Below are 121,896 nucleotides of genomic sequence, written 5' to 3'. Positions count from 1 at the left end.
CTCCCTCCTCCCCCTGCCCGCCCCCAACGGGCAAAGTCAGGGCCAGCCCCACTCCCTGACATCCCAGCTCTTCCCATCGTGTAGCAGAAGGGAAGTCTGGACAACAGGCACAGGTCTGCCCCCTCAGGAACCTGGGCTCCCTAGGAGGGAGCGAAGCCTGAGGGTGAACACACTGAACGGGTGTCTCCAGGGCAGGCGCCGCAGACATGAGCGGGTCACAGGTTTTATTCCACCCCTTTCCATCCCCATGGTCACCCCAGGCAGAAGACCGGTGTGCTGGAGTCTGGTCACTCTGGGGTCCCTCGTGGGCAGAGCCCACTGCATTCACATTCTCCGTGGGCAGGTGTGGACACCAGAAGGCCGGGGCAGGGGGAGCATGGGAGTGAGAGGCCGACCCTGTCCCGGACACGGGTTCCCAGGCAACACTGACTCATATGCCTGACACAGACCTGGGCTGAGCAAGGGAGGCTGATGGTATTTCCAACAAAGACAGGAATACAAAGTCACCAAGGCCAGGCTGACAGCGCTGGAGGGGCAGGACAGAGTAAAAAAGTCTAACGCGCACACACGCCACATGGACACCCCCACACAGGGGGCCGTGTCAGTAAAAACTCAAGGCCAGCCGTGAGGCCTCACACGACGCTCTGCCGGCCCCCGGGCCCTCCCAAGCCGGACGTGGCAGACCCCCGGCCCCGGCCAAAGTCAATAAAAATCCCTTCCGAATCCGAGTCTACGGACTCCAGGATCTGGTCCACCAGGTTCTCGGGGCTGGAGCCGGGCAGCGGGCTGCGGGTGGGATCCGGGCCCTGCTTGGGGGGCTGGGTCGTGGGGTGCAGTCTGCTGGGGCATGGCCCTGAGTGGGGCACCGGGGAGGACCTGTAGGCTCCGGCGGGGCCCTGGCCAGGCAGGTCGGAGAAGCCCTGGGGCTCGGGGCAGGACGTCATCTCGGACACGGAATGCCTGCGGATGCTGGTGCCGCCGGCCGCCGCGCCCTCCGCCTCGTGCTCCTGCACAGGGTTCAGCAGCGGCGTGTTGTAACTCTTGGAACGCACCACCGGGTTCTTGGCCAGCACGTCCCCTGAGCGGGAGCGGCGCAGCAGGCGCTTTTCTGGGGAGAGACGTGGGCACCGTCACACACCAGTGCCACCTGAACGTCCCCGCCTGGCTGAGCACCTGCTGCCTGCTGCCCACTTCGTCCTCGGGCAGGGGCAGCTTCCGGGAAAGGCTGACCCACACTGCTTCCGGGGTGGGGGCCCAGCCCAGCAGGCCTCCCGCCGCCAAGCACCCTGACACTAACTCAGGTTCCAGTCTGTCTTCTCCATCCAGCCCCAGCCCTGAACACGCAGGATCTCAAGTCAAATGCCTGGGTTTGAACCTGCACCCTGCCAGCGACCTGTGTTTGACCCCGGGTAAGTTATGTAACCCCGTGCCTCAGTTTCCCCACTGGTGGAAGCGGACGGACCTTGGTACCTGCTGGACGCCTGCACTTCCCCAGGCCGGCGCAGCCCCTGTCCCACTAGAGCTGGTGTCCAAGGGGGTGGGGGAATCAAAAAGCCCACCATAGGAGAGCCATGGGGCCAGGTTAGAGGGCTGTGATGGGGGCAGATGGGGACAGGTCCTCAACATAAGGTCAAGACTGGGATTCCATCCTGGGGATGCAGGGAACCTATGGCCAGGCAGTAGTAAACAGGCCTCACTGGCTGTGGTATGGAGAGGAATAGACTTCGGGGGACACAGGCAGACGTGAGGACCTGGAGAGGAGGCCCCTTGGGTCATCTGGGCAGGAAGCAGTGACGCTGGTGGCCCAGGCCGGGTCGGGGGCAGGGTTCAGGCTCCCATTCAGGATCCTGCAGTTCCAAAAGCGGCCACCAGGTGGCGAGCGGCTCAGGGGCCTTTCCCAAACAAGGGCACTGAGCCTGGTTCCTCAAAGTTCTCCAGTGGCCAGGGCACTGTCTGAGCTGAGACATACTGGTGGGTGGGTTTTACACCAGCAGGTGGGTAGGGGGAGTCCCTCTGGATGAGGGGGCCTAGTCCCAAGTGGGCCTTGCACCAGCTCTGTCCCCTCTGCCTGGGAGGCTACCAGCCTCCAGCTGACGGTGAGTGTGGAGGGGACTCACTGGTCGGCCTCCCCTGCTGGAGGAGAGAGACAGGGCCTCGGGCTGGTGTGGAGCAGGTAATGAAGGGACATTGCTGCAGGAACCCAGAGGCCTTCGTCAAGGGAGCAACGTGGCCAGCTGTGCTGGAGTGGCAGCCTCCAGACACGGCCCACAGGGCTCAGCCCGCCCACACCCCAGGCCGAGTTCCCCGCAGCCTGGGTTCCTTAATGCCCACCCCCAGGCTGAGTCCCCCCAAGCCTGGGTTCCCTAATGGAGCCAGGAGTCTTCAGGCATTCTCATGTTCTGAGCACTCTGCCTGGCTGACTTCTGACTTTCAAGTCTGCACACGGATGTGGCCTCCTAGGGGATGCAGAGGCCTGGTGGGGCTCTCCGGGGTGTGGTCACATCACCGCCCACCGTCATGGGTCCCCACACTTAGGCCCGCACATGGCGGGCTGGGGGCTGCCGCAGCTGAGAACTAGTCTGGAGTGAGACCCTGGTTCCGCCGCAGCCCAGCCGTGCGGCTCCAGTCTGTCCATCTGTTCACAATGGACCGGGTCCATGGTCACCCCCACCCCAGCTGAAGGCCCAGGCAGACCCCTACCCAGGATGCAGGAGTGGGTGAAGGGCCCCTCGCTGGAGTGGAGGCCATAGGTGCCCAGGTATGGCGATACCACCTTCTGGACCAGCGTCTCCAGGCGCAGGTAGTCCTCGGTCACTCCCCTGGACTCGTGCACCCCCTGCAGGAGAGTGGGGTGGGGTGGGGGGTGGGGGGTGATGCACCTGAGCCTGGTGGCCCAGGCTCTCAGCCATATATCCCACCTACCAGATAGCCCATCCTCTGCCTCCCGCCTCCCCTTGACCCCAGCACCCTGCCGAGGGCCGGAGAAAGCCAACTTACAACAAGAGCTTGCACTCATTAAGAGAATAAATGAGTGAATGAATGAGTGAATAAATGAATGAATGAAGATGGCAGACCTCAAGAGGCTGTCGGGTGGTTCAGGGACAAGATACCCCAGGCAGAATTCTTTTTTGAGACGGAGCCTCCATATGTTGCCAGGCTGGAGTGCAGTGGTGCAATCTCGGCTCACTGCAGCTCCACCTCCCGGGTTCAAGCGATTCTCCTGCCTCAGCCTCCCGAGTAGCTGGGAATATAGTTGCGTGTCACCACACCCAGCTAATTTTTTGTACTTTTTATAGAGATGGGGTTTCACTATGTTGGCCAGGATGGTCTCGATCTCTTGACCTCATGACCCGCCCGCCTCAGCCTCCCAAAGTGCTGGGATTACAGGCGTGAGCCACCGTGCCCAGCCACACCCAGGTAGAATTCTAAGTGACAACCTGGCCAGCCAGAGGTTACTGGGATGGGTGCAGGAGGCCACTCCAGGCAGGGAGGGAGGTCAGCAGAGTTGCTTGAACTTCTGGGTTGCGCGGCTGGTACAGGCTCCTGTGTCCTGGCCTGTGTTTCCACAAGCAGTGGGTGGGACTCCACAGGGGCCCTCAGTAAGATCACCCACAATAACGCAGAGAACCCCACCTGTCCGTGGAATTGTCTGCCCATAGGAGCAGTGAGTTGGTTGTGAATGACCCTGTCCTCACCTGTCCTGCCAGGGAGGAGGTCTTCCTCTGTTACACAGGTTGGGAAACTGAAGCTGAGACAGCAGTCTCTCAAGGGTCCCCGCTTCAACCCAGCCAGGCCCGGCCTACACTCTCTTAACTCCCAGAGGCAGGCAGGGGGGCTGTTCTGCCTCCCAGGGCCGCCCTGCCCTGCACAGATCCACACTGGCCGCCCCTTCCTTGCTGTGGTTGCTGTGAGTGTCCTGAATGTCTCCACAAACCCTAATTCTAAAACATCTTCAAGGAGGCCAGGTGCGGTGGCTCACGCCTGTAATCCCAGCATTTTGGGAGGCTGAGGTGGGCGGATCACCTGAGGTCAGCAGTTGGAGACCAGCCTGACCAACGTGGAGAAATCCTATATCTGCTAAAAAAAAATACAAAATTAGCCAGGCACGGTGGTGCATGCCTGTAATCCCAGCTACTCGGGAGGCAGAGGCAGGAGAATCGCTTGAACCCGGGAGACAGATATTGTAGTGAGCTGAGATCACGCCACTGCACTCCAGCCTGGGCAACAAGACAAAAAAAAAAAAAAAAGATCTTCACGGGGATCCAGAACAATAAATAGGGGTTTGCACGTGCAAGAGCCAGGCTCCTGCCCTTGTTAGCTCCCAGCAAGCAAGGACTCAGTTCTCCCACCTGTAAAATAGGGTAGCCGGTGGTACCCGCAGTGAGATGAGCGGTCCTGCGACAGTGAGATGAGCCGGCCAAATGTGAAGCATGGTGCTGGGGAAGGGCTGTGTGCGGGAACCGCCAGCTTGTGGTGGACACCGCTGGGGACCCCCACTCCCCCATCTGGGGCAGGCACCCTCTCCCCGCCTGCTGTAAGGGAGGTTAACAGCTCTCAGAGTGTCTTCCTAAGAGCTGGGCCCGCTGACGAAAGCCCTCTGGACAGAAACGACAGGGCCACTGTATGTGCATGTGTGTATAGTGTGTATGTGCATGTGTGGTGTGTGCATGTGCGTGCACATGTATGTGTATACTGTGTGTGTGCATGTGTGTGTTGGGGTTGGCACAGCCCCAGGCTAGCTGACACAGGGTGTAAAGGCTCAGCCTTGTGACCAGGAGGAACAGGTCTATGGCTTCTGCTCTCCTGAACCCACAGCTCTGACCGGCTGCTCCCGTCCCTGGCCCTCTCTGATTGGACCTTTCCTTAAGTCTGTGCCCCTAACTCCTCGTCTCATGCTCTGGCAGTGGGGAGCTGAGCCTGGTCCCACCCCACAGTCCCCATGCCCAACCCTGTGCCCACTGCACCCACCTGCAGCACCAGCAGCATCTGCACGATGGCGGGGGGCACGCGGGCATGGGCTCGGGCCAGTGCGTCCTCTAGCTTCACGCTGAGGGTGATGGCATTCCGGAAGTGCAGCAGGGCCAGCTGGCGCACTGATGGCTCCTTGCCCTGTGGACAGAAGGCATCCCACCCCACCCGCTGTGGTGACATGTGTCCCCATCTCCCCTATCCCAGCCCTGGGACCCCACAGGGGGAAGACACCTGCTGGCCCTCAGGCCCCCCGACCCCGTTCTCCCGAGATGACCCTGTCCCAAGGACAGTGGGTCCCTTCAGTTTCCTCTGGCGGGGAAGGGGTTACTGTCACAGAGCCCCTGCTCTGTGCCTGGCTGCTGGAGGATTCACAGGGAGGGAGGCGTCCATATCTGTAGCTTGTAGGGGTGGAAACAGGCTCTGAGCAACTCGGGTGGCCCACAGAGAGCAGCGCAGGGCAGGGCAGCACAGGGGAGAGCAGCACAGGGGAGAGCAGGTGCGTGCGTCCCTGAGCCTGGCAGCTGTCCTCTTAGAGACCAGGGTGGGCACAGCAGGGGCACTGGGCTCCCTCCCCAGGCTGGGCTGCCCACCTGCACCGGGTAGAAGATGGCCTGTAGCATGGGCAGCACGTCACTGAAGAAGAAGTCCCAGGTCTCCGCCAGCGAGTCCAGCAGCTTCTGTCCTGTGGGCATGGGGGCCGTCACCACCGGGCCTGAAGTGGCTCCAGCAGATGCCTCAACTCACCCATGATGTGGTGTTAGAGGATGCAGAAGCAGAGGGCCTGGACTCAGGCCCCTGGAAGCACCTGCCCAAGGTCGACATCCTGCGGTCCTGGACCCACTGCTTAACCTGTCTTCCCGTTTATAAAATGGAGAGGTAATGGGGTCAACCTCGCAGAGCTGAGGGCATGAAATGAGACTAAGGCACAGCGGGCTTGGCTCAGCGGCTGTTCCTGGCAGTTCCCAGGCCTTTATCACATACCAGACCTGCATAAGTGAGAGCCACACAGGTACACCTGGCCCAGGTGAGACCCACACAGGGAAGACCCACACAGGTGAGACCCACACAGGTGAGACCCACACAGTTAAGACCCACACAGGTACACCCGGCACAGGTGAGATCTGAACAGGTGAGACCCACACAGTTAAGACCCACATAGGTACACCTGGTCCAGGTGAGACCCACACAGGGGAGACCCAAATAGGGGAGATCCACACAGGCGAGACCCCCCACAGGTACCCCCGGCACAGGCGAGACCCCCCACAGGTACCCCCGGCACAGGCGAGACCCCCCACAGGTACCCCCGGCACAGGCGAGACCCCCCACAGGTACCCCCGGCACAGGCGAGAACCCCCACAGGTACCCCCAGCACAGGCGAGAACCCCCACAGGTACGCCCGGCACAGGCGAGACCCGCACAGGTACGCCCGGCACAGGCGAGACCCGCACAGGTACCCCCGGCACAGGCGAGACCCGCACAGGTACGCCCGGCACAGGCGAGACCCCCACAGGTACCCCCGGCACAGGCGAGACCCGCACAGGTACGCCCGGCACAGGCGAGACCCGCACAGGTACCCCCGGCACAGGCGAGACCCCCACAGGTACGCCCGGCACAGGCGAGACCCCCACAGGTACCCCCGGCACAGGCGAGACCCGCACAGGTACCCCCGGCACAGGCGAGACCCGCACAGGTACGCCCGGCACAGGCGAGACCCCCACAGGTACCCCCGGCACAGGTGAGACCCGCACAGGTACGCCCGGCACAGGCGAGACCCGCACAGGTACCCCCGGCACAGGCGAGACCCCCACAGGTACCCCCGGCACAGGTGAGACCCGCACAGGTACGCCCGGCACAGGTGAGACCCCCACAGGTACCCCCGGCACAGGTGAGACCTCCACAGGTACGCCCAGCAGGACATGTCCTAGTCTCATCAGATCCTCCTAACAATGTGGCTAAGCACTGAGTTCACCTATCCACCGGCCGCCTCCCTCCTTCCCCGACCCTGCCCGCCCCTTCAACAAACATTCACAGAGCACTTACTTTGTGCCAGCCCTGATGCTGGGCACTGGGGACCCAAACGGCTGCCCATCCATCACATGGCAGAGAAGTGGGACATTGAACAGGATCATAAGGGCAGTGGCTAAGAGTGACCGACTCCCACCGAGCAGACAGAGGCTGAGCCTCTGAGAAAAGGGTGCACCACGTCCGTGGCTGGGAGGACCAGCCCAGCCCAGGCTGTCTGTGGGGAGGTCTGGGGAGCCACGGAAACCACTTCCAATAGCAGCACCACGTCCAAGGAAGGAGAGGGTACAGAGGGTCAGGCCAGGAGGGCTTCCTGCAGGAGGGTCCTGCGTGACCAAAGCTGGCTACAGGAGCCGGGCTTGCCAGACTGAATGGTGTGGGGACACATTGCGACAGGTGAACCTCTGAAGAAGGTGTGTAGGTAGCAGACACTGGCATGAGCTCTGCCGGCATTTCTGCTGGCCCTGGGAGGAACGGTGCCATCCACTGGGTGAGTGATCCTTGTGGGAGGGGGACAGCTGCCCGAGCTGGCTCTGGGCTCCAGTGGGAGGGGCAGCGTGCAGAACCCTTGGCCTTTCCTCCTGGACTGAGCGGAGCTGGGATGACGGCTGCTGGGTCCAGGGATGCAGTCCCAGGACATGTCCCCAAGGCCTTTGCTGTCCCCCGGAAGCCAGACGAGCAACTGGCGAGAGAGAGCTTGGTGTGGGTGCCTCTGAGTCGCCGGCCATCTCTCAGGCTGCACCCCCAGCCAGAACTGCTTCGAGGTTTCCATGGGAACGTGGAAGCTGAACAGGGACCTCTGCCTCTTTTCCTCACTCTTTGGACCCTGTCCCCACTCCTCAAAGCCCCCAGGTTCATGTAGGTTCGAGGGCACTAGGAGCAGGACCCAGCCAGGGGCAGCCCCAGGGGCTAAGGGGGCTGGGGGAGAGCTGGACTGGGCCCCATCTTTGGCTCCCAGCCAGGTGGCCAGCCCTCTGCCCTGGGCAGCCCACACCTGGCTCCAAGGGTGGCGGGGGCCAGCAGGAATGCCCAGGATGGGTGGATGCTCACCGCCCCACCGAACTGTGCTCACACACAGTCCCTTCAGTTCCCCTCCGCCGCGGCGGCAGGAAGAAAGCCGGCTCAGTCCCCGGGCTGGCCTGGGGGTGGCTCTGGGCACTGGCCAGGCCCACATTCTGCTGAGTCCAGGCCGTTCTCCAGCCCACGGGGCGGAAATGCTGCGGAAAGCAGATGCTGTAAAACAGAATCTCGGCCCCAGACGGAGCCACACGGTGACGAGAGGCCAGGAAGGGCAGCCTCGTGGATGGCGGGGCTCTCTGCCGGGGACCTTCCTGTGGGGGCCCCTCTGTGGGGCAGTGGGGTTGGCCAGGGTTAGTTGGAGGCATGGGGAACCCCAGGAAGTTCCTCCAGGCGGACTCAGTGGCATCCGCTATGAGAGGGGCGTCATATGTGTCCCCACGTGGGCAGGCTGAAAGCCGAGATGAAACAGCGCTGGGCGTCTGCTGTCGGCGGGACGGGACGGGTGCGTGCGCGCCGTGACTTGGCTCCAGCCTGGCAGTAGCAGGGTCTGATGATGCAGACGAGTGGCCCACAGTAGCCTTGGCTCTGCACTGGCTCCCATCCTGGGGTTCTCACTGTGGACACAGGCCAGTGTCCGTCTTTCCTTTTTCCTTTTTTTTTTGAGATGGAGTCTTACTCTGTCACCCAGGCTGCAGTGCACTGGCGTGATCTTGGCTCACTGCAGCCTCCGCCTCCTGGGTTCAAGTGATTCTCCTGCCTCAGCTTCCCTAGTAGCTGGGATTACAGGTGCCTGCCACCACGCATGGCTAATTTTTGTACTTTTTGTAGAGACGGGGTTTCACCATATTGGCCAGGGTGGTCTCGAACTCCTGACCTTGTGATCCACCCGCCTCAGCCTCCCAAAGTGCTGGAATTACAGGCATGAGCCACTACGCCTTTCTTTCTTTATCCAAGTGCTGAGGGACCTGTGCAGGCCTTGGAAATGAACAAGCCAGTCTCAGCCCGTTGGGAGACCCAGGAACAGTGAGGACCACAGGGCTGTGACAAAAGCTCTGTGGTGCAGGGTGAGCTGGGTGGCGCAGGTCAGAGGTGTCTGGCGTGGGGACGGCTGAGGCACAGGCACGGAGGCAAGTGGCAAGGCTGCTGGCAGCACGGCTGGGCCACGTGACCCACACTGGGTTTGGATTCCCTGGTGGATGAGCGACGGCAGATCCCAGGGCCCGGCAGAGGACCAGGAGCTCCTCCCCAGAGTTGCCGAGTTTCTGGCTGCCAAGGAGTTGCCCGGCTGCAGCTGGAGGCGATTCCCTTAAGCCACACACAGGGGCCGTCAAACCACAACCCCAGCCACGGTCCAGCCTTCCTCCCCTTCCTAGGGAGGGAACCCTCTACCTCCAGGCTGCTCTTCCAGGATCTCCATTTCTAGGACCTGCTCTGTCCAGGGGCTGAAGCCCAAGGCCTCGCTGGAGGCAAATAAGGGAAGGGGCAGGGGGCAAGGTCCTGGGGTTGCCCCGTGGGGAGCCATCGCCCACTCTGGCAGTCACACGCTCTGCAGGGACAGCTGCAAGGAGCCGGCTCAAGGGGAAGAGCTCCCACTGGAACCCAGGCAGGGGCGGGGAGCAGGAAGGGGGAGGCTCCCGAGGCCGCCCATTAGGGAGCGGAGTTGGCTATGTCCCCACTGCATGCGGGCCGAAAGGGACCTGACATCCCCCTGAACAGACCACATTTTGAGGCCCTACTTTCAAGGGCCACTGCCTCCATGCAGCCCTCTCTGACTGCCAAGGTGGAATGAACCCTTCCTTCCCCAGGACATTCCTTCACAATGACATTCGTCACACTGGACTGTCACCCTCTGGTCCGTGTCTGTGTCCCTAATTGGGCTGCGAGTCCCTACAGGGCAGGGCCTGGGTCTCCTCCACCTCTGGGCCCCCAGAGGTCACCTGGGCCTGACATGGAGAGAGCACTGACATGGACAGAGCCTGTGCAACCCCACATTGCTACGACAGGGATACCGAGGCCGGAGACAAAACTCTGTGTCCGCAGCTACATGGGAACTGCAGCTCAGGGCCTTGGACTCCCAGCCTAGAGCTCAGTGCCTGTCCCTGAGGCCTGGGGAGGCCAGTCAAGGCTGTCAAGGTGGAAGGGGATGCTGGGCTCCTAGGTGGGGCCTCCCAGGGCTGCCCTCTGCCCCTTCTGCTGGGAGGGCTGGCAGACCTGGCTGCTCTGGGCAGAGCTCCACTCAAGCCACACAAAGCTCCCTTCTCCAAGAGCCCCGGCTCCCCTGGGTCAGAGCTGGTGGGAAGCCCAGGCACCGCCGGAATGTGCTGTGTCAGGAGAGGGGCATGGGCTCTGTCCTGCCAACCTGGATGCTGCCTCCTCCAGGAAGCCGTCCCAGACCTCCTGTGTCTCCCCAGTTGTCTGATGGTTCTCAGAGCCTTTCTAGTGTTCCTGTCTTGGCTGGCCCCACTCAACAGGTACAGTGGAGGTGAGGAAGGACCATGACAATACAGCTCCAGGCTCAGCCAGAACATGCAAGGCCGCCGGACCTGTGTCCTCCTCTGTGGACTGGGCTAATAGCCCTTCTTCCCAGGGTCAGAGGGGGGGCCTTGAGGAGGAGCCTGGGGCAGCAGAGTGAAGAGTATGGGTTTGGGAGCCAGTGGCCTGCTTGGCACCCTGGCTCTGCCACGGAGCAGCCATGTGGCCCAGGCGGGACACCCTGCCTCACTTCCCCCATATGTTCAGTGGTGCTAACAATGGTGGCTTTTGCACAGGGTTGCGGAAATCACGAGTTAGTAGATGTGAAACCCTCGGGACAGTCCAGCAGAGAGGACGCACACGCCTGGTGTCCAGCGCACAGGTGCTCAACACACGGGCACAGCGCAGGCCCGATCCCAGCACGGGGCCGGGCACTCAGCACAGCCCAAGCAAAGCAGCCTCCGCGGACTCGAGCGGCCTCCCGCGCCAGACCCTGCTCCCAGGACAGCTCGCTCCTGCAAGGCCCACACCTGTGCTGCTGCCTGAGGCTCTCAGCCACAGGGAGCCCAAGCAGCACAGTGAGGCCAGCAGGGACCTAAGGCCTTGAGAAGGCCGAAGGGTGTGTGCCCTAAGGCCAGGCAGACCTGGGTTTGAGTCCCGCGTCCACCCCTGACGTGCACTGTAGCTGTGGGCAAATCACCGATCATCGCTGTGCCCTCCCACTTAGGAACAATGACCCGAAGGCTCCAGTGGGTGGTTGTGAGCTCAACAGAGGAAACTCAGCTGAGTCCCCCATGGCCAGGCTCAGCCTGGGGATCCCTCCAGAGCACGGCTCCTGTCCACTCCTCTGTGAGCGTCGGCGACCTCAGCCCTAACGTACTTCTCCTCCGACACACAAAGACCTGGACAGGGGATCTCCCAGGTCGCGGGGACAGGACTCACTGGGGCCGGAAGGCCCTGTGGGCAGGGAGGGGAAGCAGGGACCTTCTCCCTGACATCTCACAGCCCTCCTGGGCTCCAGCAAGTTTGAGGTGCAGACTCTCTCCCAGGGTCCCCTCTGGGTAGGGGTCCCGGCCCTGCTGCCCTGAGGCTATTTGTGGCCCTTCCAAGCCCTCCAGACCAGAGAGCCACACCTCGAACCCAGAGCCCCGCCATCATGAGGCCCAGCAGTCCAGCAGCCAGCTGACACCCAGCAGGGCCCAGAGTGGCCGCCACGGGGACCGAACTCACCCTCGTAGAAGCGGATCTTGTCCCGAAGGATCACCATGCCTTTTGTCAGCAGCTGGTTCTGAAGGTAAACACAGAGGGGCTGTCATCGCCCCTGTAGGTGGGTGCCCTGGGGTGTCCTGGCCGGCAGGGCCCCCAAGAATCCATCCACCAGTGAGCAGCTGAGGCTTAAAGCGGGAGGAGACTCAGTGAGTTCCCACAGCTCACCTGCTGCAGGGCCTGAGTGTCAGCTCACCCAGGGGGCAACACCTGACCCAACCCCGGGTTGTCACGAGACAGGAGGTGGTCACAGGGACATCCCAAGAGGTGGGCAGATCCTAGAGCCCCTTGCACTGGGCTCAGCTGGGCAGGAGGATGCCTGGCATGTCCCACAGTGAAGAAAGGACTTTGCAGCAAGAGAGGACTCTGATTACCAAAGGCTGGGCCCACCAGCTGCCATCCCACCTCAGGGACCCTGTGCGCACTGCCTAGGGCAGCTCGGCTGAGAACCACGTGTGTGGTCTCAGCAATCCAAGCATCCAGCAATGAAATAATGGACCACAAAATGTGGCCCATCCACATCAAAAAAATGAAGCACTGACTTGTGCTCCAACAAGAAAAAACTTGTTGCTAAGTGGAAGAGTCTAGATAAAAGTCCACACACCATGTGGTGTCACTGATACGAAATGTACAGAACTGGCCGGGCGCGGTGGCTCACAATCCCAGCACTTTGGGAGGCCGAGGTGGGCAGATCACCTGAGGTTGGAAGTTTGAGACCAGCCTGAACAACACAAACAAACCCTGTCTCTACTAAAAATCTAAAATCAGCTGGGCATGGTGGCACATGACTGTAATCCCAGTTACTTGGGAGGCTGAGGCAGGAGAATTGCTTGAACCTGGGAGGTGGAGATGGTTGTGGTGAGCCGAGATTATACCACTGCACTCCAGCCTGGGTGACAAGAGCGAAACTCCCAGCTCAAAAAAAAAAAAAAAATGTACAGAATTGGCAAATCCAGAGACAGACTGTGGATGAGCAGTTGCCTCATGCTAAGCTGGGGGTAAGGGGAGAGACTACTGATGGGTGCAGGGTTTCTTTTTGGCATAATGAAAAAGTCTAAGAATTAGATGGGGTGATGGTTGTTTCATTTTGTGAATATATTAAAAACTGGCCGGGCACAGTGGCTCACACCTGTAATCACAGCATTTTGTGAGGCTGAGACAGGAGGATCGCTTGATCCCAGGGGTTCAAGACTAGACTCTGGGCAACAGAGCAAGACCCCATCTCTACAAAAAATTGAAAAATTAGCCAGGGGTGGTGACACGTGCCTGTGGTTCCAGTTACTCAGCAGGCTGAAGTGGGAGGATCTCTTGAGTCCCGGAGGTTGAGGTTGCAGTGAGCCGTCATCACGCCACTGCCCTACAGCCTGGGCGACAGAGCGAGACCTTGTCTCAAAAGACACAATAACTAAAAACCATTAAATTGTACACTTTAAGGCCAGGCGCGGTGGCTCACGCCTATAATCCTAGCACTTTGGGAGGCCGAGGCGGGTGGATCACGAGGTCAAGAGATCGAGATCATCCTGGTCAACATGGTGAAACCCCGTCTCTACTAAAAATACAAAAAAATTAGCTGGGCATGGTGGCGCACGCCTGTAGTCCCAGCTACTCAGGAGGCTGAGGCAGGAGAATTGCTTGAATCCAGGTGATGGAGGTTGCGGTGAGCCGAGATTGAGCCATTGCTCTCCAGCCTGGGTAACAAGAGCGAAACTCTGTCTCAAAAAAAAAAAAAAATCTTACACTTTAAATGGGTGAATCGTATGGCATGTGAATTATACCTCAATAAAGCTGTTAAATAACAATTCTTTTTTTTTGAGACAGAGTCTTGCCCTGTCACCCAGGCTGGAGTGCAGTGGCATGATCTTGGCTCACTGCAATCTATACCTTCTGGGTTCAAACGATTGTGCCTCAGCCTCCTGAGTAGCTGGGATTACAGACGCCTGCCACCACGTCCAGCTAATTTTTGTATTTCTTTTTTTAATACAGATGGAGTTTCACCATGTTGACCAGGCTGGTCTCGAACACCTAACCTCATGAGCCACCTGCCTCAGCTTCCCAAAGTTCTGGGATTACAGGCATGAGCTACTGCACCTGGCCAATATTTTTTTAAAACCCCTAAAACAGTATGATTTGAAGGACCACAGGCACATCCTTACCCCACCCAATGGGCAAGGTAGATGCCTTGCTCCCAGCCTGCATGAGATGTCCCTGCAGTGAGCAGGGCCCTGGGCACCATGGCAGCCCTGACAGCTGAAGGGGCACTGGGCCAGGCCTCACTGGCTCCCCTTTCTCCCTGTGTGACCTCAGGCAGGTCGCGTCACCTCTCTGAGTGCCAGGTTCCACCATATTGCATGTGTGTGCATCGACACTGCAGGCATTTTAGCCGGATGGGGCACAGCAAAGGTGAGCTGCTGAGCACCAGGGACAGACATTGTGGGTGATGCTGATGGCACAACCACCATCACCACCACGCAGCTCAGGTCACTGGGGTCACGCACGCCCCAAATCTAGACTGACATCCTGGGAGTCTGGGGGGAGGGACATAATTACAACCAGTGGGAGGCGATCATGTGCCAGGCACAGAGCTAACAATTCACCGCGTCTTAGCCGGTCGCAGTGGCTCACGCCTGTAATCCCAGCACTTTGGGAGGCTGAGGCGGGCGGAATGCCTTGAGGTCAGGAGTTCGAGATTGGCCTGGCCAATGTGGCGAAACCCTCTCTCTACAAAAATACAAAAATTAGCTGGGCATGATGGTGGGTGCCTGTAATCCCAGCACCTGGGGAGGCTGAGACAGGAGAATCGCTTGGACCCGGGAGGTGGAGGTTGCAGTGAACTCAGATCACGCTGTTGCACTCAAGCCTGGGCAGTAGAGCGTGTCTTATCATTTAACCTCCACAACAATCCATGTGGCTAGATAGGGAACCAGACAGGTCCTTGGAACCACAGGAAGACAGTAGATGAGCCGGCACACCACACTGCCGGGCACAGGCAAACCCCAGTCCTCTCTGGCCGGCTCATGAGGCAGGCCCAGCCTGGCTGGAGCTAGACCCACCTACCTGCAGGTACTCCGTGAAGAAGGACCCCAACTCTGTCTTCAGAAGCTGCCTGTGGGTGGGAGGGGAGACAAGAGTGAGTCCCAGACCCCACGACACCGGATGGGGGACCCAGGGGACTGGGGTAGGGGCCTCCTGGGCAGTGGGAGACCAGCCTGCTCAGCCCAAAAACATGGGGAGTGGACAAATCCCACCCATCCAGACCTGCAGGGGCTGGGTCACACATCCCGGGCCTCCATGGGATGCAGCTATGGCTCACCAACTAGGTCCCTGCATCCCTTTCACAGCAGAGGAAGCCGAGGGGTCCTCAGAGGGAAAACAGTGGCCTCTGCGTCTCACACCTTCTGGAGAGACACCTGGCGGGGCTGGGCCTGCAACGCTTGGTTTATTCCCGCCTTCCACCTGCCCAAATCCCCGATGCCAAGGACTCCTCCTCTCTCCCCCTGCAGAGCTTCTTCCCAAGCGTCTCCTCTTTATTCCAGGGAAGCTCATTCAGTCACCAACCCAGCTGCAGGCATGAACTGGAGCTCCCCTTTTACTGCAGGGGAGGTGAGAGAGGCTCGTAGAGGTCAAGAGACCAGACCAAGGCCACATGGGACACGCCAGAGCTGAGATCTGAACCTTGTCCTTTACACTCCACGCTGACAATTCCTCCTTCCCTCCCTGTACGCCTCCAGGGCCCGAGAGAATGGGAGCATCACATTCCACACCAGCCAGGTTGAAAGCACATGGGCACTGTCAGCGCGGAGGTCCTCGACATGTCTCCCAACAAATACACCAGAAATCTGACCTCCACCTCCCAGGTTCAAGTGATTCTCCTGCCTCAGCCTCCCGAGTAGCTGGGACTATAGGCGTGCGCCGGCACAGCTAATTTTTGTATTTTTTAGTAGAGACGGGGGTTTCACCAAGTTGGCCAGGTTGGTCTCGAACTCCTGACCTCAAGTGATCCACCCGCCTTGGCCTCCCAAAGTACTGGAATTACAAGTGTGAGCCACTGCCCCTGGCCCCAACGTTTTAAATTATAGTGCACTAAATATTCATTTTACCCTACAGTCTTTTTCATTTCTCTATCTGGTTATAACCAAACAGTAAAACATGTTGGTTATGTTTATAATCAACAGTAAAGCAGCTTTCAACATTCTAACAAAAGTATTGGCCGTTGACAAAACCTTTGTCATTTAATCTGTACTAAATAAATGTGAGCTTGGCTGGCAGATGAGGGCGCTGTTGCTATACAACTCTTTCAGTCAGCGGCCTGGCCTTCTAGTCCACTCTTTCACTGAATACTGGAGTTTGAGTATGTTATTCATCAGCCACGCAGCTGGGGTCTGCAGGACGGACCCTGGCAGGGCATCTGACCCACAGACCCAAGCTTGCACAACGGATGAATAACGTACACTGACTCAGATCTCTTGCCTGTCAGTACAACTAAGGGGCTCTACTGTTGGGCCCAGTCTTCATTTGCATAGGAGTATAACTTTATAACTTCACCGCAGCTTCTGATTGGTCACTTTCTGCAACCAATCAGACTGACTGCAGGTCACTACTTCATTTACATAGGGTGCACACCAAGTAACCAATGGGAAACCTCTAGAGGGTATTTAAACCCCAGAAAATGCTGCAACCAGGCCCTTGAGCCGCTTGCTCGGCCTGCTCCTACTCTGTGGAGTGTGCTTTCCTTTTCAAGACATCTCTGCTTTTCCTGATTAATTATTTTCTTGCTTGCTTTGTGTGTTTTGTCCAATTCTTTGTTCAAAGCACCAAGAACCTGGACACCCTCCACCTGTAACAGAGGGTCCTAGGGGTCAACTGGGACCAACAGCAGCTGGAGCCCAGAAAAGCCTTCCTCGCCCTCTCCCTGCCCATGATGAGTATGGGCGTGAATGCTGATGAAGGAATGAATGAATAAATGTCTTCTTCAGGACCAAGAGGCCCCTCAGCTCACAAGGGCTGGAAATCCCGGAGTGGCCCTAATGAAGCCCTACCTGGGGTGGCTCCGATCCACTGGCCACCTCTCGGGCTCCCCTCGCCTCCTGTGACGTTTCTTCTTACCCAGCAGCTCACACACTGAATGAACTCAGCCCACTCCTTTTTCTGGGCATGGGTGAGGGGCATGACTGGCTGAGCATCTGCGCATTTGTACTATGTCCACCAACCATCCCGGACCCCAATGAGAGCATAGACACGGCCTCAGATCTGAACTGACCACACGCTGAGGATGAGTGGCCAGTTCGGGCCCCAATGCCTCTGGCTAGGAATGCTATTGACCGTGCCTCCACCTCTCAAGCCTGCAGGTAGGTGGTGCTCACAATGAATGCTAAATGGACAGGTGACTTCCACCTGGCAGCCGCCAGCACTTGGAATGCCCTCATTCCTGACCTGTGAGACCCCTTCCAGGCAGGGGAGGGGTGGGACACCAACTCCAGCCACGCAAAAGCCCTACAAGATGGGAACCATGTTCATTCCATGGGGAGACTGAGGCTCTGGGAGCGTACTGATGAAGTCAAAGGGTGGAACGGGAAACCCAAGGTTGGAGCCCTAGTCCTGAGCATTAAAAACAGGCATCCTTCCTATAGGACATGGGGAGAGGGCCTGCCCAGTCCGGCATTGTGGGAAACTTAAAAGTCAAGTAGCTTAAATTCAAACAGCACCTCTGCCCTGAACATGAGACCCGCTGTTGACAGCCTGCAGGCATGGCCGCGTGGCCTGAGCTGAGCTGAACACGGGCTGGGACCACACCCTAAGGGAAACCCCAAGCCAACCCCATGCCTGCTGGGAATAAAGAGGACACCATGCCAGGGAGGGAGAAGAGGGGCCATGGGTGTCCTCAAATCACAGGAGGGGGGTCCAGGGGATGAAGCTGCAGCAAATCCCAGGCTCCAGGGGCTAGCAGGTCACAGAGGGGACAGCCTGGGTGTCACCTGGGATGTCAGCCTCAAGAGAGACAGCTGTGAGGTCAGAAGGCAGAGGCTGGGACACCCGTTCACGGGGTTTGCTGCTTCCTGGGAGCAGCTGTGCCAGCAGGACCTGGTGCCGGAGCTGAGCAGGGCCAGATCATCTGCGACTCGGCTAGGAGCCAGCAGGAGAGGCCTTGCAGGGACCAGAGCAGGTGGCCAAGCTCCTGTCCATGAGCTCCTGCACCACCCTGAGGACTCAGATGCACGCTTCTCACGGTCCAAGGCAGACCAGTATCAGCCACGTGGGACGCTGGAAGAGAGGCTCCCCCAGATGGACACCCTGGCACAACACAGGTGGCAATAGCAGCCCAGGCCACTGAGCACAGGGGGAACAGCCTTCATGACTGAGCACAACCAGGGTGGCCGGGGCCTCAGATTCCATCTAAGAGGGTGGGTCACATCATGACATTGTTAGGGATAATGTTATCTAAAACCATCAAGATAAAAAGAGGCTTGTGGGCTGGGCACAGTGGCTCATGCATATAATCCCAGAACTTTGGGAAGCCCCAGCGGGCAGATCACCTGAGGTCAGGAGTTCAAGACCAGCCTGACCAACATGGAGAGACCTTGTCTCTACTAAAAATACAAAATTACCTGGGTGTGGTGGCATATGCCTGTAATCCCAGCTCCTTGGGAGGCTGAGGCAGGAGAATTGCTTGAACCCGGGAGACAGAGGTTGGGTGAGCCATGATCGCACCATTGTGCTCCAGCCCGGGCAACAAGAGTGAAACTCCGTCTCAAAAAAAAAAATGCTTGGGTCCTTAAACCAGCAGCCCTCTGGACAGAGAGTGACTTAATCATTAAGATTTTTTTCTTGTTTTCTCAGCAAGAAAAAAGACTTTCTTTTTTTTTGGAGGCTGAGGTGGGTGGATCACTTGAGGTTGGGAGGTCAAGACCAGCCTGGCCAACATGATGAAACCCCGTCTCTACCAAAAAGATAAACATTAGCCAGGTGTGGTGGCATTAAGAATAATTATGCAACGTGTGCATTTCTGTACCTTAGAAGAAAGAAAGGTGATGAAAGAAGAGATCTAGAAAATTGCTAGACAATTGGACATTATCCAGATGAAAACCTTTTGTGTTTCAAAGGACACAGGAAGGAAGTGAAATGACATCTCAAGGAATGGGAGGAAAGATTTGCAAACCAGTATCTAAGGAGTGTCTAGATCCAGAACATAGAAAGAACTCTCCTAGCTCAACAATACAAAGACAACCCAACTGAAAAATGGGCAAGGGATGGGAACAGACAGTTCTCCAAAGAAGATATCTAAATGGCCAATAAACACCTCTACGTTACCAGTCATCAGGAAAATGCAAATCAAAACCACAAACAGACACCACTTCTCGGAATGAAAGAATTGGAAATTAACAAGTGTTGGTGAGAACATAGAGAAACTGAACTCTTTCGCACCCTGCTCAGACCCTGTTAAGTGGGAGAGTGAAACGGTGCAGCTGCTGTGGGAGAGGCGAGAGTGACCCAAAAAGACTAACCACAGAATTATCAAGGGACCCGGCAACTCCACTGCTAGGTAAACGAACCTAAGAGAAATGAGGCCGGGTGTGGTGACTCAGCTTTGTAACCCAGCACTTTGGGAGGCTGAGGCGGGTAGATCACTTGAGGTCAAGAGTTCGAGACCAGCCTGGCCAACACACGGAAACCCTGTCTCTACTAAAAATATAAAAATTAGCCAGGTGTGGTGATGCACACCAGTAATCCCAGCTACTTGGGAGACTGAGGCATGAGAATCACTTGAACCCAGGAGGTGGAGGTTACAGTGAGCCGAGATTGCCCCACTGCACTCCAGCCTGGGCCACAAATCAAGACTCAGTTTCTTTTTTCTTTTTGAGATGAAATTTTGCTCTTGTTGTCCAGACTGGAGTGCAGTGGCACAATCTCGGCTCACTGCAACCTCTACCTCCCAGGTTCAAGCAACTCTCCTGCCTCAGCCTCCCGAGTGGGATTACAGGCGCCTGCCACCACGTCCAGCTAATTTTTTGTATTTTGGTAGAGACAGGGTTTCGCTATGTTGTGTAGGCCGGTCTTGAACTCCTGAATGCAAGCAATCCCCCCTGCCACGGCCTCCCAAAGCGCTGGGATTACAGGGTAAGCCACTACGTGCAAGCTAAAGTCATTTAATTTAATGTGGACACATTGTTGAGAAGAGCCAGGGTAGGGTGGAGGGCTGAACAATACAGGGGTCCTGAAGTCAGAGGCCTGAGCTCCAGCTCTGTCCACTATTAGCCCTGTGACCTTGATCAATTGCTCTGTGCCTCAGTGTCTTCTCTGTAAAATGGAGATAACATGGCGTCCACTCCTCAGTGCTGCAGTGAAGAGTGGATGAGTATTTTTAAAATTTATTTTTAAAAAATATTAATACAGGGCGGGTACGGTGGCTCATGCCTGTAATCCCAGCACTTTGGGAGGCTGAGGTGGGTGTATCATGAGGTCAGGAGTTCGAGACCAGCCTGACCAACATGTGATATCCCGTCTCTACTAAAAATACAAAAATTAGCCAGGCTGAGGCAGGAGAATTGCTGGGAGGTGGAGGTTGCAGTGAGCCGAGATCACGCCATTGCACTCTAGCCTGGCAACAGAGTAAGACTCCGTCTCAAAAAAAAAAAAGTTAATACATATTAATACAGAAGGGGTCTTGCTATGTTGCCCAGGCTGGTGTCAAACTCCTGGCCTCTAGCGATCCCCCAACCAAGGCTTCCCAGCGTGCTGAGATTACAGGCATGAGCCACTGCACCAGGCCGTGGATGGGTTTGGCATGGAAACTCCCAATCCAAGGCTAGGACAGAGCAAGGCTTTAGTAAAAAGACCCTGTTACTATTAAACATTCCAGCACTTAATTTTGAACTGGCTAAAAAGAAGTTGCCCCAAATAACCTAACTGCCCAGCAGCTCAAAGTCTTACACAATGCCCGATTTTTACCTATTTCTTGGGTAGAAGCCTGGGGCTGGTGAGGGGAGCCTGAGGCCCAGGGCAGCTTCTCTGTGCCCCCACCCCCACATATACTCCTGGGGAGGCCGCTTGCTCTGAGTCAGCCCCATGGAGAGCAGCAGCAAGAATCAGCCAATTACCAATGCTATTCACACCAAGGAGGGTCGGGGAGGAGGTCTGAAGCTGGGGACGGTGCCTACCACTGGGTTCATAAATTTAAAAATAATTCCTTCTACGGTTATTTAAACACCCAGCTAGTGGGGATGGTGGCTCACACCTTTAATTCCAACACTTGGAGAGGCCAGAGGTCACCATCCCTGGAGGACCTTCCTCTTTCCCTCTCTCTTAGATGAGCAGGATCACCATCCCTAGAGGATGGCTTGAGTCCAGGAGTTCGAGACCAGCTTGGGTAACGAGACTCCTATTTCTACAAAAAATAAAAAATTAACCAGGCATGGTAGTACATACCTGTAGTCCCAGCTACTCAGGAGACTGAGGTGGGAGAGTTGCTTCAGCCCAGAAGGCGGAGGTTGCAGTGAACTGAGATTGCACCACCACACTCCAGCCTGGGCAAGAGTGAGACTCTGTCTCAAAAACCAAACCCAAAACCCCCAGCAGATCCTTTAGGCTCCTATTTCCCAAGCAGAGGCTCATCAGGAAAATGAGTTCCTGGAGCCCCACCCCTGGCTTGGCCAGATGAGCCAGAGAAAAGCAGGATACCCTGAGCGAGTGGCATGTATTGGGCCTCAGTTTACCCACATGTAAGGGCCCCTTCAGCTCTCGCACACAGGGTGGAGTGGGGCGCCTACGTGTGAAAATCTGGCCTGGCCACCGACTCTTCTCCTGAATAACAAAGGAAAGGGTGACTGCCTATTTTGCCAGCATTCTTTTGACACAGGGACAAGGTAACAGGGTCAGGGCCAAGGGAAACAGCAGAGCTGGGAACCGCCTCCCTGGAGCAGCTGTGTGACCTGGGACGAGTCTCTTGACCTCTCTGAGCTTTGGCCTCCTCCACTACAAACAGCAATCGTAGACTCCTTTGAAGCTCCCACCACCTGGCTCGGGGCAGCAGCTCAGTGGGTGTGCGTCCAGCCCGCTGCTTCGCCATCCTCATTTCCCGGCTATTCACAGGAAACAGGGGCATTTGGCAGGGTTGGAATTGCTTTTCCGGGAATGACACTCCCGTCATTAGGCAGGTGGGTCCTTCCTCTTTAACAGAATAAATATCCTTCATGATGCCCCGCACTGGTGGGGGCCGTGGGCGACATCTCCAGCCGCTGTCCAAGCCCCACCCCATTTCCCCTTCAAGACCTTTCTTTGGAGGGTGGGGGCGCAGGCCAACCAGGCCTGAAATGGGTGGCAGAGGTCACGGCCCATATGGCAGCTCGGGAAACCACGTCCTGGTCCCATGTGGCCACTGCTAACTTCTTGCTCTCCTGTTGACAGATGTCTGCTGGGGGAGGAGCCCCAGGTGTGGCCGGTGGGTCAGGGGCCTGGCTGGGGCCTCTGACTCCGGGCCTAGCCCTCTCTACCGCTCAGGAACCCTGGCCCGAGGTGGGACAGGCACTCACCGGACGCCCTCGTTGAGGGTGAAGAGCTCCTGGTCAGGCAGCCCCTTGCGCTGGAAGACAGCAACCACCCCGTTGTGGATGCTGTGGGCACAGGAAGAGAACACTGAAGTCCCGAGGTCTGAGAGCCCCCTGGTTGACCATCAGAAGCCCCTTCCTCTTTCCCTCTCTCTTAGAAGAGCAGGATCACAATCCCTGGAGGACCCTGTTCATACCCACTTCAACTCCGAGGGCCTGCACCCCTGGCCCGGCCCTGCTGGAGGCCAGCCGGTATCAACAGGGGCCTCCTGGTCACCGCCCTGGGACCTCGCTCCCATCTCCTCTGCACACACACCATGTGGCCAAAACTCAGCCGGCTCTGCTTTCATTTTGGGTTCTTAAGCCTGTCCCGCCTAGGCCAGAAACCATGAAACCCCTGGCACCTCTCCCACCCCCCAGCACATCCAAGTCCTGTGGGTCCTGTGGACTGCTGCCCCTTCTCCACCTCCATGGGCACCCGAGTTCAGGAGCATCACTGCGTCCCTAGCCAGCTGCGGAGCTCCCGACTCCCTCATGCTTCCTGCCCCTGCTTGTAAAAACTCTCTGAGCTGGCAAATGCTTTCTGTAGAGGGATAGAAAGCAAATGTTTTGGGTTTCATGGGTCACCAGTCTCTGCTACAGCTGCTCAACTTGACTGTTGTGATGTGAAATAACTGTGGCAGCAGAGGATGGTGGTTTACACCTGTAATCCCAACATTCTGGGAGGCCAAGGCAGGAGGACTGCTTGAGGCTGGGAGTTCAAAACCAGCCTGGGCAACATAGTGACACCCCCATCTCTATAAAAACCAAAACCAGGCTGGGTGTGGTAGCTCACTCCTGTAATTTCAGCACTTTGGGAAGGCAAGACAGGTGGATCACCTGAGGTCAGGAGGTCAAGACCAGCCTGGCCAACATGGCAGAACCCTGTCTCTACTAAAAATACAAGAATTAGGCCAGGCATGGTGGCTTACACCTGTAATTCCAGCACTTTGGGAGGCTGAGGTGGGCAAATCACCAGAAGTCAGGAGTTCGAGACCAGCCTGACCAACATGGAGAAGCCTCGTCTCTATTAAAAATACAAAAAGAAAAAAAAAAAGGTAGCTGGGCATGGTGGCGCGTGCCTGTAATCCCAGCTACTCAGGAGGCTGAGGCAGGAGAATCACTTGAACCCAGGAGGCGGAGGTTGCTGTGAGCCGAGATTGCACCATCGTACTCCAGCCTGGGAAACAAGAGCGAAACTCCGACTCAAACCGAAAAACAAAAAAACCCAAAAATTAGCCGGATGTGGTAGCACATGCCTGTAGTCCTGGCTACTCAGGGAGGCTGAAGTAAGCCGAGATGGCTCCAGTGCACTCCAGCCTGAGCAACAAAGCGAGACTCCGACTTGGAAAACGAGAACAAAAACAGAACAAACAAGAAGCCGAGGCCAGTGTGGTGGCTCACACCTATCATCCCAGCGCTCTGGGAGGCCGAGGCGGGAGGATCACTTGAGGCCACGAGTTGGAGACCAGCCTAGGCAATATAGTGAGAACTGTTACTCTAAAACATTAAAAAAACAAACAAACCCATATGGCTGTAGCAAATATACAAAGGTATGTGTGTGGCAGTGTCCCGATAAAACTTTATTTACAAAAACAAGCGGTGGGCTGCATTTGGCCCGTAGGCCAGAGTTTGCTGCTTCCCTGGTCTGAAGCTCACCGTGAGCTTCAAGGTGCGCCAGAGCCGGCCCCTCTGCTAAAGCCTCCTGGAGCACTCCACACCCTGTGTTACCTGCATCCAGCTGGGCTGGGAAAGCAGCCGCCAGCCACAGGACCTCTGCACGTGCCCCTTCCTCTGCTTGGCTCCCCGCCACTTCCGACTTGCATCTCCCTAGTTCCTTCCTTCAAATGAGAAGCCACCATTGGCTTTGTCAGCACTGGTCAGTGGGGAACTCGTGTTTATGCGTGGTTAGCTGATCGACTCGTCTCCACCATGTGTAAGCCTACGAGTTCAGGCCCTGTGTGCTGAGACTGTGTGTACACTCCCGGGCTCAGGGCAGAAGCTTGGTGAGCATCTGGTGGAAGTTCATCCTCACCTCCCTCACCCTCCAAATCCAACCAACCCTGAAGTCTGGCCCATTTACCTCCTAGAGCTCTCCCTGCACCCCTTCCTGGCTTGCCTGGACCTCCGATGACACGAGCCGGCCTCTCACCCCTCCACCGCATCCAGCCTCTGCGGCCAGGCAGCCGCTGCCCTGCAGGCACAGCCTGAGGTCCTCCCTCCGTAGTCCACACTCCCGGTATCCTGAGCTCTGACCCCACAGACTGCCAGACCCTCTGGGCAGCGCCACCTTTCTGGGCGTTTTTTTACTTCTGTGACCGAGTCTCTCTGTCGCCCAGGCTGGAGTGCAGTGGTGCAATCTCGGCTCACTGCCACCTCCGCTTCCCGGGTTCAAGCGATTTTCCTGCCTCAGCCTCCAGAGTAGCTGGGATTACAGACATGCACCACCATGCCCAGTTGATTTTTTTGTATTTTTACAAAACTTGTCAGTAGGAAACCTCACATTTATGTGTGGTTAGCTGATTGACTTGTCTCTAATAATTTTTTAGTAGAGACAGGGTTTCAGTATGTTGGCCAGGATGGTTTCCAACGCCTGACCCTCGTGATCGCCCTGGTCAGCTTCCAAAAGTGCTGGGATTACAGGCGTGACCACCGCACCCGGCCTATGTCTGGGTCTTAGTAAGTACTGCCCCTCCTGTCTGGAGGCCCTTCTCCTTCCCGTCTACAAGTCAAGCAGCTACTCCTCTTGACTCAGAGGCCACCACCTCCAAGAAACCCAATGACTCCCTCCCTTTCTGGTGCAGACTCCCCACCAGAACTTTGCTGATTCAGTTTCCCGGTCACGAGTGCCCACTGCTGGCCAGAGGTCCTCAGGGTGAGAACCAGGTCTGGGTGGCACAGGCACCTCCCATCCAGGATGTGGCTGCAGCTCTAAGGCTCCCATGGCAGACCGGCATCACATTTCTCACCTTGGAGGGGACAGCTATCCACACCACGCTCCCACTGTTTTCATTTGCTTCAACTCCACCCTTCCCTGTGACTGGCCACCCATTTTGCAGATGAGAAAACCAAGGCCCAAGTGGCTAGGTCCTCTGCCGGAGGTCACAGAGCAGCCGGCATCTTGGACCCTGTGCACACGAACTCCCCTGTGCTCCTTCTCCCGGGCAGTGTCCCCACACGGAGCCGGGCCCAGGCAGGGCTTCCTGTCTCCCTGTCCTCCCTGTCCTCAGGGGCACAGGGCAGGGTCACAGGCCTCATAGTCCACATGCTTCCAGGAGGCTGTGGGCAGCACGGGGGCTGTGCCAGGTTCCACAGCTGGTGCCTGGCCTGGCCCAGTGGCAGGTTGAAACCCAGCTCTGCCAAGGGCTTCATCAGCTTCTCAGCGGGCACCGGCCGAGATCACGCCGAACACACATCCCTGGCCTGGGGTGCCCGATTGCACCGGAATGCTCCCTAGTCCCGTGTCTGGGGACACAGGCTCTCTACCTCCAGTTTCCTGTCTCTAAATTGGGAATGGTGACAGCGCCACCCCCAGAGAGCTTGAAGGATGAGTCGCAGGCCCAGGGGAGAGGTTGGTGGCTGGTCATACCCTCCTGGCTGGGATGACGCTCCCCTGTGAGAAGCCCTAAGGTGTCCCCAGCCCTACAACAATGTCACAGTAGAGCTGCCCGCCCCTCAATTTTCAGTCTAAAAAAAGTTGAAACTCCAGAGGGAAGTCCACTAGGAAGCCAGCTGTTCCCCGATGGCAGCCACTCGGGAATTCTGACAGCTGCAGATGCGCTCCCAGCCCCGTGGCAGCTGCCAGGGTGGGTAGGAGGTAGTGGAGACGCCTGGGCCAGCCCCACCCAGCCCTGCATCTGCTGGGAGAGCCTCTGGGGCATGGGGGGTGGCGGGACTCCTGGCCACTATCCCCAGACCCCAGATGGAGGTTCAGGGGCGCCTTCCCAAGTTCTGCCCTGCAGCCCAGGCCTCCCTTAAAGCGGATGGTGGCGCCACTGCTGGACCCAAGTCAGGCAGAGGCGACGGCGGTGTAGCCGGGGCTGCCGGAGCCCCCGAGGCTGGCATCGGCCCTGCTGTCCTCCATGACCTGCTCTGAGCTGCCTATGTCCTTCCTTCCTGTTCATTAAACGTCCTGGGGGCCTCTAGCCCACTCTGGTCGCCCTGCCTGAGGTGACCCTACACCACGGGGCCTCTGGACGAAGTCTTCCCTCCAAGCTGCCACTGCCTTGGGGTCTGGTGTCACTCACACCACCCTCCTCGCCATCCCTCGAGGCCCCAGGCTGGAGCTGCGCTGGCTTCTTCCTGCCCCGGGAGCTCCATCCCACTGTTCCGGCTGCCGGAGGCTCTCCCTCCACTGCCCTCCCTTACGGCTGTGCGGGAGAGCCAGCTGCTCTGACCACCGTCTTCTCTTTTGGCTAGACCTCCCCATGCCCTGCCTGGCGTCACACTGGTTGCACAGAGCAAAGCCCAGTGAGCACCTGTCAGGGAACACCTGCCTTCGAACACCTGGACGCGCCCTTCCCTGCGCAGAGATCTGAGCATCTCTTGGGCTCCTCGCCCTCGTCATTCTCCAATCTACACTCCCCACCCCTGCCTCCTCCCTCTGCGGATCCTGAACTTCCTCCCATCCGCAGGTTAGTCCAAGGTGCAGGCCTGGGTTTGAATCCCAGTACTATGCTTCCCGGCTGGATAACTCGGCCAAGTTACCTAACCACTCAGTGACTCGGTGTCCCCGTCTGGACAATGGACTTCTCAGCGCAGCGCCTACCTCCGGGGATGTTGTGACCTCAGCACGTCCTGCCCTGCCCTGCCCTACCCTGCCCTGCGGCCTTCTCTGTGAAGCTCTAGGGAGGGGCTCACCTCTACACCTTGCCCACACCTGGCCTGGGCCCACCTACTCTGTGGCTTCTCAGTGTCTAACCACCAGCCCCCAAGTTACAGGAGAAGACGCAGAGGGACGTGTCCAGAGTCACACAGTCTGGTACCCGCAGAGGCCCCTCCCCCACCCCCATGCTGCTCAGGACCTCTGCTCCTCTCCATCCCCACCCAAACCCTCGGGAGAGGGTGGGGTAAAGGTGTTTGGTAAACAAGACTTGCTGCGGGCCACTCAGGCACAGAGAAAGGGTGGCCAGGGTAGGAGGCCCTCATGTGACCCAGCATCTCCCAAAACAGAAGCAAAACCGCAGCTGCCCCTCCTGTCCCAGCAAAGAGAGGCCCATCGGGGCACGTGTCAATGTCCCCTGGAAACCACAGGGGACTCTGCCATGGCTTCTGTATGCGGCCTTGAGTGGAAATGGCCTGTGACCTCCCTTCTCCAGATGTGGACTGCCTCCTCTAGGAAGCCCTCCAGCCCTAGCAGGCAGAGCCCTCCCAGGGCAGGGCTTTCCATCTCAGGAGGGCCAGGCCAAGTCCCAGCAGGGGGGTCAGCACTTCCTGAGCGCTGGGCCGGTACAGGAGAGAAGAGAAGGGCGGGACCCTTAGGGAGGCTCCAGGGCGCCTGGCAGCGCTGAAACGGGCGCGGCCAATGGGGCTTGGGCTGAAGAGGAAGGGCTGAGGCCCTAGGGGCTGATCTGGGGGAACTTGCCTGTGGCTACCCTGGCTAGGGCCACCACTGGGTTGTGTGGGGGTATCTAGGCCCAAATGGCAAAGCCAGGCTCCACCCCATCTGCCCTGAACAGGCCCTGGAGGGGGACAGGGGCGTGTCCTTGGCCTCCCCTCACTGCCTGCCCACCCTCAGGCCCCTGTGACTCACATTCCACCTCCACCCTCCCCTTCCCCGGTGGGGAGGGGCTGTGGGTGGGGGGTCAGAGTGGCATGCCACCACACACACACACACACACACACACACACACACACAGGGAAAGGAGAGTTGCTCAGGGTGTGGGTTTCCGTGACCACCGGAACAAATTATCCCTAACTCAGTGGCTGACAGCAACTCAAATTCATTCCCTCACAGTTCTGAGGTCAGAAGTTCTTTTTTCTGTTTGCTTTTTTGAGATGGCGTCTCATTCTGTCACCCAGGCTGGAGTGGCACAATCTCAGCTCACTACAACCTCCGCCTCCCAGGTTCAAGTGACTCTCTTGCCTCAGCCTCCTGAGTAGCTGGGATTACAGACGTGCACCACCATGCCTGGCTAATTTTTGTATTTTATTTTATTTTTTTTTTTTGAGACGGAGTTTCGCTCTTGTTACCCAGGCTGGAGTGCAATGGCGCGATCTCGGCTCACCTCAACCTCCGCCTCCTGGGTTCAGGCAATTCTCCTGCCTCAGCCTCCTGAGTAGCTGGGATTACAGGCACGCGCCACCATGCCCAGCTCATTTTTTGTATTTTTAGTAGAGACGGGGTTTCACCATGTTGACCACGATGGTCTCGAACTCTTGACCTCGTGATCCACCCGCCTCGGCCTCCCAAAGTGCTGGGATTATAGGCGTGAGCCACCGTGCCCAGCCTAATTTTTGTATTTTTAGTAGAGACGGAGTTTCACCATGTTGGCCAAGCTGGTCTCGAACTCCTGACCTCAGGTGATTTACAGCCTCGGCCTCCCGAAGTGCTGGGATTACAGGTGTGAGCCACTGCGTCCAGCCACCCTGTTCTGAGCCTCAGTTTGCTCATCTGAAAAATGGGAGTACTGAGCTCACCTTAAAGGTTGCTGTGGGGATGAAAGGTCATCCCTAGGACCCAGCACAGACTAGGGTATAGGTGGTACCCTTGCTGTGAATGTGGAACGGTGTTGCTGGGGGAGACATGGGTGCAGGGGTGGGGCGGGTGGCTGGAGTGGTCACGGCCTCAGCTGGCTCCTGTCCAGGACCAGCAGGGTGCAGACAAAGTCCTTTAGGGCCCCGCCCCGTGCTCCAACCCTAGCTATGGAAGCCAGCTCTTGCCACCAACACCCACCTCGCCCTGGCCTCAGCCAGGACGTGCACCCTCCTGTGTCCCTGTATCCTGGCCCCATGTCAGACCGGGGTTCAGACCCCAGACCCTGACATTAGCAGGGGATCCTGATTGAGTCCCTTTCCTCCTCTGGCATCAGTTTCCCTATTTGTAAGCTGAAGACAGTCACCCTAGCCTGGAGGTGGATTTGTGTGGAGTGAGAAGTGAAACATCGCCTGCCCTGCGCCAAGCTGGCGTCTTGGGGCCAGGCACTGCTCCTGCCTGCCTGTGCCTCCACTTCAAAGGGGAAGTGGGCCCAGCTCTCTAAAGCCTCAAGCTTTTGGGAGACACAGGCCTGGCATGAAGGAAGTGTCCCATCAGGGTTGAGGCCCTCCAGCCCAAACACACGGAGGGGCTTGTGTTGGGATGGACTGCAGGGGTGGGGCTGGGGGAGCTCCTCCCACCCCCAGTGGTCGGCCCTGCTGGGGGTCCCAGAGGTGAGGGCAACTGGCGGGGCGCTGGCTCAGAGGGCTTGGGCACCCCCATGTGCCCTCATGGCATTTTGGGACCTGCTCTGGATCTGGGAGTTTCTCTAGATTTGGGAGTTTCTCTAGAGCCTCTGGGGCTGGGGGAGGCAGGAAGGAATGGCAAGATGCATCCCTGAACTCCTGAATTTGGGTGCCAGGAGACACAGGCTGGGGCCAGGCCTAGGGCACAAGCACAGAGCCCACGGAGGGTATGCCGACAGCTAGGGCCTGGAGGGTCACTGGGCCGCCTGTCCCCGCCGGAGCCTCCAAGCTGGGCACCCTCATGCCCCAGCTCCTGAGGCTGGCGCAGACCCTCCTCCACACAGACCCTCCCCCGGGGCTACTTCGGCTCTGCCTGCAGGGCACACCCCCGAGGCCACTCATGTCCTGCCTCCTCCTCCAGCGGGAAGATGTGAAAGCACAGCCTGCTTGGCCCCACAGCCCAAGAGCACGGCCTTCATGGCTGGAGGTCCCACAGGGGTGCAGGGCCAGACCCAGTGAGGAGCGACCTGGAGCTGCCTGGGAGCTGGCAGGGAACAGGGACAAGGGACCTTGAGGAGGGAGGGAGGGAGGAAGGGGTTAGGATGGGGGGCCCGGGGAGTGGCAGGTCAGCGTTCACGTCTTTATCTGTCACCCCATCAGCCTGGGAGAGCCCGATCGGGACATGTCTCTGCAGCCTTGGCACTGGGCGGCAGACCCGTCACAGGCTGGAGACAAAACCTTACCAAGAGATGAGGAGTGGGCACTCAGGAAACAAGCTCTGGGGTCCTGGTTTAGGTTCTGTTAGGGAGGCCAGCCTGGCAACCACAGTTCCCTTACAAGCATTTCCTGGGCTGAGTGCAGTGGCTCATGCACGTAATCCCAGCACTTCGGGAGGCTGAGGTGGGTGGATTGCTTGAGCTCAGGAGATCGAGACCAGCGTGGCCAACAAGGTGAAACTAGTCTCTCTAAAAAATTAGCCAGGCATGGTGGTGGGCGCCTGTAATCCCAGCTACTGGGGAGGCTGAGGCAGAAGAATCACTTGAACCTGTGGGGATGGAGGATATAGTGAGCCAAGATCATGCCACTGCACTCCAGCCTGGGTGACAAAGCAAGATTCTGTCTCAAACAAAACAACAACAAATCTCAAAAAGCAAAAACAGGTGCGATGGCTCACGCCTGTAATCCCAGCATTTTGGGAGGCCGAGGCAGGCGGATCACAAGGTCAGGAGATCGAGACCATCCTGGCTAACACAGTGAAATCCCATCTCTACTAAAAATACAAAAAATTAGCCGGGTGTGGTGGCAGGTGCTTGTAATCCCGGCTACTTGGAGGCTGAGACAGGATAATCACTTGAACCTGGGAGGCGGAGGTTGCAGTGAGCCAAGATCGCGTCACTGCACTCCAGCCTGGGTGACACAGCAGGACTCCATCTCAGAAAAAAAGAGAGAGAGAAAGGAGAGGCAGACTTGGATATGCAAATGAAGGGGAGGCACAGATTGGAGCCACGCAGCCACAAGCCAAGGAGCCACCAGAAGCTGCGAGAAGCAGGGAAGGCTCCTCCCCTAGAGCCTCTGATGGGACTCAGCCCTGTGACACTTGGACTTCAGAGTCTGGCTCCAGAACTGCGAGGGAACACATTTCTGCTGTTTTAGGCCACCAGGTTTGTGATCCTTTGTTACAGCAGCTCTGGGAAGCTAATATAGTCTCATAGACAGAATGGGGTGTATCCTGGACTCATAAGGAGCCCACAGCTTAGAAAGCCCCCCACAGAAGGACCACTGCCCCCAACCCAGCACAGACTTGGTGTCCTGGGGGGCCCTGCTAGGAGCGGAAGCAGGCAGACAGGTACCAGAAGGAGTGCCCTGGCCCCTACGGTTTCTATGCAGGGACTGGGCTGGGGAAGGCACTTTTGTCTCCGTCTCCCACACCTGCTGGGGAAGACAGCCAGGGCTCAAGGCTCTGCTGCTTCCTGTGCCGGTGATGGGTGAGCTGTGCAGGTCTCCTGGGTGCTCTCTGCCCTTCTGCACCTCTCGGTGGGGGGTGCTGGGAATACCTCCCCCACTGGGCTAGAAGAGTGGCAAAGTCAGTTAAGGGGGGTGAACGGGGCTGGCCCAGGACCTGGCACACAAGAGGAGTACAGGAGGCTGGGTGCACGCCTGCAATCCCAGCACTTTGGGAGGCCAAGGTAGGCAGAATGACTGAGGTCAGGAGTTCGAGACCAGCCTGCCCAACATGGCGAAATCCCATCTCTACTAAAAATACACAAATTTGCTGGGTATGGTGGCAGGTACCTGTAATCCCAGCTACTCCAGAGGCTGAGACAGGAGAATCGCTTGAAGCCGGGAGATGGAGATTGTGGTGAGCTGAGATGGGGCCATTGCACTCCAGCCTGGGCAACAAGAGTGAAACTCCGTATCCCAAAAAAAAAAAAAAAAGGAGTGCAAGAAATGGCTGTGCCGGGGCACTTGGAGCTGATACGGGCCTAAGGGCTGGGAGACCCAGAGAGACCCAGACCCAGAGCCCGGGAGGTGCCACGGGGAGGGGCTGGCATTTCTCTGCACTCTGCCAGGCTGCTGAGTGAAATCTGATGGGGGGCTCCGGCAGACTCTCTCTGCAAGGCCTCCCTGAGCTCTGAGAAGACACTTGAGACTCAGAGCCAACTCCAGGGTCACAAAAGGTGGGGTGAGGGCAGTGTGTAAGCCCTCAGAGCCAGCACCCAGCCAGTGCCCCCAGCTATCTGGGGACCCGAAGCAGGATGCGCCAGCTCGGGGGTGGGAGGGAGCTCACCAAGTGGCTGTGGGTGGGTGCTCAGGAACTGGCTGACTCCTGTAGAGCCCTCCAAATGCCATCCCTACAGGGACACCCTGACACGGGTCTCTTGCGTGAGTCTGGGCTTGAGCTGTGAGGTACAGAGGACCTACTGTGTGCTAAGTACTGTGCTGAGGGCTTGATTTCGCATGTCCAGATTTTATCCCTATAGCAGCCCCGTGAGGTGGGCACTGTTATCAACCCGTTTTATGGATAAGGAAATTGAGGAGCACAGAGGTGAAGTGACTTCCTTAAGACCACGGAGTAGGGAAGGGGCAGAGCTGGGATTTGGAATAAGTCTGTTTGGCTCTTTCCTCTAAATCACAGTAGAGAACAAGGAGAGAGATGGCTTTTATCTCAATACTGGAGGACCAGAACAGGATTCTTTTTTTTTTTTTTGAGATAGGGACTTGCTCTGTCTCCCAGGCTGGAGTGCAGTGGCACCATCAGGCTCATGGCAGCCTCCATCTCCCTGGCTCAAGTAATCATCCCACCTTGGCCTCCCAAAGTGCTAGGATTACAGGTGTGAGCCGCTGTGCCAGGTGGAGAACACAACTCTTTTTTTTTTTTTTTTTTTTTTTTTTAAAGATGGGGTTTCACCATGATGGCCAGGCTGGTCTTGAACTCCTGACCTCAGGTGATCCACCCACCTCAGCCTCCCAAAGTGCTAGGATTACAGGCGTGAGCCACCGCGCCCGGCAAGAACACAACTCTTAAGACACTGTGCAGTCGCTGGGTCAGTAAGATTTCCGAACAGGAGTCCTTCCTTCACTGTTCCCACCCCAGCCCTCCCCATAGGGAGGAAGGCAAATATCCACTGATGGAGAGGGAAACAGAGGCAGGCACGAGCCAGCCCTCGAGCAGTTTGCGACTCAGAGACAGAAGAGAAGATGTTTGCAGAGGGTCTCGCTGGCAGCCCTGCACCCACCATGACGCTCACAATGCATTCAATGAACTGAAAAAAACGTGTCTCCAAGTGACAGCCGGGTTCCTGGTGGCCAAGACCACAGCCGGGGGAGCATCTGGCAAGATTTCACTGCCAGGTGTGGGGGCGAGGGGGCAGCGTCCGCAGCCTCCCCGAACAGCCTGCCTCACTTTCCCCCGGCCCCCATTTTCCTAGGGAGCAGAGACGCTGGGGAGTTCCACTAAATCAGCCTTCTCTTTTCCAGATCCCAGCCTCGCTCCTCAAACACAGCTGGGGGAGGGGGCTTCCCAGGCCCCTGCTTGTCTGGGAATCATCCCCGGAGGAGGGTCCTCCAAGGACCGCCGCGCAGCGCCGCACCCCTGCTGACAGCTGGAGGACAGGAGGCCTATCCAGGGAAAGCGTAAGGAACCTTAAAGAGACACAGGAAGCCTGAGCAACCCACCCACTGCGCCCCGAGGCTCCCTTGCTCAACTGCAAAATGGGAAAAATACTTCCTGCTCCGTTAACCTCCCGGGTTGTCACAAGCACCGGAGTGGAGACGTGAAAGACTCCGGGTGGGAGGAGGGCACGCGAGTTCCAGGCCCACCCCGCCGCCCACCGCGGGGCGCTTCTGGGCCAGCCCCGGGAGCTGGCGGCCTCGCTCCCGTCCCGGTGTTCTGGAACCACGCGGCACACAACTTTGCTCCAGGCCCGCACCACTCCGGAGGAGCAAGTTCTCTGCAAACTGTGAAGCGCCGCGCCGCCTTCGGCACCGTTCCCGGCTCGGGGCGGCCCGTCGTCCACGAACAGGCTCGAGGGTCCCCTCGCCCGGCTCCGGGACCCTGGGCGGGCCGGGAGGGCGCGGCCTTACCTGTTCCAGGTGGCGTTGGCGCAGGCCCGGCGCTGCTGCGTGCCCCGCTCGTCCGCCGCGGCGGCCGGCTCTCTCTTGCCCAGGTCACTGAGGCTGGGCGAACTCATGAACTTCAACCTGCGGAGAGTCCTCATGGTGACCCGAGCGCCCCGCGCCGCGCCCTGCGCCACGCCGCGCCGAGGGCCCCGGGCCGGCGCTGCGCCCTCTACGCGGAAACTCGGGCGAGAGCAGGAAGCCGAGCGGCCCCGCGGGGTCCCGCCCCGGCCCCGCGCCTCCGCCTCGGGTCCCGCGTCGGCCGCCCCGCCGGGTTAATCATTGCACGGAGCCGCACACCGTGGAGCGCCAGGCGCGCGGCCAGCACCGACCAGGCGCAAACGGAGACCGGGGGCGGGGGCGGGTCGCGGCTCCCCGGGGGGCGGGGCATCGTGGACGGGGCGGGGCCTCCGGCGAGGGGGCGTGCACAAGAGGCGGGGCCGGCGTCTCCGCGGCCGCAGCTGCCAAGACGCTGCGCTGGGCCTGCCCTCTGGGGTCGTGCTCACCCTCCTCCCCTCTTCCGAGGGCCCCACGTGCGCACAGGAAACCAACACGCAGAGGGCGCACAGCCAAGCCCAAGCGTCGCCCCCCGCCCAGCACTGCGGTCGCACCCACACGATGTCCAGCGACCCCGGTGGTCTCTCCCTCCACATCCCTCCCCGCAAAGGCGGTGCCACAGAGGTGCCTCGGTACCCCTCACCTGAACACAGGCTGTTCCCCGCCCCCCAGTTCTCATGAGGACTTTGGGTAGAAGCCTTCAGTCCTCTCCGGGCACCTTTGCTCAATAACCCACCCTACCCGGGCTCAGCCTAGACCCCCTCGGACAGGACTTGAGCATTGCCTGGCTGCCTGGAGGATTTGCTGGAGCGGCGGGTTGAAGAAGTAAAGGATTTGCTACTTATCCCCCACCCCAGGTCTCTTGGATGGTAAAACCAAGCAGTCTCCCAAGTCCCTGTGGTGGGAGCAGAGTGAGCCCAGTGAAGGAGGGCACAGCTGGTGCTTCCTGCCTGCTTTGCAGAGCAGGAAGGCTCTTTTAGATGGCGGATCTCACATGAACTACTTCCGTCAGGTAGAGGTTCTTCTCCCCATTTTCCAGCTGAGGACATTGAGGCTCACAGGGTGAAATACCTTGCCCAACATTGTGCAATCAACAAATGGCAAACTTGAGCCTCACCACACGGAGCGTCCAGCCCTTTGCACAGGGCCCTCTTCATTTCCCAGCTTCTGGGATTCCCACAAGGCTTGCCAGACCCTTCCATCAGATAGGGGGCGACAGTCATAGCTCCAGGAGCTGGGAGAGCCCCATATAAAATGTAAGAGAGAGCCGGGCGTGGTGGCTCATGCCTGTAATCCCAGCACTTTGGGAGGCCCAGGTGGGCGGATCACCTGAGGTCCGGAGTTCAAGACCAGCCTGACTAATGTGGAGAAACCCCATCTCTACTAAAAATACAAAATTAGCCAGGCGTGGTGGGTGGCAGGTGCCGGTAACCCCAGCTACTCGGGAGGCTGAGGCAGGAGAATCGCTTGAACTTGGGAGGCAGAGGTTGTAGTGACAGGGATTGCGCCACTGCACTCCAGCCTGGGCAACAAGAGGGAAATTCAGTCTCAAAAATAATAATAATAATAAAATAAAAATAAATAAAATAAAATAAAATGTAAGAGAGGCTTGTGAAGAGTCTTTGTTTAGTGCAAATCAACCAGTGTCTCCTGAGCACCTCCTGTGTTCCAGACACAAATACCATGGTCTTCAGGAGACAGAGCCGTAAACAGACAAACTCGCTCATCAGTAAAGCAGATGGATGGGTCGGTTCATCGCACAGGCAGCAACAGCTGCTTTATGCACTGTCAAGTGCTGGACATGTTTTCTTTTTCTTTTTGAGACAGAGTCTCACTCTGTGGCCCAGGTTGAATGCAATGGCACCATCACAGTCACTGCAGCCTCGACCTCCTGGGTTCAGGCAACCCTCCCACCTTAGCCTCCTGAGCAGCTGGGACTACAAGGTGGGTGCCACTATGCCTGGCTAATTTTCTTTTTCATTTTTTTTTGATGATGAAGTTTTGCTCTTGTTGCCCAGGCTGGAGTGCAATGGCGTGACCTTGGCTCACTGCAACCTCTGACTCCCAGGTTCAAGCAATTCTCCTGCCTCAGCCTCCCGAGTAGCTGGGATTACAGGCACGCGCCACCATGCCCAGCTAATTTTTTTGTATTTTTAGTAGAGACGGGGTTCCACCATGTTGGCCAGGATGGTCTCGATCTCTTGACCTCATGATCCACCCGCCTTGGCCTCCCAAAGTGCTGAGATTACAGGCATGAACCACCACGCCCGGCCCCCTAGTTAATTTTTTAAATAGAGATAGGGTCTTGCTATGTTGCCCAGGCTGGTCTCAAACTACTGAACTCAAGCAGTCCTCCCGCTTTGGCCACTCATAGTGTTGGGATTACAGACATGAGCTACTGCACCCAGCCCATGCTCTCAAACTCACAGGAACACTGTATCTTAGATCCCAAACCAAACTTCATAGCCAGACAAGGATTCCCTACCTTATCGGTATAAAAAGAAACATATAAAATTACTAAAGCATGTACTGAATTGTCTCTGAAAAGAATTAAAACGGAGGATAAGCCCAGATCCGTGACTCCTCAGAGGGGCCTTTGAGACCTGCTTGCCCTCCGGCTGCAGGTCCCTCCCCCGCCCCAGAACGTCTTTCAGAGAAGTTAGAGAAGTTAGCAGTCCCTGTCTCTGACCGCCTTCACTCTCAGTTAGGCGCAGGGGTTGTCCTCTTGTCACCAGATGACTTTCTTTCCATCCTATGCCATAAACCAGGAGTGCAAGAACCATAACTTGTTCGCTGCTACAGTCCCTGTGCCTAGTACAGAATGGGTGCTTCACAAATACTTGATTTAATGGATGGATGAGCATTTATCTCGTAAGAGTAAAGGGATTACACTGGACCACACTGGTGAAAATGCCTCACAAAAGCGTCCAGGCTAGGCCGGGTGTGGTGGCTCACACCTGTAATCCCAGCACTTTGGGAGGCCAAGGCAGGTGGATCTCGAGGTCAGGAGATCAAGACCATCCCGGCTAACACTGTGAAACCCTGTCTCTACTAAAAATACAAAAAATTAGCCGGGCGTGGTGGTGCATGCCGGTAGCCCCAGCTACTCAGGAGGCTGAAGCAGTAGAATCGCTTGAACCCGAGAGGCGGAGGTTGCAGGGAGCTGAGATTGCACCACTGCACTCCTGCCTGGGCGACAGAGTGAGACTCCGTTTCAAAAAAAAAAAAAAATCTCCAAAGCAGCAAAGCAGAGCCGCTGGGATCCGGACGGGATGAAATGTTTCCCATGCTGGAGGCGGGCTCTCGGGAGGGGGCTGGCTTTGTGGGCTCAGCTGAGCCTTGTGGGAAGAACTTGCTGGCCAAGGGCAGGGCATGGCTGGCAGGAGAGGCCAGCTCCAGAAGGGAGGGAGGCTTGACTGCCTGGGGTAAGAAATCAGAGAGAAATGGGCGGCCGGAGGTGGGAGGCAGGAGGAGGGAAGTGGATGGGCGGTTGCGGGGCTGGAATGCTGCAGGCATCTGGGCGAAGTGACCAGCCAGAAATTCCGGAGGTGGGGATGGCTGAGGAATTTTAAAGATATCTTTCAAAAAAGGCACCTCTAGTCAGCGTTAAGGAATTAGCTGTAACCTCTTGCTGGCCCCAGCCACAGATGTGTAAAATCGTCTACGCCCAGGAGCCCAGCGCCAGGAGGGCAGTGGGGGCTCAGGCAGAGGTGCTGCCACCCCCGGTTTGGGCTGTGACGGGCAGAGAGGGCACAGCTGCGGGGCTGCACAGCCCAGCTCCTTGTGCCAGAAAGCCCAGGCAGAGGCCAGGAGGGGACAGAGCTGTCACAAATCCTCAGAGCAGGGGACAATCAAGGGACGAAGGGCAGAGTCCAGCCCCTAAGTGTGTTCTGTGTGGTCTGCAGTGTTGGAGGGAAAAAAAACCCAAAAAACCAAACTGCATGCAGCCAACATTTTACAACAGAGATTGACACAGAAACCCGGATTCTGGCCACCCTGGAAGCATCAGGTGATGGGCCTGCCAGGGCCTGAGTCCCACGTGACAGCAGGCACCAGGGCTCTGGGTGCCCACCCAGACCTCCTCTCACTTATGGGGCTTTCTGGGTCTGATGAGGGGGCTGGGGAACCCAGAAATTGTATTGCAGAGGGGTCCCCTGGGCAGGGCTTATTTGTGTCTGAGACCCAGGGAAGGGAAATGCCCCTCTGCTAAGGAAATGAGAGACAAACAGACACATTCATATGTCCCCAAAGCCACCAGAGTCACCCCCACTCCAGACTCACTCACACCCCCCAAAGCCACCAGAGTGACCCCAACTCCACACTCACACCCCCAAAGCCACCAGAGTCACCCCCACTCCAGACTCATTCACACATCCCCAAAGCCACCAGAGTCTTCACAGACTCACTCACACATCCCCAAAGCCACCAGAGCAACCCCCACTCCAGACTCATTCACACACCCCCAAAGCCACCAGAGTGACCCCCGCTCCAGGAAGGTGCCAGGCCCGATGGCATCAACCACGTCCTCTTCTCCCTGGCACCCAAACTCATTCCAAACTCCCCTGGCCAGTGGGGTGTAGGGGGGCCAGTAGAGGACCCCGGTCACCAAGGGGGACCCTGATGTCCTCAGAACTACCCTTCTGAAGGGCTGAAACCCCTAAGCCTGGCTCAGCCCCTCACTCATAGACTAACCACTGGACACCCAGGGACCAGAACAGACCGGTAAGCCAGGACAGTTCATGACGCCAGGAGTCTGAGCTCTAGTCCACCAGCAATCCAAGTGATGCCGTGATCTCTGGGACACCAGCCAACCGAAGGGAGGAGACAGCATACCCCTGAAGGGGCCAGTTCGGGCCCAGGGAGGGGCACTAGAGGCAGGGTACAGGCGGCCACTAAACCTACTGCCCCGTCTTGTCCCCACAAGGCTGTCCAGTGGGAGACCAGTCCCATTTTACAGACAGAACCAGAGGCTCAGGGAAGCCAAGGCTCCTGTCCAAGGTCCGAGTCAGCAAGTGGTGGAACGGATGCTGGAGCCCGGCCTGCCGAGAGGGAGAGAGAGACAGCCTCCAGCTCGCCCACTCTCCCAGGGGCACTGCCATCCGTCAGGTGCTGATCTCAGCTGTCCGCGCCCTGCCCACGTCCCGGGCACTGCCTGCTCTGGAGGGGCACTTCTGCCCCCTGGTGGCAAAGCCTGGTGTTCCCGCAAAGCCAACCCGAGAAAGTCCCTCTTGCACCGTGAGGAGCAGCCCGGTCAGTCCTGGACAACTGGGGAGAGGCCTGGCAATGTGCCGGGCACAGGAAGTCATGGAGATTGCCTAGCTCTGTCCCCACAGTCTCTGCTATCCAGGCACGTCCTATCCCTTCCCTGGGGTGGGCGAGGAGGGTGACACCACTGCCCTACGAGGGCACAGAAAACATTCACGCACAGTCACTGGGCACACCAAGGGCTTGGTGACGACTGCTGGGGTGGTCACGTGGCAGGAGATTCCTGAGTCAGAGCTGCTACGCTCCAGAAGCCCAGGGTACCGGCGGTGACTCCAGCGCCAAATGGGCAAGGCCCCCTCTCTGTGCACCGATTCTCAGTGACTGTCCCAAGGCCTCGTGGCCAGTCAGTGCCCAGGGCAGGATGGGTGTGAGGCCCATCAGAAGCAACACGTATTGTGTTTCACTAATGGGAGAATCCAATAGAGACTCCCTTGTGCCAGGTTTGGGGTGGGTGGACCGACAGTAAAGCTGGGCGGGCTCCTCCTCTCTCAAGTTCCTACAGAAGAAATGTTCCCCTCTGGTGGCCCTCCAGCCAGGATCAACTGTTATTATTTCCATTTCATGGATAGGGAAACTGAGGCTGTGTGGTGAATACAGCAAGGGACAAGAAAGACACAGTCCCTGCCACCATGAGGTGAGCCCACCGTCCCATCCTGGCTCTGCCATCTATTATGTTCACATCCTGGCCAGGCGCGGTGGCTCATGCCTGTAATCTCAGCACTTTGGGAGGCTGAAGAGAGTGGATCACTTGAGGTCAGGAGTTCAAGACTACCCTAGCCAACACCGTGAAACCCTGTCTCTACCGAAAATACAAAAAATTAGCCAGGTGTGGTGGCACATGCCTGTGGTCCAGCTACTTGAGAGGGTCAGGCAGGAGAGTCGCTTGAACCCCAGAGGTGGCGGTTACAGTGAGCCAAGATCTGGCCATTGTATTCCAGCCTGGGCGACAGAGCAGGACTCCATCTCAAAATCAATCAATCAATCTGTTCATGTCCGCCTTGAGGTTTGAAGACGGATCGTCTTTCCTTACGTCTTCTCTTGACCATCTGAGCTACCAGGACTCCATCTGGCCCCTTCTCCACCCTGGTGGTCTGGTCCTGTGCACTCGTGACACGTGCTCTCCTTTTGCTCTGATCTCAGTTCTAGGGGCCAGTTCTAGGAGCGGGCTCTGGCCAACAGGTCCCTGGTCTTAATACACCAGACGTCACACACGCACCTGCGTGAGATTCTCTCTCCAAGCCACCTTCCCACCTGTCAGCCAGGTCTTGTACATCAATCAGTTTCCAAAGTCTCTTTCGGGGCAGGTGTTTTGTAACCGGATTCTCGTCTCTCAATAGATGCCTCTGTGGTACAAGGAGGTGGCTGTCCAAGTTCGAACACGGCACTACAGAGAGAGCCAGGTTTCAGAATCTCCCAAACTGGGTCTGCCCTCAGCTCCACCACCTCCTTTGTGTCCAAGTTGTCAGAATCAGCTGGATACAGTGGCTCACGCCTGTATTCCCAGCACTTTGGGAGGCTGAGGCAGGCAGATCACCTGAGGTCAGCAGTTCAAGACTAGCCTGGCCAGCATGGCGAAACCCCGTCTCTACTAAAAACACGAAAAATAGCCAGGCAGGGTGGTGTGTGCCTGTAATCCCAGCAACTAGGGAGGCTGAGGCAGGAGAATTGCCTGAACCCAGGAGGCGGAGGTTGCAGTGAGCTGAGATCGTGCTGCTGCACTCCAGCCTGGGTGAGAGAGCTGGACACCATTTCAAAAAAAAAAAAAAAAAAAAAAAAAGTTGTCAGACTCAAAATGGAGTCACTTGTGTTTTAAAAACCTGACAGGCTGGGCACACTTTGGGAGGCCGAGGCAGGTGGATCACCTGAGGTCGGGAGTTTGAGATCAACCTGACCAACATGGAGAAACGCTGTCACTTAAAAAAAAAAAAAAAGAGAGTGATCACAAAAGGCTCTACAAAAACCACAACCTTGCACAAAGGCCACAGCAACCATAACCAAAATACCTCTGCAAGGACATCTGCTCAGCAACTGCCTGTCCAACCTCGGGCTGGTGCCACCCTTGCTACTGATCTTCACAGCCAGGGATAATAATCTCAAAACAGGCTGGGCACGGTGGCTCACACCTGTAATCTCAGCACTTTGGGAGGCCGAGGCGGGCGGATCATGAGGTCAAGAGATCGAGACCATCCTGGTCAACATGGTGAAACCCCGTCTCTACCAAAAAAATACAAAAATTAACTGGCGTGGTGGCGTGCGCCTGTAGTCCCAGCTACTCGGGAGGCTGAGGCAGGAGAATTGCTTGAACCCAGGAGGCGGAGGTTGCAGTGAGCCAAGACTGCACCACTGCACTCTAGCCTGGCGCCTGGCGACAGAACAAGACTCTGTCTCAAAAAAAAAAAAAAAAAAAAAATCTCAAAATTATGTCATAGTCCTCTTTTTTCCTTTAAAAACCTTTGTCTTCCTTCAGATCCCTGAACACACACATGGTTTACTGTGGCACATGTATTCCCATCGCAATGCCCAATTCCTGAAGAAATATCATTTTCTTGCAGACAGCTCTTCTCTGCTTGCTATTTTATTGTTATTTTTTGAGACAGTCTCACTCTATCGCCCAGGCTGGAGTGCGGTGGTATGATCTTGGCTCACTGCAACCTCCACCTCCTGGGTTCAAACAATTCTCCTGCCTCAGCCTCCCAAGTAGCTGGGATTACAGGCATGCACCACTGCACCCAGCTAATTTGTGTATTTTTAGTAAAGACAGGTTTTACCATGTTGGCCAGGCTGGTTCTGAACTCCTGACCTCAGGTGATCCGCCCGCCTCAGCCTCCTAAAGTGCTAGGATTATAGGCGTGAGCCATAGCGCCTGGCCTCGGCTTGTTATTTAGGTTGATATCTGCAATTCCTTCTCTGTCAAGCTTCAGTCTCTTTGTCCTTGGAGTGGGGAGATAAGACCACATACCTCCTGGGGTTAGTGAGCACTTATTATGGGCCAGTGAGGGGCATCCACCCTTGCATTCCACAGCACTCCAAGGCAGGCAGCTACTCCCATCATCCTAGTTTACAGATGGGTTAGTTGGGGCTCTGAATGGTTAGGTGATTTATTCGAGGTCTCACAGCTGGGCCAGGATTCAAACTCAGGTGGGCAGGCGGGCTTCAGTGTCCTCCCTACACTAATGAGGACCATGGGTGTCTGGCAGTGACCCAGCACAGAGCGTCTGTGCAGGGACAGCAGTCGTCTTTCCATTTTTTTTTGAGATGAAGTCTTGCTCTGTCGCCCAGGCTACAGGGCGGTGGTGCGATCTCAGCTCACTGCAAACTCCACCTCCCGGGTTCAAGCGATTCTCCTGTCTTAGCCTCCCGAGTAGCTGGGATTACAGGTGCCTGCCACAACACCTGCTAATTTTTGTATTTTTAGTAGTGGCGGGGTTTCACCATGTTGGGCAGGCTGGTCTCGAACTCCTAACCTCAAGTGATCCGCTTGCCTCAGCCTTACAAACATAAGTCCCCATGCCAGGCCAGCAGCCACCTTTTCTCTTGTTTTTTGAGACGGAGTCTCACTCTGTCACCAGGCTGGAGTGCAGTGGCGTGATCTCGGCTCACTGCAACCTCTGCCTCTTGGGTTCAAGCGATTCTCCTGCCTCAGCGCACCCCCCAAGTAGCTGGGATGACAGACACCCGCCACCATGCCCGACTAATTTTTGTATTTTTAGTAGAGATGGGGTTTCACCATGTTGGCCAGGCTGGTCTCGAACTCCTGACCTCAGGTGATCTGCCTGTCTCAGCCTCCCGAAGTGCTGGGATGACAGGTATGAGCCACCATGCCTGGCCTTTTTTTGAGACAGGGTCCTACTCTGTCACCCAGGCTGAAGTGCAGTGGTGTGATCATGGCTCACTGCAGCCTTGACCTCCTGGGCTCAGGTGATCCTCCCACCTCAGCCTCCCTGGTAGCTGGGACTACAGGCACACGCCACCATACGTGACTAGTTTATATTTTTGGTAGAGACAGGGTCTTGCTATGTTGCCAAGGCTGGTCTCGAACTCCTGGGATCAAGCAACCCAACCACCTCGGCCTTGGCCTCCAAACACACCCTGATTTTAGACTTTCAGCCTCCAGAACTGTGAGCGGATGAAATTCTGTTATAAGCCGCCTGGCCTATGGTGACTGGTTATGGCAGTCCCAGGACACAAACATGTTGCCTTTCCCCATACAGAGTCCGTGCCCTGTCAGGCTCTGGCTTTGACCTCCAGGAAACCCCATGTCCAGATAGGGAAAGGTCCCACCCCAACACTGCAACCTCCGCCTCCCGGGTTCAAGTGATTCTCCTGCCTCAGCCTCCCGAGTAGCTGGGATGCAGGTGCCTGCTGCCACACCTGGCCAATTTTTGTATTTTTAGTAGAGATGGGGTTTCACCATATTAGTCAAGCTGGTCTCGAACTCCTGACCTCAAGTGATCTGCCACCTTGGTGGAGCGGAGACAACCTCATTCCCTCTAGCCCTGGTTTCTCCAGGCAAAAAACATAAACTCCAGGACACAGGAGCCGGGAGGAGTAACCACTGCAAAGGCATCCCAGCCTGGCAGTGCAACACCGCACAGCTGAGCCTGACCCCGTGCTGGGAGCTCATGCACTCCCTTTTTTTTTTCTTGAGATGGTGTCTCGCTCTGTTGCCTGGGATGGAGTGTAGTGGCATGATCTTGGCTCATTGCAACTTCCGCCTCCCGGGTTCAAGTGATTCTCCTGCCTCAGCCTCCCAAGTAGCTGGGACTATAGGTGTCTTCCACCACACACAGCTAATTTTTGTACTTTTAATAGAGATGGGGTTTCACCATATTGGCCAGGCTGGTCTTGAACTCCTGATCTCAGATGATCTGCCCGCCTCAGCCTCCCAAAGTGCTAGGATTACAGGTCTGAGCCACCGCACCTGGCCGAGCTTATGCACTTCCTAACCTTCATGTTTGCAGTCACCCTGCCAGGCAGGCCCAGGGAACATCCCCACTGTGCAGACCTGCAAACTGAGGCTTCCCACGGCAGGCGGCAGAACGGGCCGGGACTCCCGGGCTGACTTCCCGCCTGTATCCTTCCCAAGGCACCTTCTTGGCTGGTAGCCTTTTCTTCGAAGAACCTTGGGCGGAAGGAATGCCACTTGGGACGTCAGAGTTCACGCTGCGATGTGAAGCCCTGCCTGACGCAGCCCCAGGAGGAGGAGGAGATGGGTGTGGGCTTGGTGAAGGATTTGGGGGCTGTGGGATCTGGAGGCTCAGGCGGCACTTTTTCACTCACTCTTTCATTGCTCTTCCAAACAGCCCTAGGAGGCAGGAATGACTATTCCCAGTCAGCAGTTCAGATCCCACACGGTAGGTAGGCAGGAAACAGCCCATTAAAACTTGGCCTGCGTTCCTGAAGGCATCAACTGAGCCCACAGAGCCGACTGTGGAGGTGATGTCGGCTCCTCTGGACACTGCCAAAGCCCGGGCTTCCCTTGTGGAGGAAGAGTGTCCACCTGGGGTGGCATCCACCAGCCATGCCCCTACTTCCACTACCAAGGTGGAGGTTGCAGTGAGCCAAGATGGAGCCACTGCACTCCAGCCTGGGCGAAAGAGCAAGACTCCATCTCAACAAAACAAAACCAAACCTCTGAGATAAGCTCCCGTCCCCACCACTTTTCCGTGGCCCTTCTGCCCAAGCCCTGTGACTTCCGTGGTGCGAAATCCAAAGGTGAAGTCCCAGCCTGCATGAAGCTCAGTCCTTGAGCACACTTGGTCCCTAAGGGAGGCTACTTAGAGTATTTGTTGACCCTTTTCAGATAATCTGGCTACAGAGAGTCTCCGGAGTGTGGTTCCCACTTACCGCCCAGATGCTGCAGGGATTATCCCACAGGAATTTCCAAGCCACATCTGGCCCTGGGGGTGTCTGATAAGGGATGAAAGATGTGTACAGATGAAGATGAGACACCAAGCTGGCAGGTGGCTAAGCTGGATTCCTCGGAACGCCAAAGATGGCCTGCGGTTTAGCAGAATGATTGGACGTAGGTGGGTAGGTTCGGTAAGGTCTCGGTAAGAAGTGGTAATAAATGGGAGGGTTGTTATTATATTGCCTTCATCACATGAAGAGGCTGGGCAATTTAGAGAACTGGAAAACCTGAAAATGCCCTTCCTGCCTATGTCCTAGAAATGCTAGATAAGGCACAACCAACCAAACGCCTCCACTCCCTATAAAACCCCACGTCTAAGAGGAGTCCCCGCGACTTCTCTGGCCCCTCCTGTCGGACCACAGAACCTCACCCGGGAGCCTGAATAAATTCCTTCGCATTGGGGAAAAAAAAAAAGAAAAAGAAAGAAACGCTAGATAAGAAATTATAAACATCTACAATCAGCTTGCAAGAAAGTGAGGAAGATCAGGAGCCAGCATGATGACATTATAATTCCCCTTAAGATATATATTTATATTATAATATTATAACGTGTAAGATATAAGATGTAATACCACATTAAAAAAAAATTTTTTTTGAGATGGAGTCTTGCTCTGTTGCCCAGGCTGGAGTGCGGTGGAGCAATCTCGGCTCACTGCAACCTCCACTTCCCAGTTCAAGCAATTCTCCTGTATCAGCCCCCCGAGTAGCTGGGATCACAGGCATGCACCACCACGCCTGGTTCATTTTTGTATTTTTAGTAGACATGGGGTTTCACCATGTGGGCCAGGCTGGTCTCGAACTCCTGACCTCAAGTGATCCACCCACCTTGGCCTCCCAAAGTGCTGGAATTATAGGCGTTAGCCACTGAGCCTGACCACATATAAGATGTAATAGCACATTTAATACTGATATTACTGAAGGCCAGCACAGGGCTTGAAGTATGCAGTTACACATATGGAGTGATTTTCTCACTGCCTTCACGGATCAAGCCCTCTAGAATGGCAGCAATCCCACGTGGTTGGCTGTTGCTGCCGCCCATTTCACAGATAAAGAAACTGACCATCCCCCTTGCTAGTTTCAAGCCTAAGCAGTTTGGTTGTACAGTCTGTGTTCTTAACTATTACGCTCTACTAATTGAACTCTAACTATAATAGTAACATTATTGAACTCTAACTATAATAGTAACTATAATAGTATAATAGTAACATTGCAGGAATTTATTTATTTATTTTTTTTGAGACAGAGTCTTGCTCTGTCACCCAGGCTAGAGTGCAGTGGTGTGATTTCAGCTCACTACAACCTCCGCCTCCTGGGTTCAAGCGATTCTTCTGCCTCAGCCCCCCGAGTAGCTGAGATTACAGGTGCACACCACCACAGCTGACCAAGTTTTGTATTTTCAGTAGAGACAGGATTTCACCATGTTGGCCAGGCTGGTCTAGAACCCCTGACTTCAAGTGATCTGCCCGCCTTGGTCTGCCAAAGTGCTGGGATTACAGGTGTGAGCCACTGCACCTGGCTAGGAAAATATTTTGAACTAAATACTCAGACAGGCTGGGCGTGGTGGCTCACACCTGTAATCCCAGCACTTTGGGAGGCCAAGGTGGGTGGATCACCTGAGGTCGGGAGTTCAAGACCAGCCTGACCAACAAGGTGAAACCCCGTCACTACCAAAAATACAAAAATTGGCCGGGCAGGTGGCAGGCACCTACTGTAGTCCCGGCTACTCAGGAGGCTGAGACAGGAGAGTTGCTCAAACCTAGGAGGCGGAAGTTGCAGTGAGCTGAGATAGTGCCACTGCACTGCAGCCTGGGTGATGGAGCGAGACTCTGTCTCAAAACAAAACAAAACAAACAAACAAAAAAAACGCAGACATTAAGTGAGAGTGTGGCAGCCTTGTGGGGTGGAGAGACGGTGTTGAGACAGAGGGGTTATTAAACTATGACAGCAGCCAGGCGATCAGGCACAGAGCAAGCAGGATGCTGAGAGGCGAAACCGAATTCTTCATAGGACGCCAGAGGGATTGAGGGGTTGAAACCTTTTTTTTTTTTTTTTTTTTAGACAGAGTCTTGCTCTGTAGCTGAGGCTGGAGTGCAATGGTGTGCTCTCGGCTCACTGCAACCTCCGCCTCTGGGGTTCAAGCAATTCTCCTGTCTCAGCCTCCCAAGTAGCTGGGATTACAGGTGCGTGCCACCACGCCTGGCTAAAGGGGTTGTAACCTTAATAAAATGCAGCCTAGAAAAAAATCTACCCACTGATAATAAGAGATGACAAGAAAACTTGTCTGACTCCTCCTGAGCTTGAGGTAGGAAAAAGTGTGCCATTCTCCCGAGAACCTCTAGCCATGGGTCAGCCCTCGCCTAGGATTAGGTCTGAAGTTTATAAAGCTTAAACCGAGGAATGCGAAAGTGGCCCCAGGCCTGTGACAGCCCTAAACGGGAGGAGGAGGAAAAGAGAGAGATCTCTCTCAACAACAACAACGGAGGAGGAGGAAAAGAGAGAGAATTTCAAAGTAGCTAGAAGAATTGTAAGGTTCCAAATGCAAAGAAGGGTCGGGTGCAGTGGCTCACATCTGTAATCCTAGTACGTTGGGAGGCTGAGGCAGGTGGATCACCTGAGGCTGAGAGTTTGAGACCAGCCTGGCCAACATGGCAAAACCTCGTCTCTACTAAAAATACAAAATTAGCCAGGCATGGTGTCACATGCCTGTAATCCCAGCTACTCGGGAGGCTGAGGCAGGAGAATGGCTTGAACTTGGGAGGCGGAGGTTGTGGTGAGTCGAGACCCTGCCATTGTACTCCAGCCTGGGCCACAAGAACAAAACTGTCAAAAAAAAAATGGAAAGAAAAGATAAATGTTTGAAGTGATGGCTTTCCCAATTACCCGGATTGAATCAATTTACATTGTGTGCAGGGGTCGAAATATCAGACATACCCCAAAAGTATGTACAAATGTTCTACATCAGCAACAATTAACATGCCCTGGGAGGCATGGCTGTGAGCTACAATTCTCACAGATAAAGTCTTGTTGAAGATAATTGATGATCCCAAATTACACAACACACGGAAACAGACCACCCTGAGGGAGGGACAGAGCAAACACCACACACACCAGGAGGAAATTCCCGAGACATGAGTGGAAAGAGGTTGTACAATTAAATTTGCCTCACATAATTAAAGACATAAAAGAAGGAATCAAAAATACAAGAATAGGTTGGGTGTGGTGGCTCATGCCTGTAATCCCAGTACTTTGGGAGGCCGAGGCGGGTGGATCACCTAAGGTCAGGAGTTCAAGACCATCCTGGTCAACGTGGCAAAACACCGTCTCTACTAAAAGTACAAAATTCAGCAGGGCGTGGTGGCATGTGTCTGTAATTCAGCTACCCAGAAGGCTGAGGCAGGAGAGTCTCTTGAACCTGGGAGTTCACGCCACTACACCCCAGCCTGGGCGACAGAGCAAGACCCTGTCTCAAAACAAACAAACAAAAAACCAAAAAAAAAAACAATAGAACAAGATGTTGTAAAAGCCAGGTGCACAATAGGAGAAATTTCTTCCTTTTTTTTTTGAAACAGTCTCACATCCAGGCTGGAGTGCAGTGCACTCCTGTGAGATCTCGGCTCACTGCAACCTCTCCCGGGTTCAAGGATTCTTGTGCCTCAGCCTCCAAGTAGCTGGGATTACAGGTGTGCATCAGCACACCCAGCTAATTTTTGTATTTTTAATAGAGACGGGGTTTCACCATGTTGGCCAGCCTACTCTCGAACTCCTGACCTCAAGTGATCTGCCCGCCTAGGCCTTCCAGAGTGCTGGGATTACAGGCGTGAGCCACCGCACCTGGCCCTAATAGGGGAACTTCTGATGTGTGGCATCATCACGGTGCTCCCCCAGGGAGAAAGGATGGTAACATGGAAGCCAGGGCCCTGGGCACAGGGCCTGCAAGCGGAATCGTCTTTCCGGGCACTATCTGGATTAGAAGGGGACAAAGCTGGTCAGAAGGAGCATCCTGCAGTCTCAGCTTTGATTCCTGGTCCCTCCCTTGGTGCTCGGTATTCTGTGTAGAAGTTCTGGGGTCAGGCACGGTGCCCCATGCCTGTAATCCCAGCATTTGGAAGGCTGAGGCTGGCGGATCACTTGAGGTCAGGAGTTTGAGACCAGCCTGACCAACATGGAGAAACCCTGTCTCTCCTAAAAAAAAAAAAATACAAAATTAGCCCAGCGTGGTGGTGCGCACCTATAATCTCAGCTACTCGGGAGGCCTGAGGCAGGAGAATCGCTTGAACCCAGGAGGCGGAGGTCACGGTGAGCCAAGATCATGCCATTGCACTCCAGCCTGGGCAACAAGAGTGAAACTCCGTCTCAAAAAAAAAAAAAAAAAAAAGCTCTGAGCAACTCCAGCTTGCGGTGCCTGGACATGTCTGAGAGGGTGTCAGGCACTGCAGCCCACGCCTGGCAGAGTCACAGTGGCTGTGAGAGTGCCTTTCACTGGGGAGAGGGGTGTGGCTTTCACTGCCTTCTCTGAAAGGGCAGAGCTCCCACCTTAAGGAGAAGCTGAGGGAGAAGCTATGGAACATCCACAGACTTTGGGTGGGGAGGAAAACATTATTTTTGTGGTTAAATACACATAGCTCTATTCCAGACAGAGAAGAAATCCTCTTGTTTGTTTTATGATAGGGTCTGGCTCTGTTCATTCAGTCCCTGCTGCCCATTTTACAGATGGTGAGACTGAGGTATTGCACAGAGGTGGGACGTGTAAGGTTCAGAGAGGAGACCATCCCAAAAGAGGGGAGGAGAGAGAAAACAGCACAAAGTTAAAGTCGGTAGTCAGCCCAGACGCTGACCCACCAGCCTGACGGCAGCAGGGCCCAGGGACTGAGAAATAATCCCCCTCTCTGTAACTGGTGTCTGTGTTATCTTCCAGCCTTGAAAACGTTGCAAATATTTTTCTTACTGCCCAAGGACCTTTCCTGAGTCAGTACGCCCCGCCAGACCTACCCCCCCTGCTCCCCCCGCCTACTTAGGATGCGTCTGTCACTAGGTGATCAATATGATGAAACCCTGTCTCTACTACAATACAAAAACTAGCTAAGAATTGCTTGAACCTGTGAGGCAGAGGTTGCAGTGAGCTGAGATCATGCCATTGCACTCCAGCCTGGGTGACAGAGAGACTCTGTCTTAAAAATAAATAAATAAATAAAACAAAATAAAAAAGGAAAGAAACTGCTTTTCGGGGAGCTGGGCTTCTGGACGCGAGTCTGCTGGTGCTCCACAGCCAGCTGAATAAAGTCTCTTCCTTCCGGCCAGGCATGGTGGCTCACGCCTGTAATCCTAGCACTTTGGGAGGCCGAGGTGGGTGGATCACCTGAGGTCAGGAGTTCAAGACCAGCCTGGCCATCATGGTGAAACCGCATCTTGAAAAAAAAAAAAAGTCTCCTTCCTCACTGCAGCATCTGAGGGGTTCTGTCAGCTGCTCTTCCTGCAACAAGGTCACCAGCAGAGCAGGATGGTCCCAGAGCATGGGGTAAAAGACACATGTGCAGGGTGGCCCTACTGGGTGCTGGCACTGCAAACCCATCTACCCTCTGCCCTGGGGCAGATCTCCAGGCCAGAATTTCCACCCACATTGTTCGGATGAGGAACCAGAGGCTCTGAGGGAAAGCTGACCTGCCGGGTTGTAGGGTGCATGCATGGAAGGGCTGAGACTGGAGCCCAGCTGTGACTCCGGAGCCACAGGCTTCCCACAGTGACCCCGCCCTACACCACACAAGTCCTCAGTAACCCCAGCAGCCTCCACTCCAGGAGCACCTGCTGCGTGCCAGGGCCTGAGTCCCGCGGCTCCCACTTCCTTTTCCCAGAGAGCCACAGGAGGGCAGTAAAGGCAGGCCTGGAGAGGGAGGAGGCCTGAACCTCCAGAGGTGGCATTTCACCCGGGCCTGCAAGGATGACCTCACCCAGCAAGGCCAAGTGGGGCCCAGAGCAGAGCGACGGGAAGGGGCTGCCCCTCTTGCTGTGGATGATGACAGCGGCCTGCCCTGTGCTCTGCACCCACACCCACTGTCTGCCCCTCACCTCACAAGGGTGCCCTGGGCAGAGGGCTGGGGGCGGGTGCACACTGGGTGACACCAGGTGGCACAGGCAGTTGGAGTGCAGGCATAAGGTGACCTCAGGCCTCCTGACAGCTCCCCTGCAGTGCTCTTTGCCCTTCCCCATCATCACCAGCACATTTTCTGTCTCTTTCTTTTTTTTTTTTTTTTTGAGACTGAGTCTTGCTCTGTAGCCCAGGATGGAGTGGCAAGGTCTCAGCTCACTGCAACCTCCACCTCCTGGGTTCAAGCGATTCTCCTGCCTCAGCCTCCCAGGTAGCTGGGACTACAGGCACCCACCACCATGCCTGGCTAATTTTTGTATTTTTTTGGTAGAGACAGGGTTTCACCATGTTGGCCAGGCTGGTCTCGAACTCCTGACTTCAGGTGATTCACCCCCGTTGGCCTCCCAAAGTGCTGGGATTATAGGCATGAGCCACCATGCCTGGCCATAACCAGCAAATTTTCTACCACTCTTGAGGCCTGGCTTCCAGTTCCTGGCCCCACTGGGCTCACAGCTGAGGCTCTGTGGTTAGGGTGGTCATGGCGGCTTTTTTTTTTTTTTGAGACAGAGTTTTGCTCATTACCCAGGCTGGAGTGCAGCGACATGATTTCCGCTCACTGCAACCTCCACCTCCCAGGTTCACGCAATTCTCCTGCCTCAGCCTCCTGAGTAGCTGGGATTACAGGTGTGCACCACCACACCCAGCTAATTTTTGTATTTTTAGTAGAGATGGGGTTTCATCATGTTGGCTAGGCTGGTCTTGAACTCGTGCCCAGCCCAGGTGGCTTGTTTAACTGAAAAGCCCCAGGCCCCTCCTCAGCCTGCCCCTCTGGCCTGGGCCTTCCTGGACCCTCAATCAATTCGGGAAGTCCTGGTTTTGCCGACCCAACCCAGTCTGGGGGACACACCCCACCTGTCACTGCAGTCAGAGCCAATGAAACCAACCCCCATGAGGGGGCCCAGCCACTGTCCTTGAGCTAGGGCTTCTGGCAAAGGATGGGGATGGCCCTCTTTGGCGATCCATGAAGCCTATGAAGGAGGACAGGGCGGACACAGTTGCTAATCTGTAGAAGCTGCTTCCATCCCCTGGTTGGCTCAGGAATAGGTTTCCCATCTTACTGATGGGGAAACGGAGGCTCAGGATGCAGCTAATGAGCCATGAGGAGGGGAGGGGGGTGACTCTGCAGCCAGGGGGCTTGGGACCCCAGAGGGACTGCATCTGAGGCCGGCTAGGGGACCTGCCTTCAGAGGTCCCCAAGGGTCCATGAGTTGCCCTTTGTCGGACACGAGGCAGGGCGGGCTGGGAGGGTGGACACGGCCTCCTGGCTCCCCACCGCCGCCCTCCTCTGGGGTGCTGGGCGTGGGAGGACGGTTTTGCCCAGCCACATGGCCCTGCCCCCAAGGGGGCTCTTCATTCAGATCTTCTCGGCAGTTTCTGGTTCTGAGTAACCGAGGTCTGGGCCCTCTGTCTTGTGGTTCTGGGTGTGGGTGGCAGATGGGGTGGGGGCCAAGGCAAGAAGCCTCTTCCTCAGGAGTGGGGGCTGCCAGGTGGCCCTCAACGGGGGTGACTATCTCCACTACAAACTCTGTCGCTCCCCAAGCACTGGCTTGGCCCATGGGGATTTCCCCAGACTCAAGAGGCAGATGACAGGAAGGGGCTCCCCAGGGCTTCATGCAGGGATAAGGCAAGAGAGTGGCCATGTGGTTAGAAGCTCCCAGCTTCTTGTAGGGAGCCTGAGCATCAGCTGCCGCAGTGTCTGAGAGGAGAGGCAGGGGACCCGGGGGCCTCCTGAAGCCTCTTGAGTGAATGAAGGCAGAGGCTGGCTTCCTGGTGGAAGCCTCTGTCCTTAGAGGCCAGGCTCAGGTCACGTCCACATGCTCACCCTTTACTTAGTCTGGGATGATCTTCCCTTAAGCCTGGTCTGGTTGACTAACTTCTATTCATCCTGCAAAACCCTTCCTGGGATGACCTAATCCACCAAAGTCTTCTCCATAGCCCTGCCCCCACCCCCACATCGGTGTTTGGAGGACAGTACTGTCCAGGCCACCCACTACAGTGCGCACATTCCCTAGGGGGCTCAGAGAGTCCTCAGGAGGCCCTGCAGAATGAGAGCTGACAATTTCCTTAGGTGGTTCCTGTAATCATATCATAGCTTAGTAGCTACTTAGCTCCCAACACATACCAGGTACCGTGCTTGTCTCTGCGACATTCCCGGGTCAAGAGAGCCATCTGCAGCCTCCTTTGAACTCAAGTATTTCTTGAGAACCTCATATGTGCCAGCCCCAAACTAAGTGTTGTATTCAAATCTAACCTTGGCCAAATCAGTCACCCTGTGCCAGCCTCTGTGTCTTTACTGGGCCTTCATAATTGCTCTGTGAGAAGGCAGTGTGTGTGGGGGGGGTAGGGGGTCTTCGTTTCACCTGTGGGCACAGAGAGACCACAGAGGCAGGGGGCACATGGTGGCATTCAGGGCCCAGAGCCGGAGGCTACGTCCAGGCACCTTAGCTGAAAGCCCATGGGGCATGGGGTCCTTGACAAGGAAGGAGGCTGAAGCGCTCGCTCTGGCTGGGGCCTGGGTGGGCCTCCTCCCCGTCCTCCTATTCCTCCCCCCATTCTCTCCACCCTCTGCCTGTGGTGTCCCTGTATTAAAGTATACATAAGGAGGAAATTCACCTGAGCTCAGTGACCATGACACTGCCCTCCCATCATCTGCCTGGCACCGTGGCCAGAGGCCTCCCTGGAGGGTCCTTTCAGCTTTGGGGACGGCAGAGCAAGGCAGTGTGGTTAACCTTGACCCATAACCTGCAGGTCTCTCTGCCTCGCTGGACTGCCTCCTCTCCTGAGCACATCTCAGCTCCATGGCCGCACTCCTCTGTGATTCAGTGGGTTAGTGGTGAGGCAGGTCCTCCATGGCCATGTGGTGCAGGTCTCCTCTGTGCTGTCTCTTGGGGCTACATCCTCTGCCGCGCCGCGCCCCCCCCCCCCAACCACTGCTGTCTCAGGCCACGGTTCTGGCCACAGCATCCCCTCCTGGCTGCCCTCCAGGCTGTGGCCACAGGGACCTCTGAACAGCGCCCTGCTCCCTCTAATCGCTGCACGCGAGGCTCCGGGGACCAGCACTTCCCTTCAGAACTCTGAGCATTTTAGGTAAAACTTCCACCTTAAAACCAGCTGGTCCACGGTCAGGCGCAGTGGCTCACATCTGTAATCCCAGCACTTTGGGAGGCAGAGGCGGGCAGATGACGAAGTCAGGAGATCGAGACCATTCTGACCAACATGGTGAAACCCCGTCTCTACTAAAAATACAAAAATTAGCTAAGCATGGTTGCCCGTGCCTGTAATCCCAGCTACTCGGGAGGCTGAGGCAGGAGAATTGCTTGAACCCAGGAACCAGAGGTTGCAGTGAGCTGAGATCGTGCCACTGCACTCCAGCCTGGTGATAGAGCGAGATTCTATTTCAAAAACAAACAAACGAAAAAACCCAGCCGGTCCTCGAGGCCCCCAGCGCCAGCTCCCAGTTATCTCCTGGATGAGCCCATGTGAAGCCTGCCAGGGCCTCTCTGGAAACTGAAGCCAGTGCACAGCCTGATCCATGCCCGGCAGGCTTTGGTGGATATGAGGCTGTGATAAAGAATAAGGACACAGGTGTGACCCTCGCTTGCTCACAGAGAGAAAGCCACGTTTATCCTGAATTCACAAATCAGAGACTGAGGCTCAGAGAGGTGAAACAACCTATCCGAGGCCACACAGCACATGAGCAGGCCCAGGAGCTGAGCCTAGCCCTCTGACTTGCCTCACCATGGCACAAGCTCCCCTCACCGCACCCCTGTGTGACTCAGTGGGCCGGTGGAGAGGCAGGTCCATGGACCAGGGCAAGTCCATCTGACACATCCCCCACTGGTCCCTGGAGCCCCAAGCGCTGGCCTGTGGCCAGTGCACCCAGAATACTTTCTATGAATGAGTGAACAAAGGATCTGAAGCCCTGCTCCTCCTCCCCCCAGGCGGCAGCAGGAAGAGGCCATCTGCTGCTGTTGTTTGTTGTTGCTGCTACTCTGAAAATCACAAGCACAAACCCCAAGTCACAGCACGGTGTCACGTCAGGGCGGACAGACACGCCGGTCCTGACGCAGGGTTGAAACGGAGTGGGGTTCCTCCAGGGCAGGGCCTTGGTGTCGGACAGACCAGGGCCAAATCTCCACTTGGCCGCTAAGGGCTGTGAGACCCGACACGTCGTGCCCCCCTCCACATCTAGGCGTCCCCACCACTAAGCCCAGACGCAAAGAGGACCTACCTTGCTGGGCGCTGAGAGGACTCAGGAGGAGGGACGCTGCCAGGGTGGGCACAGGTGGAATCCCGGCCCACCGTCCTCCTCCGCCCTGCAACCCTGGCTGAGGTCCACAGCCTCCTGAAGCCCTTCTCAGCACTAAGCTCGATGGACGCCCGAATGGCTTACACATTAGGAGGCGTTCACATGGCCAAAGGGCAGAGGGGGCCCAGGAGCTCGAGGGCAGGTGGCTCACTGGACTCCCCGGTGGCTCACTGGACTCCCCCGTGACTCAGCAGAACTCAGGCTGCAGGCTCGGTGGGAGCTGCACCCCGTCTGCACCCCTTGCGGAGAAGCCTGGCTGCTGGCTGATGAATATTTTATCAGGGCTCACAGACAGTCCCCTAGAAGGTGCCTGCAGCCTCCAAGCCCAGACAGAAGGAAATGGCCGGGGCCAAGGTGCAGGGTGAGGTCAGAGCCCACACAGCTCATTCCAGCCCCGATGACTTCAGGTCAGCTCAGCACACGCCCCTGAGCCCCACCCACACTCTGCTCCGCCCTGTGCTGGGCGCTGGGCTCAGACTGCTAGGCCCTTTGGACAGCTCCCCTCCTCCTCTTCACCCCCCCGCCCCCCCCCCCCCAGAACACCAGTCTTCTGCCCACTGGCCTAGTCAACACGCCCCCCCACCATCCTGCTGGCCCAGGGTCATTGCCACCTCCTTTAGGAAGCATTCCTGATCCCCTGTTTTTGCTGTGTGACTGTCTGTTCTCTCTCTCTCTCTCTCTCTCCCCCCTTCTTTCTCTTTCTTTCCCCCTCCCCTCCCATCTCCTCTCCTTCACACCTCCTTCAGGAAGCTTTCCTGGATCCCCCTTTCTGCTGTATGACTGTATCTATCCTTCCTTCCTTTCTTCCTTCCCTCTTTCTTTCTTCTTTTCTCTCTCTTTCTCTCTTTCTTTCTCTCCCTCCCTCCCTCCTTCCTTTCTTTCTTCTTTTTTTTTTTCTGAGACAGGGTCTCACTTTGTTACCTAGGCTGCAAAGCAGTGGCGCAATCACAGCTCACCGCAGCCTTGACCTCCCGGGCTCAGGTGATCCTCCCACCTCATCCTCCCGAGTAGCTAAGACCACAAGTGCGTGCCACCATGCCTGGCTAATTTTTTGTACTTTTAGCAGAGACTGGGTCTCACTATGTTGCCCAGGCTGGGCTTAAACTCCTGGGCTCAAGTGATCTGCCCACCTTAGCATCCCAAAGTGCTGGGATGACAGGCGTGAGCCCCGCGCCCGGCCGCCACTACGCTTTAAGGCCCGCCACATGTTGGATGCTTCACATCCCATCTCCTTGCTTGCTCCTCCCAGAACCCCTGGGATGTGGGTTGCTTCTTGCTCCTCTCATTTAATAGTGGAGCAGGAAACTGAGATGCAGAGAGGGTGAGAGCCCTGCCTGGGGTCACACAGCTTTTCACATCATCATGCATGTCCACTGAAAGCCGGCTCCCCACTGGAAGAGGCCCCACTGAAAATCCATGGGAGAGATACTGAGCAGCCGCTAAAAACTCATCGTGATTGCTCACAAGCTCCTGGGTTGCTTAAGGACAGGGAAGACGCTCATAATATTACATTACATGAAAAAAGCAAGATAGGCCGAATGTGGTGGGTCATGCCTGTAATTCCAGCACTTTGGGAGGCCAATGCAGGACGATGGTTTGAGCCCAGGAGTTCAAAACCAGCCTGGGCAACATGGCAAAACCCCATTTTTTTTTTCTTTGAGATGGAGTCTTGCTCTGTCGCCCAGGCTGGAGTGCAGTGGTGCGATCTAGGCTCACTGCAAAATCTGCCTCCAAGATTCAAGCGATTCTCCTGACTCAGCCTCCCGAGTAGCTGGGATTACAGGCACACACCACCATGTCTCGCTAATTTTTGCATTTTTCAATAGAGACGGGGTTTCACCAGGTTGGCCAGGCTGGTCTCAAACTCCTGAACTCAGGCGATCTGCCCACCTTGGCCTCCCAAAATGCTGGGATTACAGGCATGAGCCACCGCGCCTGGCTGCAAAACCCCATTTCTACTAAAACAAACAAACAAAAAAAACAAATAAAAAAATTTGCAGGCTGTGGTGGTGCGTGCCCGTGGTCCCAGCTACCAGGAAGCAGTGATCGCGCCACTGCACTCCAGCCTGGGTGAAAGAGCAAGACACTGTCTAAAAAAAAAAAAAAAGGAAGAAAGAAAGAAAAGTAAAAAGTAAAAAGCAGGATACAGAACGGAAGAACTGCAGGGGTGGTGCTGCAATGCACTATGCAACAGGACTTCTGCCACAGAACAAATTGACTGGAGGGGGTGAGGCTTCGGGCAGAATCAGAGCCCATTCTCCACTCTCTGTCCAACATGGCGATGTTGGTTTCATATTTAAAATTTCCCTTAGAAATAGGGTTTGTCCACCCTAAGCCTTTCTGAGCAGTTGCTGTCGGTTCTCTTTGTTGAGCATTTTTCTCCTCTCGCAGCCTCAGGTTTGGCCTGTGGAAGGCATGAAGCGGAACGTGGGCCCACCATCTCCCGGGCATAGGAAGATGTCCCGGCCCCTCCAACGCAGCAAGGCCAAAGCCACGCTCAGGATCGTCTCCCTGTCTTCCCTTTCCACATGGGGTCTATTCACCAGGGACCATCACCACCACCTACCCAAGTCCTAAACTAATAGTCATAGAGGCTTAGAAGGTAGTGAGTTCCCCGTTACCGAGAATAATCAAGCAGGGAGCCCTGTGTCTATCTACCAAGAAGTAGCCACAACGGATGGCTTTCTGTTCATCTAAATCAGACCCAAATGCCTTACCAGTGGGTGACCTTGGACAAGACACTGATATTCTTGTGTCCCTCCTTCCTCATCTGGACAGTGGGATCATAATAGGACAGTGACTCCAGAGGGCCTTCAGAGAGTTAAATGAGGGCAAATAGGTAAACTTTTTTTTTTTTTTTTTTGAGACAGAGTCTCACTCTGTCGCCCAGGCTGGAGTGCTGTGGTGCAGTCTCAGCTCAATGCAAACTCTGCCTCCTCTTGGGTTCAACAGATTTTCCCGCCTCAGCCTCCTAAGTAGCTGGAATTACAGGCACCAGCTCCCATGCCTGACTATTTTTTTTGTATTTTTAATAGATGCTATTTTTTTGTATTTTTAGTATTCACCATGTTGGTCAGGCTGGTCTCGAACTCCCGACCTCGTGATCTGCCTGCCTCGGCCTCCCGAAGTGTTGGGATTACAGGCGTGAACCATTGTGCCTGGTCATCTTTACATCTTTTAAACAGGGACCTGGCCCTGCCCTATCCCCACTTGCCCCAGCCTATGGGTATGGGTGCCACACAATAGCAAACTCTATCTCTGTCCCTACTCCTCTGGGGCAGGGGACAGAGAGGCACAGGCATCAGTTGAGGGCTTCCTTGTGCTGGGCCCAGAATGAGCACTGTATTCATTCACCTCACTGCCTGTGCTCTGAGGGCCACTCCAGCCTTAACATTAATAGTAACACCGTGGCCGATGCCAAGGCGGGCTTATTACAGGATCACGATGCTGCAAGACCACAGCACCAGAAGACGATGCACCTCCCAGCACTTTGAGAGGCCGATGCAGGTGGATCACGAGGTCAGGAGTTCGAGACCAGCCTGGCCGATATGGTGAAACCCTGTCTCTACTAAAAATACAAAAATGAGCCAGACATGGTGGTATGCACCTGTAGTCCCAGCTGCTTAGGATGCTGAGGCAGGAGAATCTCTAGAACCCGGGAGGCAGAAGTTGCAGTGAGCTGAGATGGTGCCACTGCACTCCAGCCTGGGCAACAGAACTAGACTCTGTCTCAAAAAAAAAAAAAAAAAAACATAAAAAATAATAAGCACCACAAGACAATGTCACTAGAAGAGCACGCCACTATAGCAAGACCACGTGGTTACAGAACGCCATCTCTACTTTACACGGCTCAGGGAACCCTCCTAAACTGGGACTGTTCTTTTTTTTTTTTTTTGAGTCGGAGTTTCGCTCTTGTTACCCAGGTTGGAGTGCAATGGCGTGATCTTGGCTCACCGCAACCTCCACCTCCTGGGTTCAAGCAATTCTCCTGCCTCAGCCTTCCGAGTAGCTAGGACTACAGGCGCGCACCACCATGCCCAGCTGATTTTTTTGTATATTTAGTAGAGATGGGGTTTCACCATGTTGACCAGGACGGTCTCGATCTCTTGACCTCGTGATCCACCTGCCTTGGCCTCCCAAAGTGCTGGGATTATAGGTGTGAGCCACCGTGCCCAGCCCCTCACTGGGACTGTTCTAAGCGCTGGACATGGAGTCCCTTAACTCTCAGAGCAAGCTACAGCCTCGGTGCTCCAGTAATCGCTATTTTATGGATGAAGAAATGGAGGCAGACAGAGGGTAAGTAACTTGCCAAGACCTCCTGAGAGGTGGGGCCGGATTCCAACCCAGGCAGCTGGCTCCAGAACCCACCCCGTCAGTCACCTAAGCTGTTTATTCCAATCCGCACCTTGCAACGAGAGAGAACCGAAGCTCAGAGAGTGGAGGCAGTTTTCCCACGGCAGGCAGCCCTGACTCTGGCATCCCCAGCCTTTCCCTTCTCCCTGGTTCCTGAAGGCGCCTGGTGCTGGGACGCCAGAAGCTCCCGATGCCATGTGAATGCAGAGGGTCTGAGGGTCTGCAGCCAAGCCACTGGGTAGCAGCGGCACCAGGGCTGTGCTCTGAGATGGAGGCTGGTCTCCTGGCCTTCCTTCCTTCCTTCCTTCCTTCCTCCCTCCCTCCTTCCTTCCTCCCTCCCTCCTTCCTCTTTCCTTTTCTTTTCTCCTTCCCTCCCTCCCTCCCTCTCTCCCCCCGACTTTCTTTCTTTCCTTTCCTTTCCTTTTCTTTCTTCTTTGTTTTTATGAGACAGAGTTTCACTCTTGTTGCTCAGGCTGGAGTGCAATGACATGATCTTGGCTCACTACAACCTCCATCTCCCGGGTTCAAGAGATACTCCTGCCTCAGCCTCCCAAGTAGCTGGGATTACAGGCATGTGCCACCATGCCCAGCTAATTTCATATTTTTAGTAGAGATGGGGTTTTTCTTTTCTTTTCTTTTTTTTAAAAGATGGGGTTTCATCATGTTGGTCAGGCTGGTCTTGAACTTCCGACCTCAGGTGATCCGCCCGCCTTGGCCTCCAAAGTGCTTGGATTACAGGCGTGAGCCACTACGCCTGGCCTGAGATGGGTTTTTTCCATGTTGGTCAGGCTGGTCTCAAACTCCCAACCTTAGGTGATCCACTCACGTCAGCCTCCCAAAGTGTTGGGATTACAGGTGTGAGCCACCTCACCTGGCTGAGACTGAGGGTTTCTGAGGTCACCAAGAAATATGCTCACCAGACTTCCAAGCCTCTATGCCACTAGGGGGTTCCCAACAAGATTCAATTTTAAGACACAAGGAAAAAGAGAGATGTGGTTAAAAGAAAAAATAAGGGCCATCTTGTCACCAAGAAGCCACCTCTTTGTTCAGCTAAACCATGTCTTCATAATGGCCCACGATTCTGATTCACATTTCTTGCCTCTAATCCAAGAGATGGCTGGGTTTATTCAGCGCTGGCCCCCTGTGGCTCCTCCTGGGATTAAGGATGAGAGTCTTGAAGCAGGACACCCTGACCCTGCTGTCTGAGTCTGTGGGTGACCCACACTGCCATCTGACCTGGATAGCACCACATTCACTTGGCATCAGTATCCTGCCCATTTTCGTGTGGGTCTTTCTGTCTTGAGGAGCCCTCCTTGCCATCTGCTGGGCCTGGAGAAGGTCTTCATGGATGAATGAATGAGTCTCCTGCTCTATGGGAGTCTCATGAGAGCTCTATTCTTCTCACAGATGTCCCAGAAGATGGTTTTGTTCATGCCCACAAATGTCCACAACTAGGGGTACCCGGAGAGGGCCTGGCATTCCTCCTTCCTTCTCATCACCCGCCCCTCCTGGTGTCTGCGCCCCTGGCTTGCTGGGTGTGAGAAGGAAAGCTGGCACCACCCCACGCTGCCTGCCTCTGCCAGGCGGTTCTGCGTTACCAACCCCAGGCCTTTTAAGCCATCCATTAGAAACAAAAAAACCCATCAGCTCACAAATGTTTCTGTACAAGCTGCTTTCCCTGCTGACGAGGAATTAAGTCCACACGAGTGTCCCCATCACCACCCAGTTAAAACAGCCAAGACACAGACATGCCAGCCATTCCCATGGCTGATCTGCTCCCACCATGGTGTGCTTGTGACGTGGGGCACCGTGCTTCTTTCGACCTCCCTGACTACCTCTGTGGGTGGGTGGATGGATGGGGGTAATACGACACTTCCCAGTTTTCAGCTGAGTAACCCAAGGACCAGAGAAGCACCATGAATGGTCCAGGGCCACACAGCCAGCCAGTGCTGGAGCCGGGGTCCTGACCCAGGCCTGCCTGACTTCACAGCAATCCCCGCCCCACAGTTTAAACAAAGGGCTCTGAATCCCAGACCGTGTGGCAGGAAAATCCCCTGGGGAGGCCATACCTCTTCTGACTGCTGGGGGACTTGGGCTCCAAGAGGGGTCGGCTGGCCCAGGGTCACAGCAAAGCTGTAGACCCCAGGCTGGGCCCTTCTTGGTCCTCTTTGCTGGAGGGAGGTAGATGACTCTGTCCCCCTCATCCAATGTTCCCACCCATCGGCGCTCACACCTGAATGCACATCAGAATGAGGACGGAGGACTTACAAGATCAGATGCCTGGTGCCCCCTTAGCAGCTCAGGGTGGGGCCAAGGAATTGGCATTTTATCAAGCACTGTCATCAAGAGGATGATCGGGGGGTCCAGGACCTCACTTGGAGAGCCCCAGCTTTCCCCCAGGATTCTCCAGGCTGTGCCCAGTGCAGAGGGCCTGAGGGGCCACAGGGAGGCGCTCTCCCGCCTCCAGATCCAGTCCAGGGAACGGGACTCACCTCACCACCCTCCAAGAGCATCACTAATCACCGTGCAGGGAGGCCACCCCACGCGGTCCTCAGGGCCTCTGTCCACAGATGTCACTCCCACCCATGCCACTGGTAGGGAAGTGGAGGCCACTTGGAGGAAGTGACCCATTCGCTGGGACCACATCCTATGACCTTTGGACCCACGACCCTCCCCCAGCTTTCTACCTTGGCTCTAGTGGAAAAAAATCTTAGAAAGCGCCAGGCTTTGCTCAGGAGAATAGGGTCCAGAAATCCATCTGATTGGGTCAGAGGTGCAGGCCCGTGGCCAGGTAGACCTGCCCAGTGTCCCCACCTGCTAAGGGATGGTGAGGGTGTCTCCCCAGGGTCTGACCTTACAGACCCCTAAGCCTCCAGCCCTGGACGCTCTGCCCTGGGGTCTGCCTGTTGCCTCCACCTGCCCCCACCGATTCTGCAGGGCCAGCAACCAGCCAGGAAGTGGCTGGAGACCCAGGCCAGAGGCCAGAGGAGTGGGGGCCACAGGCTGAGCCAGGACAGGGCTCTGAAAGGAAGGGTCCCCCACCCTCAACCATCTTTGTTTGCTAAGGGGGGCAATGTCGAGGGAGGGGCGAGCTCTCCTGGGGAGAGAGTGGTGTTGGGGAAGATGGGGACACAGGGCGGAAGGACAGAGACGCCCCATAGAGACGCGGACAAACTCAGAGATAGAGAGAAGGGGGCGGGGCGGGGACGCGCGAGAGAGGCTGGGAGAGAACAGCTCGGGAGGTCCCGGGAGCTGGGGGTGGGAGAGGTTGGACCCCCATCCAACGGGGCCGCCTCTGCCCAGCAGCTCCCGTCCGACCCCTACCCCACCCCAGGGCTCCGCAGTCGGCTCCGCGCGCGCGCACACACACACATGCGCGCACCGCGCCGCCGGCACCGCCCCGGGGCCCCCCTTCCGCAGGGGCGCGCGTGCCGCCCCCCAACCCCAGCCACCCGGTCCCCTCTCCGGCCGGGCCTCCCGTCGCCGCTGCTCACCTCGGTCCCCGCGCCGCCGCCGCCGCCGCTGCCGCTGCCACCGCGCAGAGCCGGAGCCGGAGGCAGAGTCGGAGCCCAGGACCGGGGGAGGGGGCCGCGGAGGCCCCGCCCCACCCCGCTCCGCCGCGCCCCGCCCCGCTCCGCCGCGCCCCGCCCCTCGGGCCCGCGCGGGGGCGCCCGCAGCAGCCGCAGCCTTCTGGGACTCGGGGCGCTGCGAGAGAGACTCGCCCAAGTGCGGCGAGCAGGGCCGCGGGCACGCCCACCCGAGCCCACCCGAGCTGGGGGCTGGCGCTTGGCCCCTCCCGGCCCCCGCCCCTGAGCAGTGCGCAGGCTGTGGGCGATGCCCGCCGGGGCAGGGGGCGTCCCGGGTCACCCGGCGGCCCGGATCGGCCCGTGACGCCCTCACCCCACCCCTCGGCGGGCCGCAAACGTCCAGTGAGCGCCCCCTCCCCAGACCTCGACCTGGGCTGGGCGCCAGAAGCCGGGAGGACAAATCAGACGGTCAGACTCAGTCCCCGTCTCGGGGATCGGGGTCCAGTCGCGGGCGGAGCGGGGAGGGAGGGGCAGGCGAAGGGACTCGGCACCAACAACAGCCCAGGGCGGCGGTTCTCAAAGCATGGCCTCCGCCAGTGCAGAGTCCCTGGCCTCACCCCGGACCTACAGAAGCAAAACTCGGCGTTGGGCCCAATATTTCAATAAGCCCTCTGGGTGGTTCCAAAGTTCTGTGAAGTTTGAGAAGAACTGCCCTAGTGGAGACATCCGTCACCCCACATCCTGCACCCCACAACCCACATCCCACACCCCAGTGTCTCAAAAAGAGTTTCTTTTCACTCTTCGCTTAGCCTCACCCTGTTTAAGTACCTCTCCGTTGATATGTGGCTGTGGTGGGGGGCAGTGGGCTGGGGGCGGGGGCAGTGGTGTATGTGCCAGGAATCCCTGGCAGGATTGACACTTAGTGCCAGGTGGAAGCCAAGAGGTCCTGTCCCAGGGCCAGGTTGTGGGCATTCCTGTGGTGATGGTTATGGTTATTGTCTATGGGTGTAGTGATTGTTTTAATGTTTTCGGATGCAATTGTAGCCTGGGCGCGGTGGCTCACACCTGTAATTCCAGCACTTGGGGAGGCTGAGGCGGGTAGATCACAAGGTCAGGAGTTCAAGACCAGCCTGTCCAACATGGTGAAACCCAGTCTCTACTAAAAATACAAAACTTAGCCGGGCGTGGTGGCACACACCTGTAATCCCAGCTGCTCAAGTAGGCTGAGGCAGGACAATCGTTTGAACCCAGGAGGTGCAGGTTGCAGTGAGCCGAGATTATGCCACTGCAGCCCAGCCTGGGTGATAGAGCGAGACTCCGTCTCAAAAAAAAAAAAAAGCAATTGTGCAAATATTTGTGTCCTTCTTCAGTTGTAAAGCCTGTTTGTCCCTTCCATCATCATGCTTGTTTGAAGCTCAGCCACTCAACCCCCAGAAACAGTGTTGACATGAGACAGGTCAGATGGCCAGCCTTCCTGGTGACCAGATTCCAGGACGGCAAGTGGCCAGCCAGGCCCCAGGTGCTCTAATGGGGTCCATAGGGCCCTGGGAGTGAGCTCTGCCTGGACGGCAGGATGGGGCATCCCAGAGGGAGGAGAGGGCATCTGGACAGAGGGGCCTAAAGTGTCTGGGTGGTGTCCAGACGGACAGTGCCTGGATCAGGAACTGGGGAAGGGCTGGAAACAGGGCCCCAGAGGTGCCAGAAGGAGGTGGAGGTCTTCTGAGCCCTGGTGTTGCCATGAGGGATGTCCTGGCCTTGGAGGGACTTTGAGGTGGTCTAATCCAGCCTCTTGCTGTGTGACCACTAGGACCCCCTTCCTCCCTTCCTCCCTCTTCTACTTAAACTTTTTTTTTTTTTTTTTAAGATAGCATCTTGCTCTGTTGCCCAGGCGGAGTGCAGTTGTGAAATCATGGCTCATTGCAACCTCTGCCTCTCAGGTTCAAGCGATTCTCCTGCCTCAGCCTCCCGAGTACCTGAGGCTACAGGCGCCTGCCACCACGCCCAACTAATTTTTGTATTTTTAGTAGAGATGGGGTTTCACTGTGTTGGCCAGGCTGGTCTCGAACTCCTTACCTCAGGTGATCTGCCTGCCCCGGCCTTCCAAAGTGTGGGGAGTACAGGTGTGAGCCACCATGCCCGGCCTGAACTGTCTTATTTTGAGATAATTGTAGATTCACATGCAATTATAAGAAATAATACAGGCCTGGCGCAGTGGTTCACGCCTGTAATCCCAGCACTCTGGGAGGCCAAGGCGGGAGGATCACCTGAGGAGTTCGAGACCAGCCTAGTCCAACATGGTGAAATTTTGTCTCTACTAAAAATACAAAAATTAGCCAGGCATGGTGGCAGGTGCCTTTAATTCCAGCTACTTGGGAGGCTGAGGCAGGAGAATCCCTTGAACCTGGGAGTTGGAGGTTGCAATGAGCCGAGATTGGGCCACTGCACTCCAGCCTGGGCAACACAGCGAGACTCTGGAAAAGCGGGGGGGAAGAGAGAGAGAGAGAGAAAGGGAAAGGAAAGAAGAAAGGAAAGAAAGGAAAGACAGATGTCTTGGATCCAGTTTTCTCCACGGGTAAAATCTTGCAAAATTATACTGCAGTATCACAACCAGGATATTGACATAGATGCCATCAAGACACAGAAGAGTCCATCGGCAAAGGACGGCTCCTGTGGACTTTTTATGTGTTCATCCCCGCCCTCCTCCCTCCTGGCAAGCACTTATCTGTTCTCCATTTGTGTAATTTTATCATTTCGAGAATGTTGTATAAATGCAATCATACAGTATGTTACCTTTTGAGATTGCCTTTTTCACTCAGCATAATTCTCTGAAGATTCTTCCAAGTTGCTGTGAGTTTCTGAAGTTTGTTCCTTGTTATTGTGGATGGTAGCTGTTCCATGGTATGGGTGCGTCAGAATTTGTTTAGTCATTCACTTGTTGAAGGCTATCTGGGTTGATTCCCAGTTTGGGGCTATTACCAATAAAGCTGCCATAAACATTTGTGTACAGGTTTTTGTGTGAACATAAGTTTTCATTTGTCTGGGAAAAGTGCCCGGGAGTGTAATTGCTGGGTCGTATGGGAGTCGCATGTTTAGATTTTTAAGAAACTGCCAAACTGTTTTCCAGAGTGACTGTACGCCTTCCCAGCAGCAAAGCTTGAGAGATCCAGTTTCTCTGGGTCCTTCCCAGTGTTTCATCTTGCCTCTGTGTTTGATTTTTGCCATGCTGATAGGTGTGTAGTGAGATCTCATGGTTTTAATTTGCCTTCCTCTAAGGGCTACTGATGTTGAAGATTCAGAACGATCTTACGAGCTTATTTACCATCTATAAATCCTATCAGTGGTAGGTCTGTTTATGTCTTTTGCCCATTTCCTAATTGGATTTGTTTTTTAAAAAATGTTCACAAAAAAAATTTTTTTAACCCTACGCAAGCAGTCAACAGAGAAAAAGTTGATTTTTAAGAGTTCTTGGCTGGGTATGGTAGCTCACTCCTGTAATCCTAGCACTTTGGGAGGCCAAGGCATGGGGATTGCTTGAGCCCAGGAGTTTGAGACCAGCTTGGGCAACAAGGATAAACTCTGTCTTTACTAAAAATACCAAAAATTTAAGCTGGGCACCATAGCTCACGCCTGTAATCCCAGCACTTTGGGAGGCTGAAGCCGGTGGATCACCTGAGGTGAGGAGTTCAAGACCAGCCTGGCCAACATGGTGAAGCCCTGTTTCTACTAAAAATACAAAAATTCCCTGGCGTGGCGGCGGGTGCTTGTAGTCCCAGCTATTAGGGAGGCTGAGGCAGGGGGATCGCTTGAACCCGAGAGATGGAGGTTGCAGTGAGCTCAGATTGCATGACTGCTCTCCATCCTGGGTGACAGAGCAAGACTCTTGTCTCAAAGAAAGAAAAATACAAAAAATTAGCTGAGTGTGGTGGTGCTGGCCTATAGTCCCAGCTACTCTGGAGGCTGAAGTGGAAGAATCACCTGAGCTCGGAAAGTCGAGGTCCTGGGAGCCGAAATCACGCCACTGTACTCCAGCTTGGGTGATAGGAGTGAGACCCTGTCTCAAAAAAAAAAAAGGGGATTGGTTTGCAAATACTTTGTTAGTCTGTAGCTTGTCTTTTCATCCTCTTTTTTTTTTTTTTTTTTGAGACGGAGTCTTGCTCTGTCGCCAGGCTGGAGTACAGTGGCGCAATCTTGGCTCACTGCAGCCTTTGTCTTCTGGGTTCAAGTGATTCTCCTGCTTCAGCCTCCCAAGTAGCTGGGACTATAGGTGTGTACCATCACACCCAGCTTATTTATTTATTTTTTCTGTATTTTTAGTAGAGATGGGGTTTCACCGTGTAGACCAGAAAGGTCTCAATCTCTTGACCTCGTGATCCACCCACCTCGGCCTCCCAAAATGCTAGGGTCACAGGTGTGAGCCACCTTGCCTGGCAATCTTTCTATCCTCTTAATGGTTTATTCGCAAAGCATAAGTTTTTAATATTGGTGGAGTCCAATGTGTAAATTTTTCCTTCTGTGGAACAATCCTGTCTCTCATTTCCTGCCAGAACATGAGGCAGCCCTGGTGGGGGATGGAGCCCTGTCTGAGAGGACGCAGGCAGCTCAGACTGTAGCCCAGACACATCGCCCATGCCCCCGGCATTTCATGGCCATTCCCACTTGGCCACGTGGGTGTCGTCTGCTGACCTCTGACGTCTGCAGGGAACAAAAGGAACCTAGATCCTCAGGGGCCTGGCCTCTCGGGAGCCTGGTTCTTGAAGTGCAGAGGAAGGGAAGCAGAGGTCTGTGCACCTGCCTTGAGGGCGTTGTCTCAGTAAACCATTGCCCTTGAGGCAGGAAGTGAGACCAAGCGAGGCCTGGCTTGCCAGGCTTTCCCAACACACTTGGGATTTGAGTATCCAGTCTCCTGGTACCCTCTGTGACCTCCTAAGGGGAGATTTGGGGTTGCTTATAGTGAGCTGTGGAGAGACCCCCTCCATCCTAACTTGGGGTGTAAGGTCCCTGAGAATAACACCAGCTGTAGCCATAGGGTAACACTGATGGCTACCACACACTTGCTGTGTGCCAGGGGCATGGTGGTGCTCCATAAGCATTGCCGCATTTAACTCCTGCAAGAACCTATGAAGTGGGTGATCCCCTTATCCTCATTTAAGAACTCAGGCGTCTGGGGGCACAGAGAGGTGAAGTAATTTGCTCAAGGCCACACAGCTCATGGTTGGTGGAGCTAAGATTGGAGCCTCCATGGCAGGGCTGCAGAGGCGGAGGCATAAGCCAGGGTGAACATATGGTTTATCGTCCAAATGCAGACGCTGTGAGGGAGAGGGAGCAGGACGGCAGGAGTCCGGGCGCCCTGGGTGGACACACATGGGTTTGTGTGTTTCAGGGATTCACGTTAAGGAATCATTTTTTTTTTTTTTTTTTGAGGCGGAGTTTCGCTCTTGTTACCCAGGCTGGAGTGCAATGGCGCGATCTTGTTTCACTGCAACCTCTGCCTCCTGGGTTCAAACAATTCTCCTGCTTTAGCCTCCCAAGTAGCTGGGATTACAGGTGACTGCCACCATGCCCGGCTAATTTTTTATATCTTTAGTAGAGATGGGGTTTCACTATGTTGGCCAGGCTGGTCTTGAACTCCTGACTTCAGGTGATCCGCCCACCTTGGCCTCTCGAAGACCTGGGATTACAGGCATGAGCCACCCCACCCAGTCATGTTAAGGAATTTTAGGGATTAAGATTCCTGCCCAACTCCTCAAACTCAGTGGAGCTTCCGGTAGATACCAGCGAGTGCAGGGGGCAGGGAGGCTGCTTTTACTTCTCACCTTGTTCTTAATTTGAAGATCAATTCATAATTTTTTCTTGTATTTTTTCAGAAAGCGTTGGTAGTTCCTAAGATGCCAGTTTTCGCAGGTGTGAATGTTTTTAAAGGAAGCTCACAGATTTTGTGGGTCCCGGGACTTCCTAGGCGTGATCTGTGGACCATTGTGAAAGTTGTCAGACTCAAAGTGGTGTCACTTGTGTTAAAAAATCACCCTGGCTGGGCGCAGTGGCTCACACCTGTAATCCCAGCACTTTGGGAGGCCGAGGCAGGTGGATCACGAGGTCAGGAGTTTGACCTGACCAACATGGTGAAACCCTGTCTCTACTAAAAAAAAAGAAGTACAAAACTTTAATCCCAGCTACTCGGGAGGCTGAGGCAGGAGAATCGCTTGAACCTGGAAGGTGGAGGTTGTGGTTAGCCGAGATCATGCCACTGCACTCCAGCCTGCTGGGTGACAGAGCAAGACTCCGTCTTCAAAAAAAAAAAAAAAAAGCTCTGACAGATATTGCTGGGAAGGGGCATACAGTGAGGGGTCTCGTGCGCAAATGCCTGGTAACAAGAACTGTCGCAAAGGACTCTGCAAAAACTTGACCCTTGCACAAAGGTCCTCAGAACCTTACACCAAAATGCTTCTGAGGGGACATCTGCCCAGCAATTGCCTGTCCAGCCTGGGACTGCCAGCACCCTTGTTATTCATCCTTGTAGCCAAGGATAATTATCTCAGAACAATTATGTCATCCTTCTCATTTGTCCTTTAAAAACCTTTGTTTCAGGAACACTTATACACTTGGTGTGAGCATAAATTAGTTCAGCCATGGTGGAAAGCAGTGTGGCGATTCCTCAAAGAGCCAGTTAGATCCAGCAATCCCTTTGGGCACATCCTGGATATATCCAAATGCATATAAATTGTTCTACTGTAAAAACACGTGGAATGTTCATTGCAGCACTATTCACAATAGCAAAGATACAGAATAACCTAAGTATACATCATTGATAGACAAGATAAAGAAAATGTGGTATGTATACACTATGGAATACTATGCAGCCATGAAAAAGAACATGTTCCTTTGCAGGGACATGGATGGAGCTGGAGGCCGTCATCCTTAGCAAACGAATGTAGGAACAGAAAACCAAATACCGCATATTCTCACTTATAAGTAGGAGCTAAATGATGAGAACACGTGGACACACAGAGGGGAACAACACACACAGAGCCTATTGGAGGGTGGAGGGTGGGCGGAGGGAGAGGAGCAGAAAAGGTAACTATTGCATATAGGCTTCGTACTTGAGTGACAAAATAATCTGTACAACAAACCCCCATGACACGAATTTACCTGTATAACAAACCTGCACATGTACCCTCGAACCTAAAGTAAAAGTTTGACAGAATAAAAAATAAAAATCTTTGTTTTCCTGGCCTGGCATGGTGGCTCCTGCTTGTAGTCCCAGTGCTTTGGAAGGTTGAAGCAAGAGGATCGCTTGAGGGCCGGAGTTCCAGATCAGCATGGGAAACAAGCAAAATTCCCTCTACAAAACAGTTAAACGTGGCTGGGCACGGTGGCTCACGCCTGTAATCCCAGCACTTTGGGAGGCCAAGGTGGGCAGATCCAGAGATTGGACGTTTGAGACCAGCCTGGCCAACATGGTGAAACCCAATCTCTACTAAAATACAAAAAAATTAGCTGGGCACGGTGGCACACGCCTGTAATCCCAGCTACTCAGGAGGCTGAGACAGGAGAATCGCTTGAACCTGGGAGGTGGAGGTTGCAGTGAGCTGAGATTGCGCCATTGCACTCCAGCCTGGGCAACAGAGTGAGACTCAGTCTCAAAAAAAAAAAAAAAAAGAGTGAGTGAGTAAACAAATACATGACCCCACAATGTGTGGTGCTGGTCACGTCATCTACGGCACCCCCTGCTCCCTAGATCCAGTCACTGCCCACTGCGTGCTCCCAAGGGTGGCCTCTCCCACCTGATTGCATTTGACCAGTGGAGGTAGTGGCTGGAGAATGAGACATTTCTCCTCTCTCCCCCTCTGCTGACCCTCACCTTCCCCGCAGGTTGCATACTGACCACAGCTCGTGCCCAGACGCTCCTCCAGACTTTAGCTCCCACTGGCTTCTGGGGGAAGCACCATTTCCTTCCTTCACTTCTGCAGTGCCAGGGCTGGGGGCAGCTTCCCTCTTCTGCTGGCCTCTGGCTCTCCCTTACCTGCCCACACCTCTGTGAACATGAACCCCAGGTCAGCTCTGCCTTCTGCTGGGACCCTGATTGCAACAGTGCAACAGACAGATTTTTTTTTTTTTTTTTTTGAGATGAAGTCTCACTGTATCGCCCAGGTTGGAGTGCAGTGGCTTTATCTTGGCTCACTGCAACCTCTGCCACCTGGTTTCAAGTGATTCTCCTGCCTCAGCCTCCCGGGTAGCTGGGATTACAGGTGCCTGCCACTATACCCGGCTAATTTTTGTATTTTTAGTAGAGACGGGGTTTCACCATCTTGTCCAGGCTGATCTTGAACTCCTGACTTCATGATCCACCCGCCTTGGCCTCCCAAAGTGCTGGTATTACAGGTGTGAGCCACTGCGCCCGGCCAACAGATAGATATTATTGTTACCACACTACAGAATTGGAAACTGAGGCTCAGAGAGGTTATACATCATGCCCAGGGCCATACAGTGAGTCCCAACAGATCCAGGGTTGAGCCCAGGCTCCCTGACTTGAAGCACATGATGCTGGCTTTTGGAGGGTTTTGAGCTCTTCTCTGAGGGGCCCAGGACTGGGGTCAACATGAAGGCGCCTCAAGTGGCCCAGAAGGCAGCTGAGGCCTGGACTCCCTAGAAGGCACATGGATGCCTGTCATAGCTCTGGGCAGTGACCACGAACCATCGATCTCTTCCTGCCTGCCACACCGTGAGAGCTGAGCGTGTCTCTGGGGCCGGCAGGAAACCCCAGCCTGTGTGTGTCTCTGCTGCTCAGTCACGTGAGGCTGTGGGAAGCTGCCGGGAGGCTCAGGCGAAGCCCCTGCCCCAGCCACAGTGGCGGCCTGACCTCGCACTTCCTTCCCTTCTTCTTCGAGTGAGCAGACGTGGCCAGCACTCACTGCATGCCAGGACCGTCCTGACACCCTGAGGGTGAGGGGGGCACCATGGCAGTATATCGGGGGAGAGGGCACAGGCCCTGTAGCTCGAATACCAAGGCTGAGTCCCTTCTCAAGGGACCTCAGGCTTCTCGCTCCTGAAGTCGCCACCATTGCTCTTGCTAATTTTACAAGTGTGGAAAGGAGAAAAGTTCCTTTTTAAAGTCTCCTTTCTTGTTAAAGAATACGTGTGCTGGCTCACACCTGTAATTTCAGCACTTTGGGAGACCAAGGCGGGCGGATCACAAGGTCAGGAGTTTGAGACCAGCCTGACCAACATGGTGAAAGCCTGTCTCTAAATAAAAATACAAAAAAATTAGTCAGGTGTGGTGGCTTGAGCCTGTAATCCCAGCTACTCAGGAGGCTTAGGCAAGGGAATTGCTTGAACCTGGGAGGCAGAGGTTGCAGTGAGCCAAGATTGTGCCACTGCACTCCAGCCTGGAGATTCCATCTCAAAAAAAAAAAAAAAAAAAAGTGTGCTAATAACTCTTTGTTAAGCCCTATCCTATGTAGCTGTTAAACACGCCATGCTTACAGGCACGTAGTACATTCTATGTCCTTTTACTTTAACCAAGATATCTGTGCTGGTCGTGCTCACAGGCATGTCCCAACTCTCCATTGCTCTTACCTGTTTAGAAAAGTTTTAAGTTGTTAGCCAATCGGGTTTTAGTTTAGATTGTGAGTTCTGGCTCCAGCCAATGGAGATCAGACACAGCAGTAAGGACGACCCCAAATGCGTAAGGGATAAATTTGTGTGTTTTCCTTTGTTCATTGTACTCTCGTGGCAAGATGGCTAGGGAGGGTACCCTTCCTACAGCCCAGGAAGTAAAAATTGCATTGCTGAAAGATCCTTTGTCTCCATGCTGATTTTTCTTTGTGGCACCAAACATCTATTTACAACAACAAATTTATATTTCATTTATTTGTCTATCCATTGGTGGATGGAGCCATTAAGACATAGTTAATGAGCCTTTGTTTATTGCCTGCACCTAAGCAAAGAGCTTTGTGAATCTAAAGCCCTGTCTGAAATGTAGTTCTCCGATGGGGGGATTCTGGGTACCTCCCACCACTGCCCCTGTGCGGCCTAGGCAAGAGGGCCTTTGGTGCCATTGAAGGACTGGGTGAAAACCTGACGTGTCCAAGGGCTCTGTGACTGGGGGGGCACCCTGGACTCCTACCCTGTCCCCTGTCACTGTAGTCAGGGAGACAGGCCCAACAATGTGCAGTGACTCACCCAGGGCCACACCATGTGTCAGGCAGAATCACGGCCCTCTCCTCAAAGAAGTCCATGTCCTGATCCCTGTAGCCTGTGAGTATGTGGCCTCATGTACTTCTTACAGTGGGAGGAAGCTTGCAGATGTGAATAAGGGTCTTGAGACAGGGAGAAGGTGCTGCACTCTCTGAGGGGGCCTCACGTCACCACAAGGTCCTTATAAGAAGTGGGCAGGAGGGTCAGAGTGAGGAAAGGGTGAAATGACAATGGAAACAGAGAGACTGGAAGATTCCACCTCTGCGGCTTTGAAGCTGGAGGAAGGGGCCACAAGCCAAGGAATGCAGGCGCCTCTAGAAGCCAGAAATGACCAGATTCTCTCCTAGAGCCCCCGAAGGAGAACAGACCAGCACAAGTACAAACCCAATACCAAACCCTTCCCAGCCTCCTTACGGAACTGCCCCCTACTCCCATGCCACATGCTCTGTCTTGCTGCAACCAGGGATAGGTCCAAGGTGTCCACCCACAGCGCTGCTCCCGGTGGTCCCTGGAGGGAGGGCTTTGGCAGTGGGGAGCTTCTTCCAAGGCCACCAAGAGGCAGCCTGCTCCTCCTGTGCCCAGACTGTAGGGAAGAGGGCAGGAGAGGAGTGAGCGGCTTGCGCCCCGGGTTGGTGGCTGTGCCTGCTGTCCAGCTGACTGTCTGTGGCTGCTATACTCGTGTTGACAGGATCTGGCAGGCTCGCTGGGGGAGAAGACCCAGCCCTGGGCAGTGGGCAACCTTGCCAGGCTGGGCTGAAGGAGTGGGAACTCTAGCAAAGAGCTGCCAGCCTCCTGACCCTGTCCCGCTGGCTCAGGCTGCAGCAAAGATTCATCTGCTCCTGGTACTTGTCCCAGGGGAAAGCCAGGCCGCCTTCTGTCTTCAGCCAGGACCAGCTCCCACTGGCCACAGGGGCTGAGTCTTTGGTTCAGTCTGAGGAGCGTTTGCTGGGAGCCCCGTGGGCGCTAGGCTGTGAGTTTGGCTCTGGGGTGCAGATGGGAGTTGGACTGGAGTTCAATTGCCATTCTTCGGTTTCCCAACCTTCCAGGCCAGGAAAACCAGGCCCAGAGGCTGTTTCTGCTGTTTGGTGTGACAAAGGTTGTAATACTGGAGCCCAGAACTTGGGAGCTGGAGATGGAGGCCTCCCCTCTCCTCTCAGTAGCTCAATAGAGCGTCTTTCAAAAAGCAGATCTCAGGTTTGGGAATCCTGGACCAGTGCACATCCCACAGTCTCCCTGGAGCCTGGAACCTCTGGCCCTCCTTGCTCAGGTGCTCCGGGTGGGCCGGCTGCCTGCCTGTGAGGGTCTGCACCTCAGGTCCAGGCCCTGAGCCAAGGCAGCGGGTGCCGGAGAGCATGAACTCTGCAGAACCGACCTACCGCGAAGTGGGGCAGATTCCACTTCCTGAGGCCCTAGTCCTGGGGACAGTCACTCCCCCCTCCCCGTGGGAACGGCTCTGGCTGCACGGCTGCCCCTCCCACACTGCAGGGGCTATATCATGGGGATAAAAGGAGTCTGGGCTGAGGCCTTTCACTCGCAGCCAGCCCCTGCCCCCCACCCCTCCTGTGCAGAACCTGGCAGGGAGCCCCTGCACTCAGCCCAAACATCCTGTACCGGGGAGTGGGATTAGCCACGAGGTCGGAGGCCTGGCAGTCCCGCCAGCAATCTGCCTTCAATCGCTGCTCTCCGGTTTCTCAATAGAACAAGCCTCGCCTTTGTAGGGAAGCCAGGCTCGGTCTGCCTTAAAACAACTCAACAGTTCAGCATCCTTGGTGGCCTGCAGGGTGGAGGCAGCTCCTGCAGCTCGTCTCCCTTTCAACGTTCCTGGGCCTCCCAGGACTACCTGGGACACTCCCTTCGCCAATTCAAAGCTTCCTCACTGGAGCCAAGCCCTGGGTGGGGTTTTGTAGACTCTTTAGCGTCTTCTACACGGATGATCATTTGCCAGTGCCTAGAGACTGGTTAGACCTCTGGGATGAGGTGTGGTGGAAGTGGGGAGAGCCGACCGCCCTGTCTCATTTCTGAGCCCTGGGGAAAGCCTGGAGTCCCTCATCGTTCCCTGCAGTGTTAGCTCTAGGTTTTTTCTTTGGGTTTCTTTCCTGCTTGGTGAAGTTCCTTTCCATTCCTAGTTTGCTGAAAGATTAAAAGCATTGTTTTTGCATCTATTGAAATGAATTCTTTATTCTATCAATGAGGCAAATCATATTGATTTCAAATATTCAAGTAACCTTGCATTTCAGGGAGAAATCCCATTCAGCCAGGATTCTTCATCCTTTGTATATATACTGCTGGGCTGCAATTGTGTTGAGAATATTTGCAAACATGATCATGAGGGATACAGGTCTGTAATCCTCTCCCCTCCAGTCCCCTCCCCTCCCTTTGCCTTTCCTCCCCTCCCCTCCCCTCCCCTCCCCTTCCCTCCCCTCCCCTTTCCTCCCCTCCCCTCCCCTCCCCTCCCCTCCCCTCCCCTCCCCTTTCCTCCCCTCCCCTCCCTTCTCCTCCCTCCCCTCCCTCCCCTCCCTTCTCCTCCCTCCCCTCCCTCCCCTCCCCTCCCTCCCCTCCCTCCCCTCCCTCCCCTCTCTCTTTTGCTCTCTCCCCTCCCTCCCTCCCTCCGTACCTCCCTCCCTCCCTTCCTGTTTCTATAGGACTGGTTACATTATTTCTTCTTTAAATATGTGCTAGATGCCCGGCGTGGTGGCTCCTGCCTGTAATCCCAGCACTTTGAGAGGATGAGGCAGGTGGATTGCTCGACACGAACCTGGGGAACGTGGCAAAACTGGGTCTCTACTAAAAACACAAAAATCAGCCAGTTATGGTGGCACATACCAGTAATCCCAGGTACTCTGGAGGGTGAGGCAGGAGAATTGCTTGAATCTGGGAGGAGAAGGTTGCAGTGAGCTGAGAACACACCATTGCATTCCAGTATGGGTGACAGAGTGAGACTCCACCTCAAAAAAGAAAAAAAAATGTGTGCTAGAATTCACCAGTGAAGCCATTAGAACCTGACATTTAGTATTAGTTTACTATTGCTGCTGTAACACATAACTACAAACTTAACAGCTTCAATCAACAGAAATGTATTATCTATGGGTTTGAAGGTGAGAAGTCTAACACGGGCCTCACTGGCTCAAATCAAGATATTTGCAGGGCTGTGTCCCTTTCTGGAGGCTCTCGGAGAGAATCCCTCCCTGTCTTCCAGCTTTTAGAGGCTGCCCACATTTCTTGGTTGATGTACCCTTCCCTCCATCTTCACAGCCAACAATGGTGAGCTGAATCCTTCTCACATCTCAGCATTGCCCTCTTCTGCCTCTACTTCCATTTTCATCTTTATTTTTTGAGATGAAGTCTTGCTCTGTTGCCCAGGTTAGAGTGCAGTGGCACGATCGGCTCCATGCAACCTCCATGTCTTGGGTTCAAGTTATTCTCCTGCCTCAGTCTCCCCCAGTAGCTGAGATTACAGGCATGCACCACCATGCCCAGCTTTTTTTTTCTTTTCTTTTTTTTTTTTGGCATTGTTTTGCTCTTGTTGCCCAGGCTGGAGTGCAATGGGGTGATCTTGGCTCACCGTAACCTCCGCCTCCCAGGTTCAAGCAATTCTCCTGTGTCAGCCTCCTGAGTAAAGGGGATTACAGGCATGCACCACCACTATTTTTTTTTTTGGTAAAAATACAAAATCAGCCCAGCTAATTTTGTATTTTTAGTAGAGACAGGACTTCTCCACATTAGTCAGGGTGGTCTCAAACTCCCGACTGCAGGTGATCCACCTGCCTCAGTCTCCCAAAGTGCTGGGATTACAGGCGTGAGCCACCACACCTGGCTTCTACTTCCACTTTTAAGAACCTTGTGATTACATTGGGCTCACCCCAATAATGCAGGACAATCTCCCCATTTTAGCAGCTTTCATTTAACCTGCCATCTTGATACCTCTTTGCCAGGAATTGTAACATATTGACAGACTCTAGGGATTGTGACATGGGCATCTTCGAGGGTCCATGGTTTTCTCGCAATTTTTTCTGTCTTTATGTTTGTAATTTTATTCATTTTCTCTCTTATCTTCATTTCCATCCTTCTGCTTATCTCGGGTTTAATTTAATCTGAATTCAAATCATTTATTTATTTTTTTGAGACAGAATCTCACTCTGTTGCCCAGGTTGGAGCGCAATGGTGTGATCACAGCTTGCTGCAGCCTTAACCTCCTGGGCTCAAGGCATCCACCCACCTCAGCCTCCCAAGAAGCTGGGACTATAGGCATGTGCCATCACACCTGGCTAATCTCTCGTATTTTTTGTAGAGACAGGGTTTTGCCATGTTGCCCAGGCTGGTCTCAAACTCCTGGGCTCAAGCAATTGCCACCTAGGCCTCTCAAAGTGCTGGGACTGTAAGTGTGAGTTACTGTGCCTGGTCTAGCTTTTATTTTTATTTATTTATTTTTTGAGACAATGTGTCAACTCTGGCACCCAGGCTGGAATCCGGTGGTGGGATCACAGCTCATTGCAGCCTCTACCTCCTGGGCTCAAGTGATCCTCCCACCTCATCCTCCCAAACAGCTGGGACTACACTTGTACCCCACCATGCCTGGCTAATATTTTTAATGTTTTTGCAGAGACGGGGTCCCACTATGTTATCCAGGCTGGTCTTGAGCTTCTGGGCTCAAATGATCTTCCTGTCTCAATTTTATTTTATTTTTATAGCATTTTTTTTTTTTTTGAAACAGAGTCTTGCTCTGTCACCCAGGCTGGAGTACAGTAGTGTGATCTCTGCTCACTGCAACATCCACCTCCCAGGTTCAAGCGATTCTCCTGCCTCAGCCTCCGGAGTAGCTGGGACTACAGGCATGCACCATGACACCTGGTTAATTCTTGTATTTTTAGTAGAGACAGGGTTTCACCATGTTGACCAGGCTGGTCTTGAACTCCTGACCTCAGGTGATGCACCTGCCTTGGCCTCCCAAAGTGCTGGGATTACAGGCATGAGCCACCGCACCCGGCCCTGTCTTCTATCTTTCTAAGACTAACATTTGTTTGACTTTTTTTGTTTTTGAGACGTGATCTCACTCTGTCACTCAGGTTGAAGTGCAGTGGCATGATCACGGCTCGCTGAAGTCTCTACCTCCCAGGCTCAAGGGATCTTTCCTCCCACCTCAGCCTCATGAGTAGCTGGGACTACAGGTGTGTGCCACCATGCCTGGCTAATATTTTTTCTTTGTAGAGATGAGGTCTCTTTATGTTGCCTAGGCTGGCCTTGAACTCCTGAGCTCAAGCAATCTGCTCGCCTGGGCCTTCCAAAGTGCTGGAGTTACAGGTGCAGGTGATCCACCCGCCTCAGCCTCCCAAAGTGCTGGGATTACAAGCATAAGCCACTGCAGCCCAGCTTTTTTTTTGTACTTTTAGTAGAGACAGGGTTTCACCATGTTGGCCAGGCCGGTCTAGAGCTCCTGACCTCAAATTATCCATTTGCACTCCAGACAGACATGAGCCACCACGGCTGTCCCATATTAGCGTTCTTTCAAACAACACACTTCTCCTTGCTTAGCACTCAATGGAGGCGGCGTTCTGTGGGCAGCACTCCCACTGGGGTTCTTCACTCTCTGCCTCCATCCTTTCCCGGCCCCCGTTCAGAAGCTCCCCAAAGCCTTTCTGGTCCAGCTCCTGTCCCTGGGCCACTGACACCTGTTCTCCTGGAGAAGGAAGAAGACGGGCTGGCAGCTTTATCTGGGTGTTCAGGGCCGGGGCTGCCAGGGGCTTAGCACACTCACTGCATCCACGTGTCTCTGGCACGCACCATCGAGGCTCACTCATGTGCCCAGTTGTTCACCAAGAAAGGCCAAGCAGAGGAGTAGAAAGATTCCTGGGGGAGGAATCAGGACGTGAATGGGTGTCCACTTCTTATCTGCTGGTCTCTCTTCAAGCAGTCTAAAGCACGTCACTCTGCCTCTCTGGGCTCAAGTTTTCCCCCCAATTCTGGGATGGGAGGAATGGTATTTCTTTCCTGAAAAGCTGGGAGGATTGGATGAGGGAGCAGAGACTGGGAAGGCCTGGCCAGAGATGCCCACTGAGCCAGCCAGCCTTGGTCCTGGAGGCTGTCCCCCCAGGCTGGAGGCTGGGGACCCTCAAGAGCCTCGGAGCAGCAGTATTAGTGGGAAGACAGGGCTCAGATGGGAACACCCTCCCAGCCATCAGCAGAAAGTCAGTCAGGAGGATATTAGGTGGGGGGCACAGCCTGAGGTCCTGGGCCCAGGTCCCCACCTGTGTGAGCCAGAGGTAGGATCGGCCCTTCTGAGTGGCTGGGGGATCTGAAGCTACAGCTGTCCTCCTGGAAAAGCAGACACTATGGTCCTGCTCTGTGTGTGTGACTCGCTGCAGCCCCTGCCCTGCCCTCTGAGGTCCTCCCGCTCCTTGAGCCTCCTGCAGCTGGGACTGAGCCTGGTGAGGACCCTGCCCCCGTTTCCCATCCCTGGGACTGGAGCCCTGCCTGCTCCTCCCTCTCTCCCTCCTTCCCTCATTCCTTCCTTCCCCATTTACCTACATGGTCACCTTCTAGCTACAGACCTGATTGTCTGAACCTCAGACTCCTTTCTTGTAAAATAGACTAGGCCGGGTGCGGTTGCTGTTGCCTGTAATCCCAGCACTTTGGGAGGCCGAGGCAGGTGGATCACTTGAGGTCAGGTTTTCGAGACCAGCCTGGCCAACATGGTGAAACCCCATCTCTGCTAAAAATACAAAAATTAGGCCGGGCGCGGTGGCTCAAGCCTGTAATCCCAGCACTTTGGGAGGCCGAGGCGGGTGGATCACAAGGTCAAGAGATCGAGACCATCCTGGTCAGCATGGTGAAACCCCGTCTCTACTAACACAAAAAAAATTTGCTGGGCATGGTGGCGCGTGCCTGTAATCCCAGCTACTCAGGAGGCTGAGGCAGGAGAATTGCCTGAACCCAGGAGGCGGAGGTTGCGGTGAGCCGAGATTGCGCCATTGCACTCCAGCCTGGGTAACAAGAGCGAAACTCCGTCTCAAAAAAAAAAAAAAAAAAAAAAAAAAAAAAAAAAATACAAAAATTAGCTGGATGTGGTGGTGGGCACCTGTAATCCCAGCTACTCGGGAGGCTGAGGCAGGAGAATCGCTTGAACTTGGGAGGTGGAGGTTGCAGTGAGCCGAGATTGTGCCACTGCAGTCTAGCCTGGGTGACAGAGTGAGACTCCATCTTAAAAAAAAAATGGGGACAGAAATACAAACTTTGCAGCATATTGATATGATTTGAGATAACATGAGAGAAAACTTCTGGCTGGCACAGTGCCCAGCACATCGCAGGTGCTTAGTCCTTTATTGCTGCTCTCTGGAGCCTAGAGGGCTCCTGGGGCACCCCGCTCTGCTCTGTCTGGAGGACTTGGGTGGCTCTGAACCCTGGATACAGCACCACTCCTGAGGGGCCTCCTGACGAAGGGCCTTGGGGTACTCCTTGTTATCATAACACCCCCGTTCACTTAGAGATTCTTTTGTGGGCCTCTTCGCTGTTGGGCATGCAGGAGCAGCTTGATTGCTTCTAGAGATGGTGGTCTCACTACTCCCAGTAGTTGCCTGGGCATTCATTATGGGATTGAGATTAAAGAAAGGTCTTTCTTCTCCACCCTGCTTGTCCTGCTCTCTGCTGCCCCCGCTGGTCTGCTGGCATAGGAGCTGGATTCCTGGAGACCAGGGGCTTGGGGGTTCAGTTTGGAACCGAATCAAAGTAGGAAGAAGAATCTGGAATACATTGAAGTCAGGAAAGAAAACCCATGAGTTTTCACCCCCCTTTTCTTTAAAAGCTGGCCTCGGTACTTCCATGGGGCAGGAATTGTCTTTTCGTGTCCTCCACCATCTGTTCTGTGTAGAACTCTCCATCTCGTCTTCTGGGACCAGCCACAGAAACACAGCCAACCCCGAGCAGCTTGCGGTCTCTCCGTCCTCCGTAGCCCCCAGCTGCTGCCTTGCCATGGCCCTGGCCTGCAGCGGGTCTCCAGTGAGGCTGTGAGGCAGCCAGACCCCAGGCTCCCAGAGGGCAGGGCTGTGCCTCCTCTCATTCACTCCAGCATCTCTGGTTCCTCCATTCACTCACTCGCTGGCCACTGTCAACTGTCCAGGTGTTGGCCACGGTCCCCTTGGCGAGCAGGTGAATGGGGCTGACTCAGCCCCAGGTCTGAGAATTGCCCCCAGTCTAGGGAGAAACAAACATCTCCTGGCCTTGTCTCCAATCTCCATGACACTCGGGGGCAGGAATCCACAGCCCTGCTCTACAGGAGAGGTCCCTGGGCACTGGCAGTGACAGTGACAGCTGGTGCGAGGTGGCAGATCCAGAGCTGGGTTGTGACCTCAGCTGCTGTGGTTCCAACAACAGCAGTGGCAGCGCCGTCCTCGCCCTGGCTCCCACGGGGCTGTGGAGGTGACAGCTGCTCCCACCTCTCCCCAGCTTCCCTCAGCTGTTTCCTGCACAGGCTGTCTGCAGAGCTGGCTCTGCCCACTCCCTCTCCTCCCCCTACCCGGCCCCAGGACAGGCACTGTGCTGTTTCCTGGCTGACCCTGTCCTAGTGTTAGGGGGGCCTTTGTAACCCTGAGGGAACTCCTGGGGCTCCTGCTTGTCCCCACTGCAGTATCGTGGAGCCAGGCAGGCTGACCAGCCCAGTCTTGGCCTGGCTTCTGCTGGTGGCCTGGGACCTGGGGTGGGCTCTGTGACTCTCACTGGGCTTCTGCCTGCCTCGCCAGCCAGGGCCTGGGACATACATATTCAGTCCCCAGCTCACAGAATTTTTTTTTTTTTTTTGAGATGGAGTCTTACTTTGTTGCCCAGGCTGGAGTACAGTGGTGTGATCTCAGCTCACTGCAACCTCTGCCACCTGGGTTCAAGAGATTCCCCTGCCTCAGCATCCAGATTAGCTGGGACTACAGGCGCGCACCACCACACCCAGCTAATATTTTGTATTTTAGTAGAGACAGGGTTTCACCAGTTGGCTAGGATGGTCTCAATCTCCTGACCTTGTGATCCACCCGCCTTGGCCTCCCAAGGTTCTGGGATTACAGGCGTGAGTCACCAGCCTGGCTGACAGAATGTTTATAGTGTGAACATCCCGGCATGGTTGGTGACCCACAGTGAGTGCTCAGAAAATGTGTTTTCAACAATGACGTGGATGTGATTACATGGTTCAGGTGCCATCTCCCCTCCAGAGCCTGACGGTGACTTGAGCAAAGCGTTTTTGCCTGATTTATTTCTCTGTCCTCCATCCCAGCTCTGTCAAAGCACAGAGGACCTGGCGGAGGGTCAGCCAGTGGGCAGATGAGCGGATTAATGAATATCCAGCGCCTTCCCCGGGCATCCCGGCTGTCCAGCAGGGCTCGCAGTGGCTGGGGGCTTCTGGGGCTGTCTGGGCGCCTGCTGGCCGGCTGGGCCCTGGCCCTTGCCCTCCTTCCATGCGGCATCTCTGCCCATCAGACGAAAGCTGAGCTTCACATCTCCCGATGAGACCCCTGGCATCCAGTGCAGGAAGAGATTCTGAGACACAGGGACTTTGAGAGATCCCAGGCCTCGTCCCTTCTCAGGCCCCAGGCTGCACGGCTGTTGCAGGAAGCCTGTAATTCAAAAAAGGTTTCCCTAGTTACATGGAAACTTTTGCGGGCAAAGAGAAAGAAATAGGTTTTTAATGAAGTCCAGGAGCCCGGGGTGTTTGATCTTCCGCTGTTCTGGGAACTGGCCCTGGCGGCTTTGCACTGGGGAACAGCGTGTGCTCTGGAGCCGCCCTGCCAGAGGACAGCGGGCAGTGAGGGGTGAGGGTGCAGTGGCAGGTCCCCAGCTGTGCCTGCTGTCCACACTCATGTCTCATGACCTTCCGGTCTCTCCCTTAGCAGATGAGGAAGGCTGGGACCAAGGCTGGGGTCCGCCAGCTTCTCAATCCAAGCAGTGTCCACTCCCCGGCTCACAGCCCCAGCCAAGCCCAGAAGACAGTTCCCAGGGGTGGCAGGAATGCTGATCACAAAACACACAGACAATTGCTGGGTTCTGGGGCAAGTCAGAGAAATGCCTCTTGGGCACGTAGAGGTCCCTCAGGTCCCCCACATCATAGGCAAGTAAGCGCGCGTGGGTCCCTCATACTGGGCACTGCACAGAAGGGGTTCTCATCCTTCTGAGGGCAACGGAAATCTCTGCAGACCTTCTGGAGGCCAGCTTGGCTGTACGTTCAGGAAGTGAGCTGACTCAGTGATTCCACTTCTGGAAACTCACACTCAGGGAGTCTCCCGAAATTGAGGAAAACCTCCACAGTTTGTCAGAGCACTGTTTAGAGTAGCAGGAAATACCCACTGTGAAAATGGCCAACAAAGTGAGTCATGAAATTCTCGTACGTCCTCCCTCTGGAATATGATGCACCCATTAGAGTTAGGTTTACAATGATTTTTTTTTTTTTGAGATGGAGTCTCGCTCCATCGCCAGGATGGAGTGCGATGGTGTGATCTTGGCTTGCTGCAACCTCCGACTCCCTGGTTCAAGCTATTCTCCTGCCTCAGCCTCCCGAGTAGCAGGGATTACAGGCATGTGCCACCATGCTCAGCTAATTTTTGTATATTTAGTAGAGACGGGTTTTACCATGTTGGCCAGGATGGTCTCGATCTCCTGACCTTGTGATCTGCTCACCTTGGCCTCCCAAAGTGCTAGGATTACAGGCGTGAGCCACCACACCCGGCCTTTTTTTTTTTTTTTTTTTTTTTTTTTGAGACAGGGCATCCCTTTATCACCCAGGCTGGAGTGCAATGGCACCATCATGGCTCACTCCAGCCTTGACCTCCTGGGCTCCAGTGATCCTCCCACCTCATCCTCCTGAGTAGCTGGGACCACAGATGTGTGCCACCAGACACAGGTAATTCAAAGAAGTATTTTGTAGAGGTGGGGGTCTCCCTATGTTGCCCAGGCTAGTCTTGAACTTCTGAGTTCAAGCAATCCTCCTGCCTCGGCCTCCCAAAGTGCTGGGATTCTAGGCATGCGCCACTACGCCCAGCATACAGTGAGTTTTTAAAGACAAGGGGAAATGTTTATGCAATCATGTTAAATTTTAAAAAACAATTAATATTCAAAACACTCTATGAGATATCATTAAGATGACATAAAATGCAGAGATTAGGAAAAGATCAGAAAGAAATGCCCTCAATTGTCATTGATAATAATCTTTGGATATTGACAATATGGAAAATTATCTGTTCTTTCTAGCTTTCCAAATTAGCATTTTCCAAATGTCCAGTAATAAGTGGGTATTATTCTTATAGTAGAAGAACACATAAATGCATTTACCCCATGGACCAAGAGCACCTCGCAACAGGTGAAAAGAACTACCTGCCTGGCATCATCCCCAGCCTAGCTGAGAATCCTGACCACCCCCTCCTACTACACTTGTCCAATCTGGAGCTATTAGAGTCAGCAGGGAGAAAGAGGGTACAGGAATGAAAGGAGTGGTGGCCATTCTCTTGACCGAAAACATAGCAATGCTTGGACATTCTAGGCTCCTGAAAACCCACCCACACATCCACTGATACATCCATATATCCTTTCATTATTCACCCACCCAGTCATACACTCATCCATCCATCCATCCATCCATCCATTCATCCATCCATCCATCCACCTATATCCATCCCCCATCAAACTATCCATCCATCCACCCATCCATCCAGCCGTTCATCCATCCATTCACCCATCCATCCACCCACCCATCCATCCATCCACCCATCCACCCATCCGTCCATTCATCCATCCATCCATCCATCTATATCCATCCCCCATCAAACTATCCATCCATCCATCCATACACCCACCCACTGCAGACTCCTGGGATAGCACCATAATGTGGGTGGATGCTCATAACCTGAAGCTAAATGTATGCAAATGATCTCCCCATTGCTCATGCTCTGCTTTTAACTCAGGTGTCCTAGGAGTCTCACTCCCTTACTCCTGGCTCCCGAAACCTAGCCATCCTCGCCCCACTCCATCTGGGCCCCTCCTGAACCCCTCCACTCCCGTTATCTCTGTCCTGCATGTCGCCCCCACAGCCTCTCTGGCTGCTCTCTGGCTCTGCATCCCAACTTGCAGATCTTGCTGGGTGAGGAAGCCCAACAGCTGCCTTAGAGGTCTGGGTAGGGATTTCGGGGGGAGCAGATTGCAAATAATTCATATATTGCCATACCTCTTACTCTTTTTCTTTTAAGCCCTGGTTACGCTACATTTTTTTTTTTTTGAGATAGAGTCTCACTCTGTCACCCAGCCTGGAGTGCAGTGGCATGATCTCAGCTTACTGCAATCTCCGCCTCCCAGGTTCAAGCGATTCTCCTGCTTCAGCCTCCCAAGTAGCTGGGATTACAGGCACCTGCCACCATGCCTGCCTTTTTTAAAAAAAATTATTTATTTTTAGTAGAGACAGGGTTTCACCATGTTGGCCAGGCTGGTCTTGAACTCCTGGCCTCAGGTGATTTACCCGCCTCGTCCTCCCAAAGTGCTGGGGTTACAGGCATGAGCCACCGTGCCCAGCCTGGTTACACCAAATCTAAAATAATAATAATAATAAGTACCCTGATCCCTTCAAAGCTGCCTCCTAAAGCCTGAGTGTTTTGGGATTCTCATCTTGTCTTCAGACACTAAGCCCCTGGGCTTGGCCTGGCCTCAGTTGCCACGCTGGCCACAGAGTTGCCCGAAGCCTGCGTTCCTTTCCCACATGCTCTGAGCTTCCCGCTCGAGCTGCCTCCTCAGCCCCTCTCCTCCCCTTCTCCCGGCCACGCCCCCGCTTCCCCTACCTGGATGCCTCCTTTTTCATCTTTGGGTTTCAGGTTCAAAAGCACCTCCTCTGGGAAATTCTTTTTGGGCCCGCCCTGATGCAAGGGCATCAGCCACGTGTCCCTTTCGGCCTCCTCGCAGGGGCATGAAGATGACCTTGTCAGCAAGGACTCAGTGATGCCCCCGTTCCCTGGGACCCCAGCACTGCAAGCTCACGGGCCAGATTTTGCTCCTTGTAAACCTCCGGTGCAGGGCACAGTGCTGGGCATGAGGTAGGTACTCAGGAAGCCTCTGCAGAAGGAGCTTGGGCAGGAAAATGGAAAATGAGCATCGTCATCACTGATGTGACCCACAAGGTTGCACCTCCACGGGGACAGTGAAAGCTGTGAGTTCCTCTGAAGCCACTCTTGGTTTTTGTAGAGCAGCGAGTGGGAGTACTGGTTGGGGGAACCAGGCTCAGACCGAGCCACTCGGCTTGTGGGACTTCAGTTTGCCTTTCTGTGAAATGGCCACAAGGAACCCTGCCTCGTCGACTTCAGAAGGTGGTGGTGGGATCTACTCTGAGACAGCAGTGGGGTGGCTGTGGTCCAAGCCAGCCAGTGCGCCCCTTGGCTGGACGGTGTGCAGGCTGCTGGGGGATGCTGTGTATCTGTGAGGCTCCAGCCAGCATAGGCCCACTTTGGGGCGTGTCTATCTTCTTCCCTGCTCGTACCTTGCCGAGTTGTCACCTTCCCTGGGCTCAGCAGAGAAGCTGAGCCTGGGCCCTCCCTCCCTCCCCTCCCTGGCCAGGGCCCTTGTCTCCATTTGGCTCAGGACAGGTGGCCTGTCTGCTCTGAGGCACTCCCAGGGGTCCTGTTCTCATGCCAGAGCTCTTAGCAAGGAATGCTTGCTGGGCTGTGAAATCCAGGGCAAAGTATGACACCGACTCTTACCCTCCTTCACCCAGCTCACTTGGCCTGACCATTCCCTTCTATTGCCCTTGGTCTATCTGGAGCCATCAGAGACAGCAGGGAGAAAGAAGGTACAGGAATGAAAGAAGTGGTGGCCATTCTCTTGTCCCAAAACAGGGGCAATGGTCAGACATTTTAGGCTCCTGAAAACCCATCCACACGTCTACCCATGCATTCATATATCCCTTCATTATTCATCCACCCCCCTACCCACCCATCCATCCATCTGTTCAATCATTTATCCAACCATCCATCCATCCACCCATCCACTTATCATTAATCCCATCAAACTGTCCAACTATCCATCCATCCATTCATTCAGCTATCTACCCATCATCCATCCATCCATCCACCTATATCCATCCATCCATCCATCCATCTCCTTCTACCCATTCAACTATTCATCCATCTATCTATTCATCATTCATTCACTCATCCATTCATCCATCTGTTCAGCCATCCATCCACCTACCCATCATCCCTCCATTCATTCACACCACCCATCCCCCACATCTAACTATCCATCCACCTGTCATCCTTCCACCTATCCAACCATCCATCCATCTATCTATTCATCATTTATCCACCCACCCATCCATCTATTTATCTGTTCAATCATTCATCCATCCACTGATCCACCCACTCATTTTCCATTCATTCATCCAGCCATCATGCATCCCCCCATCCCACTATCCATCCATCTCCCCATCCATTCATCCATCCATCCATTCATTTATCCATCGTCCATCCAGACATGCATCTATCCATTCATCCACCTCTGCTCCTTGTCTGATGTCTGCTCTGTGGATCTATGGGGCCTCTGCTGGCTGCTGTGGACACAGGGGCAGCCAGTCTGGTCCCTGACCCAGGGGAGATCACAGTGGGTTGGAGGACACTTCACCACCCCAATGCTGGGTGACAAGTGCTGTGATTGCCCAGTGAGGCTGGGGTGGGACCTCATAGGCTTCCCAGGGTGGTAGAGGATGTGGTTAGAAGGCCTGAGTGAGAGATGAGGCAGGAGAGGCTGTGGGTCCTGCTGGGATGGCTCCTAAATGCCAGCTAAGGAGTCTGGAGGGCCTTTAAAAAAAACCTGAGATCAATTCACATACCATAAAATTCACCCTCTTAAAGCATACAATGTAGTTTTTAGTATCGTCACAAGATTATGCAACCACCAATCTATTTCCAGAACATTTACATCTCCCTGAAAGAAACGCTGCACCCTTCCCCCATGCCCCCGGCACCTGGCGATCACCAGTCTTTCTGTCTCTATAGATTTTCCTATTCTGGACATTTCATACAAATGGAAACCTAGAATCTGTGGCCTTTCGTGTCAGGCTTCTTTCACTGAGCACTGTTTTGAAGGTTGATCCACGATGTGTCCCTTGTCAGGGCTTCAGTCCTTTTTACGGATGAGTAGCATAGCATTGCACGTGTGTACCACATTCTGTCTATGACGATGTGTCCCTTGTCAGGACTTCGGTCCTTTTTACAGATGAGTAGCATAGCATTGCATGTGTGTACCACATTCTGTCTATGCATTTTCCGTTGATGGAAATATGGATTATTTCCATTTTTTGCTGTTGTGAACAGTGCTGCTGTAAACATTCATGTGTACATTTTTGTGTGGATATGTGTTTCTGTTTTCTTGAGTAGATACCTGGGGTGGGACTGCTGTAACTCTATGTTTAATTTTCTGAGGAACTACCAGGTTGTTCTTCAAACCTCCTGCAGCATTTTACCTTCCCACCAGCAATGTGTAAAGGCTCTAATTTCACTATATCCTTGCTGCAATTTGTAATTGTCATTTTTTTTTAGTATAGCCATCTTTGCGATTGCGATGTGCTGTGATATTGTGGGTTTGATTTGCATTTTCCTGATGACTAGTGATATTGGGTCCCTTTTCATGTGCCTGTTGCCATGAGTATGTGCTGTCTAGAGAAGTGTATATTCAAATTCTTTGGTCACTTTTTTTTTTTGAGACAGAGTCTCATTCCACTGCCCAGGCTGAAGTGCAGTGGCATGATCTTGGCTCACCGCAATCTCTGCCTCCTGGGTTCAAGTGATTCTCCTGTCTTAGCCTCCCAAGTAGCTGGGAATACAGGCATCCACCACCATGCTCAGCTAATTTTTGTACTTTTAGTAGAGATGAGGTTTCACCATGTTGGCCAGGCTGGTCTTGAACTCCTGACTTCAAGTGATCCCCCTCGCCTCAGCCTCCCAAAGTGCTGGGATTACAGATGTGAGCCACCGTGCCCAGCCCCCTTTGGCCACTTTTTAATTGGGATATTTGTTTTTTTAAAAAATGATTGAGCTGGAGTAGTTCTTTATATATTCAAGATACTATATCTGTATTAGATAAGTGATTTACAAATAGTTCCTTTTAGTCTTTGAGCTGTTTTATCACTTTCTTGTGAATGTCCTTCAAAGCACCAGTTTTCCATCTTGAAGAAAATTCCATTTTCTTCATATTTTTCTTTGGTTGCTTATGCTGTTGGTGTCATAACTAAGAAACTCTTGCCTAATCCGAGGTCCTGAAGACTGGCACCTGTTCTCTTCTGCTTTTTATAGTGGCCACTCTTCCATGGCTGTCTTTGATCCATTTTGAGTTAGTTTGTATATATGGAGTGAGGTAGGGGTCCAGCTTCACTCTTTTGCATGTGGATACTCAATTATCTCAGCTCCATTTGGTTGAAAGATGACTCTTCTTTGATTGTCTTGGCACCCTTGTTGAATATCAGTTGGCCATATATGTGTGTGTGGGTTTATTTCTGAACTCTTACTCTGTTCTACTGACCTATATGTCTTTTCTCATGCCAGTACCACACCATCTTGATAGCTGTAGCTTTGCAGTAAGTTTTGATCGTTTGCAGTAAGTTTCAAGATCATTTGTTTTTTCTAGGCCCCTTGCATTTCCATATGAATTTTGGGATCAATATATGCAAAACAGGCAGCTAGGATTCTGATATGGTGAGGAGACTCTTTGTCTACAGGGCAATGGGGAGCCGTGAGGGTTTTTGTGTAGGTGAGTGACAGGGTCGGACTTGAGTTTTGCTAAGACATATCTTTCCAGCATGGGGAATGGATTTGAGGGAATGGGCTAGACCCAGGGAGATGCAAAGAGAGGTGGTAACAGCCAGGGGCTGGCCATGGGACAAGGTGACAGGTAGGGGCTGGCCACAGGACAAGGAATCGGGGGAGGCCGAGGAGCCAGGGTCTCAGACTGGTGGGCTGTGGGAAGGGATGAGGGGTTGTATCTCTGGAAGGCCCAGCCCTACTCCCCAGCCCTGGCCCTGATTTCCTGGCTCCCCACACTTCTTGGTCAGGGAGAGGGGCCAGGGAGCAGGCTGGACTGGGCGTTGGGACATCTGGACCCAACTCTGCCTCTGTCACTGCTCCACTGTGACCTCCTATGTGTGAGTCCCAGCCCCCACCCATCCCACCTCCTCAGGGCCTGGATTCAAACAGAGTCATCCAGGAGAGCTGGAAGGGCCCTATGAATCCATGCAGGCCAAGGTCCATTTTATAGATGGGAACATGGAGGCCTCATGTGATTGACTCCCTGCTCCCCTCTGAGCTCTTTGGAGCCTCAGGTTTTGCCCTCACCAGTCCCTGGGTCCATCCTCTTGAGTCTGAGAACAAACTGCCAGCCCACAGCTCATCCGACCCAGAGCTGTGACTGTACGCGAACCTATGACCAGACTGTTCCAGAAAATCCTTGCTCAGGAAGACACAGTAGCAAAGGACTTTCTTGTTTCAGGAACTTCCTGGAACCCACTTATCTGAACAATAGCTTACCTCACTGGGTGAGCTGCTTGCTCATGAAATGACTGCTCTCTCAACAAGACATGGTAGAAACCCCCGCCTCACTGCATCCCCAGTGCCATTCTGCTGTGCCAACAGGTTCACCCAGTCCCAGTCCGTCTCCACAAACCACTTAGACCGAGTCCCAGTCCGTCTCCACAAACCGCTTTGACCCAGGACCCTAAGTTACAAAGACCTCCCCCGACACTCCTGGGGCTCCGTCAGGGGTGCCCCTGTGGACGCAGACACTGAGCTTGGCTTGGCTGGGTGACTGCTGCGTCTCCCAGGTGGGATGAGGCCCCTACGCACTCCTCACCCCCCACTTCCTGCCTCTTGTTAATGACACCTCTCACTCTGCCTTAAAAAAGTTAACAGACTTTATGATTTTTTTTTTTTTTTTTTTTTTTTTGAGATGGAGTTTTGCTCTTATAGCCCAGGCTGGAGTGCAATGGCGTGATCTCAGCTCACTGCAATCTCTGCCTCCCAGGTTCAAGCCATTCTCCTGCCTCAGCCTCCTGAGTACCTAGGATTATAGGCACCTGACACTATGCCCAGCTAAGTTTTTGTATTTTTAGTAGAGACGAGGTTTCGAGATGTTGGTCAGGCTGGTCTCGAACTCCTGGCCTCAGGGGATCCACCCGCCTCGGCCTCCCAAAGTGCTGGAATTACAGGTGTGAGCCACCGCGCCTGGCCACTTCCATGCCTTTCATGGCTGCATAGCCCGTTTCGTTTTAGTGCTGAATGCATCTCATTGTCTAACTGTGCCTGAGTTTATTCCCGCACTCCCCTGCCAAAGGACATCCTGGTTGCTTCCCGTCCATTTGGCTCCAACAGTGTTCCTTGTGGAGCTGCCTTTCTCCCCCTTGAGGCTCCAGGGCCAGGCTATGGGATGAAGTCATCTCTGTGACCCTGGGTCATTCAGCGGATGTGCATGGAGTGATTCCGTGTTAGGCTTCCTTCAGGGGATCTAAAACCCTCATCAGGACTCAGGAGCCCAAAGCAAGGGTCATTGCGGGGGAGCTGCCACTGAGGGAGGTCGGGAGAAGGCAGGTAGGTAGGAGCCTACCAGGGCACCATCATTTGACAAACGCCAACAAGGCCTGTCCCCAGGAAGCCAGTGGGCCTGTCCTGGGAGGGCCGGGCCTGGAGTGTCAGCAGGAGGCAAGGCTGTGGATCAGAGGCTCTGCTGCAGCCGCAGGATGAGTGGGCTGTGGCCAGGGGATGGTAATGGGTGGGCAGGTGCATGGAAGAGGCTGCCAAGAGGGCACAGCCCGTGCAAAGGCCTAGCTGAAGTCCCGAGCATGGCTCAGGGCATCAGGAGCAGAGGACCTTGATGGGCAGACGATGAGGAGAGGAAGCCCAGGAGGCAAGGCAGGCAAGCAGGCTGCCCCGGCCCCAGCCCCGGGAAGAGTTTAGATTCTACACGGGGGTCCCTGGACCTGAGCAGAGGATGTTCAAGCGGAGGGCAGCAGCTCTGATTTACAGTTTTACGTTCAGGCCAGAGACCAAGATGGTCTGACCTGCAGAGGGGGCTCTGGGAGGCGAGGAGGGGGCTTTGGGAGGGGTGTGGGAAGTAAAAACTTCCTCTTTAAAGTTTTCTTTCTTGTTAAAGAATAAATCGTAAGTGTGCTAATAACTTTGTGAAGCCCTATCCTATGTAGCTGTTAGACATGCCATGCTTACAGGCATGTAGTACATTCTATGTCCTGGTATTTTAACCAAGATATCTGTGCTGGACGTGCTCACAGGCATGTCCCAACTCTCCATTGCTTTTACCTGTTTAGAAAAGTTGTAAGTTGTTAGCCAATCGGGTTTCAGTTTAGATTGTGAGGTCTGGCTCCAGCCAACGGAGATCAGACACAGCAGTAAGGACGACCCCAAATGCGTAAGGGATAAATTTGTGTGTTTTCCTTTGTTCATTGTACTCTCATGATACGATGGCTAGTGAGGGTACTCTTCCTGCAGTCCAGGAAGTAAAAGTTGCATTACTGAAAGATCCTTTGTCTCAGTGCTGATTTTTCTTTGTGGTGCCGACTGTCTATTTCCAACAAGGGGCTCCTGGGGCTGTTGTGTATGTGTGTAGGGGAGGTGCAGTTTGCAGACGTCCAGGATGAACAGTCGGGAAGAAGCCCAGGTGTGGCCGCACCAGGCACTGGCCTCCATTGCTGCCTGTGAGCCGGAGTCTGGCTGTTCTCCATCACTCCTCCCTGGCCTCTGTCCAGGCCCTGCTGGCCACCCTACCCTCTTCCCCCATGCCTCATCTCCTCCCTGCCTCAGGTGGGGCATTAAATTGGTGCCTCTGGGGCAGTGATGAGGCATTGGAATGTTCCTCCTCTCCCTCCTTCCCAGCACAGAACATGTTGCCTCCAGCCACATGCATGGGCTCTGTGGGGCCTGCAGGACTCACCTTGGACATGTAGCCTGGCCAGGAGCACTATGAATATTTCCTGTTGCACCCACATGGTTGTCCCAGGGCATAGACACCACTGCCCCAGTCTTATGGTGAGGGGACAAGGCCCAGGGAGGTGACGGAGGGGGGAGAGCTGGGAGGGTGGCAGAGCTGGGCTGTGAATCTTGGTCTGAGTGCCCAGTGCCACCTCTCCAGCACGGTGCCCCTGCCCCTGCCCTGCATCCTTCTCTTTCGAACTCACTGGCCAGCTGCACATTGAAGAGGTGGGGCTGGAGCTCCGTTTTCACTTCTGAAGATCACCTGGGGGCATTTCTGAGGCAGAGCTGGGGTCTCTGCCCAGGGAGACTCCTGTCTGTCTACACAGAAGGGACTCCCCATGGGAAAGGGGATTGGAAGCTGCGTTTGCAAACTCTGGACAGTTCAGGACCATCCACTAGGAAGGAAGGGCAGGAGGGAGAGGATGGTGCCCTTCCTCCCCACCGCCTGCAGCCTGCAACAGAGCCGAAAACGTTCATAGTTTTCACCTGAGGAGGGAAGGGCTGGCTCAAGCTTGGCTTTTAGGGTGGGGGCGTCGGAGATGAGCTTTGGCTTTTGAATGCCCACCTGGCGGTTGTGGGGGTCCCGGGATCCCTGCCACTCACTGGCTGCACGACTGTCTTCACTTCCGCTTCGTTACCTTGTCCACAGGGTGAGCTGATAAGTAGTTAACTGGAGAACAGTGGTGGGAAAGGGAAGGAAGTTGGGTTGTCTGAAGCATCTAGGAAACTTGTACCCTCTGCATTGATGCCCCATGCTCATCCCAACTGGATGTCCCATCTAAGCCTAACCCTACCCCTAACCTTAACCCTACCCCTACTCGTAACCAACCTAACTAACCCTGACTTTAACGTTACCCTTCCCAGGTGGGTGTGCTGCTGTCTTCTCTTCATCAACCACTAGGTGGCAGCAGCATCCCACGGATCCCATCAAGCCGCCTGCGGGCGTGGACTGGAGAGCGACCGCCTGGCCTGGGGGTGACTCACACCTGGCCCCTCCTTGGGCGCCGTCCAGGACGGTTCTGGACGAAGAAAATTCCAGCTGTGGGCCTTCCTGGGGCTGGGCTGGGGAAGCCACACCTGCGCCCCTCCGTGTCCCCCAAGGATCACCTTGTAGCCATTAGCAAACCCTTCCTGCCGCGCCTGGCGCGTGCCGGGGGCGGGGCCCGGGTGGGGTTGGACCGCCCAGGCGACTGCCCCGGCCCCTGCCCCAGGGCCATCCAGGCTGTGAGAGGAATGCCCGGGTGAGGGGGGCTGGTGGTCAGGGAGGTTTCCCAGGAGGGAGGCCAGCGGGGAGAGGGTGGGGGCATTCTGAGGAGGAGGGCTGCGTCCACAGCACCAGGGACCCGAATGGTGATGCTCACACTCAGGACCAGCCAAATAATGAGCCGGCCCAGCCCAGGTGAACCTGATGGGGAACTTCTCCTTACAAATGCTGAAGAATCTCAAGACAGGATGGCAGAGCACTCAGCCCAGCATAGACCCTCTGGGCATGGCCCTGCTGGCTCCCTGCACTCCCCTTCCCGAGCACCCCAGAGACGCTGCCCACAAAGCCTCACTCTCCATCAGGTCAACTCCCGGCAGCCCTGCCATGGAAGGGGGTGGCCTCAGCCCCATTTTACAGAGGAGGAAACTGAGGCTCAGGGAGGAGAAGGGACCTCCCTGGGAACCCCCATCCCTTCCATCTCCGGGCCTTCCATCCGTTGCCATCACTGCCCTAGGAGCCTGGGGTTGGCCCTCAGAGTCCCAGGCCAGTCCCCACCTGTCGGCAGTGCCTCCCTCCGTGTCTTCTCCTCTCTGTCTCTTACAAGGACACTGTCATGGGACTAAGGGGCCACCAGAAAAAATCCAGGATTCAATTAGATCCTGTCTCCAAATGAGGTCATGCTCACAGGTTCCGGGGGTCAGGACGTGGGCAGTCCCCAGGCAGGCAGGGCAGAACCACTCAGACCCTGAAACCTGCCTCCTGGCCCTGTGCCCCACTGTCCTGGGGGCCTGTCTGGCCCGTGGTGGGGGCCTCTGTCCTGAGTCACTGACTTCTCCGCCTGTGTTTGTCACCCACTATCAGCATCAGCAGGGGCTCCCCACCCCCACTCTGGAGGGTCTGCTGAGTGGTCTCTGGTGGCTTCCACCAGCCTGGCGTGGTGCTGAGCTGGCAGCAGGAGGCCTGTCCAGGGAACCCCAAAGCGATGGAATATCCTGAGTATCACCCTCCCCTTTACACCCTGGTTGTCACCAAGGCTCTGTACAAATTTCACCTCCTCCTGGAAGCCCTCTCAGACCACCAGGCAGGCTTGGGCCTCCTCTGGGCTCCCTCTCTCCAGCCCAGACCACTCTGTCATGATCTCAGACTGGGGGCTCACCCAGGGCCCCATCCCACAGCCTGGGAACCACCAGAGGGCCCAGCAGGTGGTGGAAGAGCCCTCATCCCTCCCCCAACCACACAGAGAGGGCAGGCAGGGGCCCCCGCCCAGGAGCTTCTCCCCAATCGCTCACTCTCTGTCTTTGCACCGTGAAGACGGCCGAGGGGGGGCGCTCAGGCTCCACGGCCGCGGTCACTCAGTCCCTCCGTGCTCTTCAGCTTGGGCCCTGGTGGCATGGCTGCCATCAGCTGCCCACCTTACACCCAGCAGCCCAATATTTGGAACCGTTGGCAGTTTCTTGAAAAGACCTCCCTTTTCCTTCTGGGCTTTGCATGTGCCATTCCCACTTTTCTGCTGCCCAGCCCCCCAACCCCTCCTTCCAGCCTTCCCTGCAAAGGGTGGGTGAGGGCAGCTGATGCCCTCCACGGGTAAGACTTCATTCATGACAGCACAGTCCCACCTCTGTGCCTCTGCCTCTGCCCACCCCATTTTCCTTCTCCGTGTTCCCTTCTTCTTGTCCCCTCACTTTATTTCCATTTCCTAAGCTTTCTCATTTTTCTTTCTTTGTATTTATACAGAGTCTCACTCTGTCGCCCAGGCTGGAGTGCAGTGGGACGATCTTGGCTCACTGCAGCCTTTGCCTCCCAGGTTCAAGTGATTCTCCCGCCTCAGCTTCCAAAATAGCTGGGATTACAGGCACCTGCGACCCACCACGCCCAACTAACTTTGTATTTTTAGTAGAGACAGGGTTTCTCCATGTTGGCCAGGCTGGTCTCCAACTCCCGACCTCGGGTAATCTGCCCATCTTGGCCTCCCAAAGTGCTGGGGTTACAGGTGTGAGCCACTGCGCCCAGCCTCTTTCTTGTTTTTCTAATCTCAGCCAAAAAAAGGGCCTCCTCCAGGAAGCCTGCCCTGATTCCCTGGCTGAGTAGGCTTGCTCTTTCCTTGGAACCCCACCCTGTGGAAGCTGCCCCCTTCTCATGAAGTGGAGCACTTGGGTCCTGGAGATGGGGTCACAGATGTGCCCATCAAAGGTCTCCTGGCCCAGACGCCTTTGAGCCCTCGCTTCCGGAGGCCAGGCAGGGAGTCTCAGATCTCAGGAGCCCAGTGCCTGCCTGGGCCTTGAGCAGGAGTTCAGGGGACACTTAGTGCGTTGCTGCCAGGCACCAGGCAGTGATGGCGTGACGGAGTGAAGTCGCTGACCAGAAACCTGTTTCTGTGTGGTGCCTGGGGAGCGGGGCTGTGGAGAGCATGACCCCCTGGTTAAAATCACATCTGCCTTCAGGCCTCGATACGCCACACGGAGAGATGATGGGAGATGCCACCGAAATGAGACGCCAGTGAGTCTTTTGTTTGCACACTTTCCTGTATTGTTTGAAATTTTTTTACAATGTTATTTTTATCATCCTATAAATCAATACGTTCATTCCCAGCTTTGAAAAAGTGAAAGTGTTGAGTGATGTGGCTCCATTCTGGTTCCTGCAGACCCAGGTGGTGCTCTGCGGTCCCCTTGTGCCCACGCATACCTGGCTTGTCCTCACAGGTGAGTTTTCTGAGGCACGGGGCTCTTGGGCACAGGTCTGTCCCCAGAGCCAGCCAGCAGCTCCAGAGAAGAGGCAGCAGGTGCCCAGGACGATGCGGCTCAGTTGCCAGGTAACAGTGGTCACCATGGCAACGGCTGCCTCCTCGGAGGCCACAGAAGCCTTGGCACCCGCCTCCCCTGCAGGCCGGGGGTGGTGGAGGCAGTGGCGCGGGGTAGCCCCTGCCCATCTGGCCACCCACCTCTGCGGCTTTTCTTTCCCTTCCTCCTCCCACCCTTGCTTCAGGCTCAGAGTAGGCTGTGGGGTGGAGGCCACCACGGCCCAGCCTGGGGTCTGCCCTGGCCCTTCCATGGACTCTCCTGTGCCTCTGCCCTTTTTGGGGCCCAGTTTCCCCATCTGCCACATGCAGTGACAGGCTCTGCTTTTCCCTCCCATTCACAAGCATCTCTGAAGCATTGGCCCCATGCCAGGCTCTGCATTGGCCGGGGCGCCCCTTGCTGCCTGGCGTAGCGTGGGGTGTGTGACTGGGGCCCCAGGCTTGTTTGGGTAAGTGGCAGTGACGAGTGTGGAAGTGGAGAATCTCAGGGCCGGAGGCAGCAAAGCTGGGGTCTGGGGCCAGTTTGGCCCTGGGCCTCCATTTCCCTGGGTGTGGCAGGAGTGAGCCTACCTTGCCTGCCTCCACAGCGCTGCTTTGAGACAAAGAGAAACAGAGGCTGGGCCTGCAGGGCAGCAGCTGGGTTCCTGCCTCGTCCCTGGTGACTGGGACACAGAGCAGGAGGGGTCAGTTCTCGATCCTGATTTTCATGCAGCCACGGTCTCCTCCAAGCTGGCTCGCCTGCCATGCCCCCTTACTGGGCTCTGTTTCCTGTGCACCCGGCCTGCACACCCGGCCTGTGCCTCTCCCCAGCCTCTCTGGACCGGGCGTTCCAGCGCCTCTGCCGGCAGCATCACCCGTGCCTGCACACTCCGGCGTCCCTGCTGTGCCGGGTGACCCGGGATGAGGCCTAGGCCTCTGTGGGCCCGGTCTCTTTGCCACCTCCGTGGGAGGTGTGTGTCTCCATCCTGGCACATCCCAGCACCCTGATGGTAACTTGGAGAGCTGCTGGCCGGGTCAGGCACCTCACCTCTGACAGCCTGGGTTCCTCATCTGTGGCTGAGGGAGACCCAGTGGCCCTGTCCACAGCCCTGCTCCCTGGGCACCACACACAAACAGGTTTCTGGTCAGCAACTTCACTCCATCACGCCATCACTGCCTGGTGCCTGACACTCACTGAGTGTCCCCTGAACTCCTGCTCAAGACCCAGGCAGGCACTGGGTTCCTGAGATCTGCGGGGGAAGCTGGCACACAGGAGGGGCCCGCCAGACCCACAGCCACGCATCTGAAGCCATCCGGAGGCCCAGGCACTCCGGGCCACCTTGCCCCAATCCCATTTTTATTTGCACTTCATGCTTAACCATGCTCCTGTTCATCCAGCACCTTCCAGCCTATTAGCTTCTGGAAGAGTCTGTGGGGGCCCAGCCGATCCCAGCCCCTGCGTGGGCGGTCGTGTTCCCAGGAGCAGCTGCCGAGAGGCAAGAGGCCCGATTTTGACCGTCGGAGGGGATTGTGTCAGCGCAAGGCTTCCCCCAGCGCCGATTACTCGCCATGGCAACCTCCTAGCAACTACGCAAACAGGTTGTGCGCAGCCCGCGTGGGCGGTTGTCAGATGCGGGGACTCGCGGGGCCATCAGGGGTCACTTCAGGGAGGCCGAGGTCCGGGCCAAGGGAGCCGCGTGGCCGCCCCGTGTGTATTTCATTAAGTGGTACCAGCATTGCCCAGAACACAACTCGACCCCAGCCACCTGCAGCCTGCGGGACCCCCAGCAGGTCGCAGGTCGCAGATCAGTAGGTCTAGGGGCCACTGCAGCCTCCTCATTTCCCAGGGACGCTGCCTGCAGCGACAGGCTCCGGGGACGCCGCCAGTGAGGCTGAGCCTGGTTCCAGCCACGTGGGGTTTTGGGGGCGTCACTGAGAGAGGCCTGGGATCCCCACCCCTGGCCTCCCCCCACCCTGTGAACACACACCCCACCCCCACAGACTCATCCTATACTGTAGACACGCACCACTCACACTCCACAGTGCACACACCTCACACAGACACACACCACTCACCACACACACTTCACACACGCACTCCACAGTGCACACACCTCACACAGACACACACCACTCACCACACACACACTCCACAGTGCACACACCTCACACAGACACACACCACTCACCACACACACACACTCCACAGTACACACCCCTCACACAGATGCATAGCACGCACCACACACTTCACACACACATACTCCATGCACACACTCCATAGAACACATACCTCACACAGACACACACCACATGCACTACATGCACACATATTCCACAGTACACACACCTCACACAGACACCATACACCACATACACCACACACACACACTCCACAGTACACATATCTTACACAGACACACACCACACACACACCACACACATTACACGCATCTTACACAGACACACACACCACATACACACACCACACACATTACACACATCTTACACAGACACACACACCACACACATTACACACATCTTACACAGACACACACACCACACACATTACACACATCTTACACAGACACACACACCACACACATTACACACATCTTACACAGACACACATACCACACACATTACACGCATCTTACACAGACACACACCACACACATTACACGCATCTTACACAGACACACACACCACACACATTACACACATCTTACACAGACACACACACCACACACACACCACACACATTACACACATCTTACACAGACACACACACCACACACATTACACACATCTTACACAGACACACATACCACACACACATTACACGCATCTTACACAGACACACACCACACACATTACACGCATCTTACACAGACACACACACCACACACACACCACACACATTACACACATCTTACACAGACACACACACCACACACACACACATTCTCTCACACACACACTCCACAATTAGCCATGTGCTGTCCTACTGTGGCACTGTGAGGTGGTGTGTGCTGCTGCCCCTGCTCCCGTGATTGCTTTTGTTGTGGTTGTGATGATCAAAACGATTGTTTCGACAGTGGCTGTCGTTATTGCATTTATTATCGCTGCGTTAATTGTTATTTCTCTTTGGTGCTGACTCTCCTGGCTGTGTGCCAACTTCCCATGCAGCCGCGGTGCTCAGCCCAGTGATTTTGTCCCCAGGAGACACTTGACAACATGTGGCAACATTTTTGGTTGTCACAATTGTGGGGAGGCGGGCTGCTGGCGGTACTATGTGGAGGCCAGAGGCGCTGTTGGACCCTGCGATGCGCGGGCCCCACCACGGGGAGTTGCCTTGTCAGAGGCACCGGCTTCCTCATCATCCAGAGCAGGCGGACCCCTTTGCCGGGGCAGCGGGGAGCTGAAGGGGGGCGGGTTCAGGTTTCTAGAGTCCTCTCTGGGAAAGCAAACAGGGGGTAGTCATGATGAAAGCTCCGCAAATCAGACCTCTGGGTTCCTTCGTGGCTTCAGCATTTTCCTGCTGTGTAGACTTAGCTTTCCTGGGCTGCTGGAACGAAATACCATGGACTGGGGGCTTAAACAAAGGATGTTTATCCTTCACAGTTCTGCATGCTGGAAGCCCAACTTCGAGGGGCTGTGGATTCAGGTCCTGGCGAGGGCTCTCTCCTTGGGTTTGCAGATGGCCCCTGGGTCCTCACAAGGAAGGGGGGGAGCGGAGCATGAAGGGGAGGAGGAGGAAGAGGGCAGTTATGGTGTCTCTTCCTCTTCTTAGAAGGCCACTAATTCCATCACAGGGGTCCCATCCTCATCTAACCTAATTGTGTCCCAAACGCCCCACCTCCATATACTGCACTGTTACGTTGGAGGTTAGCTTGGTGCGATCATGGCTCACTGCAGCCTCAACCTCCTGGGCTCAAGCAATCCTCCTGCCTCAACCTCCTGAGTAGCTGGGACTGCAGGCATGCGCCACTACACTGGCTAAGGTTTAAAAAATCTTTTTGTATACAAAAGATTTCGCCATGTTGCCCAGGCTGGTCTTGAACTCCGGGATTCAAGAGCTACTCCTGCCTTGGCCTCCCAAAGTGCTGGGATTATAGGCATGAACCACTGCACCTGGCTTCAAGGCTTCAACATATGAATTTCGGGGGACACATTCAGTCCATAACATGTGTGATCCTTTTTTAAAATTTATTTTTACTTTAAACATCTATACACCCTTGTGGCTGCCACCTGGTCGAGGTGTCCTCGTGTCCTTTCTCCCTCAGTACGTTTCCTGCGCCGCTGGTGCCCTGGCTTCCGTCACTGCAGATAGCTGTGTCAGTTCTTGAGCTTCACATCCCTGGAATCATACCGGCCAGAGCCATTTCTGTCTGAATTCTTTTGTTCGTTGTTATGCTCACAAGATATGCTCATTAAAACCGAAGTGGCAGCTGTTTGCTTCCTTTTTATTTGTATTACTCTATTATGAATATACCACAATTTACCTGTCCCTTCTATTGATGGATGTTAGGTTTCAGTTTTTGCATACTTTGAAAAAAACCTGCTATAAATTTTCTTTCCTTTTTTTTTTTTTTTTGACATGGAGTCTCGCTCTGTGGCTCTGGATGGAGTGCAGTGGCACAGTCTTGGCTCACTGCAATCTCTGCCTCCCGGGTTCAAGTGATTCTCCTGCCTCAGCCTCCTGAGTAGCTGGGACTACAGGCAGGCTCCATCACGCCTGGCTAATTTTTGTATTTTTAGTAGAGAGTAGGTTTCACCGTGTTGTCCAGGTTGGTCTCAAACTTTCTAACCTGAGGTGATCCACCTGCCTCAGCCTCCCAAAGTGCTGGGATTACAGCATGAGCCACCGTGCCCGACTGAATTTTTTTTTTTATATGCCTTTGGTGGACACATGATCTCATTACTTTTGTAGATATTTAGGAGTGGAATTGCTGGGCCAAAGGGTTGAAGTCAATATAGCTTTCGTAGGTACTTACAAACCTTTTTGTAAAGCAGTTTTTGGTATCTTCAAAAAATTTTGAATAGGGCTGGGTGCGGTGGCTCACCCCTGTAATCCCAGCACTTTGGAGGCCAAGGTGGGTGGATCACTTGAGGTCAGGAGTTCAAGACCGGCCTGATCAACATGGTGAAGCGCCGTCTCTACTAAAAACACGAAATTAGCTGAGCATGGTGGTGTGTGCCTGTAATCCCGGCTACTCAGGAGGCTGAGGCAGGAGAATCGTTTGAACCTGGGAGGCGGAGGTTACAGTGAGCTGAGATCACTCCATTGCATTCCGGCTTGAGAGACAGAGCAAGACTCCGTCTCAAAAAAAATTTTTTTTAAATAGACTTTTTTTTTTAGAACATCTGTAGACTTGCAGTGAAATGATGGTAGTATAGAGAGTTCCCGTATCCCCTGCCCCAAGTCCCCTATTTTAGCATCTTGCACGGTACATTTGATGCAAGTATTGAACCAGCATTGCTAACGTTCTCATTAACTAAAGCCTATATTTTACTCAGTTTTCTTAGTTTTTAACCTAATATCCTTTTTCTGGTCCAAGATCCCACTCAGGCTCCCACATGACATTTAGTTATCATGTCTCATTAGGCTCCTCTGGGCTGTGACAACCTTTTTTTTTTTTTTTTTTAAATTGGTCACTTTCAAATAAAATGTTACTTAAAAACATGGAGATAATTGTAGATTCATACACAGTTGCAAGAAGTAATAGGCTGGACGTGGTGGCTCACGCCTGTAATCCCAGCACTTTGGGAGGCCAGGGTGGGTGGATCATGAGGTCAAGAGTCCGAGATCAGCCTGACCAACATAGTGAAACCCCGTCTCTACTAAAAATAGTGTGGTGGCGCATGCCTGTAATCCCAGCTACATGGGAGGCTAAGGCAGGAGAATCACTTGAACCTGGGAGGCAGAGGTTGCAGTGAGCTGAGATGGCACCACTGTACTTCAGCCTGGGCAACAGAGCAAGGCTCTGTCGGAAAAAAAAAAGAATAGGAAGGGATCCTTTATTTTTTTTACCCAGTTTTCCTGGATGGTAATATTTTGCAAAACTCTAGTACAATAGTACAACCAGGAAATGGACATTGATGCAATCCACCAATCCTATTTGGATTTCACCTGTTTGCTTGCACTCGTGAGTGTGTGTGTGTAATTCTGTACAGCTTTGTCATTGCTGCAGGTTCCTGTCTCCACCACCCCTGTCACGGTGCTGGGGAGGTCTGTCACCCCGAGAATCCCTGGAGTTGGAGTTGCCTTTTTATGGCCACGCCCACCCCCTCCCACATCCCTAATCCCTGACACCATTAATCTGTCCTCCAATTCTAAAGTTTTGTCATGACAGAAATCTGTCCACAGAATCGTGCTGTATCGTACTTTTTGGGATTGCTTTTTCTCGCTCAGCCTAGTTCTGTGGATTCCTCTAGCTCTCAGAGCGTCAGTAGTTCCTTTTTATGCTGAGTAGGGTCCCACGGCATGGATGTTCCTGTTTCTTTTTCTTTTTCTTTTTCTTTTTTTTTTTTTTTGAGACAGAGTTTTGCTCTTGTTACCCAGACTGGAGTGCAATGGCGCGATCTCGGCTCACGGCAACCTCCGCCTCCTGGGTTCAGGCAATTCTCCTGCCTCAGCCTCCTGAGTAGCTGGGATTACAGGCACGTGCCACCATGCCCAGCTAATTTTTCATATTTTTATTAGAGACGGGGTTTCACCATGTTCACCAGGATGGTCTTGATCTCTTGACCTCGTAATCCACCCGCCTCGGCCTCCCAAAGTGCTGGGATTACAGGCATGAGCCACCGTGCCCGGCCCTGTTCCTGTTTCTTTAACCGTTGGTCAATAAAGGACATCAGGGCTGGTACCAGTTTTAGCTATTACAAGTCAAGCTGCTATAGCATTTGTGTGCTGGTTTTTTTTTTTTTTATTGTACTTTGGGTTCTGGGGTACATGTGCAGATCATGCAGGGTTGTTGCATAGTGCATACATAACCAGGTGGTTTGCTGCCTCCATTCCCTCTACATCTATATCCAGCATTTCTCCCCATGTTATCCCTCCCCACCCTCCCCACACCCCAATGTCCCTCCCCTAGCCTCCCCACCTGACCCCAGTATGATACTCCTGTCCCTGAGTTCAGGTGTTCTCTTTGTTCAACATCTGCCTATAAGTGAGAACATGCGGTGTTTGGTTTTCTGTTCTTGTGTCAGTTTGCTGAGAATGATGGTTTCCAGGTTCATCCATGTCCCTACAAAGGACATGAACTCATCATTATTTATGGGTGTGTAGTATTCCATGGTGTATATGTGCCACATTTTCTTTGTCCAGTCTATCATCGATGGGCATTTGGGCTGGTTCCAGGTCTTGGCTATTGGTGTACGGGTTTTTGTGTGGACATTTTGTTTCTGTTACACGAGTGACCAGGAATGCAATTGCTGGATCACACAGTAATTATATGCTTAGATTTTTTTTTTTTTTTTGAGATGGAGTTTTGCTCTTGTTGCTCAGGCTGGAGTGCAGTGGTGCAATCTTGGCTCACTGCAACCTCCGCCTCCGGGGTTCAAGCAATTCTTCTGCCTCAGCCTTGAGAGTAGCTGGGATTACAGGTGTGCACCCCCATGCCTGGCTAATTGTTTGTGTTTTTAAGTAGAGACAGGATTTCATCATGTTGACCAGACTGGTCTCAAACTCCTGACCTCAGGTGATCCACCTGCCTCGGCCTCCCACAGTGCTGGGATTGACCACCACGCCCAACCTCCGTTAAGATTTTTTAAGAAACCGCCAAGCTGTTTTTCCAGCGCATCTGTCCCAAGACATCCGAACCAGCAGCATCTCACGATCTGGGTCCTGCACACCCTTGTCAGTGTCTGGTGTCATTATCGTGAGGCTTGTAGGAGCGGGGTGATGTGTGTAGGAGCGGGGTGATCCTGAGCTAGTTACTTCACTTCTCTCAGCCCTGTGTCCTCATCACCGACCATTTGATATGGCTGTTGCAAAGGCTGGTGAAGTAAACACGTATAAAGAGCTTGGAACGATGCCTGCTATGTTAAGAGGGCTCCTATCACCTTAATAATTACGATCACATTGAACTATACGAAATTGCCCATGTGGGATCACTTTTGGCCCATAAAAACCCTGAGATTTTATACAGCCCTTCCTAACATTGTTATTAAGGACCAAATAGCTGCATGGTTCTGGTTGCAGGGGAGATGTGTCCCTTCTGCCTCAGCACCAGCTGGGGGTGCTCCTTGGTCCCCACCTGCAGGGAGGGCTTTGGAGCCCGGTGAACCACTGGGCCTACCCAGCGTGCCAGAGCTTGACAGATGAGGTCAGGGGAGAGGAGGAGCTAGAATATTCATCTGGTCACCGAGTGGGCAGGGGTTGGGGGAGGAGAGTGGTTGGGCGCTGTGCCAGTGGGTGGCTGGGTGATGGTTGTGGTGGGCAGGGCCTGGACCAGCTCTCTTGAGTCCTGGGTTTTCCCACCTCTGATCCAGGGTGGGGTGGAGCTGGCACCAGACCCTTCCTCTCTGAGCTCCACTGTTCCAGTGCCCACTGGGGGCTGTCATGGGGTGAGAGGGGTCAGGATGTGGTGGTACTCTGGACAGCTCCTAGGTGCTGGGCAGATGTGCAAGGGTGTCGTTGTTATTGACAAGCATTTGAAGAGCAGAGCCCAGCCTCCAGCAAGTGGGGGTCTGCCCAGAGGGATGGCCTAAGACCCCCTCGGGGAAGGGCACTGCCTGCGGAACTACTGAGATGCTGGAAACCTTGGACCAGGCCGTGCACGCTGTTGGCAGACCAGCGTCCCGGGAAGGGTGGAGGACGGGGATAATTTGCAGGGCCTGCCTGCCCTCTGCCCAGCCCTCAAGAAGGGATGGGACCACGCCCAGGCATCTCTGTGTCCCCAGGGGCCCAAGGAAGGGAAGCCGTGAGGTTGGCCAAGCATGCAAGTCATAAGAAGCTTCATTTGTGGGGAACGGTGCTGCTTCCAGAACACACTCTCCCCCACCTCCTTAAGGGCAAATGACCTTATAAGGGAGCCCTGGCACCTTCCCAATTTTTCAGGCTCAAGAGAGGGCTCCTCAATGAGGCGAGCAGAGTGCCTGCCTGCAACCCCCACGACTCCACACCTCCCAGGACGGCAGGCCCAGGAGAGGTCACACCCTTGTTTCCCTCCTGCTTCCCCAGCACGGCCTCAAGTATGCAGCCCTGGTGGGGAAACAGTTCTGGAGACAGGCAGGTGAGTGTCTCACTGGCATCTTCCCCTGCCCAAGGACCCGCACGCCCCACCTGTCCTGCCCTCTCAAGGCAGGCACTCCAGAGCTGAGGGCCAGGCCACCAGTCTAGCACTTGGGGGGTCCAGAGGTCCCATCATCCCCTCCCCTGCTGCAGTGTGGGGAACCAGGGTGGGAGCTGCCCTTGGAGGCAGTCCAGCAGAGGGGACGCTCCCTCTGATTGCTATGCAAATTGCTGGGCTTCGCTGATTACCACCCATGCATATTTATCCCGCGGGGCTTGGATGAGGCAGGCTGTCTGGGCCTCATGGCAGGCTGCTTCAGGGCTGGTTTGAGAGATTTGAAAAGCAAAGGAAAGGAGCTGCCTTTCGCTGGTCCTGCTTCAGCAACAGGTAGAAGAGGGTTTTGTCTCCAGGAGCCCCGCTGAGTTGGGGGTGCCAGGTGTCTGTGGAGCCCCAGGAGAGTGGAGCACTGGTACACATACCTGGTGGGCTTTTGCGGGGGAGGGGGGAGTAAGGGGATCTGCCCCCAGGGCATCCTCAGCTTGATGACTGACTTACCTGGAGAATGGGGGGATGGGGGTGAGGGTCGGGGCAGGAGGAGAACAGGCTGGCCTGGAGGGCACTGGCACTCTGCTGCTGCCCACGTTCCACTCCTGGATTCCTATATCCGCAACGCTCTGGAAGGCAGGACGGAGCATCCCCATTCTACAGGTGAGAATGCAGAGGCTCAGATAGGGGAAGAGGCTTCCCCGAGGCCACACAGCGGGAGAGGGCTGGCACCCAAGCCCAGGCCTGCCTCACGGAGGGGTCCCCTCAGGTCTGTTCTGTGTTGCGGAGGGAGGCTTGTCTGACCTCACGGCCGCCAGGTGAGAGCCGGCTTGGCTCTGCCTCTCCGAGCTGGGAGATGCACAAATCATCACACCTGGCCACTGGGCCACTGTGAGGGTTAAACGGCAGAGCTCTAGGAATGTGCCTTACTCTAGCTGCTGTTGCTGGACCTGGGAGCACAGGTCAGGTGGGGAAGGGAAATGGGGCATCACCAGGGGGTCCCCCTAGCTGTGCCTTAGGATCTGGAGAGGCCGCTGTGGCTGGGCGGAACCCAGTCTCAGACTTCCAGAGCCTTCAGAGCTTGGGGGCCCCAAAGATGTCACTGGAGCTTCGTTTGTGGGGGATGTTACGGTTTCCAGAACACTCTCTCCCACCTCCTGGATTCAGTCGGATAAGCGTTTTAAAGTCATACTCACAGGTGCTGGGGGTGAGGATCTCAACATGTTTCGGGTCCCCATTAGTCCCTTCCCCGCTTCACCTGACCCTGTGCCCCTTTGCTGTCTAGAGGCCACCTTTCTGCTCCCTGTCCGAGGCCCCTTCCTTCTGACCGCCCATCCTAGGCCTCCTCTCGGCCATGTGTGCTCGGGGCCTGTCCTGGCTACCCCCGCTCTTTCTGTGCCTCTCTCTGGGTCAACTCAAATTCTGATGGCTCTCAGTGTCTCTGCGACCCCTACTCTCTCATCTGAGCCTCTGTCTGTGCCCTCCTTCCACCCCGTCCATCCCCAGCCCTGGCACCCCCCAGGAGGCCACAGGCCCCTCAGCACACCCCAGACTGAGCCTACCATCTCCCCCGGGGGTGCCATTTCACCCACCTAGGCTGGGCACTGGGTGCCATGTCTGACCCTCCTCCATCCCCATCCTCCTTCCCTACTGCCAGCCACCCCTCTGCTCCATCCCTGGGCCCTGGCCTCCACCTTCAGACTGCTCTGCAGCCTCCACTCTCCCTCCCTGACAGTTTGCCGATGTCAATGCTGCAGGTGGCCCAGGCTCTGCTACCCCTGGGCGAGGGGGTCTCTGCTTTCCAAATCTTGCTTCTTCACAACTGGAGCCTACCTTCTCATCCCCTTAGGTTGCCACAAAACACCCAATATTTGAAATGTGTTCTATGGACCTAAGAGGACAAAGAGACACCTTAAAATGTTTGCTGGATGACAGTAGGAGGGTGGGGCACTGGTGGGCAGATGTGGTGGGCTTGGAGGTGGGGCTTAAGGGGATCTGCCCTCCAGGTGGGAGGGAGGGGAAGGAGGGAAGCCTCAAGCTGCCTGTGGCCAGTAGAGGTGAGGGAGCGGGGCAGGAGTGAGGGAGTGGGGCAGGAATGAGGGAGTGGGGCAGGGTGAGGGAGCAGGGTAGGGGTGAGGGAGAGGGGCAGTGGTGAGGGAGAAGGGTAGTAGTGGCGCAGGGGGGCAGGGGTGAGGGAGTGGGGCAGGGGTGAGGGAGAGGGATAGGAGTGGCGCAGGGGGGCAGGGGTGAGGGAGGGGGGCAGGGGTGAGGGAGTGGGGCAGGGGTGAGGGAGTGGGGCAAGGGTGATGAAGTGGGGCAGGGGTGAGGGAGGGGGCAGTAGTGGCACAGGGGGGCAGGGGTGAGGGAGTGGGGCAGGGGTGAGGGAGAGGGATAGGAGTGGCACAGGGGGGCAGGGGTGAGGGAGTGGGGCAGGGGTGAGGAAGTGGGGCAGGGGTGAGGGAGAGGGGTAGGAGTGGTGCAGGGGGGCAGGGGTGAGGGAGTGGGGCAGGGGTGAGGAAGTGGGGCAGGGGTGAGGGAGGGGGTAGGAGTGTCACAGGGCGGCAGGGGTGAGGGAGTGGGGCAGGGGTGAGGAAGTGGGGCAGGGGTGAGGGAGAAGGGTAGGAGTGGCGCAGGGGGGCAGGGGTGAGGGAGTGGGGCAGGGGTGAAGGAGTGGGGCAGGGGTGAGGAAGTGGGGCAGGGGTGAGGGAGTCGAGCAGGGGTGAGGGACAGGGGCAGGGAGACCGGCCAGGTGAGGGTGCAGGGGGGCAGCAGGACGCAAGGACTCCTGATAACATTGTCCTGCCTCTACCCTCAGAGACTCTGCTGCTCATCTTCATGGAGTCCTGCGGCCACCAGGCCCTCTGTCACCAGGCTGGAGTGCAGTGGCACAATCTCAGCTCACTGCAACCTCTGCCTCCCCGGAAATTCTGTCTCAGCCTCCTGAGTAGCTGGGATTACAGGCGCCCGCCACCATGCCCGGCTAATTTTTGTATTTTTAATAGAGACAGGGTTTCACCATGTTGGCCAGGATGGTCTCAAACTTTTGACCTTGTGATCTGCCCACCTCGGACTCCCAAAGTGCTGGGATTACAGGCGTGAGCCACCACGCTTGGCCCAGACGTCAAGATTTTTAACAAATGGGCCCCAATCCCAAGCAAGTACTTGGAAGTGGCCACACGGCTGTGTGGACCCCAGTGCAGGGAACCTTCTGGAGGCAGCTGGACACAGGGGCTGCCGATGGGGAGATGAACGCCGCTCATTCTGACATTTCATCTGAATAACACTCCAAGTGTTCTAATGAAAGCCTCTGTGCTCCCTTTGAAATACTAGCAATTACAGAGATGAATAATTGCATGATAAATATTAATTTGTACCATCGTAATGAGGCCCATAAGCGTCCTGCTGCTAAGTGAGAATTTAGCTCTTTCCACTCACTCCCGGGAAGCGGGGTGCTGCTCACAGCCCCTGGGGGATGCCGCCCTGCTCTGAGAGGCCCAGGGCCATGGTGGCCAGCTCGCTGGGCCAGACAATGGCAGGCCCAAGCACCACCCTGCTCCTGCCACTGCCTCGCTTGATGACAAAGGGCACATTGCTGCCTTCCCCTGGGCCTCAGTTTCCCAAGCAGACACTGGCGAAATTGTGTGAGATGACATCTAAGGGCTCTGCCAGCTCAGGCAGTCCAGGAGGTGACGTCTAGAATCCCCAACTGCCTCCGATCCACTGGTGGGAAATCCACCCCGTCCAGAGCCTTCCCTCCAGGCGCGCTGTCTCTGGGTGCTCCCAGTGTGCCTGGCATCTGGGCGATGAGCGGGTATTTGCTGAGTGAATAGTGATATCCCTTTGCCCAGACACAGCATCTCACAGCTTTTCTTTCTTGGTCTTCGTGAAATCAAAACTGACAAGTTGCCCTCCTTCCAGCTGAGTAAGTGTGGCCATCACACCCCACCCTCAGGAAGGAGGAGAACGTAGCAGCTTGCAGTAGAGATGGAACATCACCAAACCACAGTGACAGCACAAAGGGCCGCCCGTCTAGCTGTGGTCTCCCAAGGAAAAGACACCTGGAGCCCTCGCAGAGGCTGCTGGCTCCCCTGACAGCCCTGCCTTTTGGTGCTGAGTGTCTGCAGATGTTTGGCAACTTTTGCAAATATGATGATGGCAGAGGAGAGCTTCGCCTTTTCCATCTTAAACAGTGAGCCTAGGACACTTGATGATCTGGGGACGTTTTCTTCCTTTGAACACTCGCTGTTTTTTTTTTTTTTTTTTTCCTGAGACGGAGTCTTGCTCTGTCGTCCAGGCTGGAGTACAGTGGCACAATCTTGGCTCACTGCAACCTCTGCCTCCTGGGTTCAAGCGACTCTTCTGCCTCAGCCTTCCGAGTAGCTGGGACTACAAGCGTGCGCCACCATACCCAACTAATTTTTGTATTTTTAGTAGAAACAGGGTTTCACCATGTTGGCCAGGATAACCTCGATCTCTTGACCTTGTGATCCGCCTGCCTTGGCCTCCCAAAGTGCTGGGGTCACAGGCATGAGCCACCGCACCCTGTCTGCTGTGTGTTTTATTGGGCGAGCCATCCTTCCTGTGTCTGGGCTCCCTTGAGTCTGCAAACCTTCTTTGGAAGTAAATGGTTTCTCTGAGTATTGTCCACTATTGGATCTGATCCTCTGGTGAGGATCAGGTTCCTGGTGTCTGCCACCAAGCAGGGAGACCGAGGGGCCACCAAAGTTGCCACCCCTAGAAATACAGTTGCCCAGCTCCAGTCAGAGGCACATGTCAGAAACCACACACATACAGACACACACACACAGACACACACACATGCTACATGCTACATGGATGTGGGGCTGAGGCTCCAGCCTGTGGGACTGTGTGTGTGGCCTCAGAAGTGGATCTTGTGGGCTCTCTGTGCCCCCAAGTTCCTCTTCCCCAGGGTGGCCCCATGCAGCAAGAGAAGGGTTGTGTATGTGTGTATGTGTGTGTGTGGTATCTCTGTGGTTTGTGGTGTGTGTATGATGTGTGTGTATGTGATGTGTGGGATGAGTGTGTATCTGTGGTATGTATGGTATATGGTATGTGTGTGGCATGTGTGTGATGTGCATGGTGTGTGATGTGTGTGGTGTGTGTGGTGTGTATGGTGTACGATGTGTGTGGTACATGGTATGTGTGTGTGACATGTGATGTGTGGCACATGGTGTGTGGTGTGTGGCATGTGTGTGGTGTATGTATAGTATGTGTGTGCTATATGGTGTGTGTGGTATATGTGTGTGGTCTATGTGTGTGATGTGTGCGTATGGTGTGCGTGGTGTGTGCGTGTGATGCGTGCGTATGGTGTGTGTGGTGTGTGCGTGTGATGCGTGCATATGGTGTGTGTGGTGTGTGCGTGTGATGCGTGCGTATGGTGTGTGTGGTGTGTGCGTGTGATGCGTGCGTATGGTGTGTGTGGTGTGTGCGTGTGATGCGTGCGTATGGTGTGTGTGGTGTGTGCGTGTGATGCGTGCGTATGGTGTGTGTGGTGTGTGCGTGTGATGCGTGCGTATGGTGTGTGTGGTGTGTGCGTGTGATGTGTGTGTATGGTGTGTGTGGTGTATGAGTGTGATATGTGCTATGTGCCATGTGATGTGTGTGGTGTGTATGTGTGGTGTATGTGTGTGACATGTGGCATGTACCACATGTACACGCATGTGTGTGTGTGTGTGTGGTTTCTGACATGTGCCTCTGACTGGAGCCTGGCTGCTGTATCTCTGGGGGAAGTGGCTTCAGTGGCCCGGCGGGCTCTCTGCTGGGTGGCAGACACGGGGAATCTGGGCCTCTCCTTTCGCTTCTTGCCTATGTGGGTCTGTTTGCCTTGTGGATCCTGCTACCTTCAGCATTAGCAGTACGTGTCACTTGATCGCGGGTTCCAAGATTCTGTTTTGGTCGGCTCGAGGGCCCCTCCTGACCTTGGGCTTGGGAGGGCCCTGGGTCTCATCCTCACAACGTGAGAGCATTGTGTGTCTCTTCCATCGTGGGCAGGGTCCTCTATGTTGATCTCGTTTGCAATCCTATGAGTGAAAATCACTCCCGAAATGCATCTTGTGTGGCCAGAACAGAGGGCGGCCCCTTGAGGTCCCCCGGCTCTCGGAGCTCCGTGTTTCTGGAGCTGCTGCAGCCGCCCAGTGGGTTTCTGTGTCCTGTGCCAACTTGTGACTCATGGTTAAAGTTGTGAAACTGAGTCTGTGAGTTCTTTTCATGTGTTAATGACAAAAAACCATTTTTTTCCTCCTTGAAAAAGGAGGGTCCTTAGCCTTCAATGCTGGCCTGTTTGTAATGGAAACCTTTCTGCCTCTGTGGCCTGCTCGTGAGCTCCCTCGATGGCAGATATTGGAGAGCCGCTGGTAATAAGAATTGAACATTTGTATGCACCTTAGAGATTTCTGTAACAATGAGGATGTGGGAAGTAAAAATGTTTAAAGTTTCCTTTCTTGTTAAAGAATAAATCACAAGTGTGCTAATAACTTTGTTAAGCCCTATCCTCTGTAGCTGTTAGACACGCCATGCTTACAGGCACGTGGTACATTCTATGTCCTTGTACTTTAACCGAGATATCTGTGCTGGATGTGCTCACAGGCATGTCCCAGCTCTCCACTGCTTTTACCTGCTTAGAAAAGTTGTAAGTTGTTAGCCAATCGGGTTTTAGTTTAGATTGTGAGGTTTGGCACCAGCCAACGGAGATCAGACCCAGCAGGAAGGACGACCCCAAATGCGTAAGGAATAAATATGTCTGCTTTTCCTTTATTCATTGTACTCTCATGGCAAGATGGCTAGTCAGAGTACCCTTCCTGCAGTCCAGGAAGTAAAAATTGCGTTGCTGAAAGATCCTTTGTCTGAGTGCTGATTTTTCTTTGCAGCACGAAGCATCTGTTTCCAACAAGGAGTTGTGTGTCATGGGCTGAACTGTGTCCCCACGCCCCACCAATTCTGTGCTGAAGTAATCAACCTCAGGCCCTCAGCGTGTGACTGCATTTGGAGGCAGGGCCTTTAAAGAGGCGACTGAAGTTAAATGAGGTCATTGGGGCAGGCCCTTATCCAATAGGACCGGTGTCCCTGTGAGAAGAGAAGATCATAAGGACATCGGCCCTATTGGATTAGGATACAGACACGTTAGTGTGGGACAGCCACGTGAGGACATAGGGAGAAGGTGGTTTGTGCAAGCCACGGAGCGAGGCTGCCGGGGAAGCAAGCATGCTGACACCTGGATCCTGGTGTAAGGAAATACATCTCTGTAGCTTAAGTCCCGGCCTGTGGTACTTTGTTATGGCAGCCTGAGCAAACTCAGAGATCATTATTCATTTATTGTTTATTTAGTTTTTTGAGACAGAGTCTCACTCTGTTGCCCAGGCTGGAATGCAATGGTGCGATCTTGGCTATCACTGCAACCTCTGCCTCCTGGGTTCAACCAGTTCTCCTGCCTCAGCCTCCTGAGTAGCTGAGACTACAGGCATATGCCACCACGCCCAGCTAACTTTTGTATTTTTAGCAGAAACGGGGTTTTACCATGTTGGCCAGGCTGGTCTTGAACTTCTGAACTCAAGTGATCTGCCCACCTCGGCCTCTCAAAGTGCTGGGATTACAGGCATGAGCCACCGTGCCTGGCCATATATTATAATTTAAAAATACTGGCTAGGTGCGGTGACTCATGCCCGTAATCCCAGCACTTTGGGAGGCCAAAGTGGGACAATCACTTGAACCCAGGAGTTTGAGAGCAGCCTGGCCAACATGGTGAAACCCCATCTCTACAGAAAATGAAAAATTAGCTGTGTATGGTGGCGGCTCTGTAGTCCCAGCTACTCAGGAGGCTGAGGTGGGAGGATCGCTTGAGCCTCGGAGGTCAAGGCTGCAGTGGCCGTGTTAGCACCATTGCACTCCAGCCTGGGCAACAGAGTGAGACTCTGTTTCAAAAATTAAAAAAAAAATTAGGCCTTAGAGAAGGTTCTTCTTGGGTTGTGTAACAGTTGTTCTGTGGGCCTGAATGCATGCTGGAGTGGGAGAGACCATTTCCAGCTGGTCTGGAGCTTTGTGGCTGCTGAGAGCTCTGGAGGGTTCTAAATGCTGGGACTTGCTTTCTCCCGTCCCTCAAAAGAAATGAGGGGGCCGGGCACGGTGGCTCACACCTGTAATCCCAGCACTTTGGGAGGCTGAGGCGTGCGGATCATGAGGTCAGGAGTTTGAGACCAGCCTAGCCAAAATCGTAAAACCCCATCTCTACTAAAAATACAAAAATTAGCCAGGCATGGTGGGACACACCTGTAATCCCAGCTACTCAAGTAGGCTGAGGCAGCAGAATCGCTTGAACCTGGGAGGCAGAGGTTGAGGTGAGCCGAGATTGCACCACTGCACTGCGTCTTAATCTCAAAAAAAAAAAAACAAAAAAGAAAGAAAGAAATGAGGGGAGTTCCATAGCGATACAAAGTGATATGTGTGTGTGGGGGGGTGTTATTCGCTGACTGTAGATGCTTGCATCTGGCTTTTTACATTTGCAAAGCAGGTTAGGAAGGAGGGCAGATCTTGTGGGGCTAGCATCCCCTCAGAGGGGATATACTGGGTGGAATGCTGACATGGCCTCCACATTTCCGCCCCTGGTGGACACATCTTGCTCCCAGTTATTTAATCAGATGCAAATCTAGGTGCTGCTCTGAAGGCGTTTTGCAGATGTAATTGAGATCCCAATCAGTTGCCCTTAGGAGAGGATGATTAGGCATGGCGTGGTGGTGCGTACCTGGAGTCCCAGCACTTTGGGAGGCCCAGGCGGTGGGATTGCTTGAGCTCAGGAGTTTGAGGCCAGCCTTGGCAAATGGCAAGACTCCATCTCTACAAAAAAATTAAAAAATTAGCCAGGCATGGTAGTGCACACCTGTAGTACCAGAAACTCAGGAGGTTGAAGCAGGAGGATCTCTTGAGCCCAGGAAGTCGAGGTTGCAGTGAACCATGACTGCGCCACTGCACTCAGCCTGCGTGACAGACCGAGACCCCATCTGAAACAAAAAAGGATGGCTAGTCTCAGTGGGCCTGACCTGATCAGGTGAGTCCGGAAGGGACTGGGCTTCTTGTGGTGGGAGAGATTCAAAGTGTGGGAGCATTTGACATGTCAGAGCTTCTCCACTGCTGGCTTTGAAGATGGAGAGGCCACATGACGAAGAGTGCTGGCACCTTTGCAGCCAAGGGAGGCTCTGGCCAGCAGGAAGACAAGCCTCAGTTCCACACCTGGAGGACGTGGATTCGGCCTCAGCTGAGGCTGGAACAGGCTCCTGAGCTCCAGATGAGAACGTGGTGGGAAGACACCTTGATTTTAGCCTTCATTTGTCGTCAACATCATCATCATCATCATCCTCTGATTTACTAATTGATTTATTTACAGACACTGTCTGGCTCTGTCTCCCAGGCTGGAGGGCAGTGGCGTGACCATAGCTCACTGCAGCCTCCACTTCCTGGGCTCCAGCCATCCTCCCACCTCAGCTTCCCAAGTAGCTGGGACCACAGGCACGCACCACCATGCCTGGATAATTTTTTATTTTTTGTAGAGGTAGGGTCTTGCTGTGTTGCCCAGGCTGGTCTTGAACTTCTGGGCTCAAGTGATCCTCCCACCTCAGCCTCCCAAAGTGCTGGGATTCCAGGCATGAGCTACTACACCTGGTTCATTTTAGCCTTGTTGAGACCCTGGGTGAGACACAGCCGTGCTGAGGTCGGGCTTTCGGCCTGCATAGCTGTGAGCTCATGAGGGTTGTGTGAGGCTGTGGAGTTTGCAGTAGTTTGTTCCCTAGTATAGGAAATGGGGGACACAATTTGACCAGGTTTCCCAGTGTGTGAGTGCAGAGGAGGGGCGACTCCTCTGTTCAGCTCAATTCTGTGGCCAGCAGCGCTTCTGTTTGGAGAAAACCCTCCCCATTGCCGTGGGTCAGGTTTGAGCAGACACAGGGAGGCCGGCCAGGGGCTGCTGCGGTTGCCCCAGAGAGAGGAGGTGGCCAGACACGCTTGTCCTTCTCCCAGCCACGGCCTGGCTGAGCTGGTGCTTCTCCAAGTGGCCAAGCGGGAGGAAGAGAAACTCCCTTTTGGGCTAAGCCTGGGGTCCCTGGAGAGAGTGAGCTGGTTGCATGTAGAGTGACACACTCCTGGGAGTGGGTCCAGTGCTGAGCTTTGTGGGGGTCGTTTCACCTCCCAGAGCCTTGACTTTTCTTATCTGTAAAATGGGGATTAAAAACACGTTCCCAGCCAGAAGCAGTGGCTCACACCTGTAATGCCAGCACTTTGGGAGGTCGAGGTGGGCGGATCACCTGAGGTCAGGAGTTCGAGACCAGCCTGGCCAACATGGTGAAACCCGTCTCTACCAAAAATACAAAATATTAGCCAGGAGTGATGGCGCGTGCCTGTAATTCTAGCTACTCGGGAGGCTGAGGCAGGAGGATTGCTTGAACCCGGGAGGTGGAGGTTGCAGTGAGCTGAGATCGCTCCACTGCACTCCAGTCTGGGCAACAAAGCAAGACTCCATTTCAAAAACCAAACCAATCCAAACAAAAAAGAACACGTTCCCCACAAGATCACCACGAGAAGGCAGGTGGGGACGCCCTTTGCGGAATGAAGCGTTGACCTGTGTGACCCGGCTCTGCCGATGCCCTGGCGCACGCGTGTGACTGCCTGCTGCTGTGGCTTTTTCTCTGCACACGCTGCTGCTTCTGAGCCTTCAGGTCTCAGAGGAGAGGCCTCCTCCTCAGAGAGCCCTCTGCGGCCGCTCTGTCAAGGTTGCTTTCCTGGAGGCACCGAGCATCCCTGTGGGACTCACCACGGTGTGGATTCTATGTGACATTTGTGTGTTCCTCTGTCCCTTACACTGAGTTACAGGCTCCGCAAGGCCAGGGCTGGGTGTGGCTTTCCTCACCCACACTCTGGGACAGTCCTCAGTGTAAAGTGGACTCTCAGTGAACACCTGCAGTAAAAACCCACGCCTGCTGTGGTGGTGGGACTCCCCCTATTCAGCTTGTGCTGTGTTTAAAAAGGCGAAAGTCCCACCAGATTCTGAGGCCAGGAACCGGGAAAGCTGGAGGCTCCCCAGCCAAGGCCAGGCCAAGGCCTGGAGGATGCCGTGAGCCCTGGAGCTGCCCGGGGCCTGGGTGCCCTGGAACCCAGTTTCCCTCTCGCTTCCTGCTCTGATTCACAGACACTTGGTGTTTTTCCATGAGAGGCGGGAATGAAAGCCTTTGGGGCTTTGAAGCTACAGAGCTGATCATTTCCAACTAATTAAAACACAATTTGCAAATAGGCTGGCAGGAGCGTCCTGTCTCTGCCAGGGTCTGCAGACTGGGTCCCACTCATCTGGAAAAGAGCATCCAGGGCTGGAGGGAGGCCATGTCCTCTCCCTGGGCCTCCATGTCCCATGGGTCAGGGCTTCTGAATACCCCAGGGGAGCCACTGCTCAGCCTCTGCGTGGCCACACTGGGCTTATTGCAGGGGACCCTCGTGCCACCCTTAACCCCAGCTGTCTCCTCCACACAGTGGTCAGAGTGGCCTGCTAGGATACACAGCCGGCCCTGCCACGTGGCCTCTGTACTCTCCAGCTGCTCCCTGAGCCCTCGCTGTGGTCTTTGGGGGCCTCAGGGCCTGATCTCTGGCTCCTGGCCTCCTCACCCTCCCAGGGCCTTCTCCCCACCCCACTGGCTCCACCCCAGGATTTGCTATTCCCCGGGCGACAGCACCACCCTAGGGTCTTTGTACCTCCTGTGCCTCCCAAGCTACGAGGAGCACATCATGCCTTCTCACCAGGCTAAGGTCAAGGTGAAGGACCCCTTCGCCTTTCCCGTGGCCAGGGGTGGTGGAAATGCCTGAGTGTCCCCCAGTACTCAGGAAACCCCCTCTCAGGCTTCTCAGCTCCCCATACTGCTTCCCCAGGGGAATGGCTGGGCTTCGGGTCCAAGGATAAGCTCACCTTGGAAATATGAAGGTTCTGGGAACCTGCCTTTTCTTCTTCCCCTCCCTCCTCCCCTTCTCCCCTCCCTCCTCCTCCCCTTCTCCCCTCCCTCCTCCTCCCCTTCTCTTCCTCCTCCCCTTCCCTTCTTCCTCCTCTTCTCTCCTCTTTCCTCCTCCTTTTCTTAGCAGCCTCTTCCTCTCCTTCTTTTCCTCTCTCTTTTTTTTTTTTTCCTCTTTAGGGCTCCTCTGAGCTTGGCTTATAATAGATACTCACAGTCCACTGTGTTCCGATGTCGCTCTGGTGTCCGATCGTGAGTCTGTGCACCTGTCCCGGCTTCCTCTATCCCTGCAGGGTGGGGCTAGCCACTCGCTGCTGAGTCTTTGGGGCCTACCTGGAAGGCCTTGATACGTGGAAGGGCTCAGTGGGCATTTCTGGAACACAAGAATTACCAAGTCTACGAAACGGGCTTAGTGATGCGTCCCCCATCACCAGCCTCGCAGGAGTCACAAAACCACCTTCATCTGGCTATAGTTTGTTGACATGGACTGGGGCCCGGCACTAGGCTGGTGCCTTTTATCTTATGGTCTCATCTGTGCCACAACTTTGTAGAGCGGGAATTATCCCATCTTTACGGCAGGGAAGTTGGGTGGGGACCCAGGGTGGTGAGCAGGGGAGTGCACTTTGCAGGGTCTTAAGTTCTCCCTCTTGGTGGCTGTTTCCCGTAAACCCAGGATCTGGAAGTTTCCATAGTCAGGGCCCTAGAGAGCTTGGTGTCCACCCCCAGCTCTGAGCTCACTGCGCTGTCAGGACCTCTTTCCCTCAGTTCCCGCATGGGTGGGCTCCTCTCCCTGAGGGACAGGGGCTGGGTCACCTCGTGGCCCCAGGAGACATGGAGGAGACATTCTGTCCCAAGTGGAGCTGGAGTTGTGGGGAGGGATTGTGTCTGAGTCTAAGCAGCGCTAAACAGGGCGAGTTCCAGTCCCAGGGGAAGGTTCTGGACAGCAGCGAACAGCAGGGCCACTGCCCAGCGTGCTCCGGAGCGGGCAGCCTTAAACAGCCTCCCCCGGGACAGGGCGCCCAGCACTCAGCCCAGCCCCGTTTCCACCTTCCCATCACTGCCGTGCCGAGGCCGTGCCTGCTTCGAGATGTCAGATGAGACGGGAACAGCTGCTCCGGTGGGTTGGGAATGTTTACCCGCTAAACACACCAGTGCCCGTCGCCATGGCAACCGCCCAGTCCTAGGAACAGTCCCCCACATCTGCCTCGCACCTGGCATTTCTCAACGTGCCGCCTCGGACGTTGGCTCATCCAGTCCTCACAAGGTCCTGGGCGTAGGTTCTCGAATTCCCCATCCTACAGGTGGGTGGGGGACCCAGCTGGGAGAGGTGAGAGGACTCGGCCAGGCTCTCTCGGCAGGGGGCCGATGCAGAGGGGTGTCCTGGTGGTGGCCTCCACACCCTCCTCAGGGCCCCTTTGGGTTGGGGTGACCTGGTGGCCTGGAAGCCCATGGCCTCCTTTGGAAGCACCTTTGCTTGTTCTGATGACCCCTGAGGGGCCGGTGCGGGGCCTGGGTGGGGTGTGCACAGATGGTTCCTGACCACTGTCAGAAGGAGCCCAGAGCTGGGAATGCAGAGCGCGTGCAGATGGATGGACTACGGACAGCAGTGGGGAGCTGGGCACCCACTCAGACCCGGGTCCTGGGCCACAGAGTCAGGCAAGCCTCTTGACTCCCACCCCAGCCTGCTCATCTGGGGAGTGGGCTGATGCAAAGGTTGAATGAGCGCACAGTCGGTGCTTCCCTCACCCAAGCCCTCAGCCTCCTGGCCCTTCCCGAGCACACAGGCCCTCCCTCCCCCAGCCGCCCGCGTTCCTGAGTGCTCTCAGCCCCAGCCTGCCTCAAGTTGGCTGTGTGTCCCCAGGCCAGGCCCTCTCCCTCTCTAGGCAGGGCTGCTCCCATGCTGCTGGGTTGAGCTCCCTGGGTGGGAGGCCGTGCCCTCTAGGCCTGACCCTCTTGGCTCCTGGGGCCCTGCTTATCCCCAGCTTCACTCGATGCCAGCCTTTCACCGGACAGAGCCAGCCAGTGAAGAGCGCAGCCCAAGTGGCTGTCTCAGCCTTTGTCCTGAGGGCCTTCCCATCCGCGACTTCCATGGGAGGAGCAGCTGTCACTGAGCGCCTGCCCTGTGCTGCTGTGGTCGCTGGTGACTCCACTAAAGTCACACGGGCCACCATTGTGGGCCAGCAGTGGGCACCATCCCAGGTACTGTTCATTGTCCACCAAAGCTGGCCAGAGTCCTGCTGGCCGATGCTGCCGAAGGGGTGGGATTTGGTGCCCCTCTGGCGGGTGTGACGGTGGAGACGGTGCACTGGGTCCCGGGCTAATGGGGCCAAAGAATCAGCTTTGTTCTCTCAGGCTCTCGGGGTGTCATTTTGCTGTGCTTGTCCAGGCAGCTATAGGCTGGGGTCCAGGGTTAAGGGGTCAGTTCCCACAATCGGGGCCAGCAACCCCACCTGTTAGTAAGCCAGGGCCGGTGCCGGTCAGAAGAGGGGAACAAGCTTCTCCCTTCATCCCCGAGGGCGAGTATCTCAGGACTCTCCAGGGAGCACCTGCAAATGCCTCTGGGGTATTCACCCTAAGGGATGAAGG

General features: G+C 55.0%; 1 protein-coding gene across 4 annotated transcripts; it reads right to left on the bottom strand.

The window, feature by feature from the left end:
- Positions 1-210: 210 nt before the first annotated feature.
- Positions 211-56,347, bottom strand: PRR5 (proline rich 5). 4 transcript variants are annotated; one of them, XM_064368202.1, is made up of 9 exons: positions 55,932-56,347; positions 34,293-34,409; positions 22,275-22,355; positions 14,806-14,854; positions 11,716-11,773; positions 5,562-5,653; positions 4,969-5,109; positions 2,701-2,836; positions 211-1,108 (listed from the first exon to the last, which is right to left on the bottom strand). In XM_064368202.1, exons 2-9 carry the CDS (start codon positions 34,397-34,399, stop codon positions 633-635), a joined length of 1,140 nt encoding a protein of 379 aa, XP_064224272.1. In that variant the 5' UTR covers positions 34,400-34,409; positions 55,932-56,347; the 3' UTR covers positions 211-632. The 4 variants fall into 4 exon arrangements, with proteins under 4 accessions (XP_064224272.1, XP_064224273.1, XP_064224271.1 ...); XM_064368203.1 differs by lacking the exon at positions 34,293-34,409 and having other exon boundaries at positions 55,932-56,345; XM_064368201.1 differs by lacking the exon at positions 55,932-56,347 and having other exon boundaries at positions 34,293-34,426.
- Between the last annotated feature and the right edge of the window lie 65,549 nt (positions 56,348-121,896).

Source organism: Aotus nancymaae, unplaced genomic scaffold, assembly GCF_030222135.1.
Source record: "Aotus nancymaae isolate 86718 unplaced genomic scaffold, 86718_ANA_hifiasm-v0.15.2.pri h1tg000076l, whole genome shotgun sequence".
In the NCBI taxonomy this organism is placed as follows: Eukaryota; Metazoa; Chordata; class Mammalia; order Primates; family Aotidae; genus Aotus; species Aotus nancymaae.
This window is presented reverse-complemented; position numbering and strand designations above follow the sequence as displayed.

Excerpts from the sequence above, each read along its gene's own strand:
- PRR5 (XM_012449482.2), bottom strand. The coding sequence starts at position 15,294 with ATGAGCTTCCCTGGAATAAAGAGGAGACGCTTGGGAAGAAGCTCTGCA. Across the intron at positions 5,654-11,715 it reads CAAGATCCGCTTCTACGAGG|GACAGAAGCTGCTGGACTCG; the intron begins GTGAGTTCGGTC and ends CCATGCCCACAG. Across the intron at positions 5,110-5,561 it reads CCATCTTCTACCCGGTGCAG|GGCAAGGAGCCATCAGTGCG; the intron begins GTGGGCAGCCCA and ends TTCTGTCCACAG.